We start from the raw sequence: 144,179 nt of genomic DNA, 5'->3' as shown, positions 1-144,179 counted from the left end.
CTACTACTACTACTACTACTACTACTACTAATAATAATAATAATAATAATAATAATAATAAGAAGAAGAAGAAGAAGAAGAAGAAGAAGAAGAGGAAGAAGAAGAAGGAGGAAGACGAGGAGAAGAAGAAAACAGTAATGGAGGCTTCATCATCCGTCCGCTAATCGCAGTCCGAGATCGGACAGTCAGGTCGTCAGTAATCTGCCACAAAAGGCTGGCCCCAGGCCCTACCGCTAAACGACTACCGCTAAAGTTGGAAACCGATCACAGGTATGCCAGTAATAAGATTTGAGAGGGTATTGTTTGTACTGGGTTAATCCCTATGTTTGATCAGCTCAGGCACCCCGAGATGTGATGATTCTATTACCAGGTGGAGATGGTTTAGTGATCACACACACTCTCTCTCTCTACATTGAGTGTCTTTATACACACTTTCTCTTTCTTTGTGAATAATAAATGATGTTGACGGCATCCAGCTTTAACAGATATAATAACACATTTCTATATTAGAATAGATAGAACTCAGTGATTATAACAATAACCAAAATTTTTAAAGGGATGGACCGGTAAGCCAGCAGAAAGTCTCCGTCAGATGCCCAAAAGCTCCAGCTACAAGCCATCACATGACTAAGACCCGCATCAGGAAATATCCTGTTTTCTGACAAACCGTACGTAACCTAAACGTATAGAAGAAGAGGAAGAAGAAGAAGAAGAAGAAGAAGAAGAAGAAGAAGAAGAAGAAGAAGAAGAAGAAGAAGAAGAAGAAGAAGATTAATAACCCCGGAGACTTGGTAACCCAGGATACAACAAGAAAGCCAAGCAGTGTGTTTTTTTTTTATTGGATCCTGGTTTTAGGTCTTAACCCAAGATGCGACCCACAGCATTTAAACTAATTTCTGTGTATTTACCTACTGCTATGTACTTGTTATTGTTGCTAGTATTATTATTGTTGCTATTATTACTGTTGTCGTTGCTGCTGTTATTATCATTGTTGTTTTGTTGCTGTTATTATCGTTGTTGTTATTATTATATTTTTGCTCTATGCCTCAGGTTACAGAAGGACGAGGCCAAGGGACTGAGAGGATAGTGACGGTTTTATCCTCTACGTCAAACAGGGCGAAGAGGTTCTTAAAAACATTTAAGCTTCACGGAGGGAAAAGAAGAAGGAATAAGGGAAAGAAGAAGAAGAGAAGAAAACAGAAGGGTAGGAAGAGAAAGAGAACAAAACAGTTCAACAGTGGAGGCTCAAAACGACAGCGTCACCAGTCTGAATACTCCCAGTCCACAGCACTTCGAACACCAACAGCAAAATCTCGAGCTCCACAACCTCGTACCACAATTTCATTTCACTCTATCACTCCTCCGGAAGTCAAAAAATCAGAACTGGTGAAATTACTGACTGGAAGCAATAAACACTTCCTGGTGCAAGAAGTCAAATCTTCAACACCACCAAGGCTGAGTCGAAGAGACGGTTCAAGCGAAGTGTTTCGACTTCCAAGAGAGAATTCAAACCATTTTCTCATTCCACTGGAAATTGTCAACAGCGAGAGTTTAAAGTGGCTTCAGTACAACCCAGATATAAGAGTTAGCATCCATGTTGTTGATGGAAGTGGTGTAGGTGACCAGAGCTCCTCACCGTGGGACGACCAGAGCTCCTCAACTTGGAACGACCAAGCCCCCTCAACGTGGGACGACCAGATCTCATCGTCGGACGAGCACATCTCAGGGCACCAGAATTATCAGCAAAAAAATAAGACTCAAGGTATGTTTTCTAGTTATCAAAAGGTGTCGGTAGAGAAACATGCTGCCAGATATGCAAATAAATATAACAAAGTTGACTAGTTTGTTAAAAAATATATAAATTAGTTGCACTAATTTACAATTATTATTATTATTATTATTATTATTATTATTATTATTATTATTATTATTATTATTATTTATATAAGACAGCGCTTAGCCCGTAGGGATCATACATCTGGGGAATGGGATGTAAGCAAGTTTGATCCGAGAAAAGGGAGGATAATTCCAAATCCTACGATCATGAGTCCTTTACCAGCATCAAGACAGTCCTTCACAGCATCAAGGCAGCCCTTCGTCATCATCAAGGCAGCAGCTCCTCCCTTGAAAAAATCTCGAACACTGAGAAGACAAAATTATCTGTAATTCCACGGCATACTTATAATAACCTTAACTAAGATTATTTTCTTCGTTGGAACCAGATGATGTTTCAGTACCATGGATTTATGACTAATGTGCTGGAACCTGTTGTGTCAACACTTCGTATGTGTGACAATATAGGAATTTGTGAGGCGAAGTTTAGCCCATTATGGAAAGGACTGTGGCTAGTACAGTGTTAAGTCATGCATCCTGAGGGGGATGCATGAAGTAATTGTTAATCCCTGTTTCCGGATCTACACCCCTCAAGAGAATGCCTTGTGATGGTTTACCCAACGAATTGGATCAACCTTCCATAGTTCATATCCCTAGAGATCCATTGTGACTGTAATCCTGTTTTTTCTTGCGCTACCACTCACAGGATGAGCATGGACTGCACAGTAAACTAGCCGGTATAGCAACATAACATTTATATCCCTGCATTAAACTTGATTACTTACCATTTCTCTGGCAGGTTTAGGGCTTCATTTAAATGTTCTACACAGGCAGGATTCCTGTTTTTTCTGTCTCATGAACACGTAAGATGACAGGTAAATCTTGCAGCTAATACTAACATCCAATATACATTTGACTATATGCATGTGAATGTACATGTATTATGTACAACATGTGTATGTGTGTACACACTCATTTGAATTTCTTAATAGTTCTTGCTCTGGTAGTGTTTTCTTAAGGGCTAATACCTCCGTGAGCATTACATATCGCAGGCGACTAAAATGCCAGAAACAAGGAACTAGTAACCACATCTGTATCAATTACTAAAACAGACTAAGACGGAAATTATAAACTTGGACTGTTTAAATGTGCGTGAGTGTAGAACAGATAAAAAGAAAAAAAATTGATTGTTAATATTTGAAATAAAGGAAGCTGAATGTCCTAGTACTAAGTACAATAAAACTATAAGAGATGAGAGAATGTTACGAAGAGTAAATGAGATTAAATCGGGTGTATCTGAGAGGACTAGAGCTTAAGAGGCAGTGATGATAGAAATTTTCAACTATGGAATGGAAGGGGTGTTTAAATTCAATAATTATGTGGGATGTGAGAAGTAACTGGGTAAAAGGGCAAGAGGAGTGTAGATAAGAGATAATTTGGGAGAAGTTAAGTGAATGTTTAGGGAGTTTTGAATAAAGTGAGAGTGATTGTTGTGGGTGACTAAAGACTAAAGTGGGAGACAGTTGTAGAGGACACAGTAGTTGAGCTTGTTGTTGAGCCTGGAGAGCTGACAGAAGCTGGACACAGCGGCCTCTGCCATCTGCACCTCCCTGCAGTATGCAGTCATGTAGGTGTCTCCTATTGGCCCACTACATGGGGAACTTGTCTGTGCCTCACAGATGTGTTATGGTGATGGTGACTGTGCTAGTTAGAGTTTTACAGTTATCGTGAACATGGAATGATTACCAAACTTAATAAATATTTAGCTCTCTAAAGGATTAATTAATTAAAAAAAATCTGCAGGAATGGTGTCTGGTGTGAACGAAGACAAATCCAGGAAAGATACAGATGTAGCATCAACCACCACCATCACAACTACCACCATCGCCACACCCACTACCACCCAAACCACAGTAAGTACACCACAAGTGTAAGACTGGTAGATTAGTTGATTACGTTTAGTGGTTATTTTAGTATGTACCCAACTCATCCTGTAGGCCGTAGCAGTCGCTACACATGCATGATCTTGCATTGTTAAGATCGCCTGTCTGCGAGTGTTGTCTGCATATATATATATATATATATATATATATATATATATATATATATATATATATATATATATATATATATATATATATATATATATATATATATATATATATATATATAATGTGCCGAATAGGTGAAACTAGTCAATTACCAAGAACGCATTTAAAATTAAGTCCTTTCTAAAATTTTCTCTTATACCTTCAAAGATATATTTTTTTCATTTATTTTTGAGTAAAAATTGATAATTTTGTATCGAAAGAACCTTAGAAAACTTACCTAATCTTATTATAACAAGCCCAATTTAATTTAGCGTAATCCAACTAAATATATTTTAGATAAGTTTACAATAATTTAATAATAAACAAACACAATGAAATATATATTTTTTCATTAGGTTCAAAATGATTTTTGCGAAATATTGCAGACACAAATTTTCGTTTGCCTTATTCGGCACGACGTACATATATATATATATATATATATATATATATATATATATATATATATATATATATATATATATATATATATATATATATATATATAGCACCTAAAGTCAGTTCCTGATCAGCCGGGCTGTGGCTCGTACGTTGGTTTGCGTGCAGCCAGCAGCAACAGCCTGGTTGATCAGGCTCTGATCCACCAGGAGGCCTGGTCACAGACCGGGCCGCGGGGGCGTTGACCCCCGGAACTCTCTCCAGGTAAACACTGGACTGCAAGGAGCAGTGGTCGCTTGACCACGTCGTATACTCGTACTGCATCTGCGATCAATTACTCACTGTATCAGTAAACAAGACGCTTGCCCCTTCTGAGAGGGCTGGGCCCCTCAGGGCTGAAAGGGCTGAAAGGGGCTGAAGGGGCTGATACCCCCCTCCTGGAGAAAATTTCTCCACAGATAGGGTGCAATATAAACACTTCAAAAAGATCTCTAAATATTTGTTACATATGTATGATAATTTGTGTAACTGTATTGATGTGTACCTGTACCTAAAACTTACTAGCAGACTGTTCACTTTTTATTTGGCGAATTTTAATGGACTGAAGATGATTCGTTTTATTCGAACCAGCAGTTCGTGTTGTGTAGGCTCGACCAAGTCTGTTGTATAGGTAGTTTTGCAGTAAGTATTTGGGCCACATACGTTTTTCTATGTCCTAAAGGAAACAGCAAGCCTTAGGTTCTCTGTAGATTAAGGATCGTTATCATGAAGATTATTTATCAGTTCTCATTTAACAGTGATAGTATTATTATTATTATAATAAAAAAGAAGGGCTAAACCACAAGGGCTATACAGCGCTGGGCAACAGTGATAGTAGAGAGGTAACTTGAATGATCATACCTGAATGAGTACGAGGTTAGGTTAGGTTAGGTAAGGTCCGTCAAGAAGCAGGACTAGTGAATGAGTACGAGTTAGAGGCTCTTTATATAGGTTACAGCTCACGTATTGGAATATTAAATGTAAAAGTGCACTTAAAAGCCCCCACAAGTCAGAAGTCACAATAAAATCCGCTCCAAAAAAGAAGTTAATTAAAAATTATCTAGCAACATCGGCAAGATTGTGAGGTGGGTCTAGAGGGTGAGGATACGTGAACCTCCGCCACTAAAACGAAAATGGGGCTGAAAAGACTTGTGGGATTGGATGGACACGAATGTGGACAAGAATGTGTATGAATTAGTGTAAGGAGTCAGTTCCCCCCCCCCCAAAAAAAAGGTCTTTTTTGGGGGGGAAAGTAGAAGTGTAAGAGTTGAGTACCTGATAGTGATTATGAAATAAAGGATGTATGCTTGGAGTCTTTAGACCTTATGACAAACTGCAATGGTAGTGTGGACCAACAGGAGGGCTTTTGTGGGCTAATATGGAAATGCCGTAAACTTTGTCCTTATAAATCTGAGTGGAGTGGTGGTATTTCGGGAAATATTGTACTAGTGTCTGCATGAACAGTCAATTACTACCGTTGCCTTACATTGCAGGAGAGATGCAACACAAGTTCTGGTCTAGTGACTAGTAGAAAACAGTTTCCTCCGGTCGTTTAATGGCCACTGAGCTTTTGATGGTGGTCGAAATAGTTTAATGGAATGGTTTTACTAGTTACATGTAGCCTTTGGAGGAGCATAAAACTGCTGCAATATTTGAAATTTCATCTTCTCTACTCCACCTTCTTCCAATAAAGCCCTACAAGGCAAGACTCTCAAGTCACAAAAATACTTTAATAAATGTCAGGTGGCCATGTAATAACCACGGTACCACAAGGATGTTTCCATTCTAATGCCTATTTTACATTTGTTAATAAAGATCAGCCGACTGATTCGGCGGAATCAACAGCCTACAAATGAGCAGCAGCTCTTCGGGTAGGTCCAACTTCCTGGCGAGGGAAGAATAGACTTTATTTTGCTCTCAGACATGAACGCTCATTGGAATGGGAAATCCCAGGTAGCATTTTACATAGCGTTAAGGGAGTGAATAATTAACAATATCAAAATCACAAAAAAGTTTCTACCCACGCAAAAGTCTGGAGGATGGCATTCTCTTCCCTAAGGTTAACATTAAAATAAATTCTTACAGATGAGTAAACAGTCTTGATGAAAAAAAAGAGTATTACAGCAATACTAGTTTTAAAGATTGTAGTGTGTAGGTTTGAGTAGTTATGAAACATAACTGCAGGAACAATGGTTAGTTTAGTTAGTCAAACTAAATTTGAATTTTATATTTAGGGCTATTGGAAAAAGATGTACTGCCAAATTACACAAGAGAGCCATGATGCAAGATTATATATTAAGTAACCGTTGTCTTACAGGAGAGGACATAAGTACATGTATCAAGAAGAATCCACATAACTGGGGAGTAGATTCTCAGGTAAGTCAATTGTTTAAATGTTACTTGGGAAAGACCATTAATGAAGCTGACAACATATTTCAAATGACTATGCATTTCTGGAAATTGTTATTATTATTTATCCCTGGGGAAAGGGGATATATTGCTGCTGTTATTACATTAGGTTTGATATTTGTTATTGTTCCTACTTGAAATTCCACTTCTCTGACCTATTTTTTCTCTAAAATGTATGGTATCCCTTTGGGAATATTACATTATAGGTTATTGCTGATTTCTCTGTGTAAGAACTGTGCGGTCGGTCCTTTGCTAATCTTTCCTTTAGTATTATGCATTTGTTTCTAATTTTTTTTTAAGGGAGATTCATATGCTGTACTAGTTATATCAAAAAGGAAGTCCCTATAACCTTATTGTCCTCTCTATACCTTTCATGCCTTGTCCATCCATGCCAAAGAGGATCACAGTCTTTTTTCTCTACTTCATGAATCCGGCATTAAAATTTGTTCATTTATGATGGCCTCTCGTGGCCTAGTAGGCAACGCTCTCACACACACCGAGTATCCATGGTTCAGTCCCTGCCGGGTATACCTGGATTAGGGTTTCGGGGTAAAGGCTCCCACGGCTCGGCCTCGCTGTGGATCAAGCTTGATCAACCAGGCTGTTACTGCTGGTCGCACGTAAACCGACGTACAAACCACAGCCTGGCTGGTCAGGTATTGATTTTAGGTGGCTGTTCATCTCCTCGAAGACAGCCAGAGGGGGTCTATTGGTAATCCCACTTATCTATGTTGGGAAGCCCTGACACTTATTGTGTTGTCTCTTGGAAAATCCTAGAGGGACTAGTACCGAACTTGCACACGAAAATCACTCACAACGAAAGCAAAAGACTCGGCAGACGATGCAACATCCCCCCAATGAAAAGCAGGGGTGTCACTAGCACGTTAAGAGACAATACAGTAAGTGTCAGGGGCCCGAAACTGTTCAACCACCTCCCAGCATACATAAGGGAGATTACCAATAGACCCCTGGCTGTCTTTAAGCAGGCACTGGACAAGCACCTAAAGTCGGTACCTGACCAGCCGAGCTGTGGCTCGTATGTTGGATTGCGTGCAGCCAGCAGTAACAGCCTGGTTGATCAGGTTCTCATCCACCATGAGGCCTGGCCACAGACCGGGCCGCGGGGGCGTTGACCCCCGAAACTCTCTCCAGGTAAACTCCAGGTATACTCGTGGCACCCCTGCTTTTTATTGGGGGGATGTTGCATTTTTTGCTGAGTCTTTTGCTTTCGTAGGGAGTGATTTTCGTGTGCAAATTTGGGACTAGTACCTCTAGGATTTTCAAAGTGTATATTAACATGCATCTTTCTCGTCTGCTTTACGTGGAGTACAAATCAAAGGATTTCAACCATTCCTAGTAATTTAGGTGGTTTGTCGTACTTATACGTGCAGTGAAAATTCTGTATATTCTCAAGGCTTGCAATTTCTCCTGCCTTGAAAAGGGCCGTTAGTATACAGCAGTATTCCAGCCTAGAGAGAACAAGCGATTTGAAGAGAATAATCATGGACTTGGCATCTCTTAGTTTTGAAGGTTCTCATTATTCGTCCTATCATTTTCCTAGCAGATGTGGTAGATACAGTGTTGTGATCTTTGAAAGCTAGATTCTCTGACATTATCACTCCCAGGTCCTTCACATTAGTTTTTCGCTCTATTGTGTAGTTGGAATTTGTTTTATACTTCGATTCAGTTTTTATTTCCTCGAGTTTTCCATAGGAAAGTAATTGAAATCTGTCTTCATTGCACTTCATATTGTTTTCTGTGGCCCATTTAAAGACTTGGTTGATGTCCGCTTGAAGATTTGCACAGTGTTCGATGGATTTCACTGTCATGTATATTCGGGTATCATCAGCAAAGGACACGGCTTACGTCTCGATATATGTCAGAGGATGGGATGGGATGGGAGCGAGTACTGTACCTTGTGGAACAGAGCTTTCCACTGTAGCCGCCACTAATTTTACTCTGTTTACTATTACTCTTTGTGTTCTATTTGTTAGGAAGTTATAGACCCATCTACCCACTTTTCCTGTTATTCACTTATCACGCATTTTGTGTGCTGCTGTTACACCATGATCGCACTTGTCGAAGACTTTCGCAAAGTCTTTGTATACTACATCCGCATTTTGTTTGTCCTCCAGAGCATCTAAGACCATGTCATAGTGGTCCAGTAGTTGTGAGAGGCAGGAGCGACCTACTCTAAACCCATGCTGCCCTGGGTTGTGCAACTGATGGGTATACAAGTAGGTGGCCATCTTGCTTTTTAGAACCCTTTTATTGGGCGTGTTTCCTTACACTTGCTGTCTCCGTTCACCTAGCAAGCAGGTAGGTCCCTGGATGGTAGTCGACTGGTGTGGGCCACATCCTGGGGAACAAGATTAAAAGAACCCCAGTGAAAATAGGACAGATAGCCCTCGATGACGCACTGACTTTCTTGGGTTATCCTGGGGTTAAAAATTAGAACAAAATCTTATCTTATCCTACCATCTCTCATTTTGATTCTGGCTGTCATCTTATCAACTGAGTTTGCAAGAGAATGCTCTCTTCCTAATAATAAATTCTTGTTGCACTTTTTACTTTTATTCCATTTTCATTTTTAGAACACGTTTATAACTTGTTCATCACAATCTCTGTTCTTTCATTGATATTATTTTAAATCAATGGATATAATGGAGAAAAATACTTGATTTTATCACAGGATGTGGAGGAGTGGGATCCTGTAAAGACGGAATGGCCTCGAAATCAAGGAAGTGTACAGTCCCAACACCTTGGTGAGGGCACAAGAGCTGGTGTTGCATGGTCCCAACACCATGTTAAGGACATGAAACCGGGTACTAAAAGATCCCATTACCACAGTAAGGACTCTAGACTGGATGGCGAAAGGTCCCGACACCATGGTGACTACATGAGACATAGCAGTAGAAGGCAACGGAAAAAAAAGAAGAGAAAGCTTGAAAAAAAGAAAGACCAGGGAGAAATTACAAAAGGGAAGAACCGAGGAAAACAAATCGAAGACAGTAACAAATGGAATGAAACGTCTATAAACACAAGGAGAGATAATAGCGAAGAAGGCAGAAGACAAGTAGGAAGAAAAGGGAAAATAAGAGACGAAAAAAAAAGAAAAGGCAAAGAAGGAAGAGCCAGGGGAGAGGAGAGGCAGACAGGTTCGACACAGGACCTAGTGTTGGGGTTGGCTGAGGCACTAGAGCAGATCCTCAGCACAGATGAATTACAGCCTGACCACACAACCCATCACTCGGCTGCTGGTAAGTGTTAATCTCCTTGCTACTAATTAGAACATAAGAAAGAAAAAACACTGCAGCAGGCCTACTGGCCCATGCTTAGGTATCCCCAAAGGGGAATACTTAATTAGTAGTAACTTCTTAGTGTATTTGAGCCATAACTCGAGAATACCTTATCCAATCAGCTTCCAATCTACACATATGCTGTTATTTATGATAATTTATGTAACTATTTGTGTACCTGTACTTGAATAAACTTAACATTTGTATACAGTAACAAGAATCAGATTAATGGAACAATTGGCATTTGCAGGTGTCTCATGATCAAAGTTGTTGAACTCATTCCCTGCATCCTGAAATAACTCGGGTAACTTTCAAAACCCTTAGGGGGATATCTTCAACGTTCAAAAAGGTGCCTCTTAATTCGACGATGGTGGAAAGTTGAAGTTCAAGTATGTATGTACGTGTAAAACTGTGGAATTTTTATTCCCGTTAAATCATACTGAATAAATTTCCACTTACCTCTTCTGAATGGCTTGACAGTCTGATGGAAGTGGTGCTGCCTTTTTTATTTAAGGGGGATCGACCTATCGAGTGAATATAGGCCAAAAGTTGAATTAACACCTCTAAATTTTAGGGGTTGACTTATACGCTAAGTGCGCTGTAAAATATACAGAGAAGGATGAGAAAACTGATGTCATGTATCAGAAACCTTTCCTATGAACATATGATGAAGACTAATTTCTCACTCTGGACATTATTATTATAATCAAAAAAGAAGCGCTAAGCCACAAGGGCTATACAGCTTCGCACTCTGGAAAGATGTAGAATTAGGTAGGGGCGATATTACTTTAGTATAAAAATAGACAACAGAAATGGATGAAGGAAACGTATAAACTGAGTGCTGAAAGTATTTATTTTTAGCATGGGCCAATAGGACTACTGCAGATTAGATTTTGATTTTGCCACCGAAGTGGCTAGTTTATTGTGCACCCCATATCCATCCTGTGGACGGTAGAGCGAGAGCATATGGATACACAAAAGGCCCAGGAACTAGGCCCCAAAGGGTTAACAGAAATACATATGGATTTATATCTACATATATATAGTTCACTTATCTGTTACAAGCAAATTTAGGAAATACCTTGACATGTCACATAGGTTATTATACTGTCTGTCTCTGTATTCCTCAATAAATGGACAATTAAGCACATAGTGTTCAAGAGAGTGACCATATGCCTGATCACATAATTTACATTTAGTTTAATCATCAACTGTGTGTCTCCCAAACTGCCAGAAGTACTTGTAACCAAGCCTAAGTCTGGCCACTACAACATCAGTCAGTCAGTGTTCACATTGCAAGTTGCTCCATAAACATACTTATCTACGTTCATGTTATCATAGTGGGTTATAGATCTACTCAGGCTTCTAACTGCATTCCTATAACAATCATTTTCATTATTTACTTCTCTCCTAATATTATTCCTAATGTTAGACACAGTTGTACCAAAGTTATATTCTACATTCTCCTTCTGGGTACTCTTCTTGGCTAACATACCAACTTTATCATGAAGGAGTAATCCAATGTGTGATGGGATCCATAGCAATTGTACATTTATTCCTTTGTCTCTAATTTTTGAGTATCTATACCTGGCTTCTCCAATGAGCATGTTGTTGGAGTCATTATATGAGTCAAGAGCCTTCAATGATGACATAGAATCAGAAATGATGATAGAGTCAAGCTCAGTGTCATAGGTTACTGCAGAGATCATTCGTTGACACATATATTCTTATATGGCATTATAGGCAAAATAATAAAGAGGATCAAGGTATTTCTAGCAGACAGAAAACAGAACATTGTGAATGAAGTAAAATCAATTTGCAAATGTTATGCTCAAAGATTTGGGTGACCCTCATTAATGCTTCAACATTTATCTATTTATTTATTTTATGTCTTTGCAAACAGTACATTGAGATTTTATATATACAATAGTGGGTTACAATGCAAAGAGAGCCTCTATTATGCCTAGGTATTATGGGCCAACTTAACATTATTGGCTTACAGACTACTTAACACTTAAGGATTATATCATAGTTGTACAGTAGGATAGTAATTATTTCATAGTTGAACAGTATATTATTAATTATAAGTGAATTAAATTTGTATAAGACAAAGGATATATTCATATAGTCTAAAATGCTTTTTGTGAAAATAATGGTTCAGTTATATTCCTGTCAACAATGGATAAAAGGTTCAAAGTGATTGTTGAAGTTATGATGTGGGAGTACATAAGTGAGTATGTGTGTACTGAGTATTTAGTGTTTAGTCTAGGGTGATTAAGTGGCTTTTGAGAAGAGTCTTAAACTGATTTTCAGACTGGGTTACTTTAATATCTTCTGGTAATGAATTCCATATTTTAGGGCCCTTTATGTGCGTAGAGTTCTTACACAGTGTGATATGGACACGAAGTATACTGTATATCAAAATGAGATCTGTGTCTTGTGTTGTGGTCATGTGTCCTGTTAAGGTTGGTGAGGAGAAGTTTGAGTGGAGGGTTTATATTTGCGTGTATTGTTCTGTGTATGTAGTAGGCACATGAATAAGTATGGATGTTCTTAATGGTGAGCAGATTCAGACTTGAAAATTGGTGGAGTATGCTGGCGGGAATAATCACAAGTCAACAATTTAGCAGTTAAAACTGGACGATGCTTCCCTACCATCTGGACCATTCATATGCGAGTAACCAAAACTCGTCTAATTTCTTCTTTACAATTTAAGGACAAGTTATTTGTTTCAGACACATTTGTGACTTATTCTTCTAAAGTGTTTAAAAAATCGAATCAAGGCAGAATGAATAATAGATTTGATTTCGAAAAAAAAATATTATTGATAAAGGATTTCGATGTTTATTTGACAATAAAGTTATAGGTAAGCAAGATAAATTGCCAAGTAGTCTCAGCGATGTATAGAATATACATTAGAAAGTTTTGGAAATTAGTTAGGCATTAATATTTTTTAATGTGACCTACTTTGTTGGCTTACTGCTGTGTTTTTGCCATACTATTATTGCAGTTTGTGCTATTATTAATGGTATAACAATCACAAAAATTAACCACATCTACATCAATGATCTCCCCAATGCAACCCAACTCCTTAAACCAGTTCTATTCGCAGATAACACTACTTATGTCTACTCCCATTCGAACCCAGCTGTACTTAGAAACACTGTAAACAACGAGCTGCTAAAAATATATATTTGGATGATGACCAACTCACTCACTCAACATAGACAAAACATACTTCATTCTGTTTGGCAACAGAGCCTTAAATATCCAACTTGATATATCGATAAATGGTTCCCCTATATCAAGATATACTGCGGGTAAATTTCTAGGTCTTCTCCTTGACCGTAATCTTAAATTTCATTCCCACATCCAACACATATCCAAGAAAATTTCCAAATCAGTAGGCATCCTTTCCAAGATACGATAATATGTACAGCAAACGACACTCCTTACCCTATACCACTCTTCAATTTATCCTTACCTTACCTATGGTATTTGTGCCCAGGGATCAGCCACAGCCAATCACCTTAAATCTTTAATAACCCCACAAAAAGCTGCTGTGTGGATGATTACCAGCTCCTGTGATAGACAACACACCCCACCACTTTTCAAAAGCCTGAACTTGCTAAATATATGAGACATATACTCATATTATTGTGCCTACTACATATACAGAACATTAAAATCCACTATAAACCGTCCACTTAAACTACTTGACAGTTACAACAGAACACAGTCACAATACAAGGCATAAGGTACTCTTCAACATCCCTCGTGTCAGTCTCACACTATGCAAAAACACTATGCACATACAGGACCCGAAGGTCTGGAACTCACTACCAGAACTGGTAAAGGATCCCTGACTACTTATAAATTTAGGACTGCTAAAAAATCATCTTATCTCTCAATACATACTAACCAATTCAACCAAAACAAATGCTAATTGGTTATAGTATGTGACCTCTAGACTTTTAAACATCTGCCAGTCCATGGAATATTATTGCCTGAACCATTATCTGTAATATTGTTTTTATTATGTGCAACTTCAGGATTATTATTCTTAAAACCTCCACCTTGTCTACCTCGCATTAGTATTAAGATTATATAAAATTGTAATATAGTTAACCAATACTATCTTGTCTAGTTTTAAGTAGTTACTGTGTACTATTATGTCTAGTTTTAAGTAGTTACTATGTATTAGGATTAGTCTGCCCGAAATGCCCCAGCATGATAATGGCTTTCTTTGTACTTAGCAAACCAAAATTGTAATTACACATTGTAATTTTTACAAAGAAATAAACCTTTATCTTAATCTTATCACATTGTACTGTTACTCTTATTGCTATTAATGTAAATAGTCAACACCACAAACTCTTATCACCGTCGTCACACTAGCTACTACTATTATTCCCTTCAAGGGGGTCTTGAAACTGGTGAAGGGCTCTTGTTGCAAAAAAATTGGAACTAACATCACCTTCCTCTGATAAAACCTGTTCCTCTCGTTTCCTATCACCTCTCATTCCCCAGGCACTCTATGACCATATTATATATGCACATGGATTTAGCTGCTTTTAGGTACCACCACTCCTACTTCGATCTGGTCATTACTGCCCTCAGAAGTGGACCCGTGCACGGCTTGGTCCACCTGCAGAGTGGAGGAAGTCCTGCAAGAACTGGCTAACCTGAAGTCACTACCCTCTTGCCCCTGCCTGTACCCTGCTGACTTACCCTACCACCACCACCTCTATGACCCTACCCACCACATCTACTTTAGGTAAGTCCCTCACATTTCTCTCACCCTACACCCCTCCAACCCCTACCCACTGTATGTTATCCAATTTAGGAACATTCTCAAAAATGTACTGCACTCTGACCACAGTTAGTAATCCAAGGGTCACTTTTACCATGACCTGCCCTTAGGCTATCCTACTTTCACATGTTTTCATATTATTATTATTATTATAATCAAAAAGAAGCGCTAAGCCACAAGGGCTATACAGCATGTTTTCATATAAACCTACTGTTTTGTTGTTCTCCACCATAGGACTGGGCCATCTCATGGCAAAGACCCCTGTCAAGTAATTTTCCATGACAAATAATAAATGACTCACAGCAGTTGCACTGCACAGATTTGCATTTGGATCAAGAGTTAATACTTTTGCATCTATATTAGTTGGCACCACCAACTAGAGCACTGCATTACCAGCATTTTCTTCTTGCTGTGCTCCTGTTCAGAGAGCAAATTGCACCACTGAATGAGTAATCATACTGTATGACAATAACCCATATCAGAATTTCCCTGACATATACAAAAATAACAATGTCCCACCTTTTTTTTCCAGTTTAGGAATATCAAACCCTCAATATACACTGCCAAGTATGATTACCCTATTAATATACTTATTGTTATTACAAACAGTTATAAGCAACAGGATCATCATTTTCATTACACTTGAAACTTTCTTGTCTATTTGTTCTGCTAAAAATATGCAAGATTATAAAATATTCACATTGCTACTAAGCTCTGTCAATCCTGTAACTTCCTTTTACTGCCAGTAATGCTAATATTATCATCTGTACTAGCATTAGTTTATCAGTGTTTCATCCATAACCTGCACTGTTACAGATGGGTGGGAGTGAGCGGAGAGAAGGAGCGGATAGACGTGTACCACCGTGGTGCCCATCACTGCATTAGATCTCGTGTCACCTCAGCATCTCTGGCCTCTCAGACCTGTTGCTACGACAGGTGGGCGTTTTCCTATCCTAATCCCTTTGAAGTCTTGAGACGTATCTATGTTTTGTTAGTAGGATCATCCTCATTGTAGGAAAATGTACTGATGAACCTACTATTCTTATCACATTCATGGGAAGGAGCACTAAACTGTAGGTGTCATACAGAACCTGGGGGAATGGGAGGAAATAGGTTCAATCCAACAAAAAGGTCAGGTCCAATTCTTTGGATCAGGATCCCCTCACTGGCATCAAGAGACCTTTCTTAAGGGGTAACTGTCTGCTATAAACCATTTGTTCCAATGATAGATCAGCAATTGCTCATGAATATTAGTGACTGCCTTCATACCACCATAGTTGCTAGACTGGACAAGGCAAGGCTCCTGGGCTTCTCCTCTGTTTAGTCTGCCCGAAATGCCCCGGCATGATAGTGGCTTTCTTTGTACTTAGCAAATCAAAATTGTATTTACACATTGTAAACTATGCAAAGAAATAAAATCCTTAATACTTAGAGTAAATCCCCATTTTTATCCCTTAGCCTGATGGTAGCCTGCTAGTATAGTACAATATTATATTCGTGTAAAACTAAACTTACGTGGATCATTCAGCAAAACATAAAACATATGAGGGCACTGAAGTTTGCATGTTCTCTGTATGGGACAATCATTCACAAGATGTTGGAGTACGTATAAGTATAACTTCTTGGTTCTTGCAGAGGGTTACCAGACACCTCTCCATGGGATAGCCATGTTTGAATCTAATGTGACCAAAACTTAGTTGTAAGGATATTATTTCCCATGATAGCAGGGAAGGTAAGATGGCCAGAAACCCAATTTTGGTTTCATTAAACACAGTTTTATTGGTCACTAACAGACCAGTGATGCAAGAGCCCTTCATTGGCATCAAGGCACCCCTTAAAGAGTGTTGAACATTGTTTTATTTGATCCAGTGGAAAAGTAAGTTTACATCACATCAGCTTAAGGTTCATTTTGTGTTAGGTACATGTTACTATCAAACAAATGCTAGTGTCTAAATTATGCGAAGGATGATATTGCACCACAGTATGTCTTTATCTCTTTATCACATTTGAGGATGGGAAAGCATATTGTGTGAGCATGTTTCATGAGGTATAAAGCTTTCAACAGTGTTGGCCTTTAATGTTATTTTGTTGACTACAGTATTAATCATTCGGTACAGTTTTTTAGAAAGCTGACAATCCATCTGCTTACTTTTCCAGTTATCCCTATTAAAATCTTATGAGGTGAAAGAGGTGCAATTTCAGAGAACGAAAACTTCTGACTCGAGGGAGCGGTGCCGGGAGTCCAACACTGGTTAGTCCAGAAGTTAACTTTGCTCTACACTGGCAGGTCGACATCCTTCCCTGGCTAGCTTGCAGAGGAAACTTTCTCAGGTATGGCATATTTCTCAGGTATGGTATATTTATATACCAGTGACATTATAAATGTTCCTTCCATTATGTATTTGTATAGATTCTTTATTATTATATTCATTAGACCTATAAGGGTCATACAGAGGCTGTCGAATGAGAGATAATCAGGTGTGATCTAAAGAAGGTAAGAGTAGCTTCAATTCCTTGGATAAATAGCCCTTCACCAGTATCAAAGCAATCCCCTACCCCCCTCCTCCTTTGAAGGGTGCAGCTTTATGATTTTCTGTATGTTTATTTCAAGTAATATTCATTGCCTCTCATGCTGTTGGAGTGTGATCAAGATAACATTTATGAACACATTCTGGAAAACTGGTTAGTTGGACCTGAGTTCTGGTGTGAAAAGTATAGTGCCTGCACTGAAGGATGAATGGAGGTGTTTGTGGTTCTGCAAGTTTCTACAAGTACATATGCAAGGTATACATGCCTAGCTCATGTCAACGACATACTGTACTACTATATAGAAAGCTGTATAGCCCTTGTGGCTTAGCGCTTCTTTTTGATTATAATAATAATAATACTATATAGAAAGCTTGTTATGTAGAGCATTTCGGGCAAATTAGGTCAGTTTTGTCCCAGAATGCGACCCACACCAGTCAACTAACACCCAGTTACCCATTTTACTGATAGGTGAACAGGGACAGCAGGTGTCTTATGGAAACACATCCTAATGTTTTCCAGCCGTACTGGGGGATCGATTCCTGGACCTCAGTGTGTGAGCCTGAGTGTGCTAGCAATCAAGCTATGGGACACCTTATGATATCCTTGCCCTTTAGACAAGATACCTATTGAACGAGTGATGTTGAACGTGTGTTCTTTTGGTCACCCTACCTTGGGAAATGGCCAATGTGGTAATAAAATTACAGCCTTAATTTTTCCACCTTACAGATACCAAGCTGTTCGCCCACCCAACAATGGTCAGACATGTGCTGTCAACCCTGATGACCATAGGTACCAACAGCAGGTATACATGGCAACTGACTACTGACACTCAATGACAGTAACTTAGAAAAGCAAAAGCAGATGACATTTTTTGGAACATCACATTATTATATGAGTTATCTCCTCTAAGGTGGCATCCTCTAAATAAGTTAACAAAATATTAGTATTGATATATTCATGGGGAACATAAACCTTATAAGGGTTATAAAGCACCTATAAATTAAGAAAAATATGGCTTTCCCACATTGCAAAACATGTATGTATATGTTTTAACAAACAACAGTCATGTCCAGATGAGCCATATGACAAAACCTGGTTACCGTATTTTGGGCTGCAAATGCAAAGCATTTCTTTGGTGCCATAGTGTCCTCAGCTAGTCATATATATTCAAAGGATACTTTTGGCTACTTGGCTTAATGAACATTTAGTCAACCTTGTCTTCTGTCTTAATTTTTGTAAAAAAATTTTCTCCAAAATTTTGACCCCTTAAGATTTTTTCCCACTGCTTATATTTTCTAAACATTTATCCAAGTAGATTATTAACATTCATTAATGTGCTATATTTTTTACATATTACTGCATCATTATTCACATTATGCAGTAAATAATCAATATAAATCACAAAATTACACTTTTGATTATACAAATAAATTCTTATGAGCAGTATTTTGCTAGGAAACCATTAAATTTGTGGGTTAAAGATATGAACAGGAAACGTGCCTATCGACGGTTACGTGTCATGGCAAAAGGCCTTTAGCCTGTACGAAGACTTTAAGAAAGACTCCACTGAAGAGGACACGAAGCCATTTACAGCAAGTAAGGGATGGTTGTATAGATTCAGTAATAGGCATAATTTGAAAAATATAAAAGATACTGCAGAGGCTGCATCCACTGATAAAAAAGTGGAAGAACTTATTGAAGAACATATAGAAGTATTGAAGAATGAGGAATTAGAAGAACTTGTCAAGTCATTAGCAGAGGAAGAAGAAACTGAAACAGAACCAGCAGTGTGGACATTGAAAAAATTTAGCAAAGTGTTTTGGAGATATTGGAAAAATTTAGCAAGTGTTTTGGATTGCATAGACTTTAAAGGAAAAAAATCATGGATTACAATCCCATGATAGAACACAGCATTAAAGCCACCCATATAATCACTGAAGTATTAGAACCTCTCCAGCAAATGTTTGATGAGCTGAAGAGAAAGAAACAACAACTTCCTATCATGATGTTTTTCCAAAAGGTTGAAAAATAAACCATGTCCACTATCGACAGTCCCCAACCATCAACGTCATAATGTCTTATTGTGCATAATTTACCAATTAAACTTTATCATAGGTATGTATGTAAACGAAAAACAGCTTATATAGTATAGAGTTCGCTGTTATCTTGGAATGTATCACCCTCTGATACAGGGGGAACTATTGTATTACTATATATTTTACTAGAAAACTAATTATTACTATTCTATTCGTCATAACTTAAAAAAACCACGGTACAGGTGGGGTTCGAACTTATGGCGAGTGAGTCGTAAAACTTCAGGCCAGTACATAAGCCACTCTGTTCAAACCCCACGCATACTGTAGCTTGTTTGCAATTGTGTTAATATGATTTTATAACTCATAATTTAATTGAAGTCTTTATTCACAAACTAGCTGGCACATATGTTGTGTAAGTAATTAGAGGTACATGTAATTAAATAGCAACCTAAGGATATTGAAGGCCTTGTATGCAAAAAATTTGGAAACGAATGTATGTGTATATATACATACACATTTATATTTTGTTAGTAAAATTTAATGTGCAAAGATTTAAATGTAAACAAAATCATCATAAAACTGTTGTCAGTGAACCTGAAATTTTTGTAATAAAATTTTTCTCAAGGGACATTAGGGAGTATGTATTGTGAATGCTGTATGTTATAGTACTGCGTGCATATATTATTATTAATCTAGTTAAGCACTAAACTTGAAAGGGTCCTACAGTACTACCTGTATGTAGATTCATGTAGTGTATTCAACAGTCCATTATCTTCACTCCATTCACAATTAAAATTCTGAGTGCAGAGCTTTGTATTATATTGAAAAACGCTAAAACTGTGTGGGCATACAGCACTAAGGAGTTCCGTAAAAAAAACTGCCGAGAGCCTGGCAGTGTATTATTTTGTATATACAGTACTGTAGTATAATTCTTGAACTGATTCAGCTTTCATTGTCATCTTATGTCTTCTTTCAATTAAGAATTGTAAATGATACAGAAACCCATATTACTATTACTGCATATTCATGGGAAGCAATAAATGCCAAAACCATAATAGTACATATATTAATGTACTGTACTGCATTCACAACTGTTTTTTGCTAAACCTTCATGGGTAATACAGAACTAAAATCCATAATTAGTGTATTCACTTTGTTGTCTACCTACCTATTAAATAAGCTTAGTGAAGAAATGGATTCTAATTTTGGATTAATTTGTTAGTTAAGTTGAATGCTCATTAATTATTGTATTAACCCTTAAATTGTCCAAACGTAGATCTGTGTTCGCTTGCGTAGTGCTCCGAACGTAGATCTACATTTTTTTACATGCTTTCAAATGGAGAAAATCGAGGTTGGAGTGCTATGTGCATGAACGTAGATCTGCGTTTGGACAGTTTAAGGGTTAAATATTCCAGCAAGCTGAAACTTGTTCAGCTATCAAAACTTTGTGGCCCAGTTCCTGGATCAATTATGTATCTCTTTACTCTTTTGACTGCTGCCCACAGGATGGGTATGGGGTGCATAATAAAGATATTAAACTAACAATAAGCTGCAAAACATGCTTTCCACTAGTTTTTGCATTTCTGTCAAACTCTGACAGCTTGCAAGATAACCAATTCAGTCAGAGGGTAACTTGCAGTACTAATTCTGTTTACAGTTAATGGAAGGCCACCTCATTAATACTGACTTCCTGTCACTGTACAGTGAACTCACAAATTGGAAATGAAAACTGAAGAATATTTCAGTCCAGTTTGGATCAGTGTCAAATTCACATAATGGTCCAGTTTTTATTTCCAGTTTGTGAGTAGCAGGGAATTGTTCTAGCTATGGTTTTGTGATTTTTTTTTTTTACCCTTACTTCACAGACTCAGGATTAAGATTATAATACCTCTCAGTCCCCAAAGTATGTTCCTCTTGCTGATAATCTTTACTAGTGCTGTAATGTATGTTATCTCTTAAAATTTACTGATGTTATTTTACTGGTAACAGTGTACAAAGAATGTTCAGTGATTATTGTTTCTTGACCTATTCTCACAGGGTGGAATTTATAAATATTTCAAGTACTGTATCATTCTTGTATGTATATATATTGAGACTGAACATTATTTTTTGGGTGAAAAACCTTTCTACAGTATATAACTGGTGAACTTCTTAGCATTCTAACTAGAGAAAGATAGAATACATATATACATGGCCACACATGCCAGGAGCAAGGGGTGAGTAACCCCTTCTCCTGTATAAATTACTAAATTTAAAAAGAGAAACTTTCGTTTTTCTTTTTGGGTCATCCTGCCTTGGTGGGATAAGGCAGGTTTGTTGAAAAAAAAAAATGGCCACACATACAAATTTAAATAATATTTTCCCAGACAAAGCATACAGAGTACTGTAATGCAGTACTTAAACCTCCAGACTTGTTCATGCATATTCATGAGGAGCACTGAACTTGTAGAGGTCATACACATCTGGAGACTAGAATTTGTTGAAGTTCTTAAGGTTAGCCAAAAAAAATAAGTTGGCAAAAATTCCACCTGAGATATGCTTCTGTGGCAAAATAAATAATTTGTTCACTTTGCACATTCACATTATGAGATAACTAGATATTTGCTCATATTTTGGTATGTTTCCTTCCCATTAAGGTTTCTTTCATCCAGGAACTAAATGTAATAAGGTATCTTTTTAAACATATGTGTATATTCTCAATGAGGTAAAAATATCATTTATTTTACATTGTTCCAATTCTTTCAGTGAAGATCTTTACTGTGAAATTACCAGCTAAAAACTAGTTATTTTACTATTAGCTTAACATCATAGCTTTGCTATATTGTATTATTTAATGTCAGTCTGTAGAAGTCACACAGCACCTGAGGAGTAGGGCAAAATCTGGTTTGATCCAAGGGAGATTTGGCTTCAGTTCCTCAAATCAAGACCTTTCAGTAGTATCAAGGCACCCACTTGAATGGATCATTTACTGTATGTCTTTAAGAATGCTTTATCTAAAATTGAATTGTTCATTTGCAATATATTACATGCTGGTACAGTATATACAGTCAAATAACATTTATCCCTGAGCAAAACATTTTACTTCAAATTTTTACACTTCTTGTACATACTTGGAAGTATCTTAGGGTAGAACAATTGTTATTTGTGACCAAATGTTTCATACATTAATGTATCTTCACTATATGTAGCAACTTAAAAGTGGGAGTTTCCCGAAGTGCTAAAACCTATAGATAGCTTAGTTTTGTTTATAGTAGTATATCTTGTAGAAAATGGTGTAATATATGGTACTGTACTAATGTAGAGAAATAGTATGTATTTGTGTCTTGTATAATTAACAATGTACGTATAATCAAACCCCCAAATTTGCAGAGGTTATGTTTCTAGGTGGGTCCCGTGAATTCAGAACTGGTGAAAAACCACTGAATTCTGTCTACTATAAATTTTGTTTCAAACTTTGGCAATTTTGTATTTTTGAGGCCATATCTCTAATTTTGCTTTGACTTCATTAATATTAAAATTTGTAAAAGAAAAATTCCAGAAGGAAGAGAGATTTAGGCATGGAAAATCCAGTAAGCACATTTTGAATGAAATCCTATGGTAGGCTTTAATGTGTCTTACATCAGTTACAGTACAATAACCCTTCAAATAAAAGTGAATAATTAAAGCTCTTCATTGGAAACTTCAGTAAAAAAATGTTGGGTAATCAATGCAAGTGAATTCTGGGATTCAACTTTATAGTATATTCTACTGTGAGTGATGATAAATATCTGTAATCATGAGTATCATGTGGCTAAAAGTTATGTCTGATTAAATTCAGAAGCCACAATTGACTGTTCATCGATTTTCTCTTGTACAGAATCTTGATTATTCTGCCCACTTTTTAGTTTTGGTAAAAAAAGGGTCACTTCCCTGGTTGGTAGTCAAAAACATGCAACTGGCTCCAGACATTTTATGGTTTAGTGTTTGCATTTACAATCGTATACAGTGGAACCCTGGTTTTCGTCTTTAATCCGTTCCAGAAGGTTGACTGAAAACCGACTTGTTCGAAAACTGAAGTAATATTTCCCTTACGAAATAATTTACAGTGGACCCCAGTTATCATAATCCGTTCTAGAGAGTGTGACTAAAGCCAAATCTGACGATATCCAAATTCATTTTCCCCCATAAGAAATAATGTAAATCCAATTAATCTGTTCCAGATACCCAAAAGTATTAAAAAAAAAAATGCTTTTTTTTACATGAAATATACATTTACCAACACAGAAAAACAATGAGACATGAAGAATAAAACAATAATAACATGACACTTACCTTTATTGAAGACTTGTTGATGTATGAAAGATGGGAGGAGGGGAGAGGATGGAGGAGTTACCATTGTTTTGAAGGGGAATCCCCTTCCATAAAGACTTCAGGTACCAAGTCCTTTCTGGGGTTACTTCCCTTCTTTGTTTTTTAATGCCACTAGGACCAGCTTGAGAGTCGCTGGACCCCATTTGCTCAAAAAATTGTTCCAGAGAGCTCTGTTTCTGATGTTTCTTTAATTAAAATTTCCCTACAATGGGACACGACACTGTCATTGTACATGTTGCCAACACGGCCTGCAACAGCTTTGTCAGGGTGATGTTCATCCAAAAATGTTTGCACCTCACTCCACTTTGCACAAATGTCCTTAATCTTTGAAGAAGGCACCTTCCATCTCTCTTCCTCCTTCTCTGAAGCAATTTCCTGAGCTGTGGTCTGTTGCTGTTGCAGATGAAGGCCTTACAGCTCTTCAGTGGTTAGCTCTTCACTGTGGTCCTCCACATCCTCGCCACTCACATCCAACCCCATGGAATTCCCCAATGCCACAATACTTTCCACAACTGCCATAGACTCGTCAGGGTCAGCCCCAAACCCTTCAAAATCCCTCTCTTGGACACATTCTGGCCGCAATTTTCTCCAAGCAGAGTTCGAAGTCCTGGAAGTCACTCCCTCTCAAGCCTTATCTATAAGGTTTATGAAATGGAGGATACTGAAGTGATCTTTCCAGAACTCTCCTAGGGTCAATTCAGTGTTCAAGGTTATGTCAAAGCACCTTTGAAACATTGCTTTGGTGTAGAGTTTTTTTGAAGTTTGAAATGATCTGCTGGTCCATGGGCTGGATGAGAGGAGTGGTATTAGGGGCCAAGAACTAAACTGTGATGAAACTAAACTCCTCCACAATTTGGCCATCCAAGTCTGGAGGATGAGCAGGAGCATTGTCCATTACCAGGAGGCACTTGAGTTCCAATTTATTTTCCAGGAGGTATTTCTTCACACTCGGGCCAAACACTTCACTGAACCAATCAAGGAAAATTTCCCTCGTGACCCATGCCTTACTGTTTGCCTTCCACATGGCACACAATTTACTCTTGGTGACACTGTTTTTCTTGAACACTGGGATTTTCAGAGTGATACACCAGTAAAGTCTTCACTTTGAAATCCCCACTAGCATTACTATAGAACATGAGAGTTAACCTGTCTTTCATAGGCTTGTGTCCTGGGAGTGCCTTTTCCTCTTGCGTGATGTAGGTCCTCTTTGGCATTTTCTTCCAAAAGAGGCCTGTTTTTTCACGAACACTTGTTGGGGTTTGAATTGTTCAGCCTGAACATATTTTTCAGCCGCATATTTGTCAGAACTTGCAGCCTCGCCATGCCTTGCCACACTGTGTATGCCACTACACTTCTTAAATCTCTCAAAACAGCCTTTGCTGGCCTTAAATTCACTAACATCAGCATTAGTTCCAGGCATTTTCTTTACAAGATCATCATGCAACTGCCTTGCCTGTTCACAAATTATCGACTGCATAACACTATCTCCTGGTAACTGTTTTTGGTTGATTCATACCAACAACCAAGTCTCCACATCTTCGAGTATTTGTGATCTCTGTTTTGCAAGCATATTTGCACCTTTCGCAACAACAGCTTCCTTGATTTCCTTTTCCTTTGCCAGGATGGAAGTGATGGTTGTATGGGGTTTCTTATACAACCTGGCAAGCTCTGCTACACGTACTCCACTTTCATAATTTACAACGATGTCTTTCTTGAAATTCTATAGTGTTTCTCACCTTCTTTACCAAAGGGCTGGCACTAGAAGCTTTCTTTGGGCCCATGGTGGTTCATTTAGCAGTTGCAAGCACAAAAGAATGGAATATTACGAAATGTATCGTATGAATGCATGGAGTGATGGTCACTCGCTGATAAACAATGGCAGACTGACTGTGAATGGTGTGGGATGGTGTGGGGGGCCACTCAGGGTCGTTGGGGTTGCTCATACGTGTTTCGGACGAATGACTATTACAGAGGTAAATGACGATCACTGAGCCAATATTTTGACGAAAAAACATTATGATTACCGAATATTACAAAATCTGATGACTACGATATCCAGGGGTTCACTGTAAATCCAATTAATCCGTTCCAGACACCCAAAAACATTAACAAAAATACATTTTATACAGAATAACTATAGTTTTACATACAGAAAACAATGAGAAATAAATATAATGCACTAATGAAATGGATAAAGGAACATTTAAATCACTTTTACTTTTATTGAAGACTCTTGTTGGTGAACATCAAAATGGTATACAATACCGACAGGTTGGTAGGTAAGACACATAGGCAACAGTTAGGCAACTTTATTCCGAAACGTTTCGCCTACACAGTAGGCTTCTTCAGTCGAATACAGAAAGTAAGCAGGAACAGTAGAGATGTGAAGACGATGTAATCAGTCCATCACCCTTTAAGTTGTAGAATTTGAGGTTGTCAGTCCCTCGGCCTGGAGAAGTTCAGTTCCATAGTCAGGAACTATCTGAAGATCAAGCGACAGTGCGGAGACTTAAATACTGTTGGAAGGAGAGGTGTAGTAGTAGTGAGAATGTAGCCACTGAGAGGTCAGGTTGGATTTGAGAGGGACCTGACCTCTCAGTGGCTACATTCTCCCTACTACTACATCTCTCCTTCCGACAGTATTTAAGTCTCCGCACTGTCGCTTGATCTTCAGATAGTTCCTGACTATGGAACTGAACTTCTCCAGGCCGAGGGACTGACAACCTCAAATTCTACGACTTAAAGGGTAATGGACTGATTACATCGTCTTCACATCTCTACTGTTCCTGCCTACTTTCTGTATTCGACTGAAGAAGCCTACTGTGTAGGCGAAACATTTCGGAATAAAGTTGCCTAACTGTTGCCTATGTGTCTTACCTACTCTTGTTGGTGTATGGAAGATGGTGAGGAGGGGAGAGGGAGGAAAGGTTATCTCTACTACCATCACTACCATCCTCTACCACTGTCACAACCACTACACCATCACTACCACCCTCTACCACCATCACAACCACCCTCTACCACTATCACTACTACCCTCTACCACCATCACAATCACTACCATCCTCTACCACCATCACTACCACTCTCTACAAGTAACAAAAGCAGACCAAGTCATGAATGTATGAATGGCCGCATCCCACAGGCATGTGGACGCGTCTGGTGTACTCGATTTCCGAGCGGATGTACAAAGACGGGGAAAATTTTGCCGAAAAAAGTGGTTGAAAACTGAATTGTACCATAACCGGACCGGATGAAAACCGGGGTTCCACTGTAAATTGTCTGTCAAAATATTTGTACAATGTTTGGTGTGTGTGGTGGGTTAATATATATATGCATATGTAGTACAGTACTGTATATTTTTTTTGGAAATTGGTAAATGTATGAATTTTATATTTTTATGTTGGTAATGAATTAATTTTGGCAGTCATTTTTAGATGAAATACTATACACTGATGTCAAAATAACTACTATTTCATATGCTACAAAACTAGCCAGTAAAAGGAAATAAACCAAAAATTTATGTGCATTACTGCAATTTCCATTTGCAGAGCACACTTCTCCCCCCATCAGTCTCTTCCCTGAATATTTGGTTAGGTTAATAGAGGAACCCCTAAAGTATTTTGTTACATCTTGTTCTAAAACCACTGATTGTGTACACTAATAAAAATATAATTTATGTATCAATTTTTACAGCTATCATTCAACAAACAGTGACCAATTAATTTCTTAATACTGTTATTATTATTATAATAAAAAAAAGAAGTACATACTAAACTTACAAGGGTTAATGCTGTTAAAATTTTAATGTGTTAACATCTTTGAAATTGCATAAATATTGGATCACAAATGAGTATTTAGACTTTAATATTATGAACTACAAATTTGCAATATACAGTATATGTATTGCCAATTATACTGAATGTACATATTGTGAGAAGTTGCATTAGTCAACTGACGTCACATGAGAACTGCTTCGTGTAACTGCCATGTACAGTATTACTTGACTCTGGTAGGCTGCATCATTAATGGCAGGTCTAGGTCTCTCAGGTGTTTTGCTGTTAAACCTTTAATAGTCATAATAAAATTATAGTGGCAGACAAATTTCATCAACTGCTCAACCTATATATAAATACTTATTTACTTGTGTGCACAACATAAACCTTTGGAACTAAAGGTTGTGTCAACAACAATAAAGAAAAGATACATTTTGATGAACTATCATTTTTAGGGACAATGTTTTACTCTTGTTAAGATCCTTGTCAGGTCACAGTTAAGATCTTAACATGGAAATGCTCCCAATACAAAGTTGTTCTGCAGAGTGTCTTTTCATAATTATAAATCTTTCTAGCTTTAGCTATTCTAGAATAAAGTTCAATACATTATCATTAATTTAGAAGTTTGGCTTATCTAAGGTAATTCACACCATTTGAAAATACATTGAAATACCGCTGTACAGCATTTTAAAACATTACCTTCAGGGGCTTTACCCATTGTTTACCTGGCAGTCATCACTTCAGTGCCCTGGTCTGAGACCAGGCCACTAGATTAGAAGTCTGGTCACTCAGGCTGTTGGTGCTTGATACACGGTGCACCATAGGTACCACAGTCCTGGTGATCAAGAACTTCTGGAGGAACTTCAAATTTATTCCCTCCTGAAGACAGGAATACTGTATATTTCTGCAGTATTTTCCTAAAATTTATCTTTTGCAAATAATACATGTTAGTGTATGCATGTCGGTACCAACATTGTGGGTATTTAACACTGGCTATGGGTCACCTAGCTTCCCTGAATCATACTAAGGAAAATATATACTGTATTACTTCGATTAAACAGTTGCGTAGTTTTTCTTAAATTCTTTTATTGAATATCAGTTTTGTCTAAAAGAACTTCAATAAATATTGAAATTTAAATTTGAGATTGTACATTTATGTTTAGCACAAGTTTCTGTCTAGTACTCAAGTTGTAAACATATTTAATAGTAAATAAAACAAACAAAACATCTTTTATTGTCCTCTGACCCCTCAAGGAAGGTTCCTTGATGCTGGTGAGGGGCTCTTGATCTAGGGAACTGGATCTGTGCTCCAGCTCACTGAATTAAACCTGACTACCTTCCGCAGGCGCTGTATAATCCTTCAGGTTTAGCGCTTCAACCTTAATTATAAGAATAATAATAATTTATTTTCCTCTAAACTTTATATCTTATTTTAATTGGAGGCTTGAGTCACATTCCAGATTCTACAAAGCAAGTCAAATGTGCTGGTTTTGTTGCTTCTTAAAAGAAATGTACTAAATACTTAACATACAAAAACAACTTGTCGGTATTATATACCATTCGTACACATGAAAAGATTTGCAAAAATTAGTTACGTAGGAACTTTTTTTTTTTTAACACTGGCCATCTTCCTCTGAGGTATCATACAGTAATTATTATTTCTGTACAGTAGTCAAAAAATGCTAAACCCATATGGCTTGGTGTAGGAATAAGCATTTTGTAACAAAAACTGGAAGAAATACAAAAAAAGAACTCTATTATTACACTCACGGAGTGAGAGGGAAGGGAGGGGGCATGCTGCACTAGTAGGTGTCATGCAGATTATTATTACTGTTATAACCAGTAGAATTATGCAGTGCATGTGGAGAGGGAGGTGGAGTGTTTTCAGGCTCAGTTCAGGGAACTGGAGCATAGATGCAATTCCCTAGATCACCAGTGTCAAGGAGCCTCCTTTGAGGGAGGTGTCATGCAGAGCCTGGGGAAATGGGAGGCAATTGGATTCAATTGTATTCATTATCTTATTCAGCTACAGTGCTGTATGACCTTTTTGGGTTAAACACTTAAACTGACATTAATGCCGTATAAGAAATTATTAAATCACTTGCTGGATTGAAGGTAGCATTATGTTCCAGCTTAAATCTATTGCTAGTCTCACTCAGATAAAAATATTAGTTAACATGCCACCACATGCAATTTTGAGTTCAAGATTAGATATGCTTGCTTTTTGTGGTGGTTGTTCTTCTAAGAGGATGAGCACAAAAAAAAAAAAAAACTGCTTCCCTCTCTTTCCAAAATGCTTCATATAATTTCACCCCTAAATACTGATATGCTGCCATAACGAATGATTACCTATATGTGATTACATGGGTAGAGTTATATTCATGATGTTCCATCTTCAGTATAAAGTTTTCCATAAAATATATCTATCCACTCCTCAGGATACAGGCTAAGATAATTACCAATGCCTTTACATAACCACAGTTTTAGGCAGAAAATGACTTAGTTGTGATGGTAATCATGGTTCAAATTCATTAATTTATTGAAGTGAATATTACTGAAATCTTTAATAGTTAATTAAACCAAAACATTCAAGATTTAAACAGGACAGGATTTTTGAGGTTAACTAGTTTGGGTATAAATACAGAACTATGTGCAGTGCTGTATAATAATAATAATATCATCTTTATTTCTACATGTACAAAGTATATAGACCTTGTTGACATCAATGATATACTGCTATATAGAAAGCCACTTCTTATGCAGAGCATTTCAGGCAAATTAGGTCAACATTGTCCCAGGATGTGACCCACACCAGTAGACTAACACCCAGGTATCCATTTTACAGGGACAGCAGGTGTCTTATGGAAACATGTCCTAATGTTTCCCAGTCATCCTGGGATATCAATCCTTGGACCTGTGTGTGAGCTGAGTGTGCTAGCGATCAAACTACGGGACACCCATACAGCAGATCCTTCCTCAAGGTTTCTTAATGAGCAGATCCCTCCTCAAGGCTAATTAATGCTGGTGAGGGGCTGGGGATCCAAGACATTAGACCTGTGTTTTAAAGCCTGAATACCTTCCATTTTCCCAAATTATGTTATGACCCATACTGGTTTAGCACTCCTCTATAAATAATAACAACATACATTTAGCAGAATTATACACAAATGACTCAGGTTAAGTGCTTAAACTGATTATAATAATGAAAATTGGGGCTAGTGCAAAGATGAGTAGTGGGGGGGTTGAAGAGGGTTGGAATAGTTTTAAAAATGCAGTATTAGAATGGGGCAGAAGTTTGTGGTTATAGGAGGGTGGGGGCAGGAGGAAAGAGGAGTGATTGGTGGAATGATGAAGTAAAGGGTGTGATAAAAGAGAAAAAGGTAGCTTATGAGAGATTTTTACAAAGCAGAAGTGTTATAAGAAGAGAAGAGTATATGGAGAGTAAAAGAAAGGTGAAGAGAGTGGTGAAAGAGTGCAAAAGGAGAGCAGATGATAGAGTGGGAGAGGCACTGTCAAGAAATTTTAATGAAAATAAGAAAAAATTTTGGAGTTAAACAAGTTAAGAAAGCCTAGGGAAAGTATGGATTTGTCAGTTAAAAACAGAGTAGGGGAGTTAGTAGATCGGGAGATGGAGGTATTAGGTAGATGGCGAGAATATTTTGAGGAACTTTTAAATGTTAAGGAAGAAAGAGAGGAGGTAATTTCATGCACTGGTCAGGGAGGTATACCATCTTTTAGGAGTGAAGAAGAGCAGAATGTAAGTGTGGGGGAGGTACGTGAGGCATTACGTAGAATGAAAGGGGGTAAAGCAGCTGGAACTGATGGGATCATGACAGAAATGTTAAAAGCAGGGGGGGATATAGTGTTGGAGTGGTTGGTACTTTTGTTTAATAAATGTATGAAAGAGGGGAAGGTACCTAGGGATTGGCAGAGAGCATGTATAGTCCCTTTATATAAAGGGAAAGGGGACAAAAGAGATTGTAAAAATTATAGAGAAATACGTTTACTGAGTATACCAGGAAAAGTGTACGGTAGGGTTATAAATGAAAGAATTAGAGGTAAGACAGAATGTAGGATTGCGGATGAGCAAGAATGTTTCAGAGTGGGTAGGGGATGTGTAGATCAAGTGTTTACATTGAAGCATATATGTGAACAGTATTTAGATAAAGATAGGGAAGTTTTTATTGCATTTATGGATTTAGAAAAGGCATATGATGGAGTGGATAGAGGAGCAATGTGGCAGATGTTGCAAGTACAGTGGACCCCCGGTTAACGATATTTTTTCAATCCAGAAGTATGTTCAGGTGCCAGTACTGACCGAATTTGTTCCCATAAGGAATATTGTGAAGTAGATTAGTCCATTTCAGACCCCCAAACATACACGTACAAACGCACTTACATAAATACACTTACATAATTGGTCGCATTCGGAGGTGATCGTTATGCGGGGGTCCACTGTATATGGAATAGGCGGTAAGTTATTAAATGCTGTAAAGAGTTTTTATGAGGATAGTGAGGCTCAGGTTAGGGTGTGTAGAAGAGAGGGAGACTACTTCCCGGTAAAAGTGGGTCTTAGGCAGGGATGTGTAATGTCACCATGGTTGTTTAATATATTTATAGATCGGGTTGTAAAGGAAGTAAATGCTAGTGTGTTCGGGAGAGGGGTGGGGTTAAATTTTGGGGAATCAAATTCAAAATGGGAATTGAAACAGTTACTTTTTGCTGATGATACTGTGCTTATGGGAGATTCTAAAGAAAAATGGCAAAGGTTAGTGGATGAGTTTGAGAATGTGTGTAAAGGTAGAAAGTTGAAAGTGAACATAGAAAAGAGTAAGGTGATGAGGGTATCAAATGATTTAGATAACGAAAAATTGGATATCAAATTGGGGAGGAGGAGTATGGAAGAAGTGAATGTTTTCAGATACTTGGGAGTTGACGTGTCAGCGGATGGATTTATGAAGGATGAGGTTATCATAGAATTGATGAGGGAAAAAAGGTGAGTGGTGCGTTGGGGTATATTTGGAGTCAAAAAACGTTATCTATGGAGGCAAAGAAGGTAATGTATGAAAGTATAGTAGTACCAACACTCTTATATGGGTGTGAAGCTTGGGTGGTAAATGCAGCAACGAGGAGATGGTTGGAGGCAGTGGAGATGTCCTGTCTAAGGGCAATGTGTGGTGTAAATATTATGCAGAAAATTCGGAGTGTGGAAATTAGGAAAAGGTGTGGAGTCAATAAAAGTATTAGTCAGAGGGCAGAAGAGGGGTTGTTGAGGTGGTTTGGTCATTTAGAGAGAATGGATCAAAGTAGAATGACATAGAAAGCATATAAATCTATAGGGAAAGGAAGGCAGGGTAGGGGTCGTCCTCAAAAGGGTTGGAGAGATGGGGTAAAGGAGGTTTTGTGGGCGAGGGGCTTGGACTTCCAGCAAGTGTGCATGAGCGTGTTAGATAGGAGTGAATGGAGACAAATGGTACTTGGGACCTGACGATCTGTTGGAGTGTGTGCAGGGTAATATTTAGTGAAGGGATTCAGGGAAACCGGTTATTTTCATATAGTCGGACTTGAGTCCTGGAAATGGGAAGTACAATGCCTGCACTTTAAAGGAGGGGTTTGGGATATTGGCAGTTTGGAGGGATATGTTGTGTATCTTTATATGTATATGCTTCTAAACTGTTGTATTCTGAGCACCTCTGCAAAAACAGTGATAATGTGTGAGTGTGGTGAAAGTGTTGAATGATGATGAAAGTATTTTCTTTTTGGGGATTTTCTTTCTTTTTTGGGTCACCCTGCTTTGGTGGGAGACGGCCGACTTGTTGGGGAAAAAAAAAAACTTTTGTTTTTCTTTGTAGGCCACTCTGCCTCAGTGGGAGATGGATGGTGCATTACAAAAATAATATGTATAACTGACAAGTTTATCACAGTCAAACCTCATTTATCTAGACTACATGAATGGAATCCCTAATTTAATACCACCAGTTAACCATAAATCTAACACTCTTCTGAAAGTGGATACAAGCATCAACAAATACTGCACAATATAAAGGCATGTTGTGTAGATTACAGCCTTTTATTATAGACAACTATTCACTGAGTAAAGCTTTATCAAGTCGTATAAGGAGTTATAATTAGACAAAGCTCTGCTCAGAGTGAAATGTCATTTAAAATTAAGGTTTAGCTCTGCATAAACTATCTTTCTACCATATAAAATTAATTATTTTACATGCTTAATGTTATTTTGAATATCTAGTCTAGTCTAATGAAAAGCTCTTAGTTTTGACAATTCCAAATAAATCAGGTTGACTAATAATATTTAAACACAATTATAAAATAGTGGAGATGTCCTGTCTAAGAGCAATGTGTGGTGTAAATATTACGCAGAAAATTCGGTGTGTGGAAATTAGGAGGTGTGGAGTTAATAAAAGTATTAGTCAGAGGGCCAAAGAGGGTTTGTTGAGGTGGTTTGGTCATTTAGAGAGAATGGATCGAAGTAGAATGACATGGAGAGCGTATAAATCTGTAGGGGAAGTAAGGCGGGGTAGGGGTCGTCCTCGAAAAGGTTGGAGGGAGGGGTAAAGGAGGTGTGGGCAAGGGGTTTGGACTTCCAACAAGCGTGTTTGAGTGTGTTAGATAGGAGTGAATGGAGACAAATGGTATTTGGGACCTGACGATCTGTTGGAGTGTGAGCAGGGTAATATTTAGTGAAGTGATTCAGGAAAACTGGTTACTTTATATAACCGGACTTGAGTCCTGGAAATGGGAAGTACAATGCCTGCACTCTAAAGGAGGGGTTTGGGATATTGACAGGTTGGAGAGATATATTGTGTATTTTTATACGTATATAATTCTAAACTGTTGTATTCTGGGCACCTCTGCAAAAACAGTGATTATGTGTGAGTGAGGTGAAAGTGTTGAATGATGATGAAAGTATTTTCTTTTGGGGGATTTTCTTTCTCTTTGGATCACCCTGCCTCGGTGGGAGACGGCCGACTTTTTTTTTTTTTTTTTTTTTATCACACTGGCCGATTCCCACCAAGGCAGGGTGACCCGAAAAAGAAAAACTTTCACCATCATTCACTCCATCACTGTCTTGCCAGAAGGGTGCTTTACACTACAGTTTTTAAACTGCAACATTAACACCCCTCCTTCAGAGTGCAGGCACTGTACTTCCCATCTCCAGGACTCAAGTCCGGCCTGCCGGTTTCCCTGAACCCCTTCATAAATGTTACTTTGCTCACACTCCAACAGCACGTCAAGTATTAAAAACCATTTGTCTCCATTCACTCCTATCAAACACGCTCACGCATGCCTGCTGGAAGCCCAAGCCCCTCGCATACAAAACCTCCTTTACCCCCTCCCTCCAACCTTTCCTAGGCCAACCCCTACCCCGCCTTCCTTCCACTACAGACTGATACACTCTTGAAGTCATTCTGTTTCGCTCCATTCTCTCTACATGTCCGAACCACCTCAACAACCCTTCCTCAGCCCTCTGGACAACAGTTTTGGTAATCCCGCACCTCCTCCTAACTTCTAAACTACGAATTCTCTGCATTATATTCACACCACACATTGCCCTCACACATGACATCTCCACTGCCTCCAGCCTTCTCCTCGCTGCAACATTCATCACCCATGCTTCACACCCATATAAGAGCGTTGGTAAAACTATACTCTCATACATTCCCCTCTTTGCCTCCAAGGACAAAGTTCTTTGTCTCCACAGACTCCTAAGTGCACCACTCACCCTTTTCCCCTCATCAATTCTATGATTCACCTCATCTTTCATAGACCCATCCGCTGACACGTCCACTCCCAAATATCTGAATACATTCACCTCCTCCATACCCTCTCCCTCCAATCTGATATCCAATCTTTCATCACTTAATCTTTTTGTTATCCTCATAACCTTACTCTTTCCTGTATTCACTTTTAATTTTCTTCTTTTGCATACCCTACCAAATTCATCCACCAATCTCTGCAACTTCTCTTCAGAATCTCCAAAGAGCACAGTGTCATTAGCAAAGAGCAACTGTGACAACTCCCACTTTATGTGTGATTCTTTATCTTTTAACTCCACGCCTCTTGCCAAGACCCTCGCATTTACTTCTCTTACAACCCCATCTATAAATATATTAAACAACCACGGTGACATCACACATCCTTGTCTAAGGCCTACTTTTACTGGGAAATAATCTCCCTCTTTCCTACATACTCTAACTTGAGCCTCACTATCCTCGTAAAAACTATTCACTGCTTTCAGTAACCTACCTCCTACACCATACACCTGCAACATCTGCCACATTGCCCCCCTATCCACCCTGTCATATGCCTTTTCCAAATCCATAAATGCCACAAAAACCTCTTTAGCCTTATCTAAATACTGTTCACTTATATGTTTCACTGTAAACACCTGGTCCACACACCCCCTACCTTTCCTAAAGCCTCCTTGTTCATCTGCTATCCTATTCTCCGTCTTGTTGGAAAAAAAAAAAAAAGTATATTTTACACATTTTTTCAGAAAACTGACAAAACAGTGTAAATCAAGTAAATGTAATAATATGGAATAGAGTGAATATAATAAAAAGATAATCATAAGTTTTTTCTTTCTTTTTGGGTCACCCTGCCTTGATGGGAAATAACTGACGTGTTAAAAAAAAATATATAATCATGGGGGAGCACCAAACCCCAAAGGATTATACCATGCCTGTGGGGGGGGGGGATGGAAGGCATTCAGGCTCAATTCAGGGAACTGGAGAATAGATCCAATTCCCCATATCAAGAACCCTTCACCAGCATCAAGGAACCTCCCTTGAGGGGTAATAAAAGATAAATGGTCAGTCCATATAAATAATTGTGTAAATATAAATAATATAAATAAGTGTAAATATAGAGATTATCATTACACTGTATTTGAAAAGGAGCTCTCAACTCAAACGAGTCAATCAGTGTAAAGCAATGTAAAGGTACCAGTGCATCATGGCAGCATCAGAAAACTAATATGCCTCACATACACAACTCCATCTAGCTTCATCCAACTTTATACATGTTTGAAAAATTATTTTTATTTACATCTATTACATAGCTGCAACAAATATGATGATGACAAGGCACAGTACTCGCCCCCATCTTATTCCTTATCCTCATATCAGACATAAACAGAGATATACACCACAGCACCGTATCATCCTTTGCGGATGATACTAGGATCTGCATGAGGCTGTCATCTGCTGAGGACGCGGTTAACCTCCAAGAAGATATAAACAAAGTTTTCCAGTGGGCAACGGTAAACAATATGATGTTCAATGAGGACAAATTCCAACTACTCCGTTATGGAAAACTGGAGGAGATAATAACTAGAACAGAGTATACTACTGACTCCGGCCATACAATAGAGCGGAAAAATAATGTAAGGGACCTGGGAGTAGTAATGTCTGAGGATCTCACTTTCAAGGATCACAACAGTGCCACGATCGCACGTGCAAAGAAAATGATAGGATGGATAATGAGAACTTTCAAAACGAGAGATGCCAAGCCCATGATGATCCTTTTCAAATCACTTGTTCTCTCTAGGCTGGAATACTGCTGTACATTAACATCTCCATTCAAAGCAGGTGAAATCGCAGATCTAGAGAGTGTACAGAGATACTTTACTGCACGTATAAGTTCTGTCAAGCACCTTAACTACTGGGAACGCTTGGAAGCACTTGACTTGTACTCGTTGGAACGCAGGAGGGAGAGATATATCATAATCTACACTTGGAAAATCTTGGAAGGAATGGTCCCAAATCTGCACACAGAAATCACTCCCTACGAAAGTAAAAGACTGGGCAGGCGATGCAAAATGCCCCCAATAAAAAGTAGGGGCGCCATTGGTACACTAAGAGAAAACACCACAAGTGTCCGGGGCCCAAAACTGTTCAACAGCCTCCCATCAAGCATTAGGGGAATTGCCAATAAACCCCTGGCTGCCTTCAAGAGAGAGCTGGACAGACACCTAAAGTCAGTGCCGGATCAGCCGGGCTGTGGCTCATACGTTGGACTGCGTGCGGCCAGCAGTAACAGCCTAGTTGATCAGGCCCTGATCCATCGGGAGGCCTGGTCATGGACCGGGCCGCGGGGGCGTTGATCCCCGGAATAACCTCCAGGTAACCTCCAGGTATGATCAGTCAGACAAAATTAATCTGATGTTTTGTACTTACAATGACTTAACAAAATATTGTATGTTATTATTGATGCAATCTTGAAATTATTGCAGATATAATATAAAATACAAATCTGTCAAATCTTAAACATCCTAATGATATTAAATTCAATAAACAATAATGTACAGCACTTACACTGAAGTACAGGGGTACCTCAGTATACGTCCGCTTTGGAATAAGTCCAACTTGGTATATGTCCTGATTGGATGCTTGGTATACGACCTTTGTTTGGAATATGACTCGCGTGCTAGAACTTGTATGGGTCAAAATGAGTCACGACACCATGCGCTACCCTTGTTCACCTCTCTCGAGACAAAGCCTTGACTGCCAACTTGCATCAGTCTGCTTGTTGCTACCATTCAGTGAACAACCCACGCTTTAACTCTGTAAATTTTCACGTGATTTTGTGTTTCTTCATATAAATTTTTAGTAAATTCATTAACCACGAGTTCTAAGAAAGTTAACGAGAAGAGCCAAGCAACGAAGAAAATGGTTAGGATCACCATGGAGGTGAAAAAAAGAGATTGTTGAAAAGTGTGAAGGTAGCATGCGTTCTCGGCATCCCATATGCCGAGAACAGCATTGCCGTAATAGCACTGTCTGGAATGACCAGACAATGTCACATTTCTGAAACATCCTGAGAAGGCAGAAGCAAAGTTCTTTGGACAGTTTTAGTATAAGTCAAACCTGGTGAGTTTCAATCAGGTCCAAACAGGAAAAAAAGAGATAGAAAAGAGAAGGGGACTCTCCTTCCAAACAATAATATTTCCTCCTCCTCCCTTCTCAGCAGTATCCTAGTAGGCACTCGACTCTTTTCAGCAATGTGAAGTTAAATTTGCATTTTTTTTTTTTAACAAGTCGGCTGTCTCTCACCGAGTCAGGGTGACCCAAAAAGAAAGAAAATCCCCAAAAAGTAAATACTTTCATCATCATTCAACACTTTCACCTCACTCACACATAATCACTGCATTTATTTCATCTAATTCTTTTGTATTTATGTATGTATTTTAGTATTAAGCAGTGTTTAAATTACATATTTTAGTATTAAGCAGTGTTTAAATTACATATTTTAGTATTAAGCAGTGTTTAAATTATTTTATACAACCCCATCAATGTATAATATGCCAATAACAATAGGATTATTTTTTCAAGGGAACGGATTAATCATTTTTCCCTATATTTCTTGTAGGAATATTTGTTTGGTATACGTCCTGTTGGGTATAAGTCCAAGGTCCTGGAACGGATTAAGAACGTATACCAAGGCACCACTGTATCTTACCGAATACATAAGATAAACAAAATAGTATTTATTCAAGAGTACAGAAGGCATGGCACATCTTTTGTAAGATAATATATAGTCTGCAAGGTCAAACAAGGGCATGGTTATATACATATACCAAAGACCATGATCACAGACAAAAAATATTTTATTAAAATTTTCATATAAATTAATTTAATTAGTAAAACCACCAATAAGGTATGTTTATGAGCAAGGGGCTAGTAACCCCTTCTGTATACATTACTAAAGTTAAAAAGAGAAACTTTTGTTTTTCTTTTTGGGCCACCCTGCTTTGGTGGGATACAGCCGGTTTGTTGAAAGAAGAAGGTATGTTTATACAACATAAAAATCTAAACACTGATTATAGTGGTCAAAATCACTACAAAATCACACACAAAAAATTTAAAAGTGGAAAAATGTCTTTAAAAAATTTTTATAATGTCTTGCTCTCCTTTGATAAATTCAGAATGCCACTGTCAGATGATAAAGAATTTAAAAAGAGTTTAAACAAAATAAAGTATAAACTAATGCCTGTTTTTTTACTACTCACCATCAGGACTAGCTTGCATTTCTTCTAAAATTTTCATACGAGTAAATTACAGTTTTTATAATTGATAATGTGGGGATATTTGCAGTTTGGAGAGGCATCTGAACTAGTATCTGCACACCTCTGGCAAGACAGTGATGGAGAGAATGATAGTTTTTTTTTTTTTAATTATTCTAGATTACTTAATAAGTAATTCTGGATGACTTGGAGGGTATGTAAATCTGTAGTGGAGGGAAGGCAGAGTAGGGGTCATCCTAGAAAAGGTTGGAGGGAGCAGGTAAAGAAGGTTTTGTGTGTGAGAGGCTTAGACATCCAGCAAGCGTGTGTAAGTATGTTAGATAGTAGTGAGTGGAGGTAAGTGGTTTTTATGACTTTAGGTGCTGTTGGAGTGTGAGCAAGGTAACATTTATGAAGGGATTCAGAGAAACCAGTTACAGTGGAACCTCTGGTCACGAACACTTCTGAACATGAACAAATCGGTTCATGACTAAAAAATTTGTCAAATTTTTGCATCTGGTCATGAACACATAACTGAGTGCCGAACAAACACAGCTGTGCCAATTTTCACATTCCACACCATTTTTTCGCACATGCCAATTTTCTCCACTTCCTGTTGTTTGTGTACACCTAACTCTGTTATGTAACATTTTTTCTCTATTAAACTGTGCATTATTTTGTATAATTAAAGATTTTTCAAACTTTGATTATTTTTTCTGTGCTTAAAACACAAAAAAAAAAAAAAAAAAAAAAAAAAAAAAAAGTTTACAGCAAACGGTTCATGCAATGTTAGTTTTCTCTGTTGTTCAAAGTTTTCTCAGTGTTATTCAAGGTTTTTACATTTAGTTTACTATTACACTGAGCATTCTACAGTATAATGAACTATTTTTGTGCTTAAAAATGCTGTATAGCCCTTGTGGTTTAGTGCTTCTTTCTGATTATAATAATAATAATGTGCTTAAAAATTAAAAACAAAAAATATTTACATACAGTTCATAGGGATCCAGAACAGATTAATCATATTTGCTTACAATCCAATGGGGAAATTTGGTTCAGGTCATGACCAAATAGGGTCGCAAACCAGTTTTGGAACAAATTATGGTCGTAACCAGAGGTTCCACTGTATCTGGATTCAAGTCCTGGAAATGGGAAGTACAGTGCCTGCACTCTGAAGAAGGGGTGGGGATATTTGCCCCTCTGGCAAGAGTGATGGTGAAAGTGCTTCTAATTTGGGTTACCCTACCTTAGTGGGAGATGGCCAGCTGGTTAAAAAAAATCAAAAGTAAAACATACTTCTACCATTTTTCACTGTGAAATGAATGATGATTTAATTAAAATGAAGAGAGTTTGACAGTACAATATAGTGTATACTATAAAACTGTGCATGAGCCATTACCTGCATGTTTATACATCTACTTAATGGCTAAACTTGCCTGATGTTTAACAATATAGTTTTTCTTTTCAATTGAATACTTTTGAAATTTTGGTCATATATCTTTTTATTTTCAGAATACTGCACTTGGTCATTCTTTCTATACACTGGTTGTAACCACTGGTCCTTAACATTTCACCTAAATAAACAACAAATTATAACTAATCCTAATCACTATGATTTCTTCATTCTGTGTTCCTTTACACACTTTGTTGAACAAAATTTATTTTCATTGTACTCGAAGGGCACCATACCTGTTATGTCTAAGGCACACATGAAACAGCGCAGCAGACAGGGGCGCTGCTCTCCTGCCTTTCCTTGCTGCTGAAGAAAGCGGCGCTCTGCTGCTAATGCCCTCTGAGGAGATAAGATATTTTAATATTATGCATACCTAATGGCATAAAAGTTGTACTACGTTGTATATATTTGCTTTCTACAGATCATGTTATCATATAAAACCATCAGGCAAATGCCAAGGGCTGCAAAGTTTCCAATTATCACTAATAAGGATGAAAATTATCATTTAACCACTCATTACCACTTGTTGTTAACTGCCATCACAGTATGGTTTGCCATCACAGATCCCCACAAAGTTAAGAGTTTCTTCAAGCTCATTATTATATATTTAATGTTTTTCATGTATAGCTGTTTGGCTTTTGGAATATATTTGTAAGTAAATTTAGGGTTGTATATTTTTTCTTGAAACATTTATTTTCACCTACTAAAGGTTAAAAATGGTTGAAGGCTTTTCTTGTAATATTAGGATTTTTTGATCTTGTCTCTCAACACACATTAATGTATAAATGAAAACTATTTTGCTTATGTAGAAGAGGCACAAAAGACAATGACTCATATTTATTAAAATCAGAATTAACCCTTTATGTTTAATTTTATAATAAATAAAGTTGAGCTCTGTAATTTGTATGAATTAGGTTTCTGGAGGGAATGTGAATTATGAAACCACAGATAATAGGAACTTTTGTATGTCTTGAATTATATATATATATATAAAAAATACCTTTATCAATAGTGCTTAACCCTTTCAGGGTCCGTGCCGTAGATCTACGGCTTTACATTCAGGGGCCCAAACCATAGATCTATGCCATGAGCTCAGCTCACTCTGATAAGCTATGAGCAGTAAATTTGGGCCTAGATATGAGAGAATACATCTATGTGGTATGTGTGCACCACATAAAAATAATCCTGCAGCACACAGTGCATAATGAGAGGAAAAAAACTGAGACCGTAATTTTCGATTAAAACAGCGACTTTGCAGTGTTTTTTCGTATGTTTTTTATAGTTGTATTTGCAATTTCTTGGTCTCATTTGATAGAATGGAAGATATACTACAGAAATAGAGATATTTTGATTGGTTTTAGTACTGGAAATGGCTTGAAACTGAGCTCAAAGTAGCAGAAATGTTAAATTTTTGCAGATATTCAAGAGTAAACAAATGACCTCACAAGTCTAATACACGACAGCTGGTGGGTCTAATATACATTCACAAATGTGTGATATTATTTATACAATTATTACAGTATTGCATAATAGTAAATCTTCTATTTTTTTGGTTTGAATAAAAATTCATTATGTGAATAAAAAATAAAAATGGAATTCATTTGTAAAGCCTGAAAACATAACTAATGAACAGAGGAAATGGTAGTTTAGTGCCAGGAATGCCTGCATTGTTTATTCTAGACCCTATTTTGAAATTGGAATATTTTGAACTTTGCATTAAATTGGCCAAATTACCAATTTCCGGTCACTTTATTTTGTTGTTGAAACAGTTGACTTGGTGATTTCTTGTGCTCAATCGATAGAATAGAAGTAATACTAGTGAAATAGCTAAGAATTTAGTTGACTGGAATACTGTAATTGCCCTAAAATGGGAGTCAAAGTCGGTAAAGTCGCCAATGCATAAATATCGCCGGCACATCAAAATTCGCGAGAGCATAATTTCGTCAATTTTCCACCAAATTTCATACTTTTTGTTTTATTACCTTCAGAAAAAGATTCTCTACCATTTTATAAGAAAAAATAACAAAATTATTTTTTGAAAATTCTTGGACCCTGGTGTACACTTTGAAATTTGGCCTCTGGACCCAGAAAGGGTTAATATTGACATTTATAAGAAAGAATGAGCACATTTTGAATAAAATCCTATAGTTAGTTTTCAAGGCAACTAAAATGCCAGGAGCAAGGGGTTAGTAACCCCTTCTCCTGTAGCATATACGTATTACTAAATGTAAACGGAGAAACTTTCGTTTTTTTCTTTTGGCCCACCCAGCCTCTGTGGGATACAGTCGGTGCGTTGAAAGAGGAAGAGTTAGTTTTCAATTTAAGGGTTGTGCACCTAGCTAAAAAGATAATGAGCACCATGAAAAACCATAAATAATCAAAGCTATCTTCTAAATGGCCTGTAAAAACTATGCATAACCAAATTATGTGAATTACAAAGCATGTCAGTTCTGGGGATCAAGTGTATACAATTTCAATACCCTCTGTTATCCCAAATATTTAAATCATATACAACACCTGTGTGAAATTAATGTAACAAGGCATATGAAGAACTTTATGGCAATTACTGCATACGGCTTTCAAATAAATACTGTACGTAAATCAACAAATGAAAAAACTTTGAAGAACTGTTATACAAGAGTCAATCTTATTTATGAAAAATAAAATAAGGAAACAAATAAATTATATTTACAAGTACCTTTTCCCTGTCACTTAATGCAAGAAACCTCCTCATCTCCTCCTCTTCTCGCATTGTCTCCCTTTCTTTGAGCTTCTTCTCCTTTTGTCTCTCTAGCTTGACCTGCCTCTGTGCCTTTCTCCTCTCAGCCAGCTTGGCTGCTTGTTGTGCCTCATGCTCAGGTGTCAGGGGACTTGGAACTTTAGCCTAGAAGCAATTCATCATTATCTGATCCAGTGTATTCAGAGATGAAAAAACACTTAAATGCTTTATGTGTAATACAGTGGTACCTCAAATTTTGGCCAAAATTTGTTCCAGAAGGTTGTTCAAGTGCCGTTGCCAAACAAATTTGTTCCCATAAGGAATAATGTAAATTAGATTAGCCCATTTCAGACCCCCAAAAATACATTTACAAAAACACTTACAAAAATACACTTACATAATTGTTCAAGTTGGGAGCTGTTCGAAATTTGAGGTACCACTATAAATGCTTTCTTCTTGACATATTAGTAAAAAAAAAAAAGAAATGAAGGCATTGTACAATTACACAAGATTTCATATTTTATACTTAATTTTTGCCCCATTCAAGAAGGTGATTTACAGGTCACAAACACTGCATTCTGTATAGTAGGCATATCAAGGAGTGGCTTACAAGCTGCTCCCTTGGCCCCACAATCTCCCTCAGCCCCCAAAATAATACAATTAATGATAAATACTACTACTACTAATAATAATAATTATAGTGTGAATGATTGTAAAAGTGTTTCTTTTTTGGATCACCCTGCCTCGGTGAGAGATGACCAGCGTGTTAACAAAAAAAAAAAAAAAAAACTGTATGTCAAGTAGAAACCTTTGCTATTTTTATTGATCTGCAATGTACACTAAATAAAAACAATGTGCTTTCTCTCCAGATGCAATTAAGTCCCCTGGCCCCTTTCCAAATAGACTGCCACCCCTAAGCCTCTCTTTTACAGAAATTCTGGAGCAACCCAGATCCTGTGCTTGAAGAACATTCAAACAAATTCTATAAAATTTTTCAAAGTGAAGATGAGAAAATATTTAACATATGAGAAGAGGATTACTTAAATCTACTGTACAGTGGAACCCCAAGTTTTAAACGTATTGACTATCTAATGCTTCGAGTTTCGACTGCTTTTTTTGAACCAATTTTGTCCCGACTATCGAACACGCCCTGTCTTTTAAACTGCTGAGTACTGGTCCTGTCCTTGAGTGAACACTAACCTGTGAGCTCATTCAAACATTTCACTATTAATTCATTGTGTTTGGTGCTTGTGCGACTGTGAAATAAGCTACCATGGGCCCAAAGAAACTTGCTAGTGGTACCCCTGTGGTAAAGAAAGTGAGAAACACCATAGACATGAAGAAGGAAATACTAATACAAAAATATGAGAGTGGTGTGCAACTTGTTGAGCTTGCCAGGATGTACAGGAAAAACAAGTCAACCATCGCTTCTATCCTGGCAAAGGAAGAACAAATCAAGGAAGCTGATGTTGCGAAAGGTGTTGATATGCTAACCAAAAATAGACCACAAACAGCCGATCATATTGAGAAGTTGTTGCTGGTGTGGATCAAGGATAAAGCTATGCGGGTGATAGTGTTTCTGAGACAATCATTTGTGAAGAGGCAAGGCAGTTGCATGCTGATCTTGTGAAGAAAACTCCTGGAACCAGTGCTGATAGTGAATTTAAGGCCAGCAGAGGCTGGTTTGACAGATTTAAGAAGCACAGTGGCATACACAATGTTGTAAGGCATGGTGAGGCAGCCAGTTCAGGCAAACGAGCTGCTGAAAAATTTGTGCATGAATTTAAGGGGTACATAGACACTAAAAAATTCAAACCCCAACAACTGTTCAATTGTGACGAAACAGGCCTGTTTTGGAAGACAATGCCCAAGAGGACCTACATTACTCAGGAAGTAAAGGCACTCCTAGGACACAAGCCTATGAAAGATAGCCTAACTCTTTTGTTCTGTGCCAACACTAGTAAGGATTTTAAAGTGAAGCCTTTACGGGCGTATCACTCAGAAAATCCCAGTGTTTAAGAAAAACAATGTCATTAAGAACAAGTTATGTGTCTAGTGGAAAGCAAATAAGGCATGGGTCATGAGGCCAATTTTCAAAGAGTGGGTCCATGAAGTGTTTGGCCCCAGTGTGAAAAAATACTTCCTAGATAATAATTTGCCACTCCAGTGCCTCCTGTTACTGGACAATGCTCCTGCACATCCTCCAAACTTGGTAGACCTACTGTCTAGGGACTACAGTTTCATTACAGTGAAGTTCTTGCCTCCTAACACCACTCCTTTCCTCCAGCCTATGGACCAGCAGGTCATTTCAAACTTCAAAAAACTCTACACAAAAGCAGTGTTTGAAAAGTGCTTTGAAGTGACCTCAGACACTAGGTTGACCCTAAGAGAGTTCTGGAGGAATTACTTCAATATCTACACCTGCATAAACCTTATAGGTAAGGCTTGGGAGGGAGTGACTTCCAGGACTTTGAACTCTGCTTGGAGACAATTGTGGCCACAATGTGTCATCCAGAGGGATTTTGAAGGGTTTGAGGCTGACTCTGACCCTGCCGACCCTCTGCCTGTTGTGGAAGGTTTTGTGGCATTGGGCAAGTCCATGGGGTTGGAGGTGAGTGGTGAGGATGTGGAAGAGTTGATGGAGGACCACGGGGAAGAGCTAACCACTGAAGAGCTGGAAGAGCTTCATCTGGAACAGTATCAGACCACAGCTCAGGAACTTGCTTCAGAGGAGGAGGAAGAGGGAGTGGATGAGGTGCCTTCTTCAAATATTAACCCTTTCAGGGTCGGCAGGCCCTCTCCTAAACTTGTTCTCAGGGTCGGAAATTTTTCGAAAAAAAAAAAAAATCTTATGAAATGATAGATAATCCTTTCCCGATCATAATGACACCAAAAGTATGAAATTTGATGGAAAATTTACGGAATTATACTCTCATGAAGTTAGCGGTCTCGACGATATTGACACATCGGCGATTTCACCCACTTTGAGCCCTATTTTCGGCCAATTCCAATGTACCAGTCGACAAAAATCATACCTGTTTTCCTAGAACTTCATTTTTTCTATCGAATGAGTACAAGAAACCACCCATTTACCGATTTCAACTATCCAATAACGTGGTCAGAAATTGGCAATTTTGCCAATTTCACACAAATTTCAAAAGAAGCCAATTTCCAAATAGGGTCCAGAATAAACAAGACAGACATTCCTGGCACTAAAATAACATTTCCTCTGTTCATTACTCATGTTCCCAGGCCTCTGTTACATTTCTTTTGCTTTCCACTTTGAATTTTTATTCTCACAAAAAATAGAAGATTTATGTTATGCAGACTACTGCATCCACACAGAAATGGTATAAATAATATCAGGGCACTTGTGAAAGAATATTACACTCACCATTTTAAGTGTACTGGATGCGTGGCATGATTTGTTTACCTTTGAACTTTGGCAAAAATCGAACATTTCTGCTACTTTGAGCTCAATTTCAAGGTACTTTTCATTAGGAAACCAATCAAAATCATCTCAATTTCCATAGTATGTTTTCCATTCTATAAAATGAGACCAAGAAAACTAGAATACAACCATAAATAGCATAGGAAAATACACTGCAAAGTCGCTGTTTTAAACCAAAAACACGGTTGGAGTTTTTTTTTTCTCATTATGCACTGTGTGCTGCAGGATTTTCTTTATACTTAGCACACTGACCACACAGACCCATTCTTTCATATGTAGGCCTACTAGCTTTCTCTCGCTAGATTTGAAGGTGCTAGAATTTATGCGTACTAGTACGGCACCAACCCTGGTGTGCAGGCCATACTAGTACGGCACCAACCCTGAAAGGGTTAAGGAGATTTGTGCCAAGTGGAATGATGTGCAAATGTTTGTGGAGAAGTACCACCCTGAGCAAGCTGAAACAAGCCATCTTTGCAACATGTTCAGTGACAGAACCACATCCCATTTTAGGGAAATCTTAAAGAGGCACCAGAAACAGAGGACTGTGGACAGTTATTTTGTGAGACATTGGTCCAGTGACTCTCAAGCTGGTCCTAGTGCCATTAAAAGTCAAAGAAGGGAAGTAACCCCAGAGTGGGCTTTGCTACCTGAAGACTTTATGGAGGGGGATTCCCCTTCCAAACAGCAAGCCCTCACTCACTCACTCCTCCCTATCTTACAGATGCCATCAACAATCTTCAATAAAGTTAAGTAAAAATGTTATTTTATATGTTTATTTATATTTTTATTTATCAGTTACTAATTGTACTATGTATGTTTGTTGTGTGTATGTAAAAATATAATGAAATCTCTATAAAATGTATTTTTTTGTGAATATTTCTGGGTTTCTGAAACGGATTAATTGTATTTCCATTATTTCTTACGGGAAATATTGCTTTGACTTTCGAACATTTTGACTTTAGAACTAGCTCCTAGAACGGATTAAATTCGAAACTCGAGGTTCCACTGTACTGCATTATAATTTATCTACATCAACTACACATTAAGGTACAAAATAACTAATAATGTAAGCTAATTATAATTACCTTTTTATAATCAAATTTGTCAGGATACTGTGCCATGAAACGACGAAATTGATTTCGAGTGTCCTTGTCACTTGCAGTATCAAATGGAACAATTTTATCCGCATCTGCAACACTTGGGTCACACCCGTTCTCTAACAACCACCTGAAAATATTGTACAGTAATTCTGTATCTCATTCAGGTAATGGACTGGTTGACTAAAAATGAAAATGATGGCACTGTACTACTGTAAAAATAATAATAATAATAATAATAATAATAATAATAATAATAATAATAATACTATTATTACTGTATTATTACTATTCTTATTATTATTATTATTAACGTTCATGAAAAGCAATTAACCCACAAGGGTCATTCAGCACAGTGCAGTAGAGAACACATGACAAAAGAAAAGAACAGCTAGTGTAGGCCAATTTGAGAACAAGATTCTTTTAGGGCAGTGCCTTGATGCCAATGAATGGCTCTTGATGCAAAGACTGAGGTATTTTTTCTTTCCCTGGACTGAATCTGATTACCTCTCATTCCCCAAGGTGCTGTACTACCTCTACAAGTTTAGCACTTCCCCCATCACATAAATAAAACTGAGAGTAAGGAGTGATAAAACAAGAATGCTAAAGCAACACAGTCTCTAATAAAGAGCCATACATAACCTCAGTTGGTAGACAGCAACCACCCAGGGAGGTACTATCATCCTGCCAAGTGAGTCTGAAACAGAAGCCTGTAGTTGTTTTACATGATGGTAGGAATGCTGGTGTCTTCTTTCTGTCTCATAAACATGCAGGATAATAGGTAAATCTTGCTTCTTCTACTTATACTTAGGTCATGCTACACATGCATGTACACGCATACATATTTACACACCCATCTGGGTTTTCTTCTACTTTCTTAATATTTTTTTTTTTTTTTCAACAAATCGGCCATCTCCCACCGAGGCAGGGTGACCCAAAAAGAAAGAAAATCCCCAAAAAGAAAATACTTTCATCATCATTCAACACTTTCGCCTCACTCACACACAATCACTGTTTTTGCAGAGGTGCCCAGAATACAACAGTTTAGAAGTATATACATATAAAAATACACAATATATCCCTCCAAACTGCCAATATCTTGTTCTTCTTTATTTCCTTTTATCTCCATGGGAGTGTGGGGCTAGTAACCCCTTCTCCTGTATTAATTACTAAGTTTAAAAAAAAAAAACTTTTGTTTTTCATTTTAAGTCACTCTGCCTTGGTGGGATACGGTTGATTTGTATGCAACGTGATTTCTGTGTACTTCTGGGAAAACAATTACATACTGAATGAGTAACAGTGAATGTGTTTTTTAATTTTGTCACTCTACCTTTGGTATGGTAAAATAATTCTGTATATTAAAGTAAGGTGCATTACAATTATATAGACTGACTCACCACACAATCTCCTTCTGACCATTTTCTGCTGCCACATGAAGCATTGTCCTACTTTTTCTTCCCAGTGTAATACAGCTAAGATTGGATGGAATTTCAGTGCATTCAATTAAATCCATAATTTCATCTGGAAGAGCACCATCTGCAAAATGGAAACTAGTTTTACTCATAAAATATATTTACATGGGTACAGGCTGTCATCCTACCTCATATTATTCCAAAGCCCAGCCCTAAATATAATATACAGTATATTGTCCCCTAAGATGAAAGTCATAACAGCTCACTAGCATCCAGGTACCTATTTACTACTAGGTGAACAGGGACAATTAGTGTAGAGAGACTTGCCTACGTCTTCTCCAACTCAGGAACTTTGTGTTATGAGCATGTTTTAACCATCATAAATCCTGTGAGTATTTATATAACAGCATAGTTGGCAGAAACCATCTTATTAGGTTAAATACAAATCAAACTACTATTCAAGAAAGATAATTATGAGGCATTTCAATTCAAATTTGAAGATATTAAGCAAGTTATATGCTAATAAATTTGGCAAAATCTATACCAACTCTTTTTTCTTTCACCTAAAGTCACTAAAATACACCTGAATGAAGTGTTTTTCATAAACAACTATTTACTGACAATCATATTTCCATTACAGTAACACCACCACCTTCCTACCTCTCCAGGGAGGTTCCTGATGCCAGTGAAGGGCTCTTGATCCAAGGCATTGGACCTGTCCTTTGACTGAACTTGAAAGCCTCTCATTCCCCAGGTACTATATGACCCCTATGGGTTTGGTGCTCCCATAATAATAATAATAATAATAATAATAATAATAATAATAATAATAATAATAATAATAATAATAATAATAATAATAATAACTTTCCTAAGTAGGATCGACAGTCCTGTTAAGTAAAAAGACACAAGTGCAATTAATTTGACATTTTATTGCGGCAAGGCTTCGCTCTTCAGGAGCTTTGTCAAGCCATAACGGCTTGACAAAGCTCCTGGAGAGTGAAACGTTGCCACAATAAAATGTCACATTAGTTGCACTAGTGTCCTTTTACTTAACATATTGTCGGTAATTCTACCAATATTAATACAATCGACAGTCCTATCAACAAGTGATAAAATAGAAGACTTAACATTTTGCGCTCTTAGAGTATATATTGGTCATCTTTTCTTTCTGTCTTGTAAACATCAAATTAGCATAGCAAAACAAGTGTAGAAGTTTATAAGAGGATGCTTGACAAGTGCTTCTGCCAAGTGCTAGCTCAACCAGGCTGTAATGAACATATAAGCTAGCAGGCTGCTAGTAGCAACAGCCTGGTTGACTAGGCAAGCACCAGACAAACCTGGCTCATGGCTGGACTGCAGGAGTAGCAAAACTTTATAAACCCATCAACAGTACACCATATCTAAGGTATACATTAATTATGGGTTGGACAGATATATCAATAGTAAGGCTTGCCTAGCATGGCCCAGTAGGCCTACTGCAGTACTAATTTTTAGATTATAAATTAACTTTGTCTCCACATGAGTTTTAAATACAGTATACTGTTTTACTCACACTCAAAACTTTTCTTAACTAAAAAAAGAACATGAAAGAAACCTTGACACTGGGTTGTTCAAATGTGCATGGATATAGTAGATACAGTACCTAGATTTATTATTATATTATGAAAAGTGCAAAGTCTATAAGAGTCATTCAATCTTCAATGGAAGAGGTTGAAGAGATGGTAGAATGTGAGAAGTGGAGATGTTCAGGAAAGGACTGAGTGCTTCTAATTCAGCAAAATTGGATTCATCAGCAGTATGCTGTTACCCTATTCTATATGATAATTAAAGAGTAGGAACAAGAGCTAATTAAGTTTTCCCTATCATATTTCAGCAAGCAGGATGATGGTTATACAAAGTGTTGAAATCTGTCAGCGTGAGCTGGGAGACTTCAATAGGGCAATGAGGATATCATCAAGTATTCCATTAAGGGATCATCAGCTATGGAGGACATAAGCAGAAAGAAGAGAGGTAGGTCACAGCTAATGTAGCAAATTAATGTCTGTTAAATCATCCTAGGTCTATATTAAAGGCAAGATTGTCAGAGAGGAGTAAGGAAATAGGAAGTACAGTGCCTCTGAAGGATGGGTGGGAATATTTTGCAGTTTGGAGCATTACCTAAATTATAGTATAGGCACGCCTCTGGCAAGGCAGTGATAGAGTGAATGACGGTGAGAGTGTTTCTTCTTTAGGTCACCCTGGATGGAGACAGCTGGTGTGTTTATAAAAATAAAAAAATGGGAGAGTGGATGAGTTGGTGGATGAAGTTATAAAAGAGGAGGTGAATCATAAAATAGATGAAGAAAAGAAAGTAGCTGGAGAGTTGAGCCTGTGGAAAGGTTATTAATAGATGCAAATAAGGGAAAGGAATCAGAGTACAGAGAAGAAGTGTCAGTGCTTTTATATGGGTGTGAGGCATAGTTTCTGACTTTTGCAATGCAGAGGGCACTGGAGGCAACAGACATATGTTTGAGAGCAATGTGTAGTGTAAATTAAGTTGAGAATAAGATATGAAAAATGTGAAGTATAATAAAGAAAGCATAATTCAGGGAGCAGAAAAGGGGTTGTTAAGATGGTTTAGTCATTTAGAGAGGCTGGAGCAAGATAGGTTAAATTTGGGATATAAATTTGGGATACCACTGTGTAGAGACATATTACAAAATAATTTACCCTGTCAAAAAAAGTTACAAGTGAAGACCTGCCAAAAAAAGTTACAAGTGAAGACCTGCCAAAAAAAGTTACAAGTGAAGACCTGCCAGCAACATCCACTGAAGAATCAACCTAGATTAACACTCCTGTAAAAGATTCAACTTCAGGTGAGATTCACTGACATTTCTCTTTGTTTTCCGAGAAATGGAATATAGCCCTGATTTGAACTTAGTTGTTGTTAGGAAAGTAAGTGCCATGTTCTGCAAGAGCTTACTGTGTCTGTATTCGTCCAGGAATTGGTATGTGCAAAGTGGATTCCCTATAGTGTACTATAACCTGTCTTATTTTAAAATGCATTTTTACTAACTAAGTTCAGAAAAAAACATATACCTTGAGTCTTATTATATGAAGGAATTTTGAGTGCTAGTTTAAGATACTCCACATTGCCAGTCTTGCAAGCTGTGTAGACCACATCCCACACTCGAGTGTTGAGATGGTAACCTGGTAAGTGGAAAATTATAAATATTTTAGGCACACACTAGATAAGCAGCACCAGACAAGCCTTGTCCATGGATGGGCTCCAATAGTGAAACTCTTGAAGCTCTTCAAAGGTAAATCAAAGGTATAAAAAGTATAGTTTCTTTCAACACCTCTAATTATATAAAGGCAGGTACAAACAATAGAAGAGGCAACTAAATTCTATAACTATATCATGGAACTTCTCTTAGTCTCCCCATTACTGGTACTTTAGTCTCTTACCAAAAGATTATAAGTTAAAAAACAAACTTGGTACCCACCTTCTTTATTTAATTCACTGGAAGTGGTGGGCATTTTGGTATTTCTCTGTTTATCCTTAATCTTTGTATTCTCTCTTACTTGTCTTTCAACAAATTTTCTATTTTTAGTTCTTTTAAATGAGCTATCTGGTCCTCCAAGCTCACTGGTGCTCAGTGTACATAAACTGGTGACAAGTTCCATGTCATCGTCCCCTTCCAATTCCATCTCATCATCTGAAGACTGCCTATCATTTGCAAAAAATTTCCTCATAGATTTTGGCTTCTTTTCAGGTTTATTTACATTTCCTTTTTTCTTTTTCACATTCGGCTTTATTTCTCCAATTAATGAATCTTTCACCATAGTTCTGAATTCTTCCTCAGTCCCTGTTGCAATTAAAATATATAAACAAAAAAAATGACCTCTAAAACTCATCTTTGTAGACAGAAGGGGATTACAGAATATAGATAAACCAAGACTAATTAATTAGCTAATCAAGCTTTGCAGTAAAATTAGATGGCCTTTTGTTACCATTAGTCTAGTAAATATCGAACTCACAAGGAACTTCATTTTTTTTTTTTTTAACAAGTCGGCCGTCTCCCACTGAGACAGGGTGACCCAAAAAGAAAGAAAATCACCAAAAGGAAAATACTTTCATCATCATTCTACACTTTCACTTCACTCACACATAATCACTGTTTTTGCAGAGGTGCTCAGAACTTCATATCTCTCTATAAATGCTTGACTACATTAGGGGGATCAAAAAGGTACAGGTTGGCCATCACTAATCCGGCCATTAGTAATTCAGTTCCATCAGTAATCCGGCACTAATTTTGGGTCACCCCACCAACCTGATGCTACTGTTTGGTTGTGCTACTTGCTGCATAAGTCATTCCAATTTTTTTTTCCATTTATTGTTATAACCTGGTTCCAATGAATAAAAGAAATGCATCTTGTTGTGTAAAGCACATATACCATACATTGTCCATAAAAGATAAGGTGGCTTTGAAGCCACTGTCAGTTGCCATGAGCTCAGCTCACTCAGATAAGCTGTGACCGGTAAATTTGGGCCTACATATGAGAGAATAGGTCTGTATGGTAAGTGTGCACTAGATAAAAAAAAAAATTCTGCAGCACACAATGCATAATGAGAAAAAATGGCGACTGTGTTTATGGTGTAAAACAGTGACTGTGGTGTATTTTCATATGGTTTTTATGGTTGTATTCTCGTTTTTTGGTCTCAATTGATAGAATGCAAGATTTTTTTTTTTCAACAAACCGGCCGTATCCCACAAAGGCAGGGTGGCCCAAAAACAAAAACAAAAGTTTCTCTTCTCAAATTTAGTAATTTATACAGGAGAAGGGGTTACTAGCCCCTTGCTCCCAGCATTTTGGTCCTCTTACAACACTCATGGCTTATGGAGGAAGAATTCTGTTCCACTTCCCCATGGAGATAAGAGGAAATAAACAAGAACAAGAACTAGAAAGAAAATAGCAGAAAACCCCAGAGGGGTGTGTGTATATATATGCTTGTACATGTATGTTTAGTGTGACCTAAATGTAAGTAGAAGTAGCAAGACGTACCTGAAATCTTGCATGTTTACGAGACAGAAAAAAGACACCAGCAATCCTACCACCATGTAAAACAATTACAGGTATCCGTTTTACACTCACTTGGCAGGACGGTAGTATGTACTTCCCTGGGCGGTTGCTGTCTACCAACCTACTACCTAGAATGGAAGATATATTACAGAAAAAGATATGATTTTGATTGGTTTCAAGAAAGAAAATACCTTAAAATTGAGCTGAAACTAGTAGAAATGTTCAATTTTTCACCAATTTTCAAGAATAAACGTTATCCAATATGTGTCCAACTGGTTGGTCTAATATGCAGTCATGAATGGCTTGACATTATTTATACAATTATTACAATAATGCAGTAGTCTACATAACAGTAAATCTTCTATTTTTTGTGCAATAAAAATTCAAAATGGAAAGAAGCGTAATATAAGAGGGGCCTGGAGACGTGACTAATGAACAGAGAAAATGTTATTTTAGTGCCAGGAATGTCTTCATTTTTTATATTCTGGACCTTATTTTAAAACTGGCATCTCCTGAAATTATCAATATCTGACCATTTTATTGGATAGCTGAAATAGGTAAATGGGCAGTTTCTTGTACTCAGTCAACAGAATAGAAGGAATACTGTACTAGTAAAATAGCCGAGTTTGGTAGGCTGGAACAATGGAATGAGCCAAAAATAGGGCATAAAGTGGGCAAAATCGCCGATGTGTAAATATGGCCGTTTGGTTAAATATAATCCAGAAAAATCACTAATCAGGCACCCTACAGGTCCCAATGGTGCTGGATTAGTGATGGTCAACCTGTACCTGGTTTATAAAAATATAAATAAGTAAATACTTTATTTCCACATGATGCAGTACTGTACATAGCTTTTACATAATTGGACAACATATAATAATACAAGTGTGAGCAGGGTAATATTTAGTGAAGGGATTCAGGGAAACCGGTTATTTTATATAACCGGACTTGAGTCCTGGAAATGGGAAGTACAATGCCTGCACTCAAAAGGAGGGGTCTGGGATATTGGCAGTTTGGAGAGATATACTGTGTATTTTTATATGTATATACTTCTAAACTGTTGTATCCTGGGCACCTCTGCAAAAACAGTGATTATGTGTGAGTGAGGTGAAAGTGTTGAATGATGATGAAAGTATTTTCTTTTTGGGGATTTTCTTTCTTTTTTGGGTCACCCTGCCTCGGTGGGAGACGACCGACTTGTTTAAAAAAAAAAAAAAAAATATATACTTCTAAACTGTTGTATCCTGGGCACCTCTGCAAAAACAGTGATTATGTGTGAGTGAGGTGAAAGTGTTGAATGATGATGAAAGTATTTTCTTTTTGGGGATTTTCTTTCTCTTTGGGTCACCCTGCCTCGGTGGGAGATGGCCAATTTGTTGAAAAAAAAAAAATAATAATACAAGTGGAAAGCCTCTGGTTTTAGAGCATTTAAGGCACTTCTTGCTTTTTCTTTGGTACATATTAATTATCTCTGACTTTCCTTATATTTATGTGAAGAAACAGGGAAATATTTAAATGTAAAGAGGGAGATTACTTCCCGGTAAAAGTAGGTCTTGGACAGGGATGTGTAATATCACCATGGTTGTTTAAATATATTTATAGATGGGGGTGTAAAAGAGGTAAATGCTAGGGTGTTGGGGAGAGGGGTAGGATTAAATTATGGGCAATCAAATACAAAGTGGAAGTTGACATAGAAACTTTTTGCTGATAATACTGTGCTTTTGGGAGATTCTAAAGAAAAGTGGCAAAGGTTAGTGGATGAGTTTTGGAGGGTGAGTAAAGGTAGAAAGTTGAAAGTGAACATAGATAAGAGTAAGGTGATGAGGGTATCAAATGATTTAGATAAAAAAAAATTGGATATCACATTGGAGACAGGGAGTATGGAAGTAGTGAATGTTTTCAGATACGTATTTGGGAGTTGACTTGTCAGTGGATGGGTTTATGAAAGATGAGGTTAACCATAGAATTGATGAAGGAAAAAAGGTGAGTGGTGCATTGAGGTATCTGTGGAGACAAAAAACATTATCCATGGAGGCAAAGAAGGGAATGTACAAGAGTATAGTGGTACCAACACTCTTATACGGGTGTGAAGCTTGGGTTGCAAATGCTGTGGTGAGTAGGCAGCTGGAGGCAGTGGAGATATCATGTCTAAGGGCAATGTGTGGTGTAAATATTATGCAGAGAAGTCAGAATGTGGAAATTAGGAGGAGGTGTGGAGTTACTAAAAATATTAGTCAGAGGGCTGAAGAGGGGCTGTTGAGGTGGTTTGGTCATTCAGAAAGAATGGAACAAAATAGAATGACTTGGAGAGCGTATAAATCTGAAGGGGAAGGAAGGCGGGGTAGGGGTCGTCCTTGAAAAGGTTGAAGGGAGGGGGTAAAGGAGGTTTTGTGGGCGAGGGGCTTGGACTTCCAGCAGCATGCATGAACGTGTTAGATAGGAGTGAATGGAGATAAATGGGTTTTGGGACCTGACAAGCTGTTGGAGTGTGAGCAGGGTAATATTTAGTGAAGGGATTCAGGGAAACCTGTTAGTCGGACTCGAGTCCTGGAAATGGGAAGTACAATGCCTGCACTTTTAAGGAGGGGTTTGCGATATTGGCAGTTTGGAGGGATTTCTAAACTGTTGGGTCTGAGCGCCTCTGCAAAGACAGTAATTATGTGTGAATGTTGGTGAAAGTGTTGAATGATGCTGAAAGCATTTTTCTTTCTTTTTGGGTCACCCTGTCTTGGTGGGAAATGGCCGATGTGTTAAAAAAAAAAAGAAAAATGTATTAACCCTGTCACTGTGTCCTGTCGTTTAACCCTTTGACTGTCGCGGCCGTATATATACGTCTTACGAGGTACCGTGTTTGACGTATATAAACTCAAATTCTAGCGGCTTCAAATCAAGGAGGAGAAAGCTGGTAGGCCCACATGCGAGAGAATGGGTCTGTGTGGTCAGTGTGCACCACATTAAAAAAATCCTGGAGCACGCAGTGCATAATTAGAAAAAAAAAAACTCCGACCGCTTTTTTTAATTAAAATGCCGACTTTGTGGTCTATTTTCGTATAGTATTTATGGTTGTATTTTCATTTTCTTGGTCTCATTTGATAGAATGGAAAACATATTATGGAAAAAGAGATGATTTTGATTGAATTTACTATAAAAAGAACCTGGAAATGGAGCTCAAAGTAGGTGAAATGTTTGATTTTTGCCGATGTTCAAAAATAAACAAATGACATCATTGTCCAATAAATGTCCAACTAGCCATTCTAATATGCAATCATGAATGGGTTGATGTTATTTATACAATTATTACAGTATTGCAGTAGTCTGCATAATAGTAAATCTTCTATTTTTTGTTTGAATAAAAATTCAAAATAAAAAGCAAGAGTAATATCAGAGGGGCCTGGAGACGTGACTGATGAACAAATTCAAATTCAAATTCAAACTTTATTCTCTATAAGTACTACAATGCTGAGTTTACAGAATTTGGTTATTGTGTGGTTTACATGTAGTAAAATAATAATTACAGAGTGTACCACTAGAACGCCTAGCATGGCTAGGCATTTCGGGCAGACTTATATTAAATCTTAGGTTTAAAATGTTACAGAATTATGAGATAAGTTGGTATTATGGCCAAGTGACTAAATACTAGTTGTGAGTTTAGCAATGTGAATGCTTTTGTTTTGGCACTATACATAGTTTCAGTATTGGAGTATCACAGGCCAACTTTTGACTAGTTAAGATTCATTATTTTGAGATTGAGATTGATATTTCTGTTTATGGTCAATTGGGTGAGTGAGTGTAAGTGTGAACCACCAGGTGGTATTCGTATTATTAGTTGACAGGGTGTATCAGGGAGATAAGATGTTTTCTGATGGTAGTTTTGAAGGTGATGAATGTGTCTGCAGTTTTGGAATTTTCAGGTAGGGTGTTCCAGATTTTAGGGCCTTTGACATACGTTGAATTTTTGTAAAGGTTTAGTCGGACACGGGGAATGTCATAGAGATGTTTGTGTCTGGTGTTGTGCCTGTGGGTACTGTCACAACTATCAAGAAAGCATTTTAGGTCAAGGTTAATATTGGAATTTAAGGTCCTGTAGATGTAGATTGCACAGTAGTAAGTGTGGATGTACTGAACAGGGAGTAAGTTTAGATCTATGAAGAGTGGGGGTGTGTGTTGCCAGGGATGGAATTTAGTGATTATTCTTACTGCGGCTTTTTGTTGGGTTATTATTGGCTTTAGGTGTGTTGCTGCAGTTGAACCCCAAGCACAGATAGCATAGGTGAGGTATGGATATATAAGTGAGTGGTATAGTGTGAGAAGGGCAGTTTGCGGCACGTAGTATCGTATCTTGGAGAGGATCCCAACCGTTTTGGATACTTTTTTGGTTATGTGTTGGATATGGGTGCTGAAGTTCAGGTTGTTGTCGAGGTATAGGCCTAGGAATTTGCCCTCATTATGCCTGGTAATTAGAGTGTTGTCGATCTTAATGTTAATTTGCGCATCTCCTGCTCTGCTACCAAACATAATGTAGTAGGTTTTGTCGACGTTAAGCGTAAGTTTATTGGCTGTCATCCAAGTCGATATTTTGATCAGCTCCTCATTAACAATGGTGTTGAGGGTTGCAAGATTAGGGTGAGAGATGACATAAGTCGTGTCGTCAGCAAAGAGAATGGGGTTCAGGTGTCGATATACGTTTGGAAGATCATTGATGTATATGAGGAAGAGCAGGGGACCAAGGACACTTCCCTGCGGAACTCCAGTATCAAGTGGCTGTGTTGTTGATGCTGTCTTTAATGGTGACATACTGATACCTATTAGTAAGGTAAGATTTGAAATATGCAAGCGCATGGCCTCTTATACCATAATGGTCAAGTTTGTGGAGTAGGATGCCATGGTCTACTGTGTCAAAAGCTTTTCTTAGGTCAATAAAAATTCCTAGTGGATATTCCTTATTTTCCAATGCTGTGTAAAGCAGATCTAGCATTTTTATAATTGCATCGTTAGTGCTTTTATTTTTCCTGAATCCAAATTGGCAGGGGTTGAGTATGTTTTGTGACGTTATAAATGAATATAGTCTCCTGTGCACGAGTTTCTCAAAGATTTTGGATAGCAATGGTAAGTTTGATATTGGCCTATAGTTGTTTAAATCTGTAGGGTCACCACCTTTATGTATTGGTGTAACCCTTGCCGTCTTGAGTAGTTTCGGGAAGGTGCTAGCTTCTAGTGACTTGTTAAAAAGCAATGAGATAGTATGCGAGAGGACATGGGCCACTCTCTTGTACAATAATGGTGGGACATGAGACAGATTCCCAGAGTTATTTTTAAGTGACTTTATAATCTCGGTGACTTCCGTGGGCTCAGTTGGAGCAAGATAGAAGGAATTTGGGAAATTCCCATCTAGGTAGTCCCCGGCATGGGCATTGGTACGTGGGATTTTATTGGCGAGATTAGAACCTATGGTTGAGAAGAAGTCGTTTATCTTGTTAGCTGTGTCGGTGGGTTGCAGTGGTGTTTCATTAGATTTAGTTAGGACAATATTCTTGTTTTTTTTTCAGTTTGTGGGTCCCTAGAATCTGAGAGAGTGTTTTCCAGGTCTTTTTTATATCTCCTCTTGTGTCAGTGAATCTACTGGAGTAGTATAGTTGTTTGGCTTTCTTTATTACTTTGGTGAGGACTGATGAATAGTGTTTAAGAATATCTTTGTGTATTAAGCCCTGTCTATATTGCTTTTCATATTGGTGTTTCTTATCAATGGATTTCAGAATGGTGCTGGTTAGCCATGGGCAACCAAGCTGTTTGTTTGTGATCTGTTTCGTTTTTATAGGACAATGTTTGTTGTATAGTCTAAGTAGTTTGTTAAGAAAAATGTCTGTCCAGTCGTCAATACCATTGGCCTTGGAGAATTCTGTAGGCCAGTCAACAGTCTCTAGGTCAGCTGTGAACTTCCTTATTGAGGCCTCATCATGGAGTCTAAATGAGACTTTGTTGTATTCAAGTGGTGGTTTACTAATGTTTGTCAAGAGGAAGGTAGGGTAGTGGTCTGTAGTGCTATCTGTGATTATCCCTGATTTAAGGGGGGCTAGTATATTGGTCCATATGTGATCTATTATGGTTGCACTTGTTTCAGTGAGCCTGGTTGGTTTAGTTATTGTTGGTATGAGAAGTGTGTTGTTCATATTGTTGATGAAATCAGTTACAGGCTGATCATCTAGTAGGCCAAGGTTGATGTTGAAGTCTCCAGCTAAGAGAAGGTGGTGCTTATTCATTTGTCTGTTTGTTATTAGTGCCTTTAATTTCTCACTGAAGTTTGGGATGTTAGTGTGGGGTATCCGGTAAATGGCACCGATTGTTATAGGCGTCTTAAGGTTTTTTACAGTAAAATTAGCAAAAATGTATTCTCCATATTCATCACTAAAGCAATTGGTGCTGATACAAGATAATTGGTTAGAGTAATAGATTGCAATACCACCCCCAACTTGGTATGGTCTGCAGTTGTGGATTGCTGTGTATCCTGGTAGAGGGTAGATATCTATTGTGTCCTGTTTTAGCCAGGTCTCGGTAAGAATAATGCAGGAGAAGGGTGTCTTTAGTGATTCAAGGAGTGCCAGGAGGTCATCATAGTGTTTGCTTAAGGACCTGATGTTGTAGTTAAGTACTGATAGACTTTTATCATTGTTTAGGATAGTGCTGGCTTGTGATGCTGTGTAGTAAAGGCAGTTACTTTCCAATAGGTTTTGATTGTGTGTCAGATTATGTAGGTTTAGATCAGGGTCAACGTGATCAATCATCTTCTAGGTTTAAATTATGGTTATTTATATCCTGAGTTGTGTGTTGAGTTTTAGTACTGATATCTGTAGTGGTGGGAAGTTTGGACAAGTATATAGCTATAGCATTTTGGTCATGTAGAGTATAGTCACTAATACACATAATGAAGTTGGTGTTGTCTATGTGTTGTGCTGGAATGAGCTAAAGTACAACTAGGTATAAACTAATAATATAAAAATACAAATTAAAAATAGCACAAGACTCTCACTTGTAATTGCACTAAGGTCTAATGTAATGACTTTGGTATAGGAGGCCTGGTCACAGACCGGGCCGCGGGGGCGTTGACCCCCGAAACTCTCTCCAGGTAAACTCCAGGTAGTCTATGTATTGACCTAGAGTGAGCAATAGTACAACTAGGTTTAATCTAATAATGTAGAAATACAAATTAAAAATAGCACCAGGCTCTCACTAGTAATTACACTATGGTCTAATATAATGACTTTGGTACTGATTATGTATTGAGCTAGAATGAGCTATAGTACAACTGAGTTTAATCTAATGATATAAAAAAAGGCACAAGACTCTCAGTTGTAATTGCACTAAGGTGTTATATAAGTTGTTTACAAGAATTAGAGTATAACTAGATTTAAACTGACAAGATAAAATATACAAGTTAAGGTAGCAAAAGAATAAAAAAAAGTAGAAAAAAAAAATATATGAGGTAGTTGGTACTAGTTAGCAAAAGATAGTTAAGGGCCTTGAACAATAATATAATTGAAATATACACTAATTGCACACACAATATAGTCACTAAGATATGAAAACAATCTTAGAGTAGGACTTACAATATAAACTTATAATATAAAAATACAAATTGAAATGGTACTTGCAATTGCACTAGAGTCTGGTATATGTTGTTGACAAGATCAAGAGTATAACTAGATTTAAATTGACAAAATAAAATTCACAATTAAAGTACCAAAAGAATAATAGTAAAAAATTATTATTTATTTTTTTTTTTTTATTATCACACTGGCCGATTCCCACCAAGGCAGGGTGGCCCGAAAAAGAAAAACTTTCACCATCATTCACTCCATCACTGTCTTGCCAGAAGGGTGCTTTACACTACAGTTTTTAAACTGCAACATTAACACCCCTCCTTCAGAGTGCAGGCACTGTACTTCCCATCTCCAGGACTCAAGTCCGGCCTGCCGGTTTCCCTGAATCCCTTCATAAATGTTACTTTGCTCACACTCCAACAGCACGTCAAGTATTAAAAACCATTTGTCTCCATTCACTCCTATCAAACACGCTCACGCATGCCTGCTGGAAGTCCAAGCCCCTCGCACACAAAACCTCCTTTACCCCCTCCCTCCAACCCTTCCTAGGCCGACCCCTACCCCGCCTTCCTTCCACTACAGACTGATACACTCTTGAAGTTATTCTGTTTTGCTCCATTCTCTCTACATGTCCGAACCACCTCAACAACCCTTCCTCAGCCCTCTGGACAACAGTTTTGGTAATCCCGCACCTCCTCCTAACTTCCAAACTACGAATTCTCTGCATTATATTCACACCACACATTGCCCTCAGACATGACATCTCCACTGCCTCCAGCCTTCTCCTCGCTGCAACATTCATCACCCATGCTTCACACCCATATAAGAGCGTTGGTAAAACTATACTCTCATACATTCCCCTCTTTGCCTCCAAGGACAAAGTTCTCTGTCTCCACAGACTCCTAAGTGCACCACTCACTCTTTTTCCCTCATCAATTCTATGATTCACCTCATCTTTCATAGACCCATCCGCTGACACGTCCACTCCCAAATATCTGAATACGTTCACCTCCTCCATACTCTCTCCCTCCAATCTGATATTCAATCTTTCATCACCTAATCTTTTTGTTATCCTCATAACCTTACTCTTTCCTGTATTCACCTTTAATTTTCTTCTTTTGCACACCCTACCAAATTCATCCACCAATCTCTGCAGCTTCTCTTCAGAATCTCCCAAGAGCACAGTGTCATCAGCAAAGAGCAGCTGTGACAACTCCCACCCTGTGTGTGATTCTTTATCTTTTAACTCCACGCCTCTTGCCAAGACCCTCGCATTTACTTCTCTTACAACCCCATCTATAAATATATTAAACAACCACGGTGACATCACACATCCTTGTCTAAGGCCTACTTTTACTGGGAAAAAATTTCCCTCTTTTCTACATACTCTAACTTGAGCCTCACTATCCTCGTAAAAACTCTTCACTGCTTTCAGTAACCTACCTCCTACACCATACACTTGCAACATCTGCCACATTGCCCCCCTATCCACCCTGTCATACGCCTTTTCCAAATCCATAAATGCCACAAAGACCTCTTTAGCCTTATCTAAATACTGTTCACTTATATGTTTCACTGTAAACACCTGGTCCACACACCCCCTACCTTTCCTAAAGCCTCCTTGTTCATCTGCTATCCTATTCTCCGTCTTACTCTTAATTCTTTCAATTATAACTCTACCATACACTTTACCAGGTACACTCAACAGACTTATCCCCCTATAATTTTTGCACTCTCTTTTATCCCCTTTGCCTTTATACAAAGGAACTATGCATGCTCTCTGCCAATCCCTAGGTACCTTACCCTCTTCCATACATTTATTAAATAATTGCACCAACCACTCCAAAACTATATCCCCACCTGCTTTTAACATTTCTATCTTTATCCCATCAATCCCGGCTGCCTTACCCCCTTTCATTTTACCTACTGCCTCACGAACTTCCCCCACACTCACAACTGGCTCTTCCTCACTCCTACAAGATGTTATTCCTCCTTGCCCTATACACGAAATCACAGCTTCCCTATCTTCATCAACATTTAACAATTCCTCAAAATATTCCCTCCATCTTCCCAATACCTCTAACTCTCCATTTAATAACTCTCCTCTCCTATTTTTAACTGACAAATCCATTTGTTCTCTAGGCTTCCTTAACTTGTTAATCTCACTCCAAAACTTTTTCTTATTTTCAACAAAATTTGTTGATAACATCTCACCCACTCTCTCATTTGCTCTCTTTTTACATTGCTTCACCACTCTCTTAACCTCTCTCTTTTTCTCCATATACTCTTCCCTCCTTGCATCACTTCTACTTTGTAAAAACTTCTCATATGCTAACTTTTTCTCCCTTACTACTCTCTTTACATCATCATTCCACCAATCGCTCCTCTTCCCTCCTGCACCCACTTTCCTGTAACCACAAACTTCTGCTGAACACTCTAACACTACATTTTTAAACCTACCCCATTCCTCTTCGACCCCATTGCCTATGCTCTCATTAGCCCATCTATCCTCCAATAGCTGTTTATATCTTACCCTAACTGCCTCCTCTTTTAGTTTATAAACCTTCACCTCTCTCTTCCCTGATGCTTCTATTCTCCTTGTATCCCATCTACCTTTTACTCTCAGTGTAGCTACAACTAGAAAGTGATCTGATATATCTGTGGCCCCTCGATAAACATGTACATCCTGAAGTCTACTCAACAGTCTTTTATCTACCAATACATAATCCAACAAACTACTGTCATTTCGCCCTACATCATATCGTGTATACTTATTTATCCTCTTTTTCTTAAAATATGTATTACCTATAACTAAACCCCTTTCTATACAAAGTTCAATCAAAGGGCTCCCATTATCATTTACACCTGGCACCCCAAACTTACCTACCACACCCTCTCTAAAAGTTTCTCCTACTTTAGCATTCAGGTCCCCTACCACAATTACTCTCTCACTTGGTTCAAAGGCTCCTATACATTCACTTAACATCTCCCAAAATCTCTCTCTCTCCTCTGCATTCCTCTCTTCTCCAGGTGCATACACGCTTATTATGACCCACTTCTCGCATCCAACCTTTACTTTAATCCACATAATTCTCGAATTTACACATTCATATTCTCTTTTCTCCTTCCATAACTGATCATTTAACATTACTGCTACCCCTTCCTTTGCTCTAACTCTCTCAGATATTCCAGATTTAATCCCATTTATTTATTTATTTATTTATTTATTTATTTAAAAAATAACAATGGTAATGTCTTGGTTATAAGATGATAGTAAGATGGTAGACAGGTACACAGGTACAAAGGATAATATAAAGGTTGGAGTTGAATATACAAACTTGAAAATTTGGCAACAAAATGTTATGGGAAGTATAAAATAATGTTTAATGTAAAAAAAGTAAAATTGACTGGTAGTAAATATGGTGTTTAATAAAATTTTAGTAAGTAATAATGATTACAAAAAAAGTGAAAAAGTAATGTTTATTTCATTCAATATTGCACTGGTAGTTATACTTGAGGTTATTTGGCAGTACAAGGTAATTAAGAATACTCTAAGATAGTAAATGTGGTATTAAAACAGATAAAGGTAATTAGACAAGTAATGGTTATTAAATGTCAAAAATGTTGAGAGTAAATTGAAATTATAGTAAAAATGGTAATTATTAATTTTAGTAAGTAATATCAATTGATAGTATTTAAAAAAATATGAGGTAGTAATATGGACAGAGAAAGTATCAATTCAGCTAATGTTTAAGCAAACAATAGTAAATAAGAAAATTACATAAGGTGACTTATGCTTACTAGTAAAATCACAAAATGAGGTAGTTGATTATTTAATTACTAAGAGATTGTACAATGAAATTTGAACAATAATGGAGCAAAACATACACTACACTATTTTAGAGCCAGGAATGTCGGCATTGTTTGTTCTGGACCTTATTTTGAAATTGTCATATTTTTTAATTTTCATGAAATTGGCCAAATTGCAAATTTCTGACCACGTTATTGGGTAGTTGAAATTGGTAAATGGGCAGTTTCTTGTACTCAATCGATAGATAAAATGGAGTTCTAAAGAAATAGCTATGAGTTTAGTCGACTGGAACAATGGAATTAGGCGAAAATAGGGCTCAAAGTGGGCAAAATCGCCGATTTGTAAATATCGCCAAGGTCGCTAACTTCGCGAGAGCGTAATTCTGTCAGTTTTCCATCAAATTTCGTTTTTTTTTGGTGTCATTACAATTGGGAAAAGATTCTCTATCATTTCATAAGAAAAATAATTTTTTTTTTTTTTTAAATTTTGTGACACCAGGAGACCTCAGGATTGGGGGTTGCGACAGTCAAGGGGTTAAAACAGTGACTTTGAGGTGTTTCTTAGGATGGTTTTTATGATTTTGTTGGCTGTTTCTTGGTATCACTTGACAGAATGGAAGATATGCTACTGAAATAGAGATGAATGTAATTGGTTTCAAAACTAGAAGTATTTTAAAATTGGGCTCTAAGTAGCAGAAATATTAGAAGAGGTCTGGGGATGTGATTAATGAACAGAGGAAGTGTTGGTTTAGTGGCAAGAATGTCTACATTGCTTATTTTGTACTACTTAAAAATAGGTATTTTTTTAAGTTTGCATAAAATTGGCCAAATTACTGACATCTAGGCATACTAGCAAAATAGCCAAGAATTTAGTCAAATAGAAGAATGGAATTGACTTAAAGTAGGACTCACAGTGGGTGAAATTACCTATGCACCTGCATAATTCCTTAAGTTTTCCATCAAATTTTGTACTTTTGGTGTCATTACCTTCAGAAAAAAGATTCCCAACCATTTCAGAAGAAATTTTTTGTTTTTTAAAGTGGACACTGGGAGGAATATTAATTTTGGGGGTCTGGATAGTGAAAGGATTAAAATAAATTGCAGTACATAAGTACTTTTATATTTTGACTAAAACAGCTCTAGAGTAAAAAATATATAATTTACCAAAAAAACAGTATATGAGAGTAGAAACTTACCATGCACCAAAATTTCTGACAAGAGACCAAAGACCCGTTTGACTTCAGAAAACTTGGCCCTCCTGGTAGCAAAAGGAATGTTTCTTAGTCGTTCATCTTTGTTATCAAGGATAGGCTTTTTACCCCCAAACAAAGTCATTCGGTTATGGTGTTTGGCATGGTAGAATATCAAATCACATTTAGTCAGATGTGTTTTCCAAGATTCCAAGAGCTCTTGAATGTGCTGCAAGATATAAAATGATGATATATTAATAATAAAAGTGGAAGGTTGCTGAGCAGTTAAAGAGTTTTATGAGGATAGTGAAGCTCAGGTTAGGGTATGTAGGAGACAGGGAGATTATTTTCCAGTAAAAGTAGGCCTTGGACAGGGATGCGTGATGTCACCATGGTTGTTTAACATTTATATATGGGATTGCAAAAGAGGTGAATCTTAGGCTTGTCTTGGGGAGAAGTGTGGGAGTAAAATATGCAGAATCTAATACAAAATGGGAGTTGTCACAGTTGTTTTATGCCAATTACACTGTGCTTTTGGGAGATTCTGAAAAGAATTGCAAAGGTTGGTAGACATATTTGGGAGGGTACGTAAAAGAAAAAAGTGAACATAGGAAAGAGCAAGGTGATGAGGAGAGCAAATCAGACTGGAAGGAAGTGAATGTGTTCAGATATTTGGGAGTTGATTTGTTGGTGGATGGGTATATGAAAGATGAGATGAACCATAAAACTGATTAGGGGAAAAAGGTGGGTGGTGCACTGAGGCATCTGTAGAGTCAAAGAACATTATTGATGGAGGCAAAGAGGGAAACGTATGGGAGTATAGTGGTACCAGCACTCTCATGTGGGTGTGAAGCATGGATTGCAAAATTTGCAATAAGGAGGCTGGAGGCAGTGAAAATGTCATGTCTGAGGGCAATGTGTAGTAGAAATATTATGCAGAGAATTCATATCTTGGAGAGGAGGAGGTGCAGGGTTACTAAAAGTATTATCTAGAGGACTGAGGAGGGATTGCTGAGGTGATCTGAGCATTTAAGTTGACTGGAGGATGTATAAATCTATAGTGTAGGGAAGGTAGGGTAGAGGTCACCGTATGAAAGGTTGGAAGGAGGGGGTTAAGGGGGTTTTGTGTGCAAGGGGCTTGGACATCTAACAGGCATGTGTAAGCTTGTTATACAGAAGTGAGTGGAGGCAAGTGGTTTCTAGGACTTGATGAGCTGTTGGAATGTGAGCAAGGAAACACTTTGTGAAGGTATTGAAGGAAACTGGTTAGCCAGACTTCAGTCATGGATGTGGAAGGTACAGTCCTTGCATTCTGAAGGAGGGGTGGAGATAGTTGCAGTTTGGAGGGAGATTAGTACTGTAGTATTGGCACATCCCTGGCAGGACAGTGATAGAATAAATGATGGTGAAAGTGTTTCTTCTTCTGGGTCACCTACCTTGGCAGGAGATGGCCAGTGTGTTAAAAATACAATGAAAGTAATATTTCCTTTATATAAGGTGAAAAAGGAGGAGGAGAGAGTGTTAGAATTATAGGGGATTAGGCCTGCTAAGTGAAACAGGTGAAGTGTTTCACAGAATTATTATTATTGAAAACATTAAGGAACACATAAGTGAAACATATAAGTGAACAGTATTTAGATAAGGATAAAGAGGTTTTTGTGGCATTTATGGATTTGGAAAAGGTGTATGACAGGGTGGATAGGGAAGCAATGTGGCAGATGTTGCAGGTGTATGGTATAGGAGGTAGGTTACTAAAAGCAGTGAAGAGTTTTTACGAGGATAGTGAGGCTCAAGTTAGAGTATGTAGGAAAGAGGGAGATTATTTCCCAGTAAAAGTAGGCCTTAGACAAGGATGTGTGATGTCACCATGTTTTTTTTTTTTTTTTTTTTTTAACAAGTCGGCCGTCTCCCACCGAGGCAGGGTGACCCAAAAAAGAAAGAAAATCCCCAAAAAGAAAATACTTTCATCATCATTCAACACTTTCACCACACTCACACATTATCACTGTTTTTGCAGAGGTGCTCAGAATACAACAGTTTAGAAGCATATACGTATAAAGATACACAACATATCCCTCCAAACTGCCAATATCCCAAACCCCTCCTTTAAAGTGCAGGCATTGTACTTCCCATTTCCAGGACTCAAGTCCGACTATATGAAAATAACCGGTTTCCCTGAATCCCTTCACTAAATATTACCCTGCTCACACTCCAACAGATCGTCAGGTCCCAAGTATCATTCGTCTCCATTCACTCCTATCTAACACACTCATACACGCTTGCTGGAAGTCCAAGCCCCTCGCCCACAAAACCTCCTTTACCCCCTCTTTCCAACCCTTTTGAGGACGACCCCTACCCCTCCTTCCTTCCCCTATAGATTTATATGCTTTCCATGTCATTCTACTTTGATCCATTCTCTCTAAATGACCAAACCACCTCAACAACCCCTCTTCTGCCCTCTGACTAATGCTTTTATTAACTCCACACCTTCTCCTAATTTCCACACTCCGAATTTTCTGCATAATATTTACACCACACATTGCCCTTAGACAGGACATCTCCACTGCCTCCAACCGTCTCCTCGCTGCTGCATTTACCACCCAAGCTTCACATCCATATAAGAGTGTTGGTACTACTATACTTTCATACATTCCCTTCTTTGCCTCCATAGATAACGTTTTTTGACTCCACATATACCTCAATGCACCACTCACCTTTTTTCCCTCATCAATTCTATGATTAACCTCATCCTTCATAAATCCATCCGCCGACACGTCAACTCCCAAGTACAGTGGACCCCCGCATAACGATTACCTCCGAATGCGACCAATTATGTAAGTGTATTTATGTAAGTGCGTTTGTACGTGTATGTTTGGGGGTCTGAAATGGACTAATCTACTTCACAATATTCCTTATGGGAATAAATTCGGTCAGTACTGGCACCTGAACATACTTATGGTGTGAAAAAATATCGTTAACCGGGGGTCCACTGAATCTGAAAACATTCACTTCTTCCATACTCCTCCTCCCCAATCTGATATCCAATTTTTCTTTATCTAAATCATTTGATACCCTCATCACCTTACTCTTTTCTATGTTCACTTTCAACTTTCTACCTTTACACACATTCCCAAACTCATCCACTAACCTTTGCCATTTTTCTTTAGAATCTCCCATAAGCACAGTATCATCAGCAAAAAGTAACTGTGTCAATTCCCATTTTGAATTTGATTCCCCATAATTTAACCCCACCCCTCTCCCGAACACCCTAGCATTTACTTCTTTTACAACCCCATCTATAAATATATTAAACAGCCATGGTGACATTACACATCCCTGTCTAAGACCTACTTTTACCGGGAAGTATTTTCCCTCTCTTCTACACACCCTAACCTGAGCCTCACTATCCTCATAAAAACTCTTAACAGCATTTAGTAACTTACCACCTATTCCATATACTTGCAACATCTGCCACATTGCTCCTCTATCCACTCTATCATATGCCTTTTCTAAATCCATAAATGCAATAAAAACTTCCCTACCTTTATCTAAATACTGTTCATATATATGCTTCAATGTAAACACTTGATCTACACATTCCCTACCCACTCTGAAGCCTCCCTGCTCATCCGCAATCCTACATTCTGTCTTACCTCTAATTCTTTCAATTATAACCCTACCGTATACTTTTCCTGGTATACTCAGTAAACTTATTCCTCTATAATTTTTACAATCTCTTTTGTCCCCTTTCCCTTTATGTAAAGGGACTATACATGCTCTCCGCCAATCCCTAGGTTGTTTAGTATATTTATAGATGGGGTTGTAAGAGAAGTAAATGTGAGGGTCTTGGCAAGAGGTGTGGAGTTAAAAGATAAAGAATCACACATAAAGTGGGAGTTGTCACAGTTGTTCTTTGCTGATGACACTGTGCTCTTGGGAGATTCTGAAGAGAAGTTGCAGAGGTTGGTGGATGAATTTGGTAGGGTATGCAAAAGAAGAAAATTAAAAGTGAATACAGGAAAGAGTAAGGTTATGAGGACAACAAAAAGATTAGGTGATGAAAGATTGGATATCAGATTGGAGGGAGAGAATATGGAGGAGGTGAATGTATTCAGATATTTGGGAGTGGACGTGTCAGTGGATGGATCTATGAAAGATGAGGTGAATCATAGAATTGATGAAGGGAAAAGGGAGAGTGGTGCACTTAGGAGACTGTGGAGACAAAGAACTTTGTCCTTGGAGGCAAAGAGGGGAATGTATGAGAGTATAGTTTTACCAACGCTCTTATATGGGTGTGAAGCATGGGTGATGAATGTTGCAGCGAGGAGAAGGCTGGAGGCAGTGGAGATGTCATGTGTGAGGGCAATGTGTGGTGTGAATATAATGCAGAGAATTCATAGTTTGAAAGTTAAGAGGAGGTGCGGGATTACCAAAACTGTTGTCCAGAGGGCTGAGGAAGGGTTGTTGAGGTGGTTCGGACATGTAGAGAGAATGGAGCGAAACAGAATGACTTCAAGAGTGTATCAGTCTGTAGCGGAAGGAAGGCGGGGTAGGGGTCGGCCTAGGAAAGGTTGGAGGGAGGGGGTAAAGGAGGTTTTGTGTGCGAGGGGCTTGGACTTACAGCGGGCATGCGTGAGCATGTTTGATAGGAGTGAATGGAGACAAATGCTGTTGGAGTGTGAGCAAAGTAACATTTATGAAGGGATTCAGGGAAACTGGCAGGCTGGACTCGAGTCCTGGAGATGGGAAGTACAGTGCCTGCACTCTGAAGGAGGGGTGTTAATGTTGCAGTTTAAAAACTGTAGTGTAAAGCACCCTTCTGGCAAGACAGTGATGGAGTGAATGATGGTGAAAGTTTTTCTTTTTCAGGCCACCCTGCCTTGGTGGGAATCGGCCAGTGTGTTAACCCGTAAACGGTCCAAGCAGATCTACGTTCACATGTGTAGTGCTACAAAAGTAGATCTAAGTTTTTTTTACATATTTGCAAATATAACAAAAAAAAAAGTAGATCAAAGTTTTTTACACATTTTCAAATGTAGAAAAACAAAAAGAAGATCTACTTTTTTTACATATTTTCAAATGTTGAAAAAACGTATATATACGTTTGGACCGTTTACGGGTTAATAATAAAAAAAAAATTAAGGATAAGAGAGAAAGTAGGAATAAGTGGAACAAGGAGCATTTAGAAAGAGTAGGGGATGTAGAACAAGTGTTTACAATGAAGCATATATGTGAAGAATACTTAGATAAGGGCAAGAAACACTATTACCATCATTCATGTTGTGATACAGGCATGCAGACACTACAGTTCAGATGCCCCTCCAAACTGCATTTATCCCCCATCATTCCTTCAGAGTGCAGGCACAGTACTATCCACCTCCAGGACTCTTCTTAAGTCTAGCTATTCTGTGATTTTTTTTTTTCAACGCGTCGGTCATCTCCCACTGAGGCAGGGTGACCCAAAAAAAAAAAAAAAAAATATCTAAAAAGAAAATACTTTCATCATCATTCAACACTTTCACCTCACTAATACATAATCACTGTCTTTGTAGAGGCGCTCAGATACGACAGTTCAGAAGTCCCTCCAAACTGCCAATATCCCAAACCCCTCCTTTAAAGTGTAGGCATTGTACTTCCCATTTCCAGGACTCAAGTCCAGCTAACCGGTTTCTCTGAATCCCTTCACAAAATATTACCTTGCTCACACTCCAATAGCTCGTCAGGTCTCAAAAACCATTTGTCTTCATTCACTAACATGCTCACACATGCTGGAAATCCAAGCCCCTCACCCACAAAACCTCCTTTACCCTCTCTCTCCAACCTTTTCGAGGACAACCCCTAACCCGCCTTCCTTCCCCTACAGATTTATATGCTCTCCAAGTCATTCTACTTTGATCCATTCTCTCTAAATGAGCAAACCACCTCAACAACCCCTCTTCAGCCCTCTGACTAATACTTTTATTAACTCCACACCTCCTCCTAATTTCTACATTCCGAATTCTTTGCATAATATTTACACCACACATTGCCTTTAGACAAGACATCTCCACTGCCTCCAGCTGCCTCCTTGCTGCAGGATTTGCAACCCAAGCTTCACATCCATATAAGAGTGTTGGTACCACTATACTTTCATACATTCCCTTCTTTGCCTCCATAGACAATGTTTTTTGCCCCCACATATACCTCAACGCACCACTCGCCTTTTTTCCCTCATCAATTCTATGATTAACCTCATCCTTCATAAATCCATCCACTGACATGTCAACTCCCAAATATCTGAAAACATTCACTTCTTCCATAATCCTCCTCCCCAATTTGATATCCAATTTTTCTTTATCTAAATCATCTGATACCCTCATCACCTTATTCTTTTCTATGTTCACTTTCAACTTTCTACCATCTATAAATATATTAAACAGCCATGGTGACATTACACATTCCTGTCTAAGACCTACTTTTACTGGGAAGTAGTCTCCCTCTCTTCTACACACCCTAACCTGAGCCTCACTGTCCTCATAAAAACTCTTTACAGCATTTAGTAACTTACCACCTATTCCATATAGTACATACTTGCAACATCTGCCACATTGCTTCCCTATCCACTCTATCATATGCCTTTTCTAAATCCATAAATGCAATAAAAACTTCCTTTATCTACATACTGTTCACATATACTGTTCACTTGATATACACATCCTCTACCCACTCTAAACCTCCTTGCTCATCCGCAATCCTACATTCTGTCTTACCTCTAATTCTTTCAATAATAACCCTACCGTACACTTTTCCTGGTATTCTCAGTAAACTTATTCCTCTATAATTTTTACAATCTCTTTTGTCCCCCTTCCCTTTATATAAAGGAACTATACATGCTCTCTGCCAATCTTTAGGTACCTTCCCCTCTTTCATACATTTATTAAACAAAAATACCAACCACTCCGACACTATATCCCCCCTGCTTTTAACATTTCTGTCATGATCCCGTCAGTTCCAGCTGTTTTACCCCCTTTCATTCTACGTAATGCCTCATGCACCTCCCCCACACTCACATCCTGTTCTTCTTCACTCCTGAAAGATGGTATACCTCCTTGGCCAGAGCATGAAATTACCGCTTCCCTTTCTTCATCGACATTTAAAAGTTCCTCAAAATATTCTCGCCATCTACCCAATACCTCCATCTCCCCATCCACTAACTCCCCTACTCTGTTTTTAACTGACATATCCATTCGTTCCCTAGGGCTTTTTTAACTTGTTTAACTCGCTCCCAAATTTTTTCTTATTTTCATTAAAATTTCTTAACAGTGCCTCTCCCACTCTATTATCTGCTCTCCTTTTGCACTCTCTCACCACTCTCTTCACCTCTCTTTTACTCTCCATATACTCCACTCTTCATGTAACACTTCTGCTTTGTAAAAACCTCTCTGAAGCTGCCTTTTTCTCTTTTATCACGCCCTTTACTTCATCATTCCACCAATCACTCCTCTTTCCTCCTGCACCCACCCTCCTATAACCACAAACTTCTGCTCCACATTCTAATACTGCATTTTTAAAACTATTCCAACCCTCTTCAACTCCCCCATCACTCATACTTGCACCAGCCCACCTTATTGCCAATAGTTAATAATATCTCACCCGAACTTCCTCCTTCCTTAGTTTATACACTTTCACCTCCCTCTTACTTGTTGTTGTCGTTTTCCTCTTGTCCCATCTACCTCTTACTCTAACTGTAGCTACAACTAAATAATGATCCGATATATCAGTTGCTCCTCTATAAACGTGTACATCCTGGAGCCTAGCCATCAACCTTTTATTCACCAATACATAATCTAATAAACTACTTTCATTATGTGCTATATCATACCTTGTATATTTATTTATCCTCTTTTTCATAAAACATGTATTACTTATTACCAAACCTCTTTCTACACATAGCTCAATTAAAGGCTCCCCATTTTCATTTACCCCTGGCACCCCAACATATTTACAAACTTTAGCATTGAAATCCTCAACCACAAGTACTCTCACACTTGGTTCAAAACTCCCCACACATTCACTCAACATTTCCCAAAATCTCTCTCTCTCCTCTACACTTCTCTATTCTCCAGGTGCAAATACGCTTACTATAACCCACTTTTCACATCCAACCTTTATTTTACTCCACATAATCCTTGAATTAATACATTTATAGTCCCTCTTTTCCTGTCATATCTTATCCTTCAACATTATTGCTACTCCTTCTTTAGCTCTAACTTTATTTGAAACCCCTGAGCTAATCCCATTTATTCCTCCTCACTGAAACTCTCCCACCCCATTCAGCTTTGTTTCACTTAAAGCCAGGACATCCAGCTTCTTCTCAATCATAACATCCACAATCATCTCTTTCTTATCATCTGCACAACATCCACGCACATTCAGACATCCCACTTTGGCAAATGTTATATTTATTCTTCTTATTTTTAGTAATCTGTACAGGAAAAGGGGTTAATAGCCCATTGTTCCCAGCATTTCAGTTGACTTTTACAACACGCATGGCTTACGGAGGAAAGATTCTTATTCCACTTCCCCATGGATATAAAAAGAAAAGTAATAAGAACAAGAACTCTTTTTTTTTTTTTTTTTAACAAGTCGGCTGTCTCCTACCGAGGCAGGGTGACCCAAAAAAGAAAGAAAATCCCCAAAAACAAAATACTTTCATCATCATTCAACACTTTCACCTCACTCACACATAATCACTGTTTATGCAGAGGTGCTCAGAACACAACAGCTTAGAAGCATATACCTATAAAGATACACAACATATCCCTCCAAACTGCTAATATTCCAAACCCCTCCTTCAGAGTGCAGGCATTGTACTTCCCATTTCCAGGACTCAAGTCCGGCTATATAAAAATAATTGTTTTTTCTGAATCCCTTCACTAAATATTACCCTGCTCACACTCCAACAGATCGTCAGGTCCCAAATACCATTCGCCTCCATTCACTCCTATCTAACACGCTCACGCACACTTGCTGGAAATCCAAGCCCCTCGCCCACAAAACCTCCTTTACCCCCTCCCTCCAACCTTTTCGAGGACAACCCCTACCCGCCTTCCTTCCCCTACAGACTTATACGCTCTCCATGTCATTCTACTTTGATCCATTCTCTCCAAATGACCAAACCACCTCAACAACAAGAACTATTAAGATAAAATCAAAGAAAACTCAGATGAGTGTGTATAAATAAACGTGTACATGTATGTGTATTGTGACTTAAGTGTACGTAGAAGTAGCAAGACGTACCTGTAATCCTGCATACAGTGGACCCCTGCCTTATGATATTAATCCATTCCTGAGAGCTCATCGTAAGCCGAAATTATCGTAAGGCGAATTAATTTTCCCCATAAGAAATAATGGAAATCAAATTAATCCGTGCAAGACACCCCAAAGTATGAAAAAAAAAAAAAAAAATTTTTACCACATGAAATATTGATTTTAATATACACAAACTGAAGAAGACATGCACAATTACTACTCTACTAAGAATATAATACATGACACCTTTATTGAAGATCTGATGATGATTGATGGAATGGGAGGAAGGGACAGTGTGGAAGTTATTGTTTAGAAGGGGAATCCCCTTCCATTAGGACCTGAGGTAGCAAGTCTTTTTCTGGGGTTACTTCCCATCTTCTATTAATGCCACTAGGACCAGCTTAAGAGTCACTGGACCTCTATCGCACAACAAATCTGTCCATAGAGCTCTGTACTTCCCGTTCCTTTAAGATTTGCCTAAAATGGGCCACAACATTGTCATTGTAATAGTCACCAGCACGGCTTGCAATAGCTGTGTTAAGGTGCTTTTCATCCATAAAGGTTTGCAGTTCAACCCACTTTGCACACATTTCCTTAATCTTTGAAGTAGGCACAATGGATTCCACAATTGGCATAGGCTTCTCAGGGTTAGCCCCAAACCCTTCAAAATCTTTCTTAATTTCCATACTTATTCTCATCCTTTTTACCACAGGGATGGCACTAGAAGCTTTTTTGGGGCCCAGAGTGACTTATTTTGCAGTTACAAGCACAAAAAACACTGGGATAAGGTGAAATGTACCGAATATATGCGTGGATGCGATCGCACAGGCTGGCTTGTAAACACTGGCATTGAGGCTACACATGGGACGCATCCCGGACGAATCGCGTGAGGCGAGGCAAAATTTTTGCGTTCAAATGTATCGTATTGCGGATTTAACGTAACGCAATGCCATCGTAAGGCGGGGGTCCACTGTATTTATGAGACAGACAAAAGACACCAGCAATCCTACCATCATGTAAAACAATTACAGAGTTTCATTTTACACTCACTTGGGAGGACAGTAGTACCTCCCTGGGTGGTTGCTGTCGACTAACCTACTACAGATTGTAAAGAGTTGAATATATAATTGCATAAAAAACATCATAATGTGCTGAATATACAATATAAGCTAATATTATTTAACCAAAACAGATTATGGTACTGAAATAGTGAACCCAATACTTTTATTTAAATTTTAATTTTCTCCATTAAAATATCTATTTGATATTATATTATATTACTTGACGTTGTGACTGTTCATTATAGCGTCTCAGCGATGAGCCACTTGACTTGAGATGAGCTGTGGCACTCTGGTTGTCCTTTGAGCTTTGGCTCCCACCCTGCTTGGCACGTACTGTGTAGTTGTGGAATGTCTTGTGGATTACCACTTCATTTCCTGTTAAGAGCAACATTACAATTCATTCTAAAATTAATGGGATGCTGGAATGTATTCTACAGCAAGCTAAACCAACTAAAAAACATGTTTTAGATGTATTGATGGAGAAATACTGAAAAAATAGCTATTCACAACATATTTTTGACAATAATTGAAATACTGTATGATGAGGTGGTAGGATGTCTGCAAATAAAGTACCCTATGTAGGCAGGATAAAGTAAGTTCAAAGACATGTCACAAAATGATTACCAAGACTGAAAGTTGCTATGAAAAAAGATTGAAGGTACTGGGTATGCCATCATTGGCTGATAGGAGGAAATGATGAGATGTGATAACCATACACAAGATTATCAAGGGCAATAAAAGAATATAATAAAGAAAATTTCCTTGTAATTACATATTTATTGCACAGTAATAATCTCTTGATCTACCAGAAAGAACAATAGAACAAGACTATAACAAAGTGGTACCAAAGTGATACTAAAAAGTTCTTCACCAAAGGTTTGGTAGAACCAGTCAATGCATTATAAGGGGTAGTCAGTGCTACAAAAATCATTAACTTTAAAAAGAATTTCAGTATATGTCAAATACTGTACTAGAAATGGGATACTATGAGCTTATCTCAGCTCCTGTAACTGTACGTAATTACATAAGAGATTCCTTAAGACTACTCATATTTTATTTTATTATCACACTGGCTGATTCCCACCAAGGCAGGGTGGCCCGAAAAAGAAAAACTTTCACCATCATTCACTCCATCACTGTCTTGCCAGAAGGGTGCTTTACACTACAGTTTTTAAACTGCAACATTAACACCCCTCCTTCAGAGTGCAGGCACTGTACTTCCCATCTCCAGGACTCAAGTTCGGCCTGCCGGTTTCCCTGAACCCCTTCATAAATGTTACTTTGCTCACACTCCAACAGCACGTCAAGTATTAAAAACCATTTGTCTCCATTCACTCCTATCAAACACGCTCACGCATGCCTGCTGGAAGTCCAAGCCCCTCGCACACAAAACCTCCTTTACCCCCTCCCTCCAACCTTTCCTAGGCCAACCCCTACCCCGCCTTCCTTCCACTACAGACTGATACACTCTTGAAGTTATTCTGTTTCGCTCCATTCTCTCCACATGTCCGAACCACCTCAACAACCCTTCCCTCTGGACAACAGTTTTGGTAATCCCGCACCTCCTCCTAACTTCCAAACTACGAATTCTCTGCATTATATTCACACCACACATTGCTCTCAGACATGACATCTCCACTGCCTCCAGCCTTCTCCTCGCTGCAACATTCATCACCCATGCTTCACACCCATATAAGAGCGTTGGTAAAACTATACTCTCATACATTCCCCTCTTTGCCTCCAAGGACAAAGTTCTTTGTCTCCACAGACTCCTAAGTGCACCACTCACCCTTTTCCCCTCATCAATTCTATGATTCACCTCATCTTTCATAGACCCATCCGCTGACACGTCCACTCCCAAATATCTGAATACATTCACCTCCTCCATACTCTCTCCCTCCAATCTGATATCCAATCTTTCATCACCTAATCTTTTTGTTATCCTCATAACCTTACTCTTTCCTGTATTCACTTTCAATTTTCTTCTTTTGCACACCCTACCAAATTCATCCATCAATCTCTGCAACTTCTCTTCAGAATCTCCCAAGAGCACAGTGTCATCAGCAAAGAGCAACTGTGACAACTCCCACTTTATGTGTGATTCTTTATCTTTTAACTCCACGCCTCTTGCCAAGACCCTCGCATTTACTTCTCTTACAACCCCATCTATAAATATATTAAACAACCACAGTGACATCACACATCCTTGTCTAAGGCCTACTTTTACTGGGAAATAATTTCCCTCTTTCCTACATACTCTACCTTGAGCCTCACTATCCTCGTAAAAACTCTTCACTGCTTTCAGTAACCTACCTCCTACACCATACACCTGCAACATCTGCCACATTGCCCCCCTATCCACCCTGTCATACGCCTTTTCCAAATCCATAAATGCCACAAAGACCTCTTTAGCCTTATCTAAATACTGTTCACTTATATGTTTCACTGTAAACACCTGGTCCACACACCCCCTACCTTTCCTAAAGCCTCCTTGTTCATCTGCTATCCTATTCTCCGTCTTACTCTTAATTCTTTCAATAATAACCCTACCATACACTTTGCCAGGTATACTCAACAGACTTATCCCCCTATAATTTTTGCACTCTCTTTTATCCCCTTTGCCTTTATACAAAGGAACTATGCATGCTCTCTGCCAATCCCTAGGTACCTTACCCTCTTCCATACATTTATTAAATAACTGCACCAACCACTCCAAAACTATATCCCCACCTGCTTTTAACATTTCTATCTTTATCCCATCAATCCCGGCTGCCTTACCCCCTTTCATTTTACCTACTGCCTCACGAACTTCCCCCACACTCACAACTGGCTCTTCCTCACTCCTACAAGATGTTGTTCCTCCTTGCTCTATACACGAAATCACAGCTTCCCTATCTTCATCAACATTTAACAATTCCTCAAAATATTCCCTCCATCTTCCCAATACCTCTAACTCTCCATTTAATAACTCTCCTCTCCTATTTTTAACTGACAAATCCATTTGTTCTCTAGGCTTTCTTAACCTGTTAATCTCACTCCAAAACTTTTTCTTATTTTCAACAAAATTTGTTGATAACATCTCACCCACTCTCTCATTTGCTCTCTTTTTACATTGCTTCACCACTCTCTTAACCTCTCTCTTTTTCTCCATATACTCTTCCCTCCTTGCATCACTTCTACTTTGTAAAAACTTCTCATATGCTAACTTTTTCTCCCTTACTACTCTCTTTACATCATCATTCCACCAATCGCTCCTCTTCCCTCCCGCACCCACTTTCCTGTAACCACAAACTTCTGCTGAACACTCTAACACTACATTTTTAAACCTACCCCATACCTCTTCGATCCCATTGCCTAGGCTCTCATTAGCCCATCTATCCTCCAATAGCTGTTTATATCTTACCCTGCCTGCCTCCTCTTTTAGTTTATAAACCTTCACCTCTCTCTTCCCTGATGCTTCTATTCTCCTTGTATCCCATCTACCTTTTACTCTCAGTGTAGCTACAACTAGAAAGTGATCTAATATATCTGTGGCCCCTCTATAAACATGTACATCCTGAAGTCTACTCAACAGTCTTTTATCTACCAATACATAATCCAACAAACTACTGTCATTTTGCCCTACATCATATCTTGTATACTTATTTATCCTCTTTTTCTTAAAATATATATTACCTATAACTAAACCCCTTTCTATACAAAGTTCAATCAAAGGGCTCCCATTATCATTTACACCTGGCACCCCAAACTTACCTACCACACCCTCTCTAAAAGTTTCTCCTACTTTAGCATTCAGGTCCCCTACCACAATTACTCTCTCACTTGGTTCAACTTAACATCTCCCAAAATCTCTCTCTCTCCTCTGCATTCCTCTCTTCTCCAGGTGCATAGACGCTTATTATGACCCACTTCTCGCATCCAACCTTTACTTTAATCCACATAATTCTTGAATTTACACATTCATATTCTCTTTTCTCCTTCCATAACTGATCATTCAACATTACTGCTACCCCTTCCTTTGCTCTAACTCTCTCAGATACTCCAGATTTAATCCCATTTATTTCCCCCCACTGAAACTCCCCTACCCCCTTCAGCTTTGTTTCGCTTAGGGCCAGGACATCCAACTTCTTTTCATTCTTAACATCAGCAATCATCTGTTTCTTGTCATCCGCACTACATCCACGCACATTTAAGCATCCCAGTTTTATAAAGTTTTTCTTCTTCTCTTTTTTAGTAAATGTCTACAGGAGAAGGGGTTACTAGCCCATTGCTCCCGGCATTTTAGTCGCCTCATACGACACGCATGGCTTACGGAGGAAAGATTCTTTTCCACTTCCCCATGGACAATAGAAGAAATAAAGAAGAACAAGAGCTATTTAGAAAAAGGAGAAAAACCTAGATGTATGTATATATATATGCATGTGCGTGTCTGTGAAGTGTGACCAAAGTGTAAGTAGGAGTAGCAAGATATCCCTGTTATCTAGCGTGTTTTTTTTTTTATTTTTTATTACAAAGTGTAAGTAGGAGTAGCAAGATATCCCTGTTATCTAGCGTGTTTTTTTTTTTATTTTTTATTATCACACTGGCCGATTCCCACCAAGGCAGGGTGGCCCAAAAAAGAAAAACTTTCACCATCATTCACTCCATCACTGTCTTGCCAGAAGGGTGCTTTACACTACAGTTTTTAAACTGCAACATTAACACCCCTCCTTCAGAGTGCAGGCACTGTACTTCCCATCTCCAGGACTCAAGTCCGGCCTGCCGGTTTCCCTGAATCCCTTCATAAATGTTACTTTGCTCACACTCCAACAGCACGTCAAGTATTAAAAACCATTTGTCTCCATTCACTCCAATCAAAAATGCTCACGCATGTCTGCTGGAAGTCCAAGCCCCTCGCACACAAAACCTCCTTTACCCCCTCCCTCCAACCTTTCCTAGGCCGACCCCTACCCCGCCTTCCTTCCACTACAGACTGATACACTCTTGAAGTCATTCTGTTTCGCTCCATTCTCTCTACATGTCCGAACCACCTCAACAACCCTTCCTCAGCCCTCTGGACAACAGTTTTGGTAATCCCGCACCTCCTCCTAACTTCCAAACTACGAATTCTCTGCATTATATTCACACCACACATTGCCCTCAGACATGACATCTCCACTGCCTCCAGCCTTCTCCTCGCTGCAACATTCATCACCCATGCTTCACACCCATATAAGAGCGTTGGTAAAACTATACTCTCATACATTCCCCTCTTTGCCTCCAAGGACAAAGTTCTTTGTCTCCACAGACTCCTAAGTGCACCACTCACTCTTTTCCCTCATCAATTCTATGATTCACCTCATCTTTCATAGACCCATCCGCTGACACGTCCACTCCCAAATATCTGAATACGTTCACCTCCTCCATACTCTCTCCCTCCAATCTGATATCCAATCTTTCATCACCTAATCTTTTTGTTATCCTCATAACCTTACTCTTTCCTGTATTCACCTTTAATTTTCTTCTTTTGCACACTCTACCAAATTCATCCACCAATCTCTGCAACTTCTCTTCAGAATCTCCCAAGAGCACAGTGTCATCAGCAAAGAGCAGCTGTGACAACTCCCACTTTGTGTGTGATTCTTTATCTTTTAACTCCACGCCTCTTGCCAAGACCCTCGCATTTACTTCTCTCTAGCGTGTTTATGAGACAGAAAAAGAAACCAGCAGTCCTACCATCATGCAAAACAGTTACAGGTTTCTGTTTCACAAGACTACTCATCTGACATTATTTAATCTGAAACCATTATTTACCAAACCAAACATGGTAGTGCATATGACACAGTCAGTTATCTGAAAGTCATTTCACAAATTTCACTATTAATTCTAATCTACTGTTATCTTCTAATTGATTAGCGAACTTTACTGAAAACTTTCAAAAATAATTTGTATTAATTTAAATATAAAAGAGTGTGTAAAGGAAGAAAGCTGAAAGTGAATATAGATAAAAGTAAGGTGATGAGGGTATCAAACAAGTTAGGTAAAGAAAAATTGGACGTCACATTAGAGGGAGGGAGGATGGAAGAAGTGAATGTGTTCACATATTTGGATGTAGACTTGTCAGCAAATGGGTTTATGAAGGACAAGGTAAACCCTAGAATTAATGAAGGAAGAGGTAAACCCTAGAATTAATGAAGGAATAAGGTTGGGTGGTGAATTGAGGTATATGTGGAGACAAAAAAAATGTTATCCATGAAGGCAAAGAAAAAGGGAATATATGAGAGTCAAGTGGTACCAACACTCTTATATGGATGTGAAGCATGTGTTGTAAAAGCTGCAGCAAGGAGGAGGCTCGAGATGTCATATCTAAGGGCAATGTGTGGTGTAAATATTATGCAGAGAATTAGTAGTGTGGAAATTAGGAGGTGTGGAGTTACTAAAAGTACTATTCAGAGGGCTGAGGAGGGGTTGTTGAGGTGGTTTGGTTATTTAGAGAGGATGGAGCAAAACAGATTGACTTGGAGGGTATGTAAATCTGTAGTGGAGGAGAGGAGGGGGTAGGGGTCATCCTAGAAAAGGATGCAGGGAGGGGGCAAGAGAGATTTTGTGTGCTTGGACATACAGCAGGCAAGTGTTAGTGTGTTAGATAGGAGTGAATGGGGACGAATGGTTTTTGGGACTTGACGAGCTGTTGGAGTGTGAGCAGGGTAATATTTTGTAAAGGGATTCAGGGAAACTGGTTAGTCAGACTTGAATCCTGGAGGTGGGAAGTACAATGCCTGCACTTTAAAGGAGGGGTCTGGGATATTGGCTGTTTGGAGTGACATCTGGACTGTCATATCTGGGCACCTCTGCAAAGACAGTGTTTATGTGTGAATGATGGTAAAAGTTTTTTTTTCGAGTCACCCTGCCTTGGTGGGTGATGGCCAACATGTTAAATAAAAAATGTAGAATGTAGAAAAGGTGTAACACTTGTGATTTGTAAATGATATTGACCAAAATTTAGTAATGGCTAATGTGCAACATGATCATTCTCTGCACAAACTATGATCTTCCTCAAAGCTCAACACCCTTTTTGGTGGGTCTTGAGGAAAGCCTATTTGCAACTGACATAAGTAGGCAATAATATAGTTAGACTGATTACAATGTCAAGTGGTAATAACTTTTACACATTTTAAGACTTCCATTCTTCCCTATCAAGGATAAATGTATGTCACCTGCCTATCAACCACAGAGACCTCCAGTCAAGTGATCATGAATTTTCTTAGACAGCAAAAATACAAAATGAGAGAACCCACCTCTAAAGATGGCAGCAGCAAAATGTCCACCACCCAGTAGAATGACAGCCCAGTTTTGTCTCCTTGGGGCTGCCTGCACTCGCTGAACCACATCAAGTTCACCATCCATTACACACTGAATAAAATTAATTTTTAGAATAAATTATTACAGAAGAGTTTTAGATTACTAGGAGCATTGAAATTTGTTAAGAGTTTGAGTTTTTTACATAAAAATTTAAAACTTATCCCACAAAAAATATTGTTGGAGTGTGAGCAGGGTAATATTTAGTGAAGGGATTCAGGGAAACCGGTTATTTTTACATAGCCAGACTTGAGTCCTGGAAATGGGAAGTACAATGTCTGCACTCTAAAGGAGGGGTTTGGGGTATTAGCAGTTTGGAGGGATATGTCGTGTATCTTTATACATATATGCTTCTAAACTGTTGTGTTCTGAGCACCTCTGCAAAAACAGTGATTATGTGTGAGTGTGGTGAAAGTGTTGAATGATGATGAAAGCATTTTCTTTTTGGGGATTTTCTTTCTTTTTGGGTCACTCTGCCTCGGTGGGAGACGGCCGACATGTAAAAAAAAAAAAAATACAGAATGCCAATATCCAAGTTTATTTCAATATAATACATTGTTTACAGAGAAGTGGTTGACACTTGAGAGCATGTTGTAAGTCCATAGTTAAGCAGAGCATTTCAATCACAGTGTTTTGGACAAGATTTAAGGCTGATTTTACTAACATCCATCTCAAATATACATGAAAGTTACATGCTCTGTAATATATGATACTGTAATGATACTAATCCCTAACATATTCTTAGGTTTTTCTTCCATAATTATTAATAAGATTAAAGGAAAAACTTAACATTTAATAATACATTATAAACATTAAGATATCTCATAACATTTCACAAAACAATACAGTACGAATAGGTGAGATCACATTCTTGTATAAAGGAGATATACCTGTACTGAAAATATTAAAAATTCTGGCAAGAAAAATGGCAGTGCACAGGAAGGAATACAAAAGGTGAGTCACATGAAAGGATGATAAATGACAAAATTAAAGAATATATAACTCTCAAGAATATTGGTCAAAACTGCATTTTGAACACTGAAAGATGTATTTTTGCAGCATGGATAATAAGAGACCTTATCTGGAAAGCATCACATCAATTCTCTACCTAATACCTACTTCTAAGAGGTCTAAGAGCATAATCATGTCCAATACAGCCTCACTGTTGTGGTGTGCCTGTGCCTGGCAGGGCATGAGCAAATGACCAGCTCCAGTTATCAGCCAGAATATTATAGTTGTAAAGTGGAAGGGCACACCTAAGAGCTCTCATTTTTTCCTGATAGCAATAATACAACCACCAGTATCTATATTAATCTGTACTATGCTGTCAGGTTTACAAAACACCAAGACCATCATCACAGTTTACCTTTGCACTAAATAAAATATTCCTGAAGAGGGATATAACATTGCCATCTGCATTCAGTAAGAAAAGTCGTGCTTGTCTTTTCAGGATTTGGTTACTTGATTCTGAAAAACAGTGAATGAAGATTAGATATAAATGATTGACAGCAGTTTGTGTGTGTCTCTACACTCATTCATCTGACAGTCTCCTGGTCCTGTTCACTCAACCAGTTTTACACTGACTTTGTCTTCACAATAATTAATATATTACCTTATCAAATATTTTTACCTTCACCATCTTAGTCTCACAGATTCGAGAGGAAATATGTATTGCAATTATAAGAACCATTAAGAAATACACCGGAAAGTAAAGACAAGTGTATACTGAATGCAGTAGTGTGCACAATTTACCCATCATCTTATGTATTCACAAGGCAAATTATTGTATTTGGGAGAGGGGGAAGGGGCTATAAACCAGTTGGGGTTATAAGGCACTCGGTGAATGTATAGCTTTAAGTTTAATACAATGAAGGGGAGGGCAAGTCCAATTCCTTAAAATAAGCAAGGAACCTCCTTTGATGGGTCATGAGAGAGAAAGGAAAGTCCAGCAGTCCCATCAGTGAAAATATTTCACAGGCTTCCATTTCACAGTCACTTTACAGGGCAGAAGTACTGTACCTCCATATGATGGCTGTTATTTACCAACCGTTATATTCTGTAACAACTGGTGCCTAACAAAAGCTTATTTTAAGTGTTTTTGTTCAGAAAACCATGCTTATGTTGGTAGAGAATCAAAGTGGGTACATATACATAGTAATGTTTATGAATTTGCACTAAATGTCAAATTGTCTAAAAAGAAGCCTAATATCTCATTTCATCCCTGTATGATTAACAGTGAGTGTCATGCCATGAATCATTTACCCTATCATTACATGTAATTTACTACATCATTACACACAATTATGCAACAAACTGCCACATGCCACCCTTCACAACAATTTTTTTTTTTTTTTCAACAAGTCGGCCGTCTCCCACGGAGGCAGGGTGACCCAAAAAAGAAAGAAAATCCCCAAAAAGAAAATACTTTCATCATCATTCAACACTTCCACCACACTCACACATTATCGCTGCTTTTGCAGAGGTGCTCAGAATACAACAGTTTAGAAGCATATACGTATAAAGATACACAACATATCCCTCCAAACTGCCAATATCACAAACCCTTCCTTTAAAGTGCGGGCATTGTACTTCCCATTTCCAGGACTCAAGTCCGACTATATGAAAATAACCGGTTTCCCTGAATCCCTTCACTAAATATTACCCTGCTCACACTCCAACAGATCGTCAGGTCCCAAGTATCATTCGTCTCCATTCACTCCTATCTAACACACTCATGCACACTTGCTGGAAGTCCAAGCCCCTTGCCCACAAAACCTCCTTTACCCCCTCTTTCCAACCCTTTTGAGGATGACCCCTACCCCTCCTTCCTTCCCCTATAGATTTATATGCTTTCCATGTCATTCTACTTTGATCCATTCTCTCTAAATGGCCAAACCACCTCAACAACCCCTCTTCTGCCCTCTGACTAATGCTTTTATTAACTCCACACCTTCTCCTAATTTCCACACTCCGAATTTTTGTATGGTAGTAGGTTGGTAGACAGCAACGACCCAGGGAGGTACTACCGTCCTGCCAAGTGAGTGTAAAACGAAAGCCTGTAATTGTTTTACATGATGGTAGGATTGCTGGTGTCTTTTGTCTGTCTCAAATATGCAAGATTACAGGCATGTCTTGCTACTTCTACTTACACTTAGGTCACACTACACATACATGTACACGTTTATTTATACACACTCATCTGAGTTTTCTTTGATTTTATCTTAATAGTTCTTGGTCTTATTACTTTTCCTTTTATATCCATGGGGAAGTGGAATAAGAATCTTTCCTCTGTAAGCCATGTGTGTTGTAAAAGTCAACTAAAATGCCAGGAACAATGGGCTAGTAACCCCTTTTCCTGTAAAGATTACTAAAAAGAATATGAAGAAGAAAATTGTCTTCACAACAATATCTATTACTATATCTGTTGGAATTTGATCAGGGTAATATTTAGTTTGGAGGGATATGTTGTGTATCTTTATATGTGTATGCTTCTAAACTGTTGTATTCTGAGCACCTCTGCAAAAACAGTGATAATGTGTGAGTGTGGTGAAAGTGTTGAATGATGATGAAAGTATTTTCTTTTTGGGGATTTTCTTTCTTTTTTGGGTCACCCTGCCTCGGTGGGAGACGGCCGACTTGTTGAAAAAAAAGCTGACTTGTTGAAAAAAAAAAAATTAGGGAAACCGGTTATTTTTATATAGCCAGACTTGAGTCCTGGAAATGGGAAGTACAATGTCTGCACTCTAAAGGAGGGGTTCGGGATATTGGCAGTTTGGAGGGATATGTTGTGTATCTTCATACGTATATGCTTCTAAGCTGTTGTGTTCTGAGCACCTCTGCAAAAACAGTGATTATGTGCGAGTGAGGTGAAAGAGTTGAATGACGATGAAAGTATTTTCTTTTTGGGGATTTTCTTTCTTTTTGGGTCAACCTGCCTCGGTGGGAGATGGCCAACTAGTTAAAAAAAAAAAAATAATGGATGTGTAATTTTATTTAGATTAAAATAATAATTACATTATGGAAAAATGGAAGTCAGGATGACTGCTTTCATTGTTCTAGAACTAATAATTTTAATTATCCTCATATTACCTCATCTAGAAATTTTTTATGGTACTAATATTAATGGTATTTGCTGATAGCAAATATTATTCCAAATCAACCAGCCCTTAACCCTTTCAGGGTCCGTCCCATAGATCTACGGCTGGTCGGTGAGTGTCCAAACCGTAGATCTACGCCAAAATTCTAGCGCCGTCAAATTTAGCGCGAAAGCGCTCATAGGCCTACATATGAGAGAATGGGTCTGCGCCGTGGGTGTGCGCCGTAAACAAAAAATCTAGGCGCCTGCATAGCATTGTGGGAACGCCGGCTCAGTCACCCTTGTTCACCATGCCTCGTCGCAAGTCAGCTCTCACTCCCCGGAAAATTGGGACTCTCCTCTTCCTGTCTGATAGTTCTGACACTGATGGAAGTGGAAATGAAGACGAATTCTACGGCTTTGATAAGTTAGTGACCGAAAATAATGACCAGGATATCGATAATAGTGCAGAAAACCCCGACGATCCTCGACCTTCTACCTCTGGTGTGGGCACTCGTGACTCACCGTCGGGTGTTCCTAAACGTAAGAGAAAACTAATATTTTCCCGTGGCCTGGCCTCTGACTTCAGTAATGACGATGATTCTGACGTGGATTGTGATTTTATTGCGCTCGACGATCATTCGAGTAGTGATAGTGAGGAAACATATTCACCAGTGAAGCGTCGGTATGTCCGCCGCCGCATGCGCTCGGGTAGTGTACCCTATGCTGTGCCCAGGGGACGGAGTACATCCCGGAGTACATCCCGGAGTACATCCCGTGGCCCTACACCCGTTTTAGGTAGTGATAGTGAGGATGATGTGGCTACACTTGGCATGGATGGGCCACAGACATCAGTGGATGGTGTTAGTGGGGCTGGTGGTGGTAGTGGCACCGCCATGCGTGACTCGCTGTGCCACGCGGGAACCCACGCTGCTGACTCGTCAGTTCAAGGACAAAGCGGAGCGTCACCCACCAGCCCGCCACAACCACCCGTACAACCAGCCTATGATGTCCAGTATCCACCAGCAAACCGTATCTGGGATTGGCAGCAAAATCCCAATTTTGTTCCCAGCCCTCACCACTTTGATGACTCGCAAAGTGGAATTCTACCTACCTGTCCCCTTGGAACCACGGCCAATGAACTGGAATTCTTTGAATTATTCTTTGACCAGCCATTGATGGAAATTATTGTCAGGGAAAGTAATAAGTATTTTCAGTACACCATGGCAAATACGATCTTATCACCACAGTCAAGACTACACAGGTGGAAAGAGACGACTGTTGCAGAAATGTATTTGCTTTTTGCAACAATAATGCTTATGCCTCACGTCTATAAGCATAATATAAAAGCATACTGGTCCACAGATCGGCTAATTTGTACCCCATCCTTCAGTGAAATAATACCAGTGAACAGGTTTATCTTACTGTTACGTATGTTGCACTTCTCTGACAAAACCAGGCCTGACAGAAGTGACAGGTTATACAAGATTAGAAATGTTTTCATGTATCTCAAACAAAAGTTCAGGATATACTTTTATCCATTCAAGAATCTTGTAATTGACGAGTCTTTGATTTTGTTCAAAGGTAGACTGTCATTCAAGCAGTATATACCGAGCAAGAGGAACCGCTTTGGTATAAAATTGTTTGTACTCTGTGATTGTGACAGTGGCCTGGTGTTGGATATTGTTGTATACACGGGTAGTAAAACATTGAAAGATACCAAGATGTTATTGGGTATATCAGGTGACGTAGTGAGAAACATGATGGCACCTTATCTTGGTAAGGGCCATACATTATATACCGATAACTGGTACACAAGCCCATTACTCAGTGATTTCATGCGAGTGAACAAGACAGATGTGTGTGGCACAGTGCGTTCTAATCGCAAACATATGCCCAGGCTCAACGCAGGTGTTCGTGGTGATGACGTGCAGGTGTTTACTGCCAATGACATCATGGCATTACGGTGGCATGACAAACGAGATGTCACATTGTTGACAACCATTCACCGTAATGAAATGCAAGACAGTGGCAAAGTTGATCGAGTGACCAATGAACGTATTCGAAAACCAGTGACAGTGATTGATTATACACAAAACATGCGCTTGGTTGACAAGTGTGACATGCAGATTGGTTTTGTTGACTGTGTTCGTAAGAGTTACAAGTGGTACATGAAACTTTTCTTCCATCTCATGGACATTTCAATGCTGAATGCATATAATATGTACCAAATAAAGACTGGTAACAGACCACCGTATGGTGAATTTTGTTTGTCTGTTGTCAGACAACTCATAATGAAGTACCAGGCAACAACACCTGCAATACAACATGGTCCTCGAATTCATCACAATATACCCAAGCGTTTGAGGAAAGAAGGTGATCATTTCATAATACAGCTTCCTTCAACTCAAAAGAAATTTGCTCAGAAGAGATGCATTGTCTGTGCACAAACAAAACGATGGCAACAAAGACGCAAAGACACTCGGTTTATGTGTGAGGAATGTAAGGTGCCTCTGTGCATGGTGCCTTGTTTCAAGGAGTTCCACAAGCTCCAGCAGTTCTAAAACCATGTCCAGTGATTGTAAATATGTAAATATATGATAGAACATTAGTATTATACAATATTTGTGCATGTTTATTGTAATAAACAACAGTGGTAAACAATAATATGATAATAACTTTAGTGCGGTTATTGTGTTCAATACAGTGAGTATATATATATCAATTATATACAGTATTGGTCTCTCAGGCCCCAAATGTTAGTAGGAATAGAAAAAAATTGGAAAAGAAAAGAAAAAACAACTAAAACAACAAAATAAAATAATACGCGTATGTGGAATTCGTCGATGTTGCCGCCACCACATCATTTTCTACAAACTTCTTGGCACTGTATCTCGGTAAGTACTGATCAGATTCTAATTTTTTTTGTTTTATTACCTTCACAAAAATATGCTCTTTAATTCTGTAAGAAAAAATAATTTTTTTTTTTTTTCAAAATTTCTTGGACACTGGTGCGTGACTTCAGATTTTGGCCTTGGACCCTGAAAGGGTTAATGGTGCTATCTGAATTTCTTCTAAATAAAACTGCTGTAATGAATGTATTACAGGAACATGTTAAGAGGGTCAAGTGTATGTCTAAATTTAATACTCCATCCTCTCCTGATGATTAAAGTAAATTTTGTTATTACCAACCCATTGTGTATCTAGATATCTACTGGTACTGGATTTTGTTTTATCAGCCTTATCCCACTCTATTTAAACAGAATGTAGCTGATATACCATGCTTCACATTGGAAAGCTTTCTCACCATTGCCTTTGATGTTATCATCATCATCATCTTCATTGGAGCTGTCTTCTGATCCTGATATACTGGAAACATCACCTGGTTTATAAGAATGAAAGAGGGAATTATATTATCTAAAATTAACTACGTAAAGATCTGAAAAGAAGACCAGGCTGAACAATTAACCATCAGAAATAAATTCTGCAAATTTTGACAGCCATTTTAGAAGCATTCTAAACAGACCCTTAACAGTTTAATAGTCATTTTTCAATACATAATCAAAACTATTTTTGAATATAAAGCAGAGAGGGGAGTATGTGTGTTCACATAAAGTAAAAGTGCATGGGAGGTATTACTGGGCAGTGTGTAATGAAGAAAGTCATGCACCAGTAAGAGGACAATGTATCATGGATGAAGATGGATAGAAATCAGAATTTCAGTACTGACTTGATTCATTCAGAAATTGTTCTTCAGTGAGAGGAGATTTCCCTTGTATGGAACGCTGAAGGTTGCGACGGTGCCAATCCAAGCGATAGTGATTCACTTGTTCTTGGCGGTCACTGAAAGCAGTTTGGCAGTAAGAGCACCGCATTTCTTTTACCGTAATTGGTAAACTCTGTCGAAATTCTGGAAGGCCTAAGGAACAGTGTTCTGAAATTATACAATACAAATGCAGCATTATGAAAAGCTTCCAAAATTATGATGTATTTGAACAAGAACACAGTAAGAACTAATAATGTCAAGAATTGTACCATTTGAATTTATGGTCAAAGGTAGCACTAAAGATATGCACCTTAAGGGACATTAGTTTAACTTTCTTGCTTATAATAATGTTTATATATTAACAAATGATAAACAATTCCTGGTACACTGGAAGATTAATTAATGCAAAGAATTTGTGGCAATAAAGTGTCAAGCTATAAAAACTGCAATAAGTGTTCTACATAATTTCCTCTTGAAATGTAGCTGGAAAGCATAAAATGAAGAGACACAGCAATAAACATTTACAATACGTACTGTACAAAAAAATTGATAGAGCTTGATTAATTTCCATACCTAATATTGAAGAGAATATTTAAATGGTTTAAAATACATATATGCTGTATAATACTGTATTTTGACCATAAGAGAAAATATATATTTCTGATTTACGAGCCCTAGTGGCTCATGAAGAATATGGCATTTTATTCAAACAAATTTCTTCCCTCCCTAGACTACAGCAAGGTTTGTACATGTGCTTTGTACTCAGCAACAACCTCTTTCCTCTTCAATCACCAGGTGTCGTCTGCGTATTATCAACATCACACACAACTCCCAAAGTGTAGACTCCCAACTCTAGGATGAAGCATAACAACTGGGGTTAGCTTATCCTTGACCCACCAGTGATAAACATTCAGATTTAAATGGTTCTTGATTTTTCATTATCAGACGTATCATGACGCCTGCACCAGACCATTTCCAAGGGCTGATAGAGTACTGTTGTGTTGCATATGAAGCACTTCTGTGAGAAGGCTCATAAGATCAAGCTTCCAGGAAAACTGTGGAACATTAAGATGGCAAGTAATGTCTAGATGAGAGAGAGGTAAGAGACAACATCCTTAAACAAATTAAGAGGCAAGATGGCCACCAACCAAGGAAGAAGGTATCCATAGCCAAGACAAAATTGTACTAGAGATGAAGGTTGGGATCTTGTAGCTAGCTTATATGGCAAACAACTGTACATTCAACAAACCACCAGACAACAGAAGACCTCTGGATAAAGTTCCTACTCGTGTGGCCCCAGATGGTGACATAACTGATCTGATGAGGTATTGAGGCTCCCAGGAAAGTGCGAGGGAAAAGGGATTAATGAGCTCTCACTTTACTAATCTGGAGTGTTAATGACTACATCATTTACACTCCAGATTAGTAAAGTAGATTAAAAAGTAGACTAGTAAATGACTACATCATTTACTAATCTACTTTCCTCATACTATTCTCTCTCAGCAACAACACTAATTAAAATGTTAAAAAATATATTCAAAGCAAGAAAACATCAAATGCTGTTCATACCTTTGCTAGGAGAAGATGAAGGCTGGGTGCTGACCTCCTCATACTCTGCACTGCCTGGGGCTAAGCGAATCCCAGCAAGGATGGGTGCCACCTGAAAGTAAAATAAATTCAAGCCTTCCTAGGAATGCCACCTATATCAGTATATCTTGTGGTACACGATATATAATTAAGAAATCGTGTCAAATACAGTAATTCATAGTCATAACAAAAATGTGATTAACTATATTTACACAAAATTCAGAACAGTAAATTCTGTCAAAATCAATATGCTCAGAACCAAAGTCACATCAGTTTCTCAAAAAAAAAAAAAAAAATTGTTTCTTGATTATTATTTCAGGGAAAATAGGAAACTATGCTGGTTTTAAAATAAATGTCCTGCAATGGACTAAAAAATGGGATACCTGGAGTTTACCTGGAGAGAGTTCCGGGGGTCAACGCCCCCGCGGCCCGGTCTGTGACCAGGCCTCCTGGTGGATCAGAGCCTGATCAACCAGGCTGTTGCTGCTGGCTGCACGCAAACCAACGTACGAGCCACAGCCCGGCTGGTCAGGAACCGACTTTAGGTGCTTGTCCAGTGCCAGCTTGAAGACTGCCAGGGGTCTGTTGGTAATAACCCTTATGTATGCTGGGAGGCAGCTGAACAGTCTCGGGCCCCTGACACTTATTGTATGGTCTCTTAACGTGCTAGTGACACCCCTGCTTTTCATTGGGGGGATGTTGCATCATCTGCCAAGTCTTTTGCTTTCGTAGCGAGTGATTTTCGTGTGCAAGTTCGGTACTAGTCCCTCTAGGATTTTCCAGGTGTATATAATCATGTATCTCTCCCGCCTGCATTCCAGGGAATACAGTTTTAGGAACCTCAAGCGCTCCCAGTAATTGAGGTGTTTTATCTCTGTTATGCGCGCCGTGAAGGTTCTCTGTACATTTTCTAGGTCAGCAATTTCACCTGCCTTGAAAGGTGCTGTTAGTGTGCAGCAATATTCCAGCCTAGATAGAACAAGTGACCTGAAGAGTGTCATCATGGGCTTGGCCTCCCTAGTTTTGAAGGTTCTCATTATCCATCCTGTCATTTTTCTAGCAGATGCGATTGATACAATGTTATGGTCCTTGAAGGTGAGATCCTCCGACATGATCACTCCCAGGTCTTTGACATTGGTGTTTCGCTCTATTTTGTGGCCAGAATTTGTTTTGTACTCTGATGAAGATTTAATTTCCTCGTGTTTACCATATCTGAGTAATTGAAATTTCTCATCGTTGAACTTCATATTGTTTTCTGCAGCCCACTGAAAGATTCGGTTGATGTCCGCCTGGAGCCTTGCAGTGTCTGCAATGGAAGACACTGTCATGCAGATTCGGGTGTCATCTGCAAAGGAAGACACGGTGCTGTGGCTGACATCCTTGTGTATGTCGGATATGAGGATGAGGAACAAGATGGGAGCGAGTACTGTGCCTTGTGGAACAGAGCTTTTCACCGTAGCTGCCTCGGACTTTACTCTGTTGACGACTACTCTCTGTGTTCTGTTAGTGAGGAAATTATAGATCCATCGACCGACTTTTCCTGTTATTCCTTTAGCACGCATTTTGTGCGCTATTACGCCATGGTCACACTTGTCGAAGGCTTTTGCAAAGTCTGTATATATTACATCTGCATTCTTTTTATCTTCTAGTGCATTTAGGACCTTGTCGTAGTGATCCAATAGTTGAGACAGACAGGAGCGACCTGTTCTAAACCCATGTTGCCCTGGGTTGTGTAACTGATGGGTTTCTAGATGGGTGGTGATCTTGCTTCTTAGGACCCTTTCAAAGATTTTTATGATATGGGATGTTAGTGCTATCGGTCTGTAGTTCTTTGCTGTTGCTTTACTGCCCCCTTTGTGGAGTGGGGCTATGTCTGTTGCTTTTAGTAACTGTGGGACGACCCCCGTGTCCATGCTCCCACTCCATAGGATGGAAAAAGGCTCATGATAGGGGCTTCTTGCAGTTCTTGATGAACACGGAGTTCCATGAGTCTGGCCCTGGGGCAGAGTGCATGGGCATGTCATTTATCGCCTGTTCGAAGTCATTTGGCGTCAGGATAACATCGGATAGGCTTGTGTTAACCAAATTTTGTGGCTCTCTCATAAAAAATTCATTTTGATCTTGGACTCTCAGTCTGGTTAGCGGCTTGCTAAAAACTGAGTCATATTGGGACTTGAGTAGCTCACTCATTTCCTTGCTGTCATCTGTGTAGGACCCATCTTGTTTAAGTAAGGGCCCAATACTGGATGTTGTTCTCGACTTTGATTTGGCATAGGAGAAGAAATACTTTGGGTTTCTTTCGATTTCATTTGTGGCTTTTAGTTCTTCCCGCGATTCCTGACTCCTATAAGATTCCTTTAGCTTAAGTTCAATGCTTGCTATTTCTCTGACCAGTGTCTCCCTACGCATTTCAGATATATTGACCTCTTTTAGCCGCTCTGTTATTCTTTTCCGTCGCCTGTAAAGGGAGCGCCTGTCTCTTTCTATTTTACATCTACTCCTCCTTTTTCTTAGAGGAATAAGCCTTGTGCATACATCGAGTGCCACCAAGTTAATCTGTTCTAGGCATAAGTTGGGGTCTGTGTTGCTTAGTATATCTTCCCAGCTTATATCAGTTAGGACTTGGTTTACTTGGTCCCACATTATGTTTTTGTTATTGAAGTTGAATTTGGTGAACGCTCCCTCGTAACTAGTCTCATTATTTCGGTCTGGGGCTCCGCGCATACATGTCTGAACCTCAATTATGTTGTGATCTGAGTATATTGTTTTTGATATGGTGACATTTCTTATCAGATCATCATTGTTAGTGAAGATGAGGTCTAGTGTATTCTCCAGTCTAGTAGGCTCTATTACTTGCTGGTTTAAATTGAATTTTGTGCAGAGATTTAAAAGCTCGTGTGAGTGTGAGTTTCCATCAGAGCTGCCTCCTGGTGTTATTACTGCAACAATATTATTTGCTATATTCCTCCATTTTAGGTGCCTTAAGTTGAAATCCCCCAGGAGCAAGATGTTGGGTGCAGGAGCTGGAAGATTTTCCAGACAGTGGTCAATTTTTAGCAGCTGTTCCTGGAATTGCTGGGATGTTGCATCCGGAGGCTTGTAGACTACCACAATGACTAGGTTTTGGTTCTCGACCTTTACTGCTAAAACTTCCACTACATCATTCGAGGCATTTAGCAGTTCTGTGCAAACAAGTGACTCTGCAATGTACAGGCCAACCCCCCCCCCCCTTTGCCTGTTCACTCTGTCACATCTGTATAGGTTGTAACCTGGGATCCATATTTCGTTGTCCAAGTGATCCTTTATGTGGGTCTCAGTGAAAGCCGCGAACATTGCCTTTGCCTCTGCAAGCAGTCCACGGATGAAAGGTATTTTGTTGTTTGTTGCTGGCTTTAGACCCTGTATATTTGCAAAGAAGAATGTCATCGGACTGGTGGTATTGTTGGTACTGGGGGGGGGGATTTTTTTCCGGCATTAGTATCTGTATCTGTTGGTTTGGAGTGGAGGCCATCGACTGTGGTTCCACTCCAGGAATGACTGGATTTGGTGTACAATTTCTGCCACCAAATCCAGTCATTCCTGGAGTGGAACCACAGTCGATGGCCTCCACTCCAAACCAACAGATACAGATACTAATGCCGGAAAAAAAATCTCCCCCCCCCGTACCAACAATACCACCAGTCCGATGACATTCTTCTTTGCAAATATACAGGGTCTAAAGTCAGCAACAAACAACAAAATACCTTTCATCCGTGGACTGCTTGCAGAGGCAAAGGCAATGTTCGTGGCTTTCACTGAGACCCACATAAAGGATCACTTGGACAACGAAATATGGATCTCAGGTTACAACCTATACAGATATGACAGAGCGAACAGGTTAAACTGTATTGACATAACTTTAGGTGCTACTAAACTTTGTTATTACAAAGTGAGATTAATGCCAACGCACCATATCTTTCTCCCAGAGTGAAATTCGATGAATCTGTTTTAACACCATTGTGTATCCCAGGTCTTGATTGTTGTGAGGTCTGTAAAAAATAACGAGACAATATAATGTTATTAATATGATCTTAATACATATAAAGATAAAAATATAACAGTTTATTGGCAACTCTATACTGTAACATGCAAGCCAAGAACCAACACATTGTATAAAATGCATACATTAAAAAGCATCAGAAATATGATGATGATGCTATGCCCAGTTACTCCAGTACAACTATCACCTTCTGACAACTCTACATCCACACAGACACCACACCCATCCACATCAACCCAGTAGAGCCACATCAACCCTCTCCATGCACTTCCAGATAAACAAGTAATGATAACTAAAATGCAAGGTAAGACTATATAGGGGGTCCCAGTGATCACACACACATACTTTTCAAGGTAGTACATGTACTGTAAGAATACCCTAAGTTAAGCCATGATACCAACACTTATATACAGTATATCATACATACCAACTGCACACAGTATGTAAAACAATTAAATTATAAATACAAATTACTTATACAGGTATGTATTTAAAATAATCCCTTGGTATATGACTAACCTAAATAAAAGAAAAATATTCTTACACTAAAGAGCCCAGTGAAAATACATTAATTCACACTTACTTTACTGGGTTATCACAGATTAAATTTAACATCTATGCAACATTAGAAACATTATACCAGTTTATATTTCTGTAAAAATAATTTGTAATGGTCTAAATACATTAGCCAATCACAAAACCAGGTTATATGCACTGAGAGGTGTATATCTCCCAGGTATACAGTATATAAATGCTAAAAGTTTACTTTACGTTCTATTTAGGGATTTCTGATTAGTAGCTATTATTTCATATTATTACATTCATGGGTAAGTACGTACTAGGTAATCTACACATGCTGCTATGTGTCATAATCTATGTACTGTATTTATGTGTACCTGTGCCTGAATAAAAACTAACCCCTGCAACCACATGTACAAGAGTGCAGTATTACAGCACCTAGGGAAGGGGGACAATCAGGTTCAACTCAAGGGAAAGACAGATAGAAATCCTTGGATGAAGAGCCTCTAATCAGCTTCAAGGAACCTCCCAAAAGGTGCTTGATGTTGATATATCTACTCAAGGACCCCAAAGGAAATAACTCACTCACCTTTTTTTTGGGGTTATTCTAGGTAATTTACAAGTATGTTAAACTATGTATGATAATTGTATGTATGTGTACCTGTACCTAAATAAACTTACCAGCTTATCAAGTTCTGTCCCTATTTTCCAGCCTTCTTTCAACTCCAATTGAAAATTGGTGACACATCTTGTCACACTGTATTTATACTGTAATAAAGTAATTTCCTGTATCTTCACCATCTCTATTCAATCACTCAACAAAACTAAAGATCACTGAATCAATTTGAAACAATCTCATACTTTTAAAACGGCACCGCTTGTTAATTAGCTACCTTTCTTATTGTACATATGATTGTCGCTAACTGCATAAAAAAAATCCTTCTTAATAGTCTATGTCTAATTCTTAAGTAACAGATAAGCATTAGGATTAATTTGCTCGAAATGCACTGCATATTAAGTGGCTTACTTTTGTGCCTAACAATAAGTTTATCCAGGTACAGGAATACAGAAATAGTTACATAAACTGTCATACATAGCACATTTGTAATTACCCAGGATAACCCAAAAAACTCAAAGTGACATTATTTGTACTGCATAAAGAAATAAAAATTGTAATGTATATTATCTATTCGTGTAGTATATAAGACAGACTTCAAAATAAAAAGCAATCTATGACACGCGATAATGATGTTACTAAGAATAACTTGGATATTCTAACACAATAATCCGCCTTTAACTGTCCATAATAATATCTCATAATAATAAGATAGCTTACCTATGAGGTAGTGTGTTGAGTGAGGTAACTGAAGTATGTGAACTACGGCTTGTTGAAGTTGTAGTGGTGATGCATCACCATATGGCGCAAGTGTAGGTGGTGGTACACAGATGGTGCAAGTGTTAGTTGTGGCACACAGATGGTGCAAGTGTTAGTTGTGGCACACAGATGGTACGTGTTAGTTGTGGCACACAGATGGTACAAGTGCAGTTAGTGGTGCACATATGGTTAAAGTGTGGGTAGTGGTACACAGATGGTGCTAGTGTAGGTGGTGGTACAAGATAGGGGTGATTGTGGAGATAAGGTTATTCTGTGAGTTGGGCGATAATTTATTCCTAAGTATTATTATTAAATTTATGGAGGAGAGCTAAATCCATAGGGGTCATAGACAATGGAAGGCATTCAGGCTCGATTCAAGGAATCGTAGCACAGGTTCAGTGACTTAGAGCAAGAGTCCCTCGCCAGCATCAAGGAACCTTCTTAAGAGGTGGAATTTATTCCTAAAAATGTCCAGAATTAGGTTAATCTTCCAATGAACATTATTTTATGTTATTCAAATGTGAGAAACGTAATATGACCTAACAAAACGCAGCCTAACTCAACATAACCTTACTTCACCAGCGGTAGATAAAGGATCGGCGCGCCTTTGTTTACGTTGTTGACGTTCGCTGTGATTTGTCAGTAAGTTTATTCAGGTTTACACAAATACACAGATTATCATGCATAGCAGCATATGTGCAGAGAACCTAGAATAACCCAAAAAAGTCAGAGTGACTTATTTCCATTGGCCCTGGCGTGCTGTACATTTCAAGATAATTATTATTTTGTTAATATCTCTCAAAATAACAGTTTTCAAAAGAAATAATTTGAGCCTCAGTATAGATAGCATGCTTGTGTTTTAAAAAAGAAAATAATGCGAGATTTCTCAAAAGGAATGGGTCTCTATATTGGCCGAAGATGGAGCACTGTAGGTGGCAGTATTCAGATGGCGCAGTGTAAGTGTTAGTACTCAGATGGTGCAGTGTATGTAGGCCCGCTGTGTCTTCTATAGATGCCAGCAAATTCTAATATCGTCGGCAAAAGATGATACAGCGCTATGATTTATATCCGTGCCTGAGTCATTATTATTTATATCCTTGCCTGAGTCATTATTATTATTATTATTATTATAATCACGGGGAAGCGCTAAACCCGTAAAATTGTACAGCTTGTCTGAGTCAAAATCGAGATTGACGAAGAGAAGTGGGGCGAGTACCGTACCTCTCTGACCGCGGGTTCAATCCCGCCCGTGGTATGGTTTGTTTGCAATCGTGTCATTACGATTTCGTGAGTCATGACAACTTTTCACTGTAACAGCAAGCATATTAAACTAAAGCACTGATTTCATTCTGTTTACTATTATTCTTCGGGTTCTATTTGTTAAGAAGTTAAAATCCGTCTGCCCATATTCCCAGTCATTCCTTTTGAACGCATTTTGTGCGAAATTACCCCATGGTCGCACTTGTCAGAGGCTTTTATAAAGTCAGTGTATGTAACATCTGCATTTTGCTTGTCTTCAAGTACATCTTAGACCAAGCCGTAATGATCCAGCAATTGCCAAAAGCAAAAGAAGATCTGTTTGGAACCCATGTTGACCTGGGTTGTGCAGTTGCTGAATCCAAGGCAGGTGAAATTGCTGACCTAGAAAATGTACCGAGAACCTTCACGGCGCGCATAACGGAGATAAAACACCTCAATTACTGGGAGCGCTTGAGGTTCCTAAACCTGTATTCCCTGGAACGCAGGCGGGAGAGATACATGATATACACCTGGAAAATCCTAGAGGGACTAGTACCGAACTTGCACACGAAAATCACTCACTACGAAAGCAAAAGACTTGGCAGATGATGCAACATCCCCCCAATGAAAAGCAGGGGTGTCACTAGCACGTTAAGAGACCATACAATAAGTGTCAGGGGCCCGAGACTGTTCAACTGCCTCCCAGCATACATAAGGGGGATTACCAACAGATCCCTGGCAGTCTTCAAGCTGGCACTGGACAAGCACCTAAAGTTGGTTCCTGACCAGCCGGGCTGTGGCTCGTACGTTGGTTTGCGTGCAGCCAGCAGTAACAGCCTGGTTGATCAGGCTCTGATCCACCAGGAGGCCTGGTCACAGACCGGGCCGCGGGGGCGTTGACCCCCGGAACTCTCTCCAGGTAAACTCCAGGTAATCTTACATCTTAAAACCCTTTCAGAGATCTAGATAATGTGGGACGTGATATTAATCTGTAATTTTTTGTCATTGTTTTACTACCACCTTTATGGAGTGGATCAGTACCAATAGTTTTTAATGACTGTAGGATGACTTTAGTGTCTAGGCTTCTTCTCCATAGGATATTTAATATACATAATAAGGGTTTCTTGTAATTCTTGATGAATATCAAGTTCCACGTGTATGAGCCTGGGGCGGAGAGCATCGGTATGCAAGTTAGTTTAATACGTCTATTATGCACCCCATACACATCCCGTGGGCAGTAGTCAAAAGATTAGAGGTACATAATGGGTCTAGGGACTGGGCCCCAAAGTTTTGATAGCTGAGCAAATTACAAAGGTAATATAGTCCAGGTAGATCTGGTCACAATCATGACAAATTACAAAGGTATTTACAGATTATAGAGGTACATAATGGGTCCAGGGACTGGGCCCCCAAAGTTCTGATAGCTGAACTAGGTACAAAGGTAATGAACTCAAGGTTACAAAGGTAATGAATCCTGTAAGTTTACCTGGAGTTTACCTGGAGAGAGTTCCGGGGGTCAACGCCCCCGCGGCCCGGTCTGTGACCAGGCCTCCTGGTGGATCAGAGCCTGATCAACCAGGCTGTTGCTGCTGGCTGCACGCAAACCAACGTACGAGCCACAGCCCGGCTGATCCGGAACTGACTTTAGGTGCTTGTCCAGTGCCAGTTTGAAGACTGCCAGGGGTCTGTTGGTAATCCCCCTTATGTGTGCTGGGAGGCAGTTGAACAGTCTCGGGCCCCTGACACTTATTGTATGGTCTCTTAACGTGCTAGTGACACCCCTGCTTTTCATTGGGGGGATGGTGCATCGTCTGCCAAGTCTTTTGCTTTCGTAGTGAGTGATTTTCGTGTGCAAGTTCGGTACTAGTCCCTCTAGGATTTTCCAGGTGTATATAATCATGTATCTCTCCCTCCTGCGTTCCAGGGAATACAGGTTTAGGAACCTCAAGCGCTCCCAATAATTGAGGTGTTTTATCTCCGTTATGCGCGCCATGAAAGTTCTCTGTACATTTTCTAGGTCGGCAATTTCACCTGCCTTGAAAGGTGCTGTTAGTGTGCAGCAATATTCCAGCCTAGATAGAACAAGTGACCTGAAGAGTGTCATCATGGGTTTGGCCTCCCTAGTTTTGAAGGTTCTCATTATCCATCCTGTCATTTCTCTAGCAGATGCGATTGATACAATGTTATGGTCCTTGAAGGTGAGATCCTCCGACATGATCACTCCCAGGTCTTTGACGTTGGTGTTTCGCTCTATTTTGTGGCCAGAATTTGTTTTGTACTCTGATGAAGATTTAATTTCCTCATGTTTACCATATCTGAGTAATTGAAATTTCTCATCGTTGAACTTCATATTGTTTTCTGCAGCCCACTGAAAGATTTGGTTGATGTCCGCCTGGAGCTTTGCAGTGTCTGCAATGGAAGACACTGTCATGCAGATTCGGGTGTCATCTGCAAAGGAAGACACGGTGCTGTGGCTGACATCCTTGTCTATGTCGGATATGAGGACGAGGAACAAGATGGGAGCGAGTACTGTGCCTTGTGGAACAGAGCTTTTCACCGTAGCTGCCTCGGACTTTACTCTGTTGACGACTACTCTCTGTGTTCTGTTAGTGAGGAAATTATAGATCCATCGACCGACTTTTCCTGTTATTCCTTTAGCACGCATTTTGTGCGCTATTACGCCATGGTCACACTTGTCGAAGGCTTTTGCAAAGTCTGTATATATTACATCTGCATTCTTTTTGTCTTCTAGTGCATTTAGGACCTTGTCGTAGTGATCCAATAGTTGAGACAGACAGGAGCGACCTGTTCTAAACCCATGTTGCCCTGGGTTGTGTAACTGATGGGTTTCTAGATGGGTGGTGATCTTGCTTCTTAGGACCCTTTCAAAGATTTTTATGATATGGGATGTTAGTGCTATTGGTCTGTAGTTCTTTGTTAGGTAAGACACATGCAACAGTTAGGTATCTTTATTTCGAAACGTTTCGCCTACACAGTAGGCTTCTTCAATCGAGTACAGAAAAGTTGATGGAAGCAGAAGATACTTGAAGACGATGTAATCAGTCCATCACCCTTAAAGTTTTGAGGTGGTCAGTCCCTCAGTCTGGAGAAGAGCATTGTTCCGTTGTCTGAAACAATATGAAGTTGAAGTGACAGGATGGAGCCTTAAATAGTGCCAGGAGGTGAGACGTAGGTTGCTTTGGGAGGGCAGGTCCCTCTCAAACCCAGCCGTTCTCACTAGTAGAGGTTGTCGAAGTTGATCAACTTCATTCTGTAGTTCTTTGCTGTTGCTTTACTGCCCCCTTTGTGGAGTGGGGCTATGTCTGTTGTTTTTAGTAACTGTGGGACGACCCCCGTGTCCATGCTCCCTCTCCATAGGATGGAAAAGGCTCGTGATAGGGGCTTCTTGCAGTTCTTGATGAACACAGAGTTCCATGAGTCTGACCCTGGGGCAGAGTGCATGGGCATGTCATTTATCGCCTGTTCGAAGTCATTTGGCGTCAGGATAACATCGGATAGGCTTGTGTTAATCAAATTTTGTGGCTCTCTCATAAAAAATTCATTTTGGTCTTCGACTCTCAGTCTGGTTAGCGGCTTGCTAAAAACTGAGTCATATTGGGACTTGAGTAGCTCACTCATTTCCTTGCTGTCATCCGTGTAGGACCCATCTTGTTTAAGTAGGGGCCCAATACTGGACGTTGTTCTCGATTTTGATTTGGCATAGGAGAAGAAATACTTTAGGTTTCTTTCGATTTCATTTATGGCTTTTAGTTCTTCCCGCGATTCCTGACTCCTAAAGGATTCTTTTAGCTTAAGTTCGATGCTTGCTATTTCTCTGACCAGTGTCTCCCTACGCATTTCAGATATATTGACCTCTTTTAGCCGCTCTGTTATTCTTTTCCGTCGCCTGTAAAGGGAGCGCCTGTCTCTTTCTGTTTTACATCTACTCCTCCTTTTTCTTAGAGGAATAAGCCTTGTGCATACATCGAGTGCCACCGAGTTAATCTGTTCTAGGCATAAGTTGGGGTCTGTGTTGCTTAGCATATCTTCCCAGCTTATATCGGTTAGGACTTGGTTTACTTGGTCCCACTTTATGTTTTTGTTACTGAAGTTGAATTTGGTGAATGCTCCCTCGTGACTAATCTCATTATGTCGGTCTGGGGCTCCGCGCATACATGACTGAACCTCAATTATGTTGTGATCTGAGTATATTGTTTTTGATATGGTGACATTTCTTATCAGATCATCATTATTAGTGAAGATGAGGTCTAGTGTATTCTCCAGTCTAGTAGGCTCTATTATTTGCTGGTTTAAATTGAATTTTGTGCAGAGATTTAAAAGCTCGCGTGAGTGTGAGTTTTCATCAGAGCTGCCTCCTGGTGTTATTACTGCAACAATATTATTTGCTATATTCCTCCATTTTAGGTGCCTTAAGTTGAAATCCCCCAGGAGCAAGATGTTGGGTGCAGGAGCTGGAAGGTTTTCCAGACAGTGGTCAATTTTTAACAGCTGTTCCTGGAATTGCTGGGATGTTGCATCCGGAGGCTTGTAGACTACCACAATGACTAGGTTTTGGTTCTCGACCTTTACTGCTAAAACTTCCACTACATCATTTGAGGCATTTAGCAGTTCTGTGCAAACAAGTGACTGCAATGTACAGGCCAACCTCCCCCCCTTTTGCCTGTTCACTCTGTCACATCTGTATAGGTTGTAACCTGGGATACATATTTCGTTGTCCAAGTGATCCTTTATGTGGGTCTCAGTGAAAGCCGCGAACATTGCCTTTGCCTCTGCAAGCAGTCCACGGATGAAAGGTATTTTGTTGTTTGTTGCTGGCTTTAGACCCTGTATATTTGCAAAGAAGAATGTTATCGGACTGGTGGTATTGTTGGTACTTACGTTTATAAATGGCTACAATCAAGAACAAATTATTGAATAATGAGCAATTCACACGTTCACACCCGGTCACAACTATGAGTTATTGGTGCAAATATTAATTGTTGGGTCGGTATGCAGTCAGTGGCTTCTTCAAAGTCAATTAGGGTTAGAGTTATATCAGTGTTTAGGGAGATGCCTGCAGCATTTTGTGTCTCATTCATTTGGGTAGTCAGTCTATAGGCCGATTGGTGGCTCACCAACACCGAATTATGCCGAGTCTTAAGTTTTTACTCGTTTCTTTATTGTCCACTCAAGGGAGGTTCCTTTACGCTGGTAAGGGGCTCTTGATATAGGGAATTGGATCTGTGCTCGTTCCCTGAATTACGCCTGAATACCTTCCACCCCCTCCCCCACATGCGCTGTATAATCCTACAGGTTTAGTGTTCGCTCTCCCATGATTATAATACTAAATTCTTTGTTGTCATCATTATATGTCCAATCGCCTTTTATCGAAGGCCCGGTACTACAATTTTTGACGTGATTTTTGCATGTTAGAAAAATTTCTCAAATGCAAAATCCCTCGGTTTCAAACAATAGCTTTTAGCTCCCTGTCTCTCCTGTAATTTTTATAATGTGTTTAATATGAGCTCACCATTTTCTAATTCTCCAGCCAGTGTTACTTTTCGTTCTTCAGAGTCTGCTGGCTTTGAGCTCTGTTATTCATCGTCCTCGACTATAGAGAGCACGCCTTTTACTTTCCATCCTGCACCTTCTCTTCCTCCTTAGTAAAGGTACATGTCTGGAGCATACCTCTAATGTCATTGAGCACCAGCCTCGATCCCCGGCACAGGTGAAAAGCTGAACATATTTTTTTATACAAGTGCCGCCCCTGTTTACCTAGCGTACATGGGTATCTGAGTGTTATCCGACTGCTGTGGGTCGCATCCTGGGGAAGAAGATCAAAGGATCCTAATGGAAATAAGATGGCAAACTTACTCTGTTCAGTTATCCTGGGTGGCCACCTTCCGGGTTAAAACCTCTAGTAAAATTTTATATTGAAAATGTCCAGTGTTGACTGAAACGTTCCTCAAATAAAGTCTTCGCCTCTGTGTGTCTTGCTGTCCCATACCCATTGTATACTTTTGAATTATTATTATTATAATCAAAAAGAAGCGCTAAGCCACAAGGGCTATACAGCGCATATACTTTTGAAGAGTTTTGAGAGTATACAATACAACACAGTACAATTTTTATTTATTTGCTAGATTACATTGAGATTCTGTAGTTACAATAATGAGTTGCAGTGCAGAGAGAGCCACTATTATGCCGGGGCATTATGGGCAGACTTAATTAATGGCTTACAGACTACTTAATACTAAAGAAATTTATCATAGTTTAAGTTGAACATGTTTTTATTTAAAGCAGGCAGTAAGTTAACTCAAGTTACAATATGGGGATGTTACATTGGGACAATCTGAAGGTATTTCGTAGGTTTTGTATATCAATAGTAAATATTTAAGTTAAATTGTTGGAGTATTTCTACTCTCAGAGCCGGTGTGGGTGGCAGTTACCCCATATCCATATCAGTAACAGTCACCCCATACCCATCGTGTGGATGGTAGTCACTCGGTATCCATCAAATGGGTGCATTCGCCCATTCCCATCCTGTGGTCGATATTGTCACACTTGCGTCATTTAAATGCTGGAACGAAGAAAAATCATGAATTCAGAGATAACTTACAAATATTCAGTTAGTGTCAAAATATTTTATGCACAATGGCATATTGCTAACCATTCTGAAAAAAAAAAACAGTGATTCTGCCTACTGTTAATAAATCATAGGCATTTGATGAAATGGTAATAATACGATTACAAATCACGGAATGGCTTCCGTGGTTTTCATAGCCACTTGCTAGATTCGACCATACCTTACTAAAATATTGAGCATATACATATAGCAACATACAGACTGCACTGTAATGTTTTTGTGACTGAATTCATGTGTACATAAACAACTCATTACGAATGTAACCAGATCATAAACTTGTAAATGGTTCATTGCCACTCGAACTTACTGGACCTATTTTGTGCTTCTGTAATCTTTTGATTAACTCCCACTGGATGGAGTGCACAATACAGTTATTAAACTTGAGCAAGTTACAATGGTAATGAATTATTTACAAAATATATTGAACTCGGAACATAAGTAATGAGATTCATGCCTATCATGTTCCGGTAGGCCTACTTCGGTGTTCCTCCATTTTCATGCTCCATGTGTGATGGCGTATATGACCCGGTAAATCATTTTGCATATATTTTTAATTAAGAAAATTAGTACAACCGCATTAAATGTGATAGGTGTGATAGATAAGCACAGTTCGTTCTTGGAAATTGTTATATAAATCAAAAAGCTACAATGCAAATGTGTCTAAGGTTTGCTTAATATTATTTTAATTAAAATTGTACGATTTTTTCTCGCTTCTGAAACTAATGTTGTTTGGTATAGCGACATAATTTACTCAATTACGAAGTAGAAATAGGCCTACAAAAATTATGTACAGTAATACCGTTGCATCATGTTTTGGTGCATTTTAATATAACAAAAGATTAAGAAATATACTATAAATACAGTTTACAAATAAACAAACATACGCAATAATTGCTTGGCTATAATTTCTAAAATTTTGTCGGCATGAAAACCGCTCTTTAGAACCCAACGCGTTACTATTGAATATTATATATACACAAAAATATAACATATCAAGGCATGGTCAGCGTAAAGGAAATCAAAATTATTTATTCGCGTATTTTTCTAATTTAGTAAAATATATAAAAAATAGATAACAAATACAGAATTAAATAGGGATGAAAATAAATATTCCTGGGAACTACAGCCATAGTCCCTAACACGACTCATGGCCGGCGTTGTCTGCAGTGATAAGAGGTGAGGAAATTGCAATAATTTTTTTGGGGTCCCTACAGTTTTAGACATAGATGTTAATATATACATCCATTTAGGGGTATTATGTGGCCGTTTCTATGCGCGGAAGGTAAAATCTCTTAAGGTTATGGCAGAAATAGATGAGTATCGTGTGCGTGGATGGAGGTAGCAGCAGAAAATGGCAGTTCGCGGCGGGAAAATTCATGGCTGTAGTGTTGGTGTTTTATGTAGCAGGGAGGTGTGTGGCACTGACTGCGGCAGTGATATGTCCAGGTGGCTTTCATAACCTTAACAGGTAACATTGGTTGGTCAGGAAACCCATTGGGAGAGGTTGGCGGGAGGGGGAGAGTGTTGTGTTGAGGTTGAGGTGGAGTTAAAGTATTAACAGCGTTGTGTTAGTGCTGGAGCAGTGTTGGCACTCCAACCATCACTACGGCACCTGATGGCACTCACTACTTTATAGCAATAACACACTTTTGCATCAGTTAACATTTTATTAGAGAACGTTTCACTCATGGGAGCTTTTGTCAATCCTGGACTGACACAAAAAAAAAAAAATCTTTAAAGTGCACTCTTGTTGCAAAACCAGTTGACAATTATTTCATATATCATGAAGAGCCCCTGGTTATGTAGATCATTTCTGACATTAAAACTAGTATTTAAATTACTTGACATTGTATAGCTGAAGTTAAAGTATTTGCATAAATTTAGTTTTTATTTAGGATTTGGTTATATATACACTTTTTTTTTACATTATCTTGAGAGCACACACACGTTATGGGCACACATTTTAACATTACATAATTCAATAAAGCCAAACAATGTGACCATGCATCTCAAGATAAAATGTAATTATGTTAATTAACTGAACTTTTTATTAGGTTGCATTGTTAAGTAAGTTTATTTGGGTACAGGTACACACAAATATAGTTACATAAATTATCATACATAGCAGCATATGTGTAGATTACCTGGTTAATCCAAAAAAGTCAGTGACTTACTTCCACTGGGGTCCTTGTAATAACTTGTTCGAACCTTAAAAGTTAAAACAGGTAACTTAACTGTGCGAAAAAGTTAGAATAAAAGGAGATATACTAGGAATAAGGTAAACTGAGTTATTTCATTAACATTAAATTGAGGATCAGATCACAGTAATAGATACATGTATATCAGCTAGATAAAAAATCACATCTTCCATTCTGTAGCTACATTCATTAGGTACCTTTTCGCTCTTCTTGAAGTGGCTTATGCTATGACAGGCTTTGACATGTGCAGGCAGTCCATTCCACTCCTTAACCCTTAAATGGTCCAAACGTATATATACGTTTTTTCAACATTTGAAAGTATGTAAAAAAATGTAGATCATCTTTTTTTATTTGAAAATGTGTAAAAAAAACTTTTGTCTACATTTGTTTTTTTATGTTCGAAAATATGTAAAAAAAAAACGTAGATCTACGTTTGGAGCACTACGGATTTGAACGTCGATCTGTTTTGACCGTTTAAGGGTTAATTGTTGTACAATAAAATGTGTTTGAAGCCTGACCACTGACTGTGGGTACTAAAAAGTTGTGTTCCCTTCTAATACTATACTTGCTTTGGTTCCCAGCCTTGACAAACTTAGCAAGATAGTCTGGACACTGTTTGTGAGCAGTTTTATAAACTTTTTTTTAACTTCATTTATTTATTTTACTCTGTCTTCAACATTCAGCATATCCAGTTGTAATTCATCCTGGCCTACATGCTCTCATGGACCCAAGTCCAGGATGAATCACACCATTTTGTTTTGGGCAGTTTGAAGAGCAAGAGTAATCTATATGGCATTGTATAAGAGCTAGGCATGTGGTTTTGCGAGCCTCAGTAGGTCGACATTGTGCCTGTCTGTAGAGGAACTTTAGTCTTGCATTCACAGTCTTATCTATAATGTTCCCTATTAATTCCCAGATATTTCACAGGAAATGGGAGTGATGGGTTCTCCATTACACTGGATATTAAAATTATTTACCCCTTTTCCGTTTATTTTTTGTGCCAAAGAGTATGGCTTTCATTTTCTTGAGGTATAACGATCATTTGTTGACCCCTACCTCAATTGGTAACGCGCTTAGCTCACACACTGAGGTCCAGGGTTCAGTTTCCTGGTATGGTAGGAATCATTAAGACATGTTTCCTCAAGGCACCTGCTGTCCATGTTCACCCATCAGTGAAATAGGTACCTGGGTGTTAGTTGACTGGTGTGGGTTGCATCCTGGGACAAAATTGACCTAATTTGCCTGAAATGCTCTGCATAACAAGGGGCTTTCTATATAGTAGTATGTCATTGATGTCAGCTAGGCCTGTATACCTTGTACATGTACTTGTAGAAATAGATACGTATTACTACAGCCTCTCCTCACTTAACAACGGAGCTCCGTTCCTAAGACCACGTCGTTAAACAAATTTGTCGCAAAGTGAGGAGCATACTATAATGGTAGTGAGTTTGTGTCAACCATCTATGATATTGTTTTAATGTCACCTTTGCACCATTTATAACATTTCTGGTATATTTTCTAATGTTTATACAGTAGTGTATATTGAAATAAACAGAATAGAGGAAATCAACTCTATCAGCCAAGACAACAGTGCAAAAGTGTTTGCAATAAGGCTAACAGAATCCTTGGCTTCATATCAAGAAGCATAAATAATAGGAGTCCTCAGGTTGTTCTTCAGCTCTATATATCCTTGGTTAGGCCTCATTTAGATTATGCTGCGCAGTTTTGGTCACCATATTACAGAATGGATATAAATACTCTGGAAAACGTACAAAGGAGGATGACAAAGTTGATCCCATGTATCAGAAATCTTCCCTATGAGGATAGACTGAGGGCCCTGAATCTGTACTCTCTAGAAAGGCATAGAATTAGGGGGATATGATTGAGGTGTATAAATGGAAGACAGGAATAAATAAAGGGGATGTAAATAGCATGCTGAAAATATCTAGCCTAGACAGAACTTGCAGCATTGATTTTAAGTTGGAAAAATTCAGATTCAGGAAGGATATAGGAAGGCAATGGTTTGGTAATAGAGTTGTGGATGAGTGGAACAAACTCCCAAGTACAGTTATAGAGGCTAAAACGTTGTGTAGTTTTAAAAATAGGTTAGATAAATACATGAGTGGGTGTGGGTGGGTGTGAGTTGGACCTGATTAGCTTGTGCTACTAGGTCAGTTGCCGTGTTCCTTCTCTTAAGTGAATGTGACCTGACCTGACTAGGTTGGGGCATTGGCTTAAGCTGGTAGGAGACTTGGACCTGCCTCACATGGGCCAGTAGGCCTTCTGCAGTGTTCCTTCTTTCTTATGTTCTTATACATCATTTAGATATGAATACTAGTCAGTGAGCCTGTTGTAAGTCTAAGGCATTGGTAAATGAGTATGTCGCTAAGTGAGGAGAGGCTGTACTAACTATTTGCTGCAGGACTAGTTCTAGTTATAGTATATTAGCTATATCTGTTATTGTGAAGAGAAATAAACTTGCATTTACTATTTTAATCATAGTAATTATTGGGCGCCTGTGACTTGCATGGTAATAGTCGTAGTTTGCACATAAAGGGTTTGAACCTTGGTCAATCAGAAAATTGGGCATGTCACACCTGCTTCACTTGTTCACCTAGCAGTATGTACGTACCTGGGTGTTGGGCAACTAGTGAGGGTATCATTCTGGGGAAGAGCATAAAAAGACTAATGGAAATAAGACAGACAATCTGATGACATCCTGAATTTATTGGGTTATCCTAGGTTACTAACACTAGGTTAATCCAAAAAAATATTGTTCTTATTCTTGTAGTGGTGACAATAAGTATATGAGTATGAATGTTTGTTGTTGTTGGGGGGGTTTAAGGGGCCACTGACAGCTTTTGCTGTATACCTGGAGGGCATTCAGGGGGTCAACACATTCAGATCAAACTCTGCTTTCGGCTATTGGGGAAAGAAATGGGTGGTGTTGCCCAGTGCTGGGCAATGAAAGGAAAGAGAATGTGAATTTTCTTTGCTACTAGAAACAAACATAAGTTTTAAAGTAGGTGAGAACAAGACATTTACAGTCCTGCCTGAGTCAGCAACTAACTTTCTGGAAGAAAATATTTGCAGAGTAAGAATAGAGCATATGAATGGTGCCTTGGCCATTTAGTACCTAGAGGGTAGAACAAGTTGAAGACAGTGTCCCAGGGCAAATGGGGGAAATTTGCCATGATGCTCAGGCAAAAGCATCAAGGCTGGTGCAGAAGTCATATGAATCTTGATTGTGATCTGGATAAACAGGCTGCATTAATAATAATAATAATAGTAATCTTTGTTTCTACAAGTACATGATACGACTTGTACAGACCTAGCTGACATCAGTGACATACTATATAGAAAGCCCCTAATTATGCAGAGTATTTTGGTCAACTTAGGTTAATCTTGTTCCCCAGGATGTAACCTACCAGTCAGCTAACACCTAGGTACCTAATTGCTGCTAGATGAACAGGGACAGCAGGTGCAAGGAAACACACCCAATGTTTCCACCCATACTGAGGTCCAAACCACAGACACTCAGTGTGTGAGCTGAGTGTGCTACCAACTGACCTTCAGGACACCCTAGATTTAATAGACATCTGTATTTGATCTTAAGTTATATCAGTATCAGATTCAGGTGGTTTTTAATACTTTTTAAGTAGTTTGTAGATAGATTATTTTTGTAACTGGAAAAAATTTCTATATTGGGCATTTACTTGCCTGGGGTTTCTACTGAGGTTGAGTAAAAAATGTGGGCTATCAGAGAGGAGTAAAACACCCCATATAACCATAGTGTAAAGCACCCTTCTGGCAAGACAGTGATGGAGTGAATGATGGTGAAAGTTTTTCTTTTTCAGGCCACCCTGCCTTGGTGGGAATCGGCCAGTGTGTTAATAAAAAAAAAAAAAAAACAAGTTTGAGAATATGGGAGAATCTGCTAGGTCATTTGAATTGGAACTGGTGGACAAAGTTCATTGATTACAGCATTGTTCATTATTGTTACAATTATGACCAAACTGACAATCTCTTCTTTGTCCACCACAAGTGCCATTACCAGCCACCAATTAGGCCATTGTATGGAGTATTTATGGTATTTGTTTCTTGTAAACATGTTGGTGCTCTACAAAAAGAGGTTTAACACCAGGAGAATGTTTATACTGAATGTCCTCTATGCTGTATATAGCATGCATAGTGGTAAGTGTGGCTGTTTTGTATATTGAGTAAATTTAAACTTATGAATAATGAGTGTGTGTTGTCAGGAATCTGATTGGGTGATCATTCTAATGGCAGGTTTTTGAGTTGGGATGTTGTAGATCCCCATGAACATATACCATAAGTGAAGTAAGGATAGATTAGAGTGCAGGGTGAATAATGTTTGGGGAACATTATAATGTGTTTTTGAAAGAATGCCCAATTGTTTTAGAAATTTCTTAAATGTGTGTTTGATATGAATTTTGAAACTTGGCTTGCTGTTCCTTTGTCTATTATAGATGACAATTTTATCTTATTTTGTCTTTCAGTGTGTGTATTATTAACCTTTATGTTCAACTGAATATGTTTAGCCTTTTTTCCAAACACTATTGAGCATTTGTTGGTTGTTAACTCTTTCAGGGTTTCCAACGTACTAGTACGGCTTACGCACCAGGGTTATTGACGTACTAAAGTGCCTAAATTCTAGCGCCTTCAAATCTAGTGAAAGCTGGTAGGCCTACATATGAAAGAATGGGTCTATGTGGTCAGTGTGTACAGTATAAAAAAAATCCTGCAGCACACAGTGCATAATGAGAAAAAAAAAATCTCCGACCGTGTTTTTGGTTTAAAACGGTGACTTTGCAGTGTATTTTCGTATGGTATTTATGGTTGCATTCTAGATTTCCTGGTCTCATTTTATAGAATGGAAGACATATTACAGAAATTGAGATGATTTTGACTGGTTTTACAATGAAAAGTACCTTGAAATTGAGCTCAAAGTAGCAGAAATGTTCGATTTTTACCAAATTTCAAAAGTAAACACATGCCAAGCGTCCAATACACATCAACTGACGAGTCGAATATTCTTTCACAAATGCACTGATATTATTTATACCATTTCTACACCATATCTATACTAATGCAGTGGTCTGCATAACAGTAAATCTATTTTTTGTGAGAATAAAAATTCAAAGTGGAAAGCAAAAGAGATGTAAGAGGGGCCTGGGGGCATAACTAATGAACAGAGAAAATGTTATTTTAGTGCCAGGAATGTCTGTCTTGCTTATTCTGGATCCTACTTGGAAATTGGCAATTTTGCCAATTTCACACATATTTCACTTTATTGGATAGTTGAAATTGGTAAATGGGTGGTTTGTTCTACTCATTCGATAGAAAAAATGGAGTTCTAGCGAAATAGATATGATTTTTGTTGACTAGTACACTGAAATTGGCTGAAAATAGGGCTCGAAATGGGCGAAATCGCCGATGCGTAAACATCGAGACCGCTAACTTCATGGGAGCATAATTCCATAAGTTTTCCATCAAATTTCATACTTTTGGTGTCATTATGTTCGGGAAAAGATGCTCTATCATTTCTCAAGAAAAAATAATTTTTTATTTCCGAAAAATTTTCAACCCTGAGAGTGAGTTTAGGAGAGGGCCTCTCGACCCTGAAAGGGTTAACTGAGTAGATATCTTTGAGCTTTTATTAAAAATGAAGTGGTCAGTCCCTTCCCTGGTTCCCATACAAAATGCTTTGTCTCGTGCCTCAGTTTAACATTGATCTAGGTTGTTGAGCTGGACACCTATCAAGGCTGAGGGTCAGAGTACCTTAGATTTACTTCTCCGCTACTCACGTCTCAAAAATTTAAATCACTTCTGTATTCAATGGAGGAAGCCTACCGAAGAGGAAAAATGTTTTGACAAAGATTACCGGTTGTTGAACATAGCTTACTTATCTGCTTCTCAGTGTTGTACAGTACATTGTTAATTTAACCCTTTCAGGGTTCAAGGCCAAAATCTGAAGTGGTGCTCCAGTGTCCAAGAAATTTTGAAAAAAAAAAAAAAATATTTTTTCTTACAGAATTAAAGAGTATATTTTTGTGAAGGTAATAAGACAAAAAAAAAAATCCGATCAGTACTTACCGAGATACAGTGCCAAGAAGTTTGTCAAAAATGATGTGGTGGCGGCAACATCGACGAATTCCACATACGCGCATTACATTATTTTGTGGTTTTAGTTGTTTTTTCTTTTCTTTTCCAATTTTTTTCTATTCCTACTAACATTTGGGGCCTGAGAGACCAATACTGTATATAATGTATATATATAAACTCACTGTATTGAACACAATAACCGCACTAAAGTTATTATCATATTATTGTTTACCACTGTTGTTTATTACAATAAACATGCACAAATATTGTATAATACTAATGTTCTATCATATATTTACATATTTACAATCACTGAACATGGTTTTAAAACTGCTGGAGCTTGTGGAACTCCTTGAAACAAGGCGCCATGCACAGAGGCACCTTACATTCCTCACACATAAACCGAGTGTCTTTGCGTCTTTGTTGCCATCGTTTTGTTTGTGCACAGACAATGCATCTCTTCTGAGCAAATTTCTTCTTAGTTGAAGGAAGCTGTATTATGAAATGATCACCATCTCTCCTCAAACGCTTGGGTATATCCTGAGGAATTCGAGGACCATGTTGTATAGCAGGTGTTGTTACCTGGTACTTCATTATGAGTTGTCTGACAACAGACAAACAAAATTCACCATACGGTGGTCTGTTGCCAGTCTTTATTTGGTACATATTATATGCATTGAGCATTGAAATGTCCATGAGATGGAAGAAAAGTTTCATGTACCACTTGTAACTCTTACGAACACAGTCAACAAAACCAATCTGCATGTCACACTTGTCAACCAAGCGCATGTTTTGTGTATAATCAATCACTGACACTGGTTTTCGAATACGTTCATTAGTCACTCGATCAACTTTGCCACTGTCTTGCATTTCATTACGGTGAATGGTTGTCAACAATGTGACATCTCGTTTGTCATGCCACCGTAATGCCATGATGTCATTGGCAGTAAACACCTGCATGTCATCACCACGAGCACCTTCGTTGAGCCTGGGCATATGTTTACGATTAGAACGCACTGTGCCACACACATCTGTCTTGTTCACTCGCATGAAATCACTGAGTAATGGGCTTGTGTACCAGTTATCGGTATATAATGTATGCCCCTTACCAAGATAAGGTGCCATCATGTTTCTCACTACGTCACCTGAGATACCCAATAACATCTTGGTATCTTTCAATGTTTTACTACCCGTGTATACAACAATATCCAACACCAGGCCACTGTCACAATCACAGAGTACAAATAGTTTTATACCAAAGCGTTTCCTCTTGCTCGGTATATACTGCTTGAATGACAGTCTACCTTTGAACAAAATCAAAGACTCGTCAATTACAAGATTATTGAATGGGTAAAAGTATATGCTGAACTTTTGTTTGAGATACATGAAAACATTTCTGATCTTGTATAACCTGTCACTTCTGTCAGGCCTGGTTTTGTCAGAGTGGTGCAACATACGTAAGAGTAAGATAAACCTGTTCACTGGTATGATTTCACTGAAGACCGGGGTAGAAATTAGCCGATCTGTGGACCAGTATGCTTTTATATTATGCTAATAGACGTGAGGCATAAGCATTATTGTTGCAAAAAGCAAATACATTTCTGCAACAGTCGTCTCTTTCCACCTGTGTAGTCTTGACTGTGGTGATAAGATCGTATTTGCCATGGTGTACTCAAAATACTTATTACTTTCCCTGACAATAATTTCCATCAGTGGCTGGTCAAAGAATAATTCAAAGAATTCCAGTTCATTGGCCATGGTTCCAAGGGGACAAGTAGGTAGAATTCCACTTTGAGAATCATCAAAGTGGTGAGGCTTATGAACAAAATTGGGATTTTGCTGCCAATCCCACATACGGTTTGCTGGTGGATACTGGACATCATAGGCTGGTTGTGCGGGTGGTTGTGGTTGTGGTGGGCTGGTGGCTGGCGCTCTGCTTTGTCCTTGAACTAACGAGTCAGCAGCGTGGGTCCCAGCGTGGCCTCGTGAGTCACGCATGGCGGTGCCACTACCATCACCACTAACACCATCCACTGTTGCCTGTGGTCTATCCATGCCAAGTGTAGCCACATCATCCTCACTTTCACTACCTAAAACTGGTGTTGGGCCACGGGATGTACTCCGGGATGTACTCCGTCCCCTGGGCACAGCATAGGGTACACTACCCGAGCGCATGCGGCGGCGAACATACCGACGCTTCACTGGTGAATATGATTCCTCACTATCACTACTCGATTGATCGTCGAGCGCAATAAAATCACAGTCCACGTCACTGTCATCATCATTACTGAAGTCAGAGGCCTGGCCACGCGAAAATATTAGTTTTCTCTTGCGATGAGGAACAACCAACCGTGAGTCACGAGTGCCCACACCAGAGGTAGAAGGTTGAGGATCGTCAGGGTTTTCTGCACTATTATCGATGTCCTGGTCATTCTTTTTTGTCACTAACTGATCAAAGCCGTAGAATTCGTCTTCATTTCCACTTCCATCAGTGTCAGAACTATCAGATAGGAAGAGGAGAGTCCCAATTTTCCGGGGAGTGAGAGCTGACTTGCGACGAGGCATGGTGAACAAGGGTAACTGAGCCGTCATTCCCACAATGCTATGCGGGCGCCTAGATTTTTTGTTTATGGCGCACACCCACCACGCAGACCCGTTCTCTCACATGTAGGCCTATGAGCGTTTTCGTGCTAAATTTGACGGCGCTAGAATTTTGGCGTTGATCTACGGTTTGGACACTCAACGTAAAGCTGTTGATCAACGGGACGGACCCTGAAAGGGTTAATAACTCTGACACTACAACACCATACATACAAAATACTGTGTGGAATAGACAAGGTGGACAGGGACAGGATGTTCCAGAGAGGGGACACAGAAACAAGGCGTCACGCTTGGAAGTTGAAGACTCAGATGAGTCAAAAGGATGTTAGGAAGTATTTCTTTAGTCATAGAGTAGTCAGGAAGTGGAATAGTATAGCAAGTGATGTAGTGGAAGCAGGAACCATACATAGCTTTAAGACGAGGTGTGATAAGCTCATGGAGCAGGGAGAGAGAGGACCTAGTAGCGTTCAGTGAAGAGGCGGGGCCAGGAGCCGAGTCTTGACCCCTACAACCACAATTAGGTGAGTACCATCTTGTTACAGATGACACTACAGCATGACCATTTGTTACAGAGTGGAGATGTTATAAAATATAGGTCTAAGCCTAAAATTCAGTATCGGTATCAGTGTGTACTGGGTAATCTTGTGGAATCAGTGGGTATTGATTAATTTTGCAGGTATCAGTATCGCCTGATATTGAATAACTATAGTTTGTTCAGATATTTTGGTATTGTCTCATTGCTAGTACAGAGAATATCTGGAACTTTATTGCACAACCACTAGTTAGGAGATAAATAACAAAAAGGCACAATACCGTGACTGGAACGATACACAAATAACCCGCACATAAAAGAGAGAAGCTTACGACGACATTTCGGTCCGACTTGGACCATTGACAAAGTCACACTAACAGAGGTGGAGCAGGACGGCTATATATAGGCAGGAAGAGGTGGAGGTAGTAGTAGTAGTAGTACAAGAATTGTATATAATACCGACAGGATGAAATGACACATGCACAACACCCGGGCATCCCCACCGTAGACGTTTCGCCATCCAGCCAGCCACTGGATGGCGAAACGTCCACAACAAAGACAACCAGACGCCGCACATGTGTCTTAATTTCATCAGTAGTTGTAGTAGAAGAAGAAGAGGAATGGAATCTTGCCCCTTCCATTAAGTTTAAAGCTGAATGGGAATCTAATTCCTTACTTCCTTTCCTTGATGTCTATGTCCACCGCTCAGATACAGGTTTTTCCTTTTCCGTTTACCGTAAACCTATGCACAGTGGCATGTACATTCACTACTTTTCCTATCATGCTTCCCCTGTCAAGAAAAGTGTTCTTATCTCCCTCTTTCTCCGTGCCCTCCGCATCTGTGATCCTCAGTTCCTTCCAGCAGAAATTTCCACTCTTCATAATTCGTTCTCCCGTCTTGGCTACCCTTCCCATTTCATAGACTCTGCCCTCTCACGTGCTAAACGCAATTTCTTCTCTCCCAAACTCTCTACTCATGGGAACTCTTCTATCCTCTGCCTTCCCTACATTTCCGGTCTTTCTAATCTCAACAATTCTCTTCGTCCCTTAGACATCAAGCTTACCTTCCGCCAGACTAACACTCTTCGCACTAATCTCGTTCATACCTCTCCTCCCTCTACAGATGTTCCTGGTGTCTACTCTATTTCTTGCTCCTCCTGTCCTCTTCAATACTTCGGAGAAACTGGTCGATCTCTTTCTGACAGACTTAGGGAGCACAAAAATAGTGTTAGGCTTGCTGACACTAACAATGCTCTTTTCTGTCACGTCAGAGATCATAGCCATCCTATTGACTGGTCTTCTGCTAAAACTGTCTTCCCTACTTCCAACTCGAACAGTCGCCGTTTAGTTGAATCCTCTCTTATAGACAACTTTCCTTGTATGAACCTTAGCCCTGGCTTCGTCTCTGTAGATGCCTTCCTCTCCCACTACATTGTAAAATGCTCCAAACTTCAGAACACCCGTGACTTAACCTGAATCCTCATTTCTTCTTCTTCTTCTTCTTCTTCTTCTTCTTCTGTTTCTTCTTCTTCTGTTTCTTCTTCTTCTTCTTCTTCTTCTTCTTCTTCTTCTTCTTCTTCTTCTTGTTTCTTCTTCTTCTTCTTCTTGTTTCTTCTTCTTCTTCTTCTTGTTTCTTCTTCTTCTTCTTCTTGTTTCTTCTTCTTCTGTTTCTTCTTCTGTTTCTTCTTCTTCTGTTTCTTCTTCTTCTTCTTCTTCTTCTGTTTCTTCTTCTTCTGTTTCTTCTTCTGTTTCTTCTTCTTCTGTTTCTTCTTCTTCTGTTTCTTCTTCTTCTGTTTCTTCTTCTGTTTCTTCTTCTTCTGTTTCTTCTTCTTCTGTTTCTTCTTCTTCTGTTTCTTCTTCTTCTGTTTCTTCTTCTTCTGTTTCTTCTTCTGTTTCTTCTTCTGTTTCTTCTTCTTCTGTTTCTTCTTCTGTTTCTTCTTCTTCTGTTTCTTCTTCTTCTTCTGTTTCTTCTTCTTCTTCTTCTGTTTCTTCTTCTTCTTCTTCTGTTTCTTCTTCTTCTTCTTCTGTTTCTTCTTCTTCTTCTGTTTCTTCTTCTTCTTCTTCTGTTTCTTCTTCTTCTTCTGTTTCTTCTTCTTCTTCTTCTGTTTCTTCTTCTTCTTCTTCTTCTGTTTCTTCTTCTTCTTCTGTTTCTTCTTCTTCTGTTTCTTCTTCTGTTTCTTCTTCTTCTTCTTCTTCTTCTTCTTCTTCTTCTGTTTCTTCTTCTTCTGTTTCTTCTTCTTCTTCTTCTTCTTCTTCTTCTGTTTCTTCTTCTTCTTCTGTTTCTTCTTCTTCTTCTTCTGTTTCTTCTTCTTCTTCTTCTTCTTCTGTTTCTTCTTCTTCTTCTTCTTCTTCTTCTTCTTCTTCTTCTGTTTCTTCTTCTTCTTCTTCTTCTTCTTCTTCTTCTTCTTCTTCTTCTTCTTCTTCTTCTTCTTCTTCTTCTTCTTCTGTTTCTTCTTCTTCTTCTGTTTCTTCTTCTTCTTCTGTTTCTTCTTCTTCTGTTTCTTCTTCTGTTTCTTCTTCTGTTTCTTCTTCTGTTTCTTCTTCTGTTTCTTCTTCTTCTGTTCTTCTTCTGTTTCTTCTTCTTCTGTTTCTTCTTCTTCTGTTTCTTCTTCTTCTGTTTCTTCTTCTTCTGTTTCTTCTTCTTTCCTCTCTCCTTTTCTCCTATGGGTTGTCTTTCTCTCTCCTGTCTCGTGTTTCTGTTCCTTCTTCATTTATTTTATTTCACCACTTCCCCTTTCACGCACCTCTGTGCGCTTGCTCTCCCTCTGTGGGTTTCTAGCTCTCTTGCAGTGCTCCCCTTCCTTTGTATTTGACTGGCTCGTCTTCCTTATTTCCCACTTCTACCACTACTACTACCTCTTCTTCTTCTACTACAACTACTGATGAAATTAAGACACATGTGCGGCGTCTGGTTGTCTTCGTTGTGGACGTTTCGCCATCCAGTGGCTGGCTGGATGGCAAAACGTCTACGGTGGGGATGCCAGGGTGTTGTGCATGTGTCATTTCATCCTGTCGGTATTATATACAATTCTTGTACTACTACTACTACTACTGATCCTGATCAGCCGGGCTGTGGCTCGTACGTTGGTTTGCGTGCAGCCAGCAGCAACAGCCTGGTTGATCAGGCGCTGATCCACCAGGAGGCCTGGTCACAGACCGGGCCGCGGGGGCGTTGACCCCCGAAACTCTCTCCAGGTAAACTACTACTGCTGCTGCTGCTGCTACTGCTACTGCTACTGCTACTGCTACTGCTACTGCTACTGCTACTGCTACTGCTACTGCTACTGCTACTGCTACTGCTACTGCTACTGCTACTACTACTACTACTACTACTACTACTAATACTACTACTACCACCACCTCTTCCTGCCTATATATAGCCGTCCTGCTCCACCTCTGTTAGTGTGACTTTGTCAATGGTCCAAGTCGGACCGAAACGTCGTCGTAAGCTTCTCTCTTTTATGTGCGGGTTATTTGTGTACTAGTTAGGAGACTTTGACTGTAGAAGGCCCTGCCTAGCATGAGTACATAGGCCTGTTGCATTACTTCTCAGTTCTTAGATTCATACTTCCACTATTGGACTCCTCTTCAAGTGATGCCACATCAACTTCAGGCTCTAATCTCCTGCCTCAGTTTCACATTGATCGAAACTGTGGAGCTGAACGCTTGTCAAGACTGAAGGACTGATCGCCTCATAATTCTCTCCAGTGCTTCTGCTGTTGCCAGTATTTAAGTTGTCACTGTATTCAGCTGGAGAAGCCTGATGACCAGACAAAGTTTCAACAGTGAAGATACCCAACTGTTGCATATGTCTTACTCATCTACCTGTCTGTATTGCATATTCATTTAACCCTTTGACTGTTTCGGTCATTTATGTACGTCTTACGAGCCACCGTTTTTGACATATACTCATAAATTCTAGCGGCTTCAAATCGAGCAGGAGAAAGCTGGTAGGCCCACATGTGAGAGAATGGGTCTGTGTGGTCAGTGTGCACCATATAAAAAAAATTCTGCAGCACGCAGTGCGTAACGAGAGAGAGAAAAAACTCCGACTTTTTTTTAATTAAATGCCGACTTTGTGGTCTATTTTTGCATAGTATTTATGGTTGTATTATCATTTTCCTGGTCTTATTTGATAGAATGGAAAACATATTATAGAAATAGGTTATTTTGATTGGTTTTACTATGAAAAGAACCTTGAAATGGAGCTCAAAGGAGGGGAAATGTTTGATTTTTGCCAATGTTCAAAAGTAAACAAATGATGTCATTTTCCAATAAATGTCCAAGTAGCCATTCTAATACGCAGTCATGAATGGGTTGACATTATTTATACAATTATTACAATATTGCAGTAATCTGCACAACAGTAAATCATCTACTTTTTTGTTTGAATAAAAATTCAAAATAGAAAGCGAGAGTAATATCAGAGGGGCCTGGAGACGTGACTGATGAACAAAGAAAATGTTATTTTAGAGCCAGGAATGTCTGCATTGTTCATTCTGGACCCTATTTTGAAATTGTCATATTTTTTTAATTTTTGTGAAATTGGCCAAATTGCAAATTTCTGACCACGTTATTGGGTAGTTGAAATCAGTAAATGGGCAGTTTCTTGTACTCACTCGATAGAAAAAATGGAGTTCTAAAGAAATAGTTGTGAGTTTGGTCGAATGGAACAATGGAATTAACTGAAAATAGGGCTCAAAGTGGGCAAAATCGCTGATTCGTAAATATCGCCAAGGTCGCTAACTTTGCAAGAGTGTAATTCCATCAGTTTTCCATCAAAATTTGTTCTTTTGGTGTCATTACAATCGGGAAAAGATTCTCCTATCATTTCTTAAGAAATTTTTTTTTTTTTTGGGGGGGAAATTTTGCGACACCAGGAGACACCTCAGGATTTGGGGTTGCAACAGTCAAGGTGTTAATAAAACATCTGCTGTTTGTAATTATGAGAGCAATCTGGTTATGTAGGTTACTCTTGCTATAAATAGTACTCTTCAGAAAATTCCACTTAAAAACATTATAAATAACTTAACCCCTTGACTGTCACAACCCCCAATCCTGAGGTGTCTCCTGGTGTCGCAAAATTTAAAAAAAAATTATTTTTTTTTTATGAAATGATAGAGAATCTTTTCCCGATTGTAATGACACAAAAAAACAAACAAAATTTGATGGAAAACTGACGGAATTACGCTCTCGCGAAGTTAGCGACCTTGGCGATATTTACAAATCAGCGATTTTGCCCACTTTGAGCCCTGTTTTCAGCTAATTCCATGGTTCCAGTCGACCAAACTCATAGCTATTTCTTTAGAACTCCATTTTTTCTATCGATTGAGTACAAGAAACTGCCCATTTACCAATTTCAACTACCCAATAACATGGTCAGAAATTTGCAATTTGGCCAATTTCATGAAAATTAAAAAATATGACAATTTCAAAATAAGGTCCAGAATGAACAATGCAGACATTCCTGGCTCTAAAATAACATTTTCTTTGTTCATCAGTCATATCTTCAGGCCCCTCTGATAATACTCTTGCTTTCTATTTTGAATTTTTATTCAAACAAAAAATAGAAAATTTACTATTATGCAGACTACTCCAATACTGTAATAATTGTATAAATAACATCAACCCATTCATGACTGCATATTAGAATGGCTAGTTGGACATTTATTGGACAATGATGTCATTTGTTTACTTCTGAACATCGGCAAAAATCAAACATTTCCCCTACTTTGAGCTCCATTTCCAGGTTCTTTTTATAGTAAAATCAATCAAAATCATCTCTTTTTTTTCTGTAATATGTTTTCCATTCTATCAAATGAGACCAAGAAAACAAGAATATGACCATAAATACTATACGAAAATAGACCACAAAGTTGGCATTTTAATTAAAAAAATGGTCTGAGTTTTTTTTTCTCATTATGCACTGTGTGCTCTAGTTTTTTTTTTTTTGTAGTGCACACTGACCACACAGACCCATTCTCTCACATGTGGGCCTACCAGCTTTCTCCTTCTTGATTTGAAGCCGCTAGAATTTGAGTATACATCAAACATGGTACCTCGTAAGACGTATATATACGGCCGTGACAGTCAAGGGGTTAAAAACATTACGGTATAAATAAATTGAACCTGGGTCCAAGGGCTGTAGGCCAGGAAGAACTGCATAAATTGGAAATTCTAAAATTGGCCTATAATGTAGTATGTTAAAATACTTTATATCAGATAATATATACACAATACACAAAATTGCTAAAAATTAGTGTCGTCAATATCTTGTTCCAGATTTTGTATACTCACAGTAGGTGGCTAGACTTCAAACAGTTAAAACCTATTAACCCTTTGAGGGTTTTCGTCGTACTAGTACGTTTTACGCGTAGGGGTTTTTGACGTACTAGTACTCATAAATTCTAGCGGCCTCAAATCTAATGGGAGAAAGCTGGTAGGCCTTCATATGAAAGAATGGGTCTATGTGGTCAGTGTGCACAGTCTAAAAAAAATCCTGCAGCACACAGTGCATAATGAGAAAAAAAAAACTTTGACCATTTTTTTTGAATAAATCAGCGACTTTGCAGTGTATTTTCGTATGGTATTTATTGTTGTATTCTAGTTTTCTTGGTGTCATTTTATAGAATGGAAGACATATTACAGAAATTGAGATGATTTTGACTGGTTTTACAAAGAAAAATGCCTTGAAATTGAGCTCAAAGTAGCAGAAATGTTCGATTTTTACCAAACTTCAAAAGTAAACAAATCGTGCCAAGCGTGCAATACACGTCAACTGGTGAGTCTAATATTCTTTCACAAGTGCACCAATAATATTTATACCATTTTTTACACTAATGCAGTAGTCTGCATAACAGTAAATCTTATATTTTTTGTGAAAATAAAAATTCAAAGTGGAAAGCAAAAGAATATAAGAGGGGACTTGAGACATGACTAATGACTAGAGGAATTGTCATTTCAGTGCCAGGAATGTCTTTCTTGTTTATTCTGGACCCTATTCCGAAATTGGCATCTTTTGAAATTTGTGTGAAATTGGCAAAATTGCTAAATTCTGACCACTGTACTGGATAGTTGAATTTCATAAATGAGTGGTTTCTTGCATCCATTCGATAGAAAAAATGGAGTTCTAGCGAAATAGTCATGTTTTTTGTCGACTAGTACAGTGAAATTGGCCGAAAATGGGGCTCAAAGTGGGCAAAATCGCCGATGCGTAAACATCGCCGAGACCGCTAACTTTGCGAGAGCATAATTCCGTAAGTTTTCTATCAAATTTCAAACTTTTGGTGTCTTTATGATCGGGAAAAGATTCTCTATCTTTTCATAAGAGAAAATAATTTTTTTTTTTTTAAATTTGGCCGACCCTGAGAACGAGTTTCGGAGAGGGCCTGTCGACCCTCAAAGGGTTAAGGACTAAAATAAGCAACCTGATCATGTCGAGACCAAGCTAGTACAGTATCTACAGTGGACCCCTGAGTTTCGTGATTAATCCGTTCCAGAGAGTCTGCCGAATGACGAAATTGCCGAATGGCGAAACCATTTTCCCCATAAGAAATAGTGGAAATAAAATTAATCCGTTACAGACACCCAAAAATATTAAAATATGTTTTTTTTTTTCAAATTAAATAAAGATTTACATACTGAAAACAATGAGAAATCAAGTACATACATATATAAAATAATAACAACATTACACTTGCCTTTACTGAAGACTTTTGGTGGATGGAAGATGGGAGGAGAGGATAGGAGGAAGGTGTACACTATTTTTTGGAAGGAGAATCTCCTTCCATTATGACTTCAGGTATCAAGTCCTTATCTGGGGTTACTTCCCTTCTTTGTTTTTTAAAGACACTGGGAACAACTTGAGTCACTGGACCCCTGTCGCACAAAATATCTGTCCAGAGAGCTCTGTTTCTGGCGTTTCTTTAAGATTTGTCTGAAGTGGGACACAACACTCATTGTACATGTTACTAATACTGCCTGCAACAGCTTTGTCAGGGTGAAGTTTATCCATAAATGTTTGCACTTCAGTCCACTTTGCACAAATGTCCTTACTCTTTGAAGAAGTCACCTTCCTCCATCTTTCTTCCTCCTCCTCTGCAGCAATTTTCTGAGCTGTGATCTCTTGCTGTTGCAGATGAAGCACTTGCAACTCTTCAGTAGTTAACTCTTCCCTGTGGTCCTCCACCAACTCTTCCAAATCCTCGCCACTCACCTCCAACTCCAGGGACTTGCCCAATGCCACAATAGATTCCACAACTGGCATATGCTCCTTAGGGTCAGCCCCAAACCCTTCAAAATCCCTCTTGTACACATTCTGGCCACAATTTTCTCCAAGCAGAATTCAGTTCTGCAAGTCACTCCTTCCCAAGCCTTACCTATAAGGTTTATGCAAGTGAGGATATTGAAGTGATCTTTCCAGAACTCTCTTAGGGTCAATTCAGTGTCTGAGGTCACTTCAAAGCATTTTTGAAACACTGCTTTGGTGTACAGTTTTTTGAAGTTTAAAATGACCTGCTGGTCCATGGGCTAGATGAGAGTTGTATCAGGGGGCAAGAACTTCACTGTGATGAAGCTAAACTCCTCCACTATTTGCACTTCCAAGTCTGGAGGATGAGCAGAAGCATTGTCCATTACCAGGAGGCACTTGAGAGGCAATTTATTTTCCAGGAGGTATTTCTTCACACTGGGGCTAAACACTTCATTAACCCTTTGACTGTTTCAGGCCCCTCTCTGAAACTGTCATTCTATGTCGCCAAATATTCGAAAAAAAAAAAATTATTTTTTCTTATGAAAATTTTAGGAATATTTTTACTAGTGTTTTAAGCCTAAAAAAATTTTTTTGCCATCAGTACTTACCGAGATAGAGCCGCAAAGTTTGCAGAAATTGACGTGCGTACGGCAACAGCGGCGACTGCCGCCCACCCGGTATTCTTTTATTTACTCTAATTCAAAGGTTTCTTGCATTTTTCAATATTTTTCTTTTCCAGGTAACTTACGTGGCGTGTGAGACCAATGTAAGGTGCATTGTTCAAATATACACTCATTATTTACAACACAATAACAGAACAAACTTTATCACTATTAGTTTGTGTATACACTTTGTTTACACAAACAAACAATACAAAACAATGTTTATTACTATTGTTCCATAATATATATACATATGTACAGTCACTAACCACGTTCCTAGAACTGCTGCAGCTTGTGGAACTCTTTGAAACATGGGTATATGCAGAGGGGCACTTCACACTCCTCACACATAAAACGAGTGTCTCTGCTTGTTTGTGGGCGTTTTGTGGTATGCATACATACATAACACCTCTTCTGAGCATTTTTCTTGGCAGTAGTAGGAGGCAGTTGTTTGGGGTAGTGATCACCAGGCCTCATACGAGATGACGTCTGTGGGCGCTGGTCTATTGCAGGAGTTGCTCCTTGGTACTTTGCAATTATTTGTCTGATTACTGACAGGCTAAATTCACCATATTTTGGTGTTTTGTTGGTCTTCAACTTGTATATGTTATAAGCATTTAGCATAGAGATATCAACAAGATGGAAAAAAAGTTTGATATACCACTTATAACTCTTGCGTACACAGTCTGCAAACCCAATCTGCATGTCACATTTGTCCACTAAGCGCATATTGAGGTTGTAGTCCATGACAGCTGCAGGCTTTAGAATGGGTTCATTGGTCTCTCTGTTGTCCCTGCCACTGGGTACCATTTCGTTTCTGTGAACTGATGTCAACAATGTGACATCACGTTTGTCATGCCACCGAAATGCCATGATGTCATTGGCAGCAAAGGCTTGCACCTCACCTCTGCGAGTGCCAGTGTCGAACCTTGGCATATGTTTGCGATTACCACGCACTGTGTCACACACTTCTGTCAAGTTCACTCGCAAGAAATCACTGAGTAAGGGGCTTGTGTACCAGTTATCAGTAAATAACATATGCCCCTTACCAAGATATGGTTCCATCATTGTTCGAACCACATCACCAGAGATACCCAATAACTTCATGGTATCTCTCAAAGTATTACTGCCAGTGTACACAATAATATCTAAAACAAGACCACTTCTGCAATCACACAGTACAAATAGCTTTATACCAAAGCGTTTCCTCTTGCTTGGTATACAGTGGACCCCCGCATAGCGACTTTAATCCGTGCAAGAGGGCTGGCTGTTATGCGAAATGTTCGGTATACGAATGAATTTTCCCCATAAGAAATAATGGAAATCAAATTAATCCGTGCAAGACACCCAAAAGTTTGGAAAAAAAATTTTTACCACATGAAATATACGTTTTCCTACACACAAAGAGAAGGATACATGCACAATAGTAGAGGAGTACATGCACAATATATATTGTGCATGTACTACTCTACTAAATGAAGAATAAATGACACTTACCTTTATTGAAGATGCAGCAATGACTGATGAGACACTGTGTCCTGGGAGTGCCTTTTCCTCCTGAGTACTGTAGGTCCTGTTTGGTATTTTCTTCCAGAACAGGCCTTATCACACTGTGTATGTCACTACGATTCTTAAATCTCTCAAACCAACCTTTGCTGGCTCTAAATTCACCAAAATGAGCACTAGTTCCAGGCATTTTCCCTGTTCACCTGGGTGTTAGTCGACTGGTGTGGGTTGCATCCTGGGAGACAAGATTAAGGACCCCAATGGAAATAAGTTAGACAGTCTTCGATGACACTGACTTTTTTGGGCTATCCTGGGTGGCAAATCCTCTGGGGTTAATTGTTTCTTGGTATTCTCAATAAGCCACACCAACAACGGTGCTACAGCAGCAGCAGCAGCAGCTGACGGTGGTACAGCAGCAACAGACGATGCTACAGCAGCAGCACACGATGCTACAGCAGCAACTGACGATGTTACAGCAGCAGCAGACGATGCTACAGCAGCAGCAGCAGCAGCAGACGATGCTACAGCAGCAGCAGCAGCTGACGGTGGTACAGCAGCAACAGACGATGCTACAGCAGCAACAGACGATGCTACAGCAGCAGCAGACGATGCTACAGCAGCAACTGACGATGTTACAGCAGCAGCAGACGATGCTACAGCAGCAGCAGCAGCAGACGATGCTACAGCAGCAGCAGCAGCTGACGGTGGTACAGCAGCAACAGACGATGCTACAGCAGCAACAGACGATGCTACAGCAGCAGCAGACGATGCTACAGCAGCAACTGACGATGTTACAGCAGCAGCAGACGATGCTACAGCAGCAGCAGCAGCAGACGATGCTACAGCAGCAGCAGCAACAGACGATGCTACAGCAGCAGCAGCAACAGACGATGCTACAGCAGCAACAGACGATGCTACAGCAGCAACAGACGATGCTACAGCAGCAGCAGACGATGCTACAGCAGCAGCAGACGATGCTACAGCAGCAGCAGACGATGCTACAGCAGCAGCAGACGATGCTACAGCAGCAGCAGACGATGCTACAGCAGCAGCAGACGATGCTACAGCAGCAGCAGACGGTACTACAGCAGCAGGAGCAGCTGACGGTGGTACAGCAGCAGCAGCTGACAGTGCAGCAGCAGCTGACAGTGCAGCAGCAGCTGACAGTGCAGCAGCAGCTGACGGTGATACAGCAGCAGCAGCAGCTGTACCACCAATAGTAGCAATGGTTGATTGGGGTTTATTATACAACCTGGCCAGCTCGGAGACACGCACTCCACTTTCATACTTATCAATGATCTTTTTCTTCATCTCCATAGTAATTCTCACCCTTATTGCTGTAGGGTTGGCACTAGAAGCTTTCTTGGGGCCCATGGTCACTTATTTTCCAGAAAAAAATCACCAAAAACACTGTAATAATACGAAATGTTCCGATTGTATGCTTGGATGTTACCGCGGAGGCTGGCTGGTAAACAATGCCACCGGCGGAACATGTGAGCGTGGCTCAGGCCGCACATTGGACGCGTCTCGGACGAAGGGCGCTGAGCGGGTTTTTGGGCGGTATGCGAGGCAAAATTTTAGTGATCAAAGCGTCCGGTATGCGGATTGTCCGTTATGCAAGGCGTCCGGTATGCGGGGGTCCACTGTATATTGCTTGAATGAGAGTCTTCCTTTGAATAAAATCAAGGACTCATCAATAACAAGCTTCCTGAAGGGATAAAAATACATGCAGCACTTTTGTTTCAGGTACATAAACACATTTCTTATCTTATATAACCTGTCGCTTCTGTCAGGCCTGGTTTTGTCTGAAAAGTGTAACATACGTAACAGTATCAGGAAACGATTGACACCTATAATGTCACTAAAACCTGGAGTTGAAATCAGGCGATCTGTTGTCCAGTATGTGGTGACAGTGTGCTTATACACATGTGGCATAAGCATTATTGTGGCAAAAAACAGGTACATCTCTGCCACAGTTGTCTCCTTCCACTTGTGTAGCCGTGATTTTGGTGAGAGAATTGTATTTGCCATGGTGTAATCAGAGTATGTGTTTGTTTCCCTGACAATGATGTCCATCAGGGGTTCATCGAAGAATAACTCAAAGCAGTCCAGTTCACTGGCATTGTTCCCAAGTGGACAAGATGGCTTTATTCCACTTTGTGTTTCATCAAAGTCATGGGGACTGGGAACAAACTCGTCACCGTCCTGCCAATCCCAGATGCGGTCTGCTGGTGGGGTCTGGATATTGTACCGTGGTTGTGGTTGTGCAGGTTGTGGTGGTGCAGGTTGTGGTGGTGCAGGTTGTGGGAGTGTGGGGTAGGGTGAGGCTGGTTGTTCTGCTGAGTCAGCCGCGTGGGTAGTAGCGTGGCCCGGTGATGGTGCCACATGGGCCGTGCCACCCTCACTATCACCACCACTGCCTCCTCCCTCACTGTCACCATTCATACCCATCGTTACAATATCGTCATCTTCACTATCAGGTCGTGGTGTAGGGCCACGGGATGTGCTCCCAGAGTTTCTCCTTCCCCTTGGAACAACATATGAAACACTACCAGACCGCATGCTACGTCGTACATACTGGCGCTTCACTGGGGAATATTCACTCTCACTGTCACTAGAACTGCTTTCAATGACCTTGAAATCACTATCACTATCACTGCTATCATCTGGGTGTTGTACACGACCAAATAGTTTCCTCTTTCGTCCTGGTACAGGCGAACGTGAACGTGAACAAGCCGGCACAGCACCAGAGGTCGAAGGTTGTGGGTCATCTGGGTTTTCGTCACTATTTACGTTATCCTGGGCACTTTTTTCGGTAACACTCACTTCAAAACCCTGGAATTGACTGTCACTGACATTTTCATCGCTGTTAGAGCTATCACTTGGGAATAAAAGACCTCCAATCCGCCGAGGAGTGAGGAACTTCTTACCGAGAGGCATGGTGAAAATGGACTGACAACATGGCGTTCCCACAATGCACCGCTGGGTCCCAGATTTTTTTCACAGGGTGCACACCGACCACTGAGACCCATTCTCTCCCGTTTAGGCCTACCAGGCCTTTGGCGCTTGATTTGAAGTCGCTAGAATTTGTGCGTATAAATACATCAGAAACATTGGCTCGTAAGACGTATTTATACGTCGGAAACAGTCAAAGGGTTAAACCAGTCTAGGAAAATTCCCCTTGTGACCCATGCCTTATTGTTAGCCTTCCACATCACACACAAATTACTCTTGGCGACACTGTTTTTCTTAAACACACTGGGATTTTCAGAGTGATACACCAGTAAAGGCTTCACTTTGCAATCTCCACTAGCATTGCTACAAAACATGAGAGTAAGCCTATCCTTCATAGGCTTGTGTCCTGGGAGTGCAGTTTCCTCCTGCGTGATGTAGGTCCTCTTTGGCATTTTATTCCAGAAGAGGCCTGTTTCTTTACAGTTAAAACACTTGTTGGGGTTTGAATTCTCCAGTGTCTATGCACTCCTTAAACTCCTGTACAAACTTCTCAGCTGCTTTTTTGTCAAAACTGGTAGCCTCACCATGCCTTATCACACTGTGAATGCCACTACACTTCTTAAATCTCTCAAGCCAACCTTTGCTGGCCTTTGAATCACAAGCATCACCACTTGTTGCAGGTATTTTCTTTACGAGATCGTCATGCAACTGCCTTGCCTTTTTACATATTATCGACTGCATAATACATGTACTATCTTATGCTAACTGTTTTTGGGTAATCCACACCAACAATAACCTTTCCACTTCTTTGAGGATTTGCGACCTCTTTTTTGTCAGCATATCTACCCCTTTTTCAACAACATCACACTTTATTTCCTTTCCCTTCGCCACGATCGAAGTGATGGTTGAATGGGGTTTGCCATACATCCTGGCAAGTCCTGTAACATGCACTCCACTCTCATATTTTTCAATGATTTTCTTCTTGAATTTGATCATGTTCCTCGCTTTCTTTACCAAAGGGCTTGCACTAGCTTTCCTTGGGCCCATGGTGACTTATTTAGCAGTTGCAAGCACAAAAAACAATGGATTATTATGAAATGTATGAATCCATGGGGTGATAGTTATGTGCTGGTAAACGTGCTGGCTAAATTTTGCCGAAAAAACTTGCCGAAAGTCAGATTTTATGAAAGTCGATGCCGACGAAACTCGGGGTTCCACTGTATAGCTAATAAATAAAGCTGCAGAAAAGGTCTCTTCAAAGGGGGGGGAGGTGTTATGATTGGTGAAGGGTTGTTGACCTTAGGAACTGGAGCTAATCATCATCTCTCAGATCAGATCTGGCTTCCTTCCATTCTAAAGTGCTCTACGTTTACTATGGGTTTAGCTCTTTCCCATATGTATAATCGCAAAAATTGGAGGAAAATAATTATTTCTGCAGCAGCATATTCATGATAGTTTATAATATAATGAAGCATTGATCAGATATACGTGATTTTGTTTTTCTCTTGTTTAAGTGGGTGTAAACCACAGTTTTTTTTTGTTTTCTTTTCATATTTTTATCGTTGAAAAATTTGGGAAACGAGTTAAGCTTTTGTATATCTGAAAGTTAAAAGGAGGCACTGGTCACAGCAGTGGCAGATATCGAACTGAAGCTTAAGGAATTGTACAGGAGACAAGAAACACAGGAAGAACTTAAAGCCATAAATGAAATTGAAAAAGTAAAATACAGTGGACCCCCGCATACCGTTGGCCTTACATAACGTTAAATCCGCATACTGATACATTTTATCGCTAAGATTTTGCCTCGCATACCGCTAAAAAACCCGCTCAACGCTGTTCGTCCGAGACGCGTCTAATGTGCAGCCTGAGCCAGCCTCGCATGTTCCGCCGGTGGCATTGTTTACAAGCCAGCCTCCGCGGTAACATCCAAGCATACAATCGTAACATTTCGTATTATTACAGTGTTTTTGGTGATTTTATCTGCAAAATAAGTGACCATGGGCCCCAAGAAAGCTTCTAGTGCCAACCCTGTGGTAAAAAGGGTGAGAAATATTATCGAAATACTGTGGTACCATGGTCAACTGCTGATGCTGCTGCTGCTGTAGCACTGTCAGCTGCTGCTGCTGCTGCTGTAGCACTGTCAGCTGCTGCTGCTGCTGTACCGCCGTCAGCTGCTGCTGCTGTAGTACCGTCTGCTGCTGCTGCTGCTGCTGTAGTACCGTCTGCTGCTGCTGCTGCTGCTGCTGCTGTTGTAGTACCGTCTGCTGCTGCTGTAGCATCGTCTGCTGCTGCTGTAGCACTGTCAGCTGCTGCTGCACTGTCAGCTGCTGCTGTAGCACTGTCAGCTGCTGCTGCTGCTGTAGCACTGTCAGCTGCTGCTGCTGCTGTAGCACCATCAGCTGCTGCTGCTGCTGCTGTAGCACTGTCAGCTGCTGCTGCTGCTGTAGCACCGTCAGCTGCTGCTGCTGCTGTAGCACCGTCAGCTGCTGCTGCTGCTGCTGTAGCACCGTCAGCTGCTGCTGCTGCTGCTGTACCACCGTCAGCTGCTGCTGCTGCTGCTGCTGATGCTGTTGTAGTACTATCTGCTGCTGCTGTAGCATTGTCTGCTGCTGCTGTAGCATTGTCTGCTGCTGCTGTAGCACTGTCAGCTGCTGCTGCTGCTGTAGCACTGTCAGCTGCTGCTGCTGCTGCTGTAGCACCGTTGTTGGTGTGGCTTATTGAGAATACCAAGAAACAATTAACCCCAGAGGGTTAGCCACCCAGGATAACCCAAAAAAGTGTGTCATCGAAGACTGTCTAACTTATTTCCATTGGGGTCCTTAATCTTGTCTCCCAGGATGCAACCCACACCAGTCGACTAACACCCAGGTGAACAGGGAAAAACGCCTGGAACTAGTGCTCATATTGGTGAATTTAAAGCCAGCAAAGGTTGGTTTGAGAGATTTAAGAATCGTAGTGGCATACACAGTGTGATAAGGCCTGTTCTGGAAGAAAATGCCAAACAGGACCTACAGTACTCAGAAGGAAAAGGCACTCCCAGGACACACTGTCTCATCAGTCATTGCTGCATCTTCAATAAAGGTAAGTGTCATTTATTCTTCATTTAGTAGAGTAGTACATGCACAATATATACTGTGCATGTACTACTCTACTATTGTGCATGTATCCTTCTCTTTGTGTGTAGGAAAATGTATATTTCATGTGGTAAAATTTTTTTTTTCATACTTTTGGGTGTCTTGCACGGATTAATTTGATTTCCATTATTTCTTATGGGGAAAATTCATTTGCATAACGATAATTTCGCATAACAATGAGCTCTCATGAACGGATTAATATCGTTATGCGTGGGTCCACTGTACAGTGGACCCCCGCATAACGATCACCGAATGCGACCAATTATGTAAGTGTATTTATGTAAGTGCGTTTGTACGTGTATGTTTGGGGGTCTGAAATGGACTAATCTACTTCACAATATTCCTTATGGGAACAAATTCGGTCAGTACTGGCACCTGAACATACTTCTGGAATGAAAAAAATATCGTTAACCGGGGGTCCACTGTACTACTTTTCTTATGCCAAATCTAGGGCAAAAACAACATAGAGTTTTGGACCCCTGCTTAAATGAGATGGGACTTGAACAGATGACAGCAAAGAAATGAGGGAGATACTGAAGTACCAATATTACTCAACATTAATGGAGTCATTAATCAGAATTTTTTATAACCTTGACTCAGAATTTAGTTAATTAAAAAATTTTTACTATCCTAAAACCACAAGACTTTGAAAAAGCAATAAATGACATGTCCATGCACTCTGCCCCAGGCCCAGACTCGTGGAACTCAAGTGTTCATCAAGAACTTCAAGAAGCCCCTTTCATGTGCCTTAAGTATTCTATGGAGAGGGAGCATGGTATGGGTCATCCCACAGTCACTAAAAACGACAGACATAGCCCTGCTCCACAAAGGTGGTAGTAAATCAGTTGCAAAGAATTAGATCGATAGCACTAACGTCCCATATCATAAAAATCTTTGAAAAGGTACTAAGAAGCAAGATCACCACCAACTTAGATACCCATCATTTGCACAACCCAGGGCAGCATGGGTTTAGAGCAGGTTGCTTCTGCCTATCCCAACTACTGGACAACTATGACATGGTCTTGGATGCTCTGAAGGACAAACAAAATGCAGATGTATACACAGATTATGCGAAAGTCTTTGACAAGTGCTATCAGTGATGCAATAGCACACAAAATGCATGATAAAGGATTAACAGGAAAAGTTGGCAGATGGATCTATAACTTCCTAATAAATAGAACACAGAGAGTAGTAGTAAACAGTAGTAGTCAGAGGAGGGTACAGTGAAAAGCTCTGTTCCCCACAGTACAGTACTGGTTCCCATCCTTTTTCTTATCCTCAAATTTGACATATTTATGTAAGACACAGCACTGTGTCCTTTGCATATGATGCCTGAATTTGCACGGGTGTCATCCATTGACAACGCTACAAGTCTCCAACAAGCAGACATCAACCAAATCTTTAAATGGGCCCCCAAAAACAATATGAAGTTCAATGAAGACAAATTTTAGCTACTCAGCTATGGAAAATTTGAGGAAATTAAAACTGAATTGGAATTTAAAACAAATTCCAACCACACAGAGTGAAAAACTAATGTGAAGGACCTGGGAGTGATAATGTCAGAGAATGTCACTTTCAAAGATCACAACACTGTATCTACCACATCTGCGAAGAAAATGATTGGATGGATAATGAGAATCTTCAAAAACTAGGGATGCCAAACCCATGATGATTCTCTTCAAATTGTTTGTTCTTTCTAGGCTGGAACGTTGCTGTACACTAACGGCTCCTTTCAAGGCAGGAGAAATTGCAGACCTGGAGAATATACAGAGAACTTTCATGGCACACGTAAGTACGATAAAGCACCTAAATTACTGGGAACGGTTGAAGTCCCTTGATTTGTACTCCCTGGAACGCAGGCGAGAAAGATGCATGATAATACACTTGGCAAATCCTTGAGGGACTGGTCCCAAATCTGAACACAAAAATCACTCCGTACGAAAGCAAACGACTTGGCAGGAGATGCAACACCCCATCCCCCTTGAGTATGCTAAGAGACAACACAACAAGCGTCAAGGGCCTAAGACTGTTCTACTGCTTCCCAACATACATAAGAGGGATTATCACTAGACCCCTAAGTGTCTTCAAGAAGGCGCTGGGCTGTGGCTTGTACGGCAGTTTACATGCAGCTAGCAGTAGCAGTCTTGTTGATCTGGCTTGTTACTACTGGACCAGGCTGTGGAGCATTGACCTCCGAAACCCTCCCCAGGTATACCAAAAATAGTCTGGCAACATTTTGGTATAAATATCATTTTCCTGTGATGTTTCAGCAGCGAATTATAATAACTGCAATACTTGATATGATAATGTCACAGGTAATAGGCTTAGTCGCATTTTCTTGACTATCTTGGAGGTAAGTAATTTACCTGTTTGCTGTTGATGTTTCAACAGTTGATAGTTTCAATCTGTCTAATAATAGACAGATTGAAACTATTTTCACATCAAGCATTCATTGTTAACCCTTTCAGGGTTTCGGCCGTACTAGTACGGCTTACGCCCCAGGGTTTTTGACGTACTAGTACGCCTAAATTCTAGCGCCCTCAAATCTAGTGAGAGAAAGCTGGTAGGCCTACATATGAAAGAATGGGTCTATGTGGTCAGTGTGTGCAGTATAAAAAAAAATCCTGCAGCACACAGTGCGTAATGAGAAAAAAAAAACTTGGACCGTGTTTTTGGATTAAAACAGCAACTTTGCATTGTATTTTCGTATGGTATTTATTGTTGTATTCTAGTTTTCCTGGTATCATTTTATAGAATGGAAGACATATTACAGAAATTGAGATGATTTTGACTGGTTTTACAATGAAAAGTACCTTGAAATTGAGCTCAAAGTAGCAGAAACGTTCGATTTTTACCAAAGTTCAAAAGTAAACAAATCATGCCAAGCGTCCAGTACACATCAACTGGCGAGTCTAATATTCTTTCACAAGTGCGCTGGTATTATTTATATCATTTCTACACTAATGCAGTAGTCTGCATAACAGTAAATCTATTTTTTTTTTTGTAAGAATAAAAATTCAAAGTGGAAAGCCAAAGAAATATAAGAGGGGCCTGGGGGATGTGACTAATGAACAGAGAACTTGTTATTTTAGTGCCAGGAATGTCTTTCTTGTTTATTCTGGACCCTATTTGGAAATTGGCATCTTTTGAAATTTGTGTGAAATTGGCAAAATTGCTAAATTCTGACCACTTTATTGGATAGTTAAAATCGGTAAATGGGGGGTTTCTTGTACTCATTCGATAGAAAAAAATGGAGTTCTAGCGAAATAGTTATGATTTTTGTCGACTAGTACACTGGAATTGGCCGAAAATAGGGCTCAAAGTGGGCAAAATCGCCGATGTATAAACATCGAGACGGCTAACTTCGTGAGATCATAATTCCGTAAGTTTTCCATCAAATTTCATACTTTTGGTGTCATGATCGGGAAAAGATTCTCTATCTTTTCATAAGAAATAATAATTTTTTTTTTAAATTTGGGGACCCTGAGAACAAGTCTCGGAGAGGGCCTGGGGACCCTGAAAGAGTTAATCATTCAACAATGAATGTTTTACAATCCGATGGCATGATTTTCATAATAGCCCCCAATTTTTTGCATTTGTAGGGGGAATAAAGGGCAGATATATTATAAAAAAATGTCCATAACTTTCCAACTTTATTTATTTGAGAGACGAAAATAAGGTATATTACAGTATATTCCACCTTACAAAAATAAGTTTCTCATTTCTTTATCCGTAGGCAGTGCATGAAACACTTTTGGCAGTGCCAGTATGTCACATCAAACCAGTGTTGCCAAATGTAATTTTTTTTTTAATATTACTAAGTGTTGAAGAGAAAGTGCCATGAACATTGAAACATCCATCAGCTGGAATAATAGTGGGGTAAGGGTCCCAAAACCTTAGTGAAAATCAGTTAGATTGAAGGAATTGATGCTGCATCAGTTGTCTACCAGACATAAACAACAAACAAACTTCATTTATATGAATACCAGACATAAACAACAAACTTTATTTATACTAAGTGGAGTGCAGTAGTATGTATATTATACAGGGGATTTGACATATAAACTACATTATAGAAAGCCACATATTATGCAAGGCATTTCAGGCAACCTTAAAACTAAATTACGATTATAAGTGTGTGAGAATAAGGATATGTTGTTTTATTGGAGGTATTTAGTAATTCAATAAAAAAAATTCTAATTACTGATATATATGTTGCTAGATACATAAATTGAAGGAGTGATTGACAAGTACAGGGACAATACTACGTTGTAAGATAATTGTTCAGCATAGTAAATTAATGTTAGGCTGACATTAAGAAAAGAAGGTGCATTTTAACAGTAGTTTGAAGCAGCTGGCAGATAGAAGCTGGAGTTTTCCGGTAGAGTTCTAGATTTTTTTTTTTTCAACAAACTGGCCGTATCCCACCAAGGCAGGGTGGCCCAAAAAGAAAAACAAAAGTTTCTCTCTTCAAATTTAGTAATTTATGTAGGAGAAGGGGTTACTAGCCCCTTGCTTCCAGCATTTTAGTCGCCTCTTACAACACGCATGGCTTACGGAGGAAGAATTCTGTTCCACTTCCCCATGGAGATAAGAGGAAATAAACAAGAACAAGAACTAGAAAGAAAATAGAAGAAAACGCAGAGGGGTGTGTATATACGTATATGCTTGTACATGTATGTGTAGTGTGACCTAAGTGTAAGTAGAAGTAGCAAGACGTACCTGAAATCTTGCATGTTTAAGAGACAAAAAAGACACCAGCAATCCTACCATCATGTAAAACAATTACAGGATTCCGTTTTACCCTCACTTGGCAGGACGGTAGTACCTCCGTGGGCGGTTGCTGTCTACCAACCTTCTACCTACAGTCTACCAACCTACAACCTACTAGATTTTAGGTCCTTTTTATGGACATTGAGGTTTTACAAAGGTTGAGCCGGATGTGGGAAATACGTGTATCAGATTTTTTGTCTAGTATTATGCCTACGAGATTTGTTGCAGCTATCAAGAAAGAGTTTAAGGGTAGGATTGATATTAGAATTGATTGTCCTGTATGTGTAGTATGCACAGTAGTTTGAGTGAATTTTATGTATGCATATTAATCCTTTGAGGGTTGACAGGCCCTCTCCGAGACTTGTTCTCAGGGTGGGCCAAATTTAAAAAAAAAAAAAAATTCTTATGAAAAGATAGAGAATCTTTTCCCGATCATAATGACACCAAAAGTATGAAATTTGATGGAAAACTTACGGAATTATGCTCTCACGAAGTTAGCGGTCTTGACAATGTTTACGCATCGGCAATTTTGCCCACTTTGAGCTCTATTTTTGGCCAATTCCAATGTACTAGTCGACAAAAATCATAACTATTTCGCTAGAACTCTATTTTTTGTATCGAATGAGTACAAGAAACCACCCATTTACCGATTTCAACTATCCAATAAAGTGGTCAGAATTTAGCAATTTTGCCAATTTCACACAAATTTCAAAAGATGCCAATTTCCAAATAGGGTCCAGAATAAACAAGAAAGACATTCCTGGCACTAAAATAACAAGTTCTCTGTTCGTTAGTCACATCCCCAGGCCCCTCTTATATTTCTTTGGCTTTCCACTTTCAATTTTTCTTACAAAAAATAGATTTACTGTTATGCAGACTGCTGCATTAGTGTAGAAATGGCATAAATAATAGCGCACTTGTGAAAGAATATTAGACTCGCCAGTTGATGTGTATTGGACGCTTGGCATGATTTGTTTACTTTTGAACTTTGGTAAAAATCGAACATTTCTGCTACTTTGAGCTTAATTTCAAGGTACTTTTCATTGTAAAGCCAGTCAAAATCATCTTAATTTCTGTAATATGTCTTTCATTCTATAAAATGAGACCAAGGAAACTAGAATACAACAATAAATACCATACGGAAATACTGTACAGTGCAAAGTCGCTGTTTTATTCCAAAAACAGTCAGTTTTTTTTCTCATGCACTGTGTGCTGCAGGATTTTTTTTATACTGCGCACACTGACCACATAGACCCATTCTTTCATATGTAGGCCTACCAGCTTTCTCCCACTAGATATGAGGGTGCTAGAATTTAGGAGTACTAGTAAGTCAAAAACCCTGGGTCGTAAGCTGTACTAGTATGGACGAAACCCTCAAAGGGTTAAGTACGTTTAGACTTTTGAAGAGTGTGTTGTCTGGGAGTAGACTGAGTGATCATTCATACAGCCTCTTTTTGTGTTGTTATTGGTATAAGGTGATTTGCTGTTGTGGATTCCCAGGTACAAATAGCATAGGTGAGGTACGGGTAGATTAGTGTGTAGCATACAGTGGAACCTCGGTTTTCGTCTAATTCGTTCCAGAGAATCTGACGAAAACCAAATTCTACAAAAACTGCAGCAGTATTTCCCATAAGAAATAATGTAAATCCAATTAACCTGTTGCAGACACCCAAAAATGTTAACAAAAAATACATTTTATAGAGAATAGCTATAGTTTTACATACAGAAAACAATGAGAAATAAATATAAAGCACTAATGAAATGGATAAATGAACATTTAAATCACTTTTACCTTTATTGAAAAGACTTGTTTGCATATGGAAGACAGCAAGGAAGGGAGAGGGAGGAGAGGTTATCTCTCTACCACCATTACTACCACCCACTACCACCATTATTACCACCACCATTACTACCACCCACTACCACCATTACTACCACCCACTACCACCATTACTACCACCATTACTACCACCCACTACCACCATTACTACCACCCACTACCACCATTACTACCACCCACTACCACCATTACTACCACCCACTACCACCATTACTACCACCCACTACCACCATTACTACCACCCACTACTACCATTACTACCACCCACTACCACCATTGCTACCACCCACTACCACCATTGCTACCACCCACTACCACCATTACTACCACCCACTACCACCATTACTATCACCCACTACCACCATTACTACCACCCACTACCACCATTACTACCACCATTACTACCACCCACCCCCACCATTACTACCACCCACCCCCACCATTACTACCACCCACCCCCACCATTACTACCACCCACCCCCACCATTACTACCACCCACCCCCACCATTACTACCACCCACCCCCACCATTACTACCACCCACCCCCACCATCACTACCATCCTCTACCACCATTGAATTCTATCATGTTTTTCACCTTCTTTATCAAAGGGCTGGCTCTCTGAACTTTCTTTGGCTCCATGATGGCTTATTTAGCAGTCACACTGAATAAACAAGCACAAAAAACAATACATTATTACAAAATGTTTCGTATGAATGCGCAGGGTAATGTTCACCCCACGGGAAACAAAGCCAGACTGACTCAGAATGTGTGCATGGGATGCTTTGTGTGGGTGCGGGCAGACAGACACGTTTGATACGGTGGACAAAAACTGAGGTGATGAACGAAATCTGGGAATACTTTGACAGAAGTTGTAGAAAACCAAATTAAACGAAAACCAGGGCAAACGAAAACCGAGGTTCCACTGTACTGTAAGTAGTGCTGTTTGAGGGGCATGGTAACATCTTGGAGAGGATGCCAACTGATTTGGATACTTTTTTTGTAATGTGTATAGGAACAGACCTAAGAATTTTCCTTTGTTTTGTTTAGCAGTGGGAGAACTGTTAGTTGTAATGTTTAGTTGGACATTTGTAGCTGTGTTCCCAGACATCCTGTAGAAGGTCTTGCCCAGGGGCAGGGAACCTTTTTATGTTGGAAGGCTGCATGAAAGTTAGTTGTAATCTAATAAGGCTGCATTCAGGAAATTTTGATTAGATATACAGTGGTACCTCGGGATACGAACAGCTCAAAACAACTACGTATGTAAGTACTTTTG

General features: G+C 39.1%; 2 protein-coding genes across 3 annotated transcripts in view; one reads left to right on the top strand and one right to left on the bottom strand.

Moving 5' to 3' along the window:
• LOC128695969 (uncharacterized) overlaps positions 1-18,365 on the top strand; it is a 45,564-nt gene extending 27,199 nt beyond the window's left edge. Inside the window, exons 2-11 of the mRNA XM_053786953.2 lie at positions 1,051-1,762; positions 3,637-3,746; positions 6,177-6,232; positions 6,596-6,737; positions 8,484-8,487; positions 9,440-10,030; positions 14,690-14,846; positions 15,699-15,818; positions 17,085-17,213; positions 18,138-18,365. Coding sequence (XP_053642928.2) covers positions 1,051-1,762; positions 3,637-3,746; positions 6,177-6,232; positions 6,596-6,737; positions 8,484-8,487; positions 9,440-10,030; positions 14,690-14,846; positions 15,699-15,818; positions 17,085-17,213; positions 18,138-18,237 — 2,121 coding nt within the window. The 3' untranslated portion in view covers positions 18,238-18,365. The remainder of the gene's footprint in view (positions 1-1,050; positions 1,763-3,636; positions 3,747-6,176; positions 6,233-6,595; positions 6,738-8,483; positions 8,488-9,439; positions 10,031-14,689; positions 14,847-15,698; positions 15,819-17,084; positions 17,214-18,137) is intronic.
• Positions 18,366-28,642: 10,277 nt separating this feature from the next.
• Positions 28,643-100,856, bottom strand: LOC128695967 (tRNA endonuclease ANKZF1-like). Of its 2 annotated transcripts, XM_070093022.1 has the most exons (16): positions 100,402-100,856; positions 98,457-98,535; positions 94,490-94,580; positions 92,885-93,088; positions 92,462-92,536; positions 86,446-86,546; positions 85,019-85,133; positions 77,962-78,116; positions 67,396-67,618; positions 53,216-53,578; positions 52,809-52,919; positions 49,713-49,851; positions 48,304-48,445; positions 43,747-43,932; positions 41,285-41,387; positions 28,643-29,548 (listed from the first exon to the last, which is right to left on the bottom strand). In XM_070093022.1, exons 2-16 carry the CDS (start codon positions 98,502-98,504, stop codon positions 29,538-29,540), a joined length of 2,067 nt encoding a protein of 688 aa, XP_069949123.1. In that variant the 5' UTR covers positions 98,505-98,535; positions 100,402-100,856; the 3' UTR covers positions 28,643-29,537. The 2 variants fall into 2 exon arrangements, with proteins under 2 accessions (XP_069949123.1, XP_069949122.1); XM_070093021.1 differs by lacking the exon at positions 28,643-29,548 and having other exon boundaries at positions 39,185-41,387; positions 100,402-100,855.
• Positions 100,857-144,179: the final 43,323 nt, after the last annotated feature.

The sequence above is a fragment of the Cherax quadricarinatus genome, chromosome 41, assembly GCF_038502225.1.
Source record: "Cherax quadricarinatus isolate ZL_2023a chromosome 41, ASM3850222v1, whole genome shotgun sequence".
Classification (NCBI taxonomy): Eukaryota; Metazoa; Arthropoda; class Malacostraca; order Decapoda; family Parastacidae; genus Cherax; species Cherax quadricarinatus.
This window is presented reverse-complemented; position numbering and strand designations above follow the sequence as displayed.

Coding starts and splice junctions, on each gene's coding strand:
- LOC128695967 (XM_070093021.1), bottom strand. CDS start 98,504: ATGGTGTTAAAACAGATTCATCGAATTTCACTCTGGGAGAAAGATATG. Junction 52,920..53,215: donor CAGTGAATTAAATAAAGAAG/GTGGGTACCAAG, acceptor TCCACTTACCAG/GTTACCATCTCAACACTCGA. Junction 41,388..43,746: donor CATTAAGTGACAGGGAAAAG/GTACTTGTAAAT, acceptor TTATCTCCTCAG/AGGGCATTAGCAGCAGAGCG.